We start from the raw sequence: 144179 nt of genomic DNA, 5'->3' as shown, positions 1-144179 counted from the left end.
CTATGTCCCCTTGAAGGTTTTTTATGTCCTCCTCACTCACTACTTTCCCCCCCCATCTTAGTATCATCTGCAAACTTTGATATGTTACACTCGGTCCCCTCCTCCAAATCGTTAATATAGATTGTAAAGAGTTGGGGACCCAGCACTGACCCCTGCGGAACACCACTAGTTACTGATTGCCAGTCTGAGAACGAACCATTTATCCCAACTCTCTGCCTTCTGTTAGATAGCCAATCCTCTATTCATGCCAGAATATTACCCCCAATCCCGTGATTTTTTATCTTAAGCAATAATCTTTTGTGTGGCACCTTGTCAAATGCCTTTTGGAAGTCTAAATACACTACGTCCACTGGTTCCCCTTTATCCACCCTATATGTTACTTCCTCAAAGAACTCCAGCAAATTTGTCAAACATGACTTCCCCTTCATGAAACCATGCTGACTTTGTCCTATTAAATTATGATTATCCAAATGTCCTGTTACTGTCTCCTTAATAATGGACTCCAAAATTTTACCTACCACAGATGTTAGGCTAACCGGTCTATAGTTTCCAGCCTTCTGTCTACTGCCCTTTTTAAATGAGGGTGTTACATTAGCAGTTTTCCAGTCTGCCGGGACCATTGCCGAGTCCAGGGAGTTTTGGAAAATGATTACCAATGCATCCACAATCCCTACCACCACTTCCCTCAAGACCCTAGGAGGTAAGCCATCAGGTCCAGGTGATTTATCCACCTTGAGTCTCATTATTTTACCGAGTACCACTTCCTTAGTGATTTTGATCGTGTTTAGCTCCTCCCCCCCTTTAGCCCCCTGTTTGTCCAATGTTGGGATATTCTTAGTGTCTTCTACTGTAAAGACTGATATAAAATATTCATTCAGTGTTTTTGCCATCTCCATATTTCCCACCATTAATTTCCCGGTCTCATCCTCTAAGGGACCAACATTTACTTTAGCCACCCTTTTTCTTTTTATATAACTATAAAAACTCTTACTATCTGTTTTTATATTTTTTGCTCATTTACTTTCATAATCTATCTTCCCTTTCTTAATCAATCTTTTTGTTATTTTTTGCTGTCTTTTAAAGTTTTCCCAATCCTCTATCCTCCCACTAGATTTGGCTACCTTATATGCCCTTGTTTTTAGTTGAATACTATCCTTAATTTCTTTACTTAGCCACGGATGGCTGTCTTTTCTTTTACACCCTTTTCTTCTCAGTGGAATATATTTTTTTTGGAAGTTGTAAAATAACTCCTTAAATGTACACCACTGATCATGTATCGTCTTACCCTTTAATCTATTTTCCCAATCCACTCTACTCAATTCCTCTCTCATACCTTCATAGTCTCCTTTATTCAAGCTTAGCACGCTTGTTTGAGATCCAACCTTCTCACCCTCTAATTGAATATGGAATTCAACCATGTTATGGTCACTCATTCCAAGGGGATCCTTTACTAGGACATTTTTAATTAATCCTGTCTCGTTACACAGGACCAGATCTAAGGTTGCTTGCCCCCTGGTCGGTTCAGTTACATACTGCTCAAGAAACCCATCCCTAATACACTCAATGAACTCATCCTCAAGGCAGCCCTGCCCAATTTGATTTGTCCAATTAATATGATAGTTAAAATCCCCCATAATTATAGATGTTCCCTTATTACAAGCCTCAACTATTTCCTGATTGATACTCCGTCCAACAGAGTTGCCACAGTTCGGAGGCCTATAGACTACGCCCACTAGTGTTTTTTTCCCCTTATTATTCCTTACCTCCACCCAAACTGTTTCATTGTCCTGATCTTTTGACCCAATATCATTTCTCTGTATTACAGTGATTCCTTCCTTTATTAACATAGCCACCCCACCTCCCCTTCCTTCCTGCCTGTCCTTCCTGATCGTTAAATAACCTGGTATGTTTAATTCCCAGGCGTTGTCACCCTGCAGCCATGTTTCTGTAATGGCCACAAGATCATACCCATATGTAGTTATTTGTGCCATTAACTCATCTATTTTGTTACGAATGCTACGTGCATTCAGATAGAGAACTTTCAAAGATGTTTTGTGACACTTAGTTCCTGCTTTTGCCCTTTTTATTACTTTACCTTTTACTCCATACCTTTTGCCCCTTCCTGACATGCTCTGGTTTTTAATTTCCCCACTGCTACCTAAGTCTATGACCTTCTCTGTTGTCATTTGTATTATTTGCTCTCTAGGAACCTCCCCCCCCCCCCACTAGTTAGTTTAAAGCCCTCTCTACGGCCCTAGTTATATGATCCGCCAGGACTCTAGTCCCAGCACTGGCCAAGTGAAGCCTGTCCCAACGGAACAGCTCCCTCCTGCCCCAGTACTGGTGCCAGTGTCCCAGGAAGCAAAACCCATTTCTCCCACACCAGTCTTTGAGCCACGCATTTAACTCTCTAATTTTATTTGTCCTAGCCAAATTCGCTCGTGGCTCAGGTAATAATCCAGAGATTATTACCCTTGTGGTTCTGCTTTTTAATTTGGCCCCTAGCTGCTCAAACTCCCTCAGCAGAACCTCCTTCCTTGTCCTATCTATGTCTTTGGTACCAACATGGACCACGACAACTGGATCATCCCCCTCCCACTCCAAGTTTCTCTCCAGTCCAGAGGAGATGTCCTTAACCCTGGCACCGGGCAGGCAACACAGCCTTCGGGATGCTCGCTCTCGGCTGCAGAGAACTCTATCTATCCCCCTAACGATACTTTCCCCTACCACTACAACATTTCTTTTAACTCCCCCCACTTGAAAGACCCCCCGCTCCACGGTGCTGTGGCCAGGTTGCTCGTCTCTGTGGTTCCAGAATTCAGATATGCTCTGAGGGCATTTCCTCCTTTCCTCGGGCCATCCTTCATGTATGACTTTGCTCAGCAGTGTGAGTTGTGCATCTTTCTCTGTTCCTGCTCGGATCTCCTTCAGTTTTGAGTCACTCACAGGTAAGCTGTTGTACACCATGTGCACCTGCACATCCATGCCTTCACTGACGCTGCTGTCCTGGTAGCTAAGAGAATTTCTGGAGAGCGTGTCTGCGATAGGAATGTCTTTGCCTGGACGGTGAATGATTGTGAAGTCATACTTCTGTAGCTGAGGGATCATTCTCTGTAGCCTTGGTGGGGCTGCGGCTAGTGGTTTCCTCATGATTGACTCGAGGGGCTTGTGGTCAGATTCCACAATGACTTGTCGGCCATAGACGTACTGGTGGAAATGCTTACATCCAAACAGAATTGCATATAGCTCTTTCTCGATTTGAGCATCGTTGATTTCACTGTCTGTGAGAGATCTGGAAGCGTAGCCAATGGGCTTTCCTTCTTGCAGTAATACTGCACCTAGTCCGTACTTTGACGCATCCACTTGTAGTCTGAGCTCTTTGTTGGGGTCGAAGTAGGCAAGAACTGGTCCTGGTTCTCTGGTGATTAGGTCTTTCATTTTCTGAAATGCTGTGTCATGTTATTTGTCCCACAGGAACTCATTGGATTGTTTGAGCAACTGACGCATGGGTGCATTGATTTCGGCGAGGCGCGGGGCAAACTTGGCTAAGTAGTTAACCATGCCTAGTACTGTCTCTAGCTCTGCGCAGTTCTTCGGCGGCTCCATCTTCTTGATGGCAGAAATTTTCTCTGGATCCGGCTTAATGCCATCAGTTGAGAGGCGATGCCTGAAATAACTGATCTCGGTGGATCCGATTATGCTTTTCTTGGTGTTGAGCCGGATACCTTTCTCCCATGATCTTTGTAGCATCGCACGGAGGTTGCTGTCATGTTCCTCTCTATTCCTGCCATAGATGAGGATGTCATCTACGATTGCGACTACTCCGTCGAGGCCTTCATAGGTTTCGTCGATCTTCCACTGGAATTCATTCTGAACTGAGATAAGACCAAATGGTAAATGTAGAAATCTGTAGCGTCCAAATGGTGTGTTGAACGTTGTTAGCTTGATAGTCCAGTATCCTGATCGTGCGTCCATTACACTGAAGTAACGTGTTCCCACTAGCTTGGGTGTGATGTCATCTAGCGTTGGTAGAGGGTAGTAAGGGTGTTTGATAGCCTTGTTCAAATCTCTGGGATCGAGACAGACTCTGAGCTTGCCTGTACGTGGTTTCTCAACCACTACTAACGCGTTGACCCACTCTGTCGGTTCTGTTTCCTGGACAATGATTTCTGTATTCTCCATGCTCTGCAGCTCCTCCTTCAGGCGACTACGTAGAGCAAGGGGTATCCTTCTCAGTGGGCAAACCACAGGGGTTGCTGCTGGGTCAAGGTGAATAGTGCATTCACCTGGGAATAGTCCGATTCCTTTGAAAACGTCAGCAAACTCCTCCATGACTGTCTGCTTCTCAACTGGTGCTGTCAATGATAGCACTAATTTGACGAGGTCCATGTCTAAACATGCCTTTAGACCTAGCACTGGAGGTGCTTGAGTGTCAACAATGTAAAAATCCAACATCATGTCGCTTTCTTTGTACTTGTATTTCATCACGCATGTGCCTTTTACAATGAGCTGCTCACCCCCATAGCTGGTCAGTCTGCATGAGGTGGGCTGTAGCTCACACTCATCCTTCAAGCTGTGATACACACTCAGAGGAATTATATTAACCTGAGCTCCAGTATCTAGTTTAAACTCAAGCTCTGTGCCCTTTTTTCCTATCTCAATATCTGCAAAGACTTGCTCAGTCTCTGAAATCTGTTTTTTCTGTGACACAGAATCAATAAACAGTTCCTCTGCATTTGGCTCTCTTTCTGGCATTTGGTTGTCACTCACTGTGTGTACTGCTAATCCAAAAACAGTCCTGCAAACTTTAGCAAAGTTGTTCCGTTTACCACATTTAGCACATTGCCTTCCTTTAGCAGGGCAGTGCTCCTTTTTCCCATGCACCTTGTTTCCACAATAGCCACAGTTTTTGAAGCGTTTTATGTCTGTGTCGCTCATTTTTAGAACTCTCTCTGTTCTTTCCTGTTCTGAAACACGCTCTCTGGGTGGTGTTCTTTGGTGTGTGTCTATTAACTGCATGCACTGTCTGTTCACGCGAGCTGCTCGTGGCGCCGGTTATGGTTTTCAACTGTGCTTGGGCTATCTCGTGCGATCTAGCTATGTCCATAGCTTTGTCCAGCGTTAGCCCGGACCCAACATTCAAAAGTTTCTCTCTCACTTTAGCTGAATGTATTCCAAACACGATGCGGTCTCTGATCATCTCATTTTTATCTGCATATTCACAGTCTTTTACCAGCAGTTTTAACTCAGTCACGAACTGTTCAAACGACTCACTAGCTCCTTGTACTTTCTCCTGAAACTTGTACCTAGCGAATATCCTATTTGTCTTGGGCATCACATATGATTCAAAATGGTCAAAATAACTTTTCAGTACCTTTGCTTCATCCGCGGTGAGAGACCATGTGTTAAAAATGTCTCTCCCTTTTTCTCCGATCCACAGGAGTAGGTAGCTGCATCTTTCTTCCTCCCCTTTGCTTTTCAGCGGACCTGAGAACATCAACTCCACGTGTTGCTTGAACTTGCGCCATTCTCTAGGTAAGTTCAAAGATTCCCAATCTATTCGAGGCAAGGGAGTTCCAACGATGTCCATTTACAATCCCTATTCTGACACCATGTCTTGTTTTACCCACTTTGTATAAAAATAATAAATAGCAGGATGACGGAGTATTACAGTTTAACTCTTTTATTAAGCATTAGGTCTGTGATCTTACTCATAGCGGCACCAGTGGGCAAAGCATGGCATTAGGACCACTAGCCTGGGTCTTCAAAACAATAGTAGTCCTTACAGATGCCTGCAGGCCAATGACAACTCAACATGTGATCACATGTGAATATAATAGGTATTCCTTACAGATGCCTGCGGGCCAATGATAATTCAATATGCAAATGTTACACTACTGTATATAGTTATATATCGAGTACAGGAACACCACCAAACGTTAGAGGGCTTACAGAAGTGACTAGCACCACTGTACCTAAGACAATGGGCCAAAATTTGCGGTCGGAGGCACACCTCCGGAGTATGCCTCTGATCCAAAGAAAAATACGAAAGTACCTGCTGGCTCCCAGGCTTTGGAGTCTTCGGGCCCTGGGCCTCCTGAGTAACAGCCCATGGATCCCAGGGACGCAGGCGGTTCGGAAGCGTCCCTGAGCCAGGTCAACCAATTAGAAAGAAGGATTCCTCATAAGCTTATGGGGGATTCCATTTATGAACGGAATCCCCATAAGCTTTTGAGAAATCCCCAAATAAATAAATAATTAACACAACTGAAATAAAAATAAATGTTCCCATGTTAAAAATTAATTAAAATTCCCTTCAATTAAGCATTTGAAATAAAAATTTAATTTGAAGAATAATTTTAATCCGGGACAAAATTTACATAAACTAATTTTAAAGATTTAAATCATTTTAAACTTTTAATTGAACATTTATTTTAACCCTTACGCTGGTAAAAGCAGGCCCTACACTTGCTTTTACCAGGTGTAAGGGTTTCGCTGGGCAGTAGTTGGGCAAATAGCCTAACTCTCCGCCAGCGAACGTGTTTTTGGGGAGCATGTGGACGATCTGTCATGGCGAACCTTGACAGATCGCAATGCCAGGTTGTCGCGCATGCACAGCGCATGCAGAAACTCAGAACTTGCAGAGCCATTCTGAGGACTGCGTACACCGTCATCGGCCCCGCAAAAATCCGGGCCAATCTATGGCAAACTTGCAACAGTCAGGGAAAAAAGCATAGACTTGTTACGCAGCGTCTGTAGCCCAAGACGTTACCCCAGGATTTCCAGGGCTTGAAGAAAGTTGCTGCAGCCGTTACTCCCCACAGACTGAAGAGCCTGCATCCTGTGGCCTGCTGCTGACACGGGGACAACTGTTGCTTTTTTATTTAACAATCTCCCCCACCAGATGTTTTCAAGCACTTTGGGCCAATGAGAATGTCCCAAGGCTGGTGGCCAAGAATACATCTGGAAGCCTCTGAAGCTTGCAGCTGCTCCAGAACTTCCTCTCCAATGCCCGAGCAGGAATAGGCCTACACAGGGATGCCCCCGCCCCCAGGCCATGGTAATAGGCTAGGACAGGAAATAGCAGTGTTCCTGGGCTTGGACTGGCTCAGTGTTCTGCTCCTCTCTAGTGGGATGCAAATAGGGTGGGGATGGGAGGAAAATCAATCCCATTATCTCTTTCTTCTGTCTTTGTTTTGTTTAAACAGTAAATATTGATGACAGGGGTGTGGGTGCAGCAAGATTGCAGTTATTGCTGTTAAAGTAATAGCAAGTAATTATATATAGCTTTAAAAAAACGGCAAAATGAAGATTTTTAGCTCTCATTAGGAACAGATGGTTTCAGTTGATGCTTTAAAAACCCTTAAATTAACTCTTAATCAAAATCATAGCGAATGCAGTTTAATCCAAACCAAGTTGCAGATTGTGTAGCGGCATTAAAACAGTAATAAATTAGCATTTTTCTCTTTTTATCTCCAATACATGTTTTTCTTTATGGGGAGCTGTCCCCGGTGTCCTGGCCAGCATCTATCCCTCAACCAACATCACTAAAACAGATTAGCTGGTCATTTAGCTCGTTGCTGTTTGTGGGAGCTTGCTGTGCGCAAATTGGCTGCCGTGTTTCCTACATTACAACAGCGACTACACTTCAAAAAGTACTTCATTGACTGCAAAGCATTCTGGGATGTCCTGAGGTTGTGAAAGGCGCTATATAAATGCTCTTTCTTTTTTTTTCATAGTCACAGTTGCAGTACAGGACTTATTTTTAAATTTGCCTAAATCATCTTTTTCATGCAGTTTTAAATGGGATCTTTTCACAACTTTGAAAGTAGCTATTCCTTATATAAAGAAAACTTTTTTTCCACCATTTGTGCCAATCCATAAAAGTACTTCATGCAATACATCTGGGTTTTAAATGGCATCAGTGTACGGCATATCAAAAGTGCTTTGAAAAATAAAAATGTGCTCAACCAGCAGTTTGCCTTTTCGCAAGCCTGGTAAATATTGCTTTGATACATTATAGAAACCCTCTCTAATGTTCCTAAGCACTTTACAACACATCTGCAGAAATCGCTAACACTGACCTTTCACCATCATCTTCATAGAAATGCCCTTGGATACTGGCAGTGTACTTTTGTTCCAGATTAATATGCGTGAAGCACTGCATTAGCTGATACAGCTCCACACTGCACAACTCAGTTCAGACCATAGTGATAAAGCAAACACAGCATTGCACAAGGGAGCTCTATAAACAGAACAGAATTAAGCTGGACAAGTACACTACCATTAGAACCACAATTCCAGTTGTTTATGATGACCTGCTAGCTTCCATCAGTGTCTGCAGACACCTGGACATATGGCGTGCAGCCGGTAACAAAGTTAACATTAGTGGCGAGTTGGACAATATCTTGCTGCAAGAAGCTAATGATATCCAATGCCATGTATTGGAGGAAGTCCTTCAGGAGCTTTCCCGAGAGAAATCTCTTCTGTCGGTAGCTTATGCATAGCACTGACTGATCCAGGGTTTACCAGTCAGAAATAGTTACGTGCTATTAGCCAGAATCGGAACAAACCCAGAGTCAGCTGGTTTGGATTATGCCAAAGTCTACACTTGCAAGAGTGGCAACCATCTATCCAATTCTCCATTATTTTTTTCCACACTATCTGCCACCACTGTCTCTCTTGACAGTCTATTCTACAACCCTCCAGGATCTCTGCCGTCCTCCAATCCTGGCCTCTTGCGCTGCCCCGATTTTCATCACTCCACCATTGGCAGCCGTGCCTTCCGCTGCCTAGACCCTAAACTCTGGAATTCCCTTCCTAAACCTCTCCACTTCTCTCTCCTCCTTTAAGACGCTACTTAAAACCTACCTCTTTGACCGAGCTTTTGGTCACCTGTCCTAAAATGTCCTTGCGTGGCTCGGGGTCAAATTTTGTTTGATAACGCTCGTGTGAAGCTTTTTGGGATGTTTTACTACATTAAAGGCGCTATAACTTGTCGTTGTTACACTTTCTGTATAAGGTAGGACATTCAAAACTGTATGTGCACCTCTTTTCTAAATTTGAGCCTGTGTCCTCAGTACATGTGTTTGTGGCAATCTCACACATATTATCAGAGTTCAATTTATCCAATTTCTTCTGAATCTCGAATATTTGAACAATATCTCCCCTGAGCCTATTCTTCTCCAGACTAACAATCCCATGCTCGTCAACTCTCCACATAACCCAGGTGCCTTACGCTAGGTATCAGTTTGGTTACTTGCTTCTGCATTGCTTCAAGTACCTGGATATCCTTTTTCTACTACAGCAACTGGATTTGTACATAGTACTCCAGGTGTGGTTCTACCAGTGTCCAGTACAGAATCATTATCACCTCCTAGGATTTGTGCTATATCCCACTACCTATACATCCCAAGATCTAGTTTGCTTTTCTTATTACTGCCATATGCAGCATGTTGGTTTCAGAGAGCAGATCTTTCTCCTGTGTTGTGTCCCTTAATCTGTAACAATTAAGTTTATATTCCCACAGGTTATTTCCTTTCCTTCATTTCATTGGGGTAGAAATTCGGGCGCACCTATTTCTGGGCATGCGGAGGGGCGCAGGGTGACATCACTGCACCTGAACAGTGAAGCCCAAGGCACCCCAATATTGGGCCTCATTTCTATCGAGCCAGCAGCCGGTGAAGAGTCAGCAGGTAAGTGAGGGCCGGGTTGGGGGGGAAACAGAGGCCAGTGAAGAAGATCGGAGGATGGGTTAGGGGGTGGAATGGTGGCATTCAAGGTGGGGGGGGGTTAGTGGAAAGGCAGCCCACCTTCTTTAAATGTGGGGTCAGGAAGAGCACCCCTGTCCCATTCGACTCCACATTCAGGTAAGTATATTACAAAAACTTACAGGAGATCCCAAAGCATGATTTTCCTCAGAGCAAACCTATCATGCAGTGGGTGCCCCTTAATTGCAAATACAAAGGGCCTGTTTCAAGCGTGGCCATTGCACAATAATTTTTCGTCCTTTCCCAATATGGCAGGTGACATATTGGGGTTTTAGTAGGCCCGTTAGCACCTGAAAAACTGGCTGAATTCATAGGCCACTATCTTATATTTATCCACATTAAATATAATTTTTCACTCACCAGCTCACTTTCCCAATCTACCCGGATCCATTTGGCTTGTCTCTTCTCTATTGTTTGAAATCTCCTCCTCCAGTAGGTCTCTCCAATCTTTCCTCATAACTCAGATCTCTAACACTAGTAATCAGCCTTGTGTCATTGACCATAACTGTACACAGTACTCAGTATGGTCTGACTGAAATATCATGCACATTTAGCATGACTTTCTCTGACTGGTTTGGCTATATAGTTCAGCATTCTTTGAGCAAGCTATTAGAATCCATAATTTGAGATAAAATTAGCAAGCATTTAGAAATGCATGGGTTAATCAAGGACAGACAGCACAGATTTGTTAAAAGCAAGTCGTGTTTGATAAATTTAAGAGTATTTTTGAAGAAATAACTGATTATCCAGGTAAAGGGAATGCAGTACATACACTGTATATGGAGTTTCAGAAGGTATTCGATAAGATGTCTCCCAAGAGATTCATTAGAAAAATTCAGACACATGGTAAAGAGGAAATGTAGTAGCATGCATAAAAAGTTGGTTGATGGACAGGTAATGAGGAGGGAAAATGGATGATGCTCGGACTGGAGAAGAGACAGAAATGGTGTATCCCAAGGTTCAGTGCTGGGATACTTTTGTTCCCGGTATGGAGGATTAGGACTTGGGTAAAAATAAGTTTGGAAAAGTGAAGAGGATTGTAAAAGATTTCAGGAAAACTTACACAGGTTAGCAGAATGGGCAGACAAATGGTAGATGTAATTTAATATGGATAAGTGAGGTAATACATTTTGGTAGAAAAACAAGGAATGGGAGTATCTACTTAATGGAAAAACGCTAAAGGATGTGAATGGAGAGACAAAGGATTCAATTACATAATTTCCTGAAGCTGAGATGAAGCCATAAAAAAGTCAACAGAATTTTGAGTTCTATAAAAGGGACATGGACTATAAGAGTAAAGAAGTAATAATGAATTTACACAAAACATTGGTCGGGCCACAGTTAAAGAGTACTTTTTTAAAATTTGTTCATGGGACAAGGCTGGCATTTCTTGCCCATCTCTAATTTCCCTTGGAACTGTACAACGCAGTTAAGAGTCAACCACATTGCTGTGGGTCTGGAGTCACATCTAGGCCAGACCAGGTAAGGGCAGCAGATTTCCTTCCCTAAAGGACATTAGTGAACCAGATGGGTTTTTACGACAATCTGGTAGTTTCATGGTCACCATTAATGATACTAGCTTTTTATTCCAGATTTATTTAACTGAATTTAAATTCCTCAGCTGCCATGGTGTGATTTGAACTCACATCTCTGGATCATTAGTCCAGGCCTCAGGTTGACTAGTCCAGAAACTTAACCACTATGCTACCGTACCCCATACTGTGTGCAGTTTTGGGTGTCCCATTATAGAAATTAAAACTATAGAGCAGAGAGGGCATTAAGCATAGATTCAAGAGGATGATGCCGGGGTTGGGAAACTAAAGTTATGAGGAGAAACTTGAGATACTGGTACTTTTTCATTGGAGCAGAGGAGGCTAAGTAGAGATTTAATATTGATTTTTTTTAATGTATTGAGTTTTTGATAGAGTGAATAGGGAAGACTATAGTTGGGAAGTCAGAAGTTGAAAATTGGATAAATATCTGAAGCAGAGAAAGATACAGGGCTATACAGATAGAGTGGGGTGATGGGATTAGTTTTGAACTGCTTTAGCATAGAGCCAGCACAAGACTTGATGGTCCAAATAGCCTCCTTCTGTCCTGTAAACTTCTATGGTTCTATTGGACTTGTTAATTGCTGCTCTGTATTGGTTGTACTTGTTGAGCCTTAGGCTCCTAGGCCTCTTTTAACTTAATCCTTAACTATTTCAACACCATTAATGAAGTACGTATATGGCCCATTTTTCCTCTTATGTGCAATACTTTGTACTTGCCTGCATTAAATTTAATCTGCCATTGCTATGCCCACTTACATATTTTGTTCAAAAGCAAAATACTGCGGATGCTGGAAATCTGAAATAAAAACAGAAAATGTTGGAAATACTCAGCAGGTCAAGCAGCACCTGTGGAGAGAGAAACAGAGTTAACATTTCAGGTCAATGACCTTTCATCAGAACTGGAAAAAATTAGACATGTAACAGGTTTTAAGCAAGTATAGAGACAGGGAAAATGGGGAGGGAAAGAAAGAACAAAAGGGAAGGTTTGTGATAGGGTGGAAGGCAGGAGAGATTAAATGACAAAAGGGATGATGGTGCAAGGCAAAAGGGGATGGTAATGGGACAAGTAAAGAGACAAAAGATGGGTCTAGAGGAGTTGTAAATGGGAATGGCAGAATCATCACCTTCCGAGAAAATGGGGGCATTGGTTATGATCTGAAATTGTTAAACTCAGTTTTGAGTCCGGAAGGCTGTAAAGTGCCTAATCAAAAGATGAGGTGCTGTTCCTCGAGTTTATGATGAGTTTATTTGGAACAGTTTAGGAGGCTGAGGATAGAGTGGGAGTGGGATGGAGAATTAAAATGGCAAGCGACCGGAAGCTCGGGGTCTCGGTTGCGGACTGAACGGAGGTGTTCCGCAAAGTAGTCACCCAATCTACTTTTGGTCTCCCCAATATAGAGGAGACCGCATCATGAGCAGCGAATACAGTATACTAAATTGAAAGAAGTACAAGTAAATCGCTGTTTCAACTGGACTGAGTCCAACTCATTTTGTACTTTCTGACTAGCTCTATTATTTCCTGGTTGTTACTTAAATATTGTGGCTACAAGAGCAGGTCAGAGGCTGGGTATTCTGCGGTGAGTGACTCACCTCCCGACTCCCTAAAGCCTTTCCACCATCTACAAGGCACAAGTCAGGAGTGTGATGGAATACTCTCCACTTGCCTGGACGAATGCAGCTCCAACAACACTCAAGAAGCTCGACACCATCCAGGACAAAGCAGCCCGCTTGATTGGCACCCCAAACATTCACTCCCTCCACCACCGGCGCACTGTGGCTGCAGTGTGTACCATCTACAAGATGCACTGCAGCAATTTGCCAAGGCTTCTTTGACAGCACCTCCCAGCCCGCAACCTCTACAACCTAGAAGGACATGGGCAGCAGGCGCATGGAAACACCATCACCTCCAAGTCACACACCATCCTGACTTGGAAATATATCGCCAATCCTTCATCGTCGCTGGGTCAAAATCCTGGAACTCCCTCCCTAACAGCACTGCGGGAGTACCTTCACCTCAAGAACTGCAGCAGTTCAAGAAGGCGGCTCACCACCACCTTCTCAAGTGCAATTAGGGATGGGCAATAAATGTTGGCATTGCGAGCGACACCCACATCCCGTGAATTAATTTTTTTTTAAATCCCTGCCTGTGTGGGTTGATTGTCCATTTGTTCCAGGAAACAATCCAATATTGGTCCGGGATCAAATTTTCACTCCTTTTGCACCCTTTATACATTTTCCAGTCTTGCCCTGGTAAATTAAAGTCATCCATAACATGTACAGGCAGGAGGCCCAATGTAGCATGATCGTAGCATCATTGCTCTCTTAAATGACAGCCTAGCTTTAAGAGAAGGCTGTTCTCTACTGCCTTCTGAAGAAAAAAAATTAACTGAAAAGAATTCCCAGGTAGCAGTCTTCAACTCTTAAGGCTGAGTTTCCTTCTGCACCTAAAATAAAATGGGAAAACTGCCTCAGTACTAACACAAATGGCTCAGAAAGCCAGGGAAGGGACACCCAGGGTCTCGCACGCAGCACTCCAGCTTTGTGCAGGAGGTCAACATTGCAACAGAAGCCCTCTAGCCAAAGGGGCCAGGAGGTCCTCCAGAAAGAACGATGTGGGATCAGATCACAGAGGATGTCATGATTCCACCACCCCCCCCCCCCCCACACCCAACCCGGCAATCATTCACCTACCAAAAATCTCTACCAAACATTAGGCACACCTCCCATTCCTAGTTTCACCTCACCCCCTTGGTGGAGACAGTGCTGACCATTTTTGACAGGGGAATGGCTGAGCTCTTGGCCAGCAGCGGTGCTGAAAGGATACATATGCTGGTATCCTCATATGTTTTCCTTCTTCTTGCATGCACCTCTTGATTTCCTGCCCTCCCCTCACCACAACTCCACCCTTATGCCTTCCTCATTTCACATACCCAAGACATGCAGCCTGCCCAGCCAGTGGTTGACCAAGAAGGAGAGGAGAATGAAGAAGAAGAAACACCGTCACTTGATTTCACACTTCCAGCCATCAGTTCCTCAAAGTCGACCAGTAAAACCATTTGCAGTGTCCCCCACTGAAAGTCAGCAGCCTTCCACTAGCTATGTTGCAGCCACTGCATGACATCACTAAGAGAATGCATAAGGGTGATAAGTTTATTTCTTGATGTCATATTGAATGGATAGATGTATAAAGTTGGATTGGAAAGTTTGCTTTGTGGTGGTTTTTATTTCAGCAGTGTAGCCAAGAGGGTGCTGCGATGGTCAGTAACAGAGGGAAGGTAAGGTGTGGGACAAATGTTGAAAGGGGAATTGGGGTTGTGGTCACTGGTACCGCAGGCGGATAATTCCATCCCGAATATCCCAGCCACAAAGGGGCTGTCTGGGTTGCATCCTTCCTTCTGCTTCCTCCTCCTCTTTGGTGTCTTCCTCCTCTGCGTCTTCCTCTTCTCTCTGCGAGCGGATACTATAAATCTGAAATAAAAGAATAAAATGCTGGAAATACTCAGCAGGTCAAGCAGCATCTCGACGTGAAACGTGAACTCTTTTTCTCTCTCCACAGATGCTGCCTGACCAGCTGAGTATTTTCAGCATTTTCTGTCTTCTCAGAGGCCTTCCTTTACCATCCAAGGCCTTGCAAGCATCCAGCAGCACACCCTGCACACTTTAAAACTTTTAACATGTATTGCACCAAGCCACTACTTCAATAAAATATTTAAAAATCCAGTCCAAAAGCTTAAATGCAAATTTAAAAAGTGCTGACAGCGTGTATGTCAGTCTACTGCATGCTTGCTTTTCAGAGCGAGCTTTGGACTCAGCGCAAATGTCCAAGTTCGCAGAGCGCGACGTTAAGTTGGCGTGCATCACATTCTCCATATTTGCATCTCCAGAGCCAGCCAGTACTGCTATCGGCAGCGCTAAGGCCCTCACCAAAATGGCGGCTGCCGAGTCCCCGCCAGAGGCATGTGTCAGAGCGGCGGCTGCCATTGTTTTCCAGGATTGCGGCGCAAACTGGTGGCGGTAAGTAGCCCAATTTCTGGGCCCTGGTTTTCTAATTAGAATAAGCCACTGCGAGCACAGCGGCGAATCAGGCACTCGGCACCAATCTAAGAGCTGATGTGACGGCACTTTCACTTTCAGTGAGTGGAAGTGTAGCTTCATAAATTAACCTTAATCTACAGTTATCGTAAGCTGTAGAGTCCCTTTTCGAGTTTGGAGATTTTTGTCAGTTTCACTGCTCTGTGCGATCTATGAATTCAGGCCACTCCAAGTCACTACAATATAAATTATTAGTAACAGGAATAAAATAATTATTGACTTTTATTTCTGCGGATTACAGGGTCTTAAAATGAGCTAAGCAACCTAACTTTAAATTTTTAACTTATTGAAAAGTTCTGGGTTTGAATGAGACTAAAAGTCACAAATCTTTGTGAACAGTTCAAATTTATGTAGTGATACTGATTTTCATCTCTGAGTAAATGGCCTTGAAATGTTTTTGAGGCATATGTACATCAATTTACTCATAACTGATTGAAATACTAATGAGTAATAAGCAAATTAGCGTTATATTTATGTCTAAGTGGCAGTGGCATGAAAAATGTCTTAAATGTAGGAGTTGATAATTACCTTCTAATTGTTTTCAGTGAGGATAGCAAAGGAGCTGTGCGAAAGTCCCAAGAAAATGCAGAGAAGCATAATTAATGATGCAAGTGACTTATTCCATAATTTCATCTTTCTTTTGTGTCATTCAAAGGTCCCTCTGATGTAGCTGTGTCTTCCCCAGCAAAATCTGGGCTAACAGACCATAATTTGCTATCAAAATAACAGTGAGGCTAATGGTGCTCGCCGTTATGTAAGCGCAAATGCTACAACAACTTCAGGCGCGGGGCAGATACGTGGTTAAACACTGAAATCCAAACGTTGTTGTCTGAGCTGTGCCACTCCGCCACTAGCTTTGCGAAAAATGCATCTCATTTTCTGGCTCACCATTGAAATGCATTGAACAGCGTAAAGTTGCTGTTTACAAAGTTTCAGGACAAAGCAGCCCGCTTGATTGGCACCCCATCCACCACCTTAAACATTCACTCCCTCCATCACCGGCGTACCGTGGCTGCAGTGTGTCTCATCTACGGGATGCACTACAGCAACTTGCCAAGGCTTCTTCGGCAGCACCTCTCAAACTCGCAACCTCTACCACCTAGAAGGACAAGGGCAGCAGGCGCATGGGACCACCACCACCTCCAAGTTCCCCTCCAAGTCACACACCATCCTGACTTAGAAATATATCGCCGATCCTTCATCGTCGCTGGGTCAAAATCCTGGAACTCCCTCCCTAACAGCACTGTGGGAGTACCTTTACCATATGGGCTGCAGCGGTTCAAAAAGGCAGCTCACCACCACCTTCTCAAGGGCAATTAGGGATGGGCAATAAATGCTGGCCTTGCCAGCGACGCCCACATCCCATGAACAAATTTTTTCTTTTAAATTTGCACGGCCGTTACAAGCTAAACTCCCCCACAGAAAGTTAAGTCGTGTCAATTTCGTTCTAAATACCCTTTTAACAATGTGATAAGTGTTAAATTACTGCCAGTCAACCTCTCCGACACTGAAAACTAACTATTAAAAGTGTGGAGTCTCATTCCTTCATTGTTGGAGATTTTTAAATATAAAATATTTTAAAAAAAAATTACTTTTCCTTGCTCTCTTTTTTTTCTCTCTTAATCTAATTTTCTTTCCCTCTCGTTCTGTACCCAATTTGGCATTGAATTCACTCACTCTAATTTACACTTCCTTCTCCTTGCACTGTTAACTTCAAAATCCTTCAATCTGATTGGTTAAGGAGCTACAACAACAACAACTTGTATTTATATGGTGCCTTTAACAGTAAAACATCTCAAGGTGCTCCACAGGAGTGTTATCAAATAAAATTTGACACCGAGCCATATAAGGAGATATTAGGGCAGATAAGAGGTAGGTTTTAAGGAAAGTCTTAAAGGAGGAAAGAGAGGGAGAGAGGCGGAGAGGTTTAGGGAGGGAATTCCAGAGCTTAGGGCCTTGCCAGCTGAAGGCACGGTGACCAATGGTTGAGCGATTATAATCAGGGATGCTCAAGAGGCCAGAATTGGAGGAGCGTAGAGATCTCGGAGGGTTGTTGGGCTGGAGGAGATTACAGAGATAGGGAGGGGTCGAGGCTATGGAGGGATTTGAAAACAAGGATGAGAATTTTAAAATCGAGACATTGCTTAATGGAGCCAATATAGGTCAGCTAGCACAGGGGTGATGGGTGAACGGGACTTGGTGCGAGTTATAACACGGGCAGCAGAGTTTTGGATGACCTCAAGTTTACTGAGGGTAGAACATGGGAGGGTCTTAGTGATGTCGCGGATATATAGTCGGAATCACATCTCGGGGTCAACTATGACACAGTCTAGTTCAGCCTCAGATAGATACGCAGTTGCTTGCCCTGTTCACTCAGGTCCCAGGTGCCCAGTTTCCCTCGCTACAAGCTTGCACTTTCAGCAACTTACCACTAAAAAATTTAAAAACCTAAATGTGCAAGGACAAGTCTAACTCACGGCAGATGCTGTTAGATGCCCTGCCACAGCAAATTATGGGCCAACATTTCCAGTGTGGTCATAGCTTTAAGACTCCACAAACTTGCCTGCTGTATTAGTATCTGCACAAACCATCGTCTATCATCTCCTGCTCTGTACGAGAACATATAACTTTTATATCTTTTCTACCTCCGGTAATCTTTATATTTCTTTTTGGTCAGTCGTATTTACCCCTCCTCCCACCTTATTAATCTAGATACTCCTCCATTGCTTTATTGGTACTAGTCTTATTCAGATGAAATTTGTTCTGTCTGTACTAATTTCCTCCTGTCCCATAACTTATCCCAATGTCCTAGAAAATTGAAACACATCTGTCTACACGACCTTTTAAACCATGCATTGACCTAAGTTGTCCCTCCCTAACAGCAAGTCACACCAGAAATAATCCCCAGATTACTACCCTAATGTTTCTATACTTTAATCTGAAACCTACTTCTCGAAACATTCTCTGCAAGACCTCCTACTCTTTCCTACACCATTGAATCAGAACTCGAAGACATTAACTTTAGTCACTTGCTTGACATTAATGTTTGCCAGTTGGATCATCCTTACTGCCACTCCAGCTGACAAAGGCTAACAACATAAACTGCTTCATGTGTCTGGCTAAGGTGCTCCTTGGCATATCTCACTGAGCTAATGGTTCACTAATGCCCTTTAGGGAGGGAAATCTGCTGTCCTTACCTGGTCTGGCCTATATGTCTCTCCAGACCCACAGCAATGTGGTTGACTCTTAACTGCCCTCTGAAATGGCCTAGCAAGCCACTCAGTTTTAACAAACTGCTACGAAAATCAACAAGAATAAAACCGGACGGACAACCTGGCACCGGTTTTGGACACGACAACGGCACATCCAGCTCAGTCGACCCTGCAAAGTCCTCCTCACTAACATCTGGGGACTTGTGCCAAATTTGAGAGAGATGTCAAGCAACAGCCTGACATAGTCATACTCACAGAATTATACCTTTCACCCAATGTCCCAGACTTCTCCATCACCATCCTTGGGTATGTCCTGTCCCATCGGCAGAACAGGCCCACCAGAGGTGGTGGCACAGTGGTATACCATCGGGAGGGAGTGGCCCTGGGAGTCCTCAACATTGACTCTGGACCCCATGAAGTCTCATGCCATCAGGTCAAGCAAGGGCAAGGAAACCTCCTGCTGATTGTCACCTACCGCCCTCGCTCAGCTGATGAATCAGTACTCCTCCATGTTGAACACCACTTGGAAGAAGCACTGAGGGTAGCAAGGACACAGAATGTACTCTGGGTGGGGACTTCAATGTCCATCACCAAGAGTGGCTCAGTAGCGCCACTACTGACCGAGCTGGCCGAGTCCTGAAGGACATAGCTGCCAGACTGGGCCTGCGGCAGGTGGTGAGAGAACCAAGACGAGGGAAGAACCTACTTGACCTCGTCCTCACCAATCTACCAGTCACAGATACATCCATCCATGATAGCATTGGTAGCAGTGACCACCACACAGTCCTTGTGGAAATGAAGTCCTGTCTTCATGCTGAGGACACCCTCCAGCCTGTTGTGTGGCACTACCAACGAGCTAAATGAGATAGATTCAGAACAGCTCTAGCAGATCAAAACTGGGCATCCATGTGGCGCTGTGGGCCATCAGCAGCATCAGAATTGTATTCCACCACAATCTAATCTCATGGCCCGGCATATCCCTCACTCTACCATTATCATCAAGCCAGGGGACCAACCCTGGTTCAATGAGGAGTGCAGAAGAGCATGCCAGAAGCAGCACAAGGCGTACCTAAAAATGAGGTGCCAACCTGAGGAAGCTGTAGCACAGGACTACATGCATGCTAAACAGCGGAAGCAGCATGCTATAGACAGAGCTAAGCGATCCCACAATCAATGGATCAGATCAAAGATCTGCAGTCCAGCCACATCCAGTCGTGAAAGGTGGTGGACCATTAAACAACTAACGGGAGGAGAAGGCTCAATGAACATCCCCATCGTCAATGATGGTGGAGCCCAGCACGTGAGTGCAAAAGACAAGGATGATATATATCGGCGTCCTCCTGAGGTCCCCAATGTCACAGAAGCCAGTCTTCAGCCAATTCGATTCACTCCACGTGTTATCAAGAAACAGCTGAGCGCACTGAATACAGCAACTTCCGACAACTTCCAGGCTGTCCTGCTGAAGAACTAGCCGCGCCTCTAGCCAATCTGTTCCAGTACAGTTACAACACTGGCACCTACCGTACAATGTGGAAAACTGCCCAGGTATGTCCTGTCCAAAAAAGCAGGACCAATCATGTACAGCAGGCACCTCAAAGCACTGGCGAGGTACCACCAACACTGCCTCCGGAAGATCCTCCAAATCCATTGGCAGGATAGTCGCACCAACATCAGTGTTCTCGCTCAGGCCAACATCCCCAGCATCGAAGCTTTGACCACGCTCGATCAGCTCCGATGGACAGGACACATTGTCGGCATGCCTGATACGAGACTCCCAAAACAAGCGTTGTACTCGGAGCTCCATCACGGCAAGAGAGCCCCAGGTGAGCAGAGGAAACGCTTCAAGGACACCCTCAAAGCCTCCTTGAAAAAGTGCAACATCCCCACTAACACCTGGGAATCCCTGGTCCAAGACCGCACAAAGTGGAGGAGAAGCATCCGGGAAGGCGCCGAACACTTCGAGTCTCTTCGCCGGGAGCAAGCGGAAGCCAAGCGCAATGAGCGCAAGGAGAGCACATCAACCCAAGCACCCCACCCACCCGCCCCTTCAACCACCGTCTGCCCCACCTGTGACAGAGACTGTAGGTTCTGCATTGGACTCATCAGTCACCTGAGAACTCATTTTTAATGTGGAAGCAAGTCATCCTCGGTTCCGAGGGACTGCCTGAGAAGAAGAGTCTACTCTCAATCATCAGCAAATTGATGGAAGGTGTCGTCGACAGTGCTATCAAGCGGCACTTACTCGCCAATAACCTGCTCACTGATGCTCAGTTTAGGTTCCGTCAGGACAACTCGGCTCCAGACCTCATTACAGCGTTGGTCCAAACATGGACAAAACAGCTGAATTCCAGAGGTGAGGTAAAAGTGACATCAAGGCAGCATTTGACTGAGTGTGGCATCATGGAGCCCTAGTAAAATTGAAGTCAATGGGAATCGGGGAAAGCTCACTGCTGGCTGGAGTCATACCTAGCACAAAGGAAGATGGTTGTGGTTGTTGGAGGTCAATCATCTCTGCTCCAGGACATTGCTGCAGAAGTTCCTCAGGGCTGTGATATAGGCCCAAACATCTTCAGCTGCTTCATCAATGACCTTCCCTCCATTATAAGGTCAGAAGTGGGGATGTTCGTTGATGATTGTACAGTGTTCAGTTCAATTCGCAACTCCTCAGATAATGAAGCAGACCATGCCCGTATGCAACAAGACCAGGACAACATTCAGGCTTGGGCTGATAAGTGGCAAGTAACATTTGCGCCACAAAAGTGCCAGGCAATGACTATCTCCAACAAGAGAGAGTCTAACCACCGCCCCTTGACATTCAACGGCATTACCATTGCTGAATCCCCCACCATCAACATCCTGGGGGTCACCATTGACCAGAAAGTTAACTGGACCAGCCACATAAATACTGTGGCAACAAGAACAGGTCAGAGGCTGGTAATCTGCAGCGAGCATCTCGCCTCCTGACTCCCCAAAGCCTTTCCACCATCTACAAGGCACAAGTCAGGAGCGTGATAGAATACTCTCCACTTGCCTGAATGAGTGCAACTCCAACTCCAATTCAAGAAGCTCGATACCATCCAGGACAAAGCAGCCACCACCTTAAACATTCACTCCCTCTACCACCGGTGTATCGTGGCTGCAGTGTCTACCATCTACAAGATGCACTGCAGCAACTCACCAAGGCTTCTTCAACAGCATCTCCCAAACCCACGACCTCTACCACCTAGAAGGACAAGGGCAGTAGGCGCATGGGAACATCATTACCTGCAAGTTCCCCTCCAAGTCACACACCATCCTGACTTGGAAATGTATCGCTGTTCCTTCATCGCTGGGCCAAAATCCTGGAACTCCTTCCCTAACAGCACTATGGGAGTACCTTCACAGATTGCAGCGGTTCAAGAAGGCGGCTCATCACCACCTTCTCAAGGGCAACTAGAGATGGGCAATAAATGCTGGCCTTGCCAGCAATGCCAGGAATGAATAAAAAAGGAAATTATATTCTGAAAGCAGCAGTAGCACCCTGTGGTTAGGAAATACAGCCACATTGGAACCTTATACACAAGTACCTGTGAGAGGGTCACCTGGATTTTGACCATTACTTTTTTTCTGGCTAATTTTGCCTGACAGCATTGCCTCCTTGCCATTTTATTTTTCGGTGGTGCTGATTGCCCTTCAGTCCTATGCCTGTTGCCACTATTTGTGTGAATTTGACAATTAGGCTTTTCAACTTCAGGGGTAGTGATTGGCTTCATGACAGACATTGAGGTCCTGACTTCAGACATGTAGCGGTCACTTGATAGCAATCAAGAGCAGGAAACCTCGTCAATGTTCACCTCCCTAACTCAAGAGAATTGTAGTATCACTACGGCCACTCCAGTTGAAATCAGCTAACACAACATAGACTGAGGATTGAAGTTATTCTTCATCTGTATGGGTCGTGTTACCCACTATCTATACTGGCTGGACTATTGGCAAACTAACTGCATGAAAATCTTAAAAGAACAATATCCTCAATGTGATTCTTCTTAGCCTAGAAGAAGACTGAATATGAAGACTGGCAAAGGATGAAAAATTACAATTAGCAGCACGTACAGTTCCTCTTGCATTGAGTATTACCTTGTCATAGATCAGCTTACATCTACAATTCCTTGGTCAGTTACTATTTATAATACATATAAAAGGTGAAAATTACAGGTTTAAGTTGAACAATAATGGGAACCTGCTCTTTTCTTTAATTATGTCCAAGGAATAGAAAGAAGAATTGCATTTATATGGCACCTTTCACAACCTCAAGACGTCCCAAAGCGCTTTACAGCCAATTAAGTACTTTTGAAGTGTAGTCACTGTTGGAATGTAGGCTGTTGTAATGGTTAATAATCTGATTGGTGTTAGTGGTCACAGAATAATTATCATTTCTGTTGTGTATTTTGAATGTGTATTAGAATTGTCCCACATGGGATACCGTAGTGGTGATTTGCAATGCACTATGGGAAATGTAGTGCATTGAGTGAAGAAGCACATTGTAAATAAAATGGCCGTTAACTAAACTCTCCACCCCGGAGTCCTTCTTAATTGTTATATAGGTAAGGGTATAAAACCCCTTGAGACACAACAAAACTGGCGACGAGGATGACGGACTTGCGCATCACTTTGCACTGGAATCGGCGATGTTTAAAGTAAGAAGCTACTGTCTTTTCTTAATGGCGCGCCCGCAGTTTAGTGCTGATGCAATCGCCTCGTAAAGGTGGCGGTTCGTGTGTTACACAAATAAGAAGGGGGAGAGTAACGATACAGTGAAACGAATTGGAGGAAAAGGACTGTAAAAATAAAATAAAAAGTGGAGGAAAAGGACTGTAAAGATAAAAAAAAAAAAAAATGGCTATGCTAACCGGAGCGTTTGGACCATTTGATGAAACAGCGGAGCAATGGAGTGCCTATACAGAGCGTTTCGGATTTTTCGTGACTGCAAATGGCATTAAAGATGACGTGAAAGTGGCGACATTCCTCAGTGTGATCGGAGCAAAAACATTTGGCTTGTTATGGAGTTTGATGCACCCGGATAAGCCCGGCGCTAAGACATATGATCAGATTGTGGAAGTTTTGGAAACACATTTCGCACCCAAGCCGCTGCTGATTGCCGAGAGGTTCAGGTTTCACAAACGAAACCAAGGGGAGGGTGAGTCCATAGCCGAATATGTTGCAGTGCTAAAGAAGCTAACTGAGCATTGTGAGTTTGGTGAAATTCTAAATGACACTGTCCGTGATAGGTTTGTGTGTGGATTAAGATGTGAAGCAACACAGAAGCGCTTGCTCACGACTGACAAACTGACGCTTAAATCAGCAGTGGAGCTCACTGTGTCTATGGAGTTAGCAGCTAAAGATGCACAGCTGTTGGGGGCTACAACAAGAGTGCACAGGGTTGCAGCTACACCGGATAAGCATGCAAGGGGTGCCAGAGAGTGTTACAGATGTGGAAGGTCAGGTCATCAGCCATCTGACTGCTGGTGTAAAGACCTGACCTGTCGGAAATGTGAAAAGAAAGGACACGTTGAACGTGTGTGTAAAGAGCAAAGCAAACAATCCTACACAGAGACACACAAAAACAAACAAGGAAACACATCCAACTGGCATTCTAAAAAGAAAAACCTACACATTGTGAAACAAGAACAGGAAGACAGAGACACAGACTCTGATGGGGAGCTGAATCTCCATGTGTTAACGGTGAATGGCGGCTCATCAGGCTATGGAGTCACTCCACTACTAGAGGGAATACCGGTCAAAATGGAGCTGGATACGGGGGCCGCTGTCTCCTTGATTTCAGAGAAGCTATTCAAAGAAAAACTGAACCACCTATCACTGACGCCGGCCAAGCTCATCTTAAAGACCTACACTGGGGAAACAGTCCCAATGCTGGGTAAGACAGAGATCAAGGTGGAGCTTAAATGGACAAACCATGATGCTGCCAGTTTACGTGGTCAAGGGTGACTATCCATCCCTGATGGGCAGGCCATGGTTGGAGAAAATTCATCTGGATTGGAAAAAAGTGAATGCGGTGTCAGTCGAAGAGGCGGGGCTAGCGGCAGTGTTGACAAAACATGCGGCTGTCTTTGACGGAGAATTGGGGAGTATGAAGGGGATTACGGTCAAACTCAAAGTGAAGCCTGACAGCCAGCCACGATTCCTGAAGGCCAGGAATGTTCCCTACGCCCTCAGGCCAAAGGTGGAGGCTGACCTGGAGCGTCTGGTCAAGATAGGGGTCCTGGTGCCGGTTTCACACAGTGAGTGGGCCACACCCGTGGTACCAGTGATGAAGAGTGACGGCGCGGTTCGCTTATGTGGAGATTTCAAAGTAACAGTGAATCCTGTGCTCTCAGCTGAACAGTACCCCCTCCCCATCATTGAAGATCTTTTTGCGGGTCTAACAGGTGGTCAGAAGTTTAGCAAGATTGATCTATGCCAAGCCTACTTGCAGATGCATGTAGAAGAGGACTCACAGAAGTACCTCACCATCACCACCCACAAGGGCCTCTACAGGTACTGCCGCCTACCTTTTGGTATAACGTCAGCACCAGCATTGTTTCAGCGGGCTATGGACCAGATCTTAAGCGGCATTCCAGGGGTACAATGTTATCTCGATGATACCCTTGTCACAGGAAAGGACGACAACGAGCATCTGCAGAACCTGACGAAGACACTGGGAAGACTTGAAGAATATGGCTTACGCGTTCGCAAGGACAAATGCGAATTTTTCAAGCCATCAGTGGAGTACCTAGGCCACGTCATCGACGCAGACAGCCTACACACAGCACCGTCAAAAGTGAAAGCCATTGCCGACGCTCCTGCACCTACAAATGTCAGCCAGCTGCGGTCATTCTTAGGTCTCCTGAACTATTACGGAAAGTTTATTCCACAGCTGGTATCACTGTTGAAGCCATTACATGAGTTGCTGTGTCAGGGCAAGGCCTGGGTGTGGACGAAGGAGTGCGAAGCTGCATTCAAGAAAGCCAAAGCAGCTTTGACTGACCCCAGAGTGTTGACGCACTTTGACCCGTCGTTGCAGATTCAGCTGGCCTGTGACGCGTCGCCTTATGGCGTCGGCGCAGTCGTGTCCCACATCTTTCCCTCAGGCGAAGAGAAGCCAATTGCATTTGCGTCAAGGTCCCTGAGCAAGGCGGAGGTGAAATATCCGCAGATCGAAAAAGAGGCTTTGGGCATCATCTTTGGAATCAAAAAGTTCCATCACTACTTGTTCGGAAGGAAATTCACCTTGCTGATGGATCATCGTCCTCTGACATCGATCTTTGGTCCACACACAGGAATACCCTCCCTGGCAGCATGCAGGATGCAGCGTTGGGCGCTGATGTTAAGCGCTCACAATTACAACATCAAATACCGGAGGTCAGCAGCACATGGCAATGCGGACGGATTGTCAAGACTTCCGCTGCCTGTGCCCTCTGAAGGCTGTGAGCAGAAGATTTTCTACTTTGACATGGTGAGCAATGCCCTTGTCACGGCCCGGCAGGTCAAGAAAGAGACCAGAGTGGACCCTACGCTATCCAAGGTGCTGGATCGGGTGATGCGAGGAGACGGATCACGGGTGTCAGACACACTACCTGAGCTCCTACCTTACCTGTCAAGAGGGAAGGAGTTGTCTGTCATGTCAGGATGCCTCCTTTGGGGCATGCGAGTGATCATACCACCAAAGCTGTGGAAACATGTCCTCAACGAGCTGCACTCAGGACATTGTGGTATTGTCTGGATGAAGGAGCTGGCATGAAGCTACTTCTGGTGGCCCAGTCTGGATCATGAAATTGAAGTTGAAGCGAAATCATGCCCATCATGCGAGACAACCAGGGATACGCCAAGAGCAGCACCACTGCATCCATGGGAATGGCCGGCGACACCGTGGCAACGGATCCATCTGGACTTCGCGAGACCAGTGGAAGGAGCGATGTTCCTGGTCGCGGTGGACTCCCGTTCCAAATGGCCGGAGGTTGCAGTAATGTCCACTACCACTACGGAGAAAACCATCGAGACTCAGAGAGAGATGTTCGGGCGATTTGGTCTGCCGGAGCAGATCATAACCGACAATGGAACACAGTTCACATCCCAGGAGATGGAGGAGTTCCTCAAGAGCAACGGAATCCAGCACACGTTCTCCGCGCCTTATCATCCATCCACGAATGGATTGGCGGAGAGATTTGTCAGAACGCTGAAACGCACGTTGAAAGCGGCAAGAAGTGATGCTCCTCTAAAGCAGCGCCTGAATGCTTTCTTGCTGAAATACCGAAACACGCCTCATGCTACGACTGGAGCATCTCCTGCTTACCTACTCATGGGAAGGCAGCTACGGACACGCCTTGACCTGCTGAGGCCAACGTCCACAGAAGCAGTGGTGCACGCCAATCAGCAGGATCAAGTCAGCAGACGAGCTCAGAGGTCCAAAGAACAACACTTTGTGGTGGGGGGCAAAGTCCTCGCATGTAACTACAGCACCCCGGAGCGGTGGGTCCCAGCTACGGTCATTCAAAAGACGGGCCCCGTTTCATACCGAGTCCGCACCGGAGACGACTGAACATGGAGACGGCATGTAGACCAGTTACTGCCAAGACAGTCGCCACAGGTAACCCAAGAAACAGAGGATCAAGGACCTGCTGGGGGCTCCAGCAGGGACTGGTTGTCCGACCCTGAGATGGTGGCACCATCCACTCTTGTGCCATCGAGGGAGGAAGCCACGCCTGCAGGGTCACGGGAGAGCCAGCCAGAGCCTGCTCCCGAGACTAGGCGTTACCCCCAAAGAGAAAGGCAGCCTCCAGAGCGCCTTAGTTACAGTTAGTGCTAACCTGTGTGCATGGGGCAGAATAATTCCCAGGGTTAGCGGAATGTAGAGGCAGTCTACCCTCTCTTCCAAAGTTATAGTCATTTTCAGTTATTCTGTTTTGTGGACATTCTATTTTTTAAGGGGGAGGAAATATGTTGTGTATTTTGAATGTGTATTAGAATTGTCCCACATGGGATACCGTAGTGGTGATTTGCAATGCACTATGGGAAATGTAGTGCATTGAGTGAAGAAGCACATTGTAAATAAAATGGCCGTTAACTAAACTCTCCACCCCGGAGCCCTTCTTAATTGTTATATAGGTAAGGGTATAAAACCCCTTGAGACACAATTTCTAACTCTGCAACTTGCTCTATATCCAAGTTTTAAAATGCCTCACCATACAGTAGGTAATTTCCCCAATCAGGGTCCCATCTTCTCTGAGTTTGTACCTAGCCTCAGAAATTTGGAGAATATGGTTCCCCTGATCAGGGGACCATGCACTAGAGGGCTGAGTATTAAAAATGGTTTCCATTTTTAAAAAAAGATGCAGGCTATATTTTTCATTTGATTTTTGTAAGGATGAGTCAAATGTTTGGCCTAATCCTGCAGTATTGATTACAAATTTGCAGTTCACACCCTTACTGATAACTTTTGATGTTCCAGTTTAGTATCTCAGGAAAGGGACTCTGTGATGAAAAGACAGAAAGACTTGCATTTATATAGCGCCTTTCACGACCACTGGACCTCCCAAAGCGCTTTAGTCAATGAAGTACTTTTTGAAGTATAGTTACTGTTGTAATGTAGGAAACGTGGCAGCCAATTTGCGCACAGCAAGCTCCCACAAACAGCGATGTGATAATGACCAGATAATCTGTTTTTATTCTGTTGATTGAAGGATAAATATTTGTCAGGACACCAGGGAGAGCTCCCCTGCTCTTCTTCAAAATAGTACCATGGGATCTTTTACATCCACCTGAGAGAGCAGACGGGGCCTCAGTTTAACATCTCATCCGACAGTCCCTCAGTACTGCACTGGAGAGTCAGCCTGGATTTTTGTGCTCAAGTCTCTGGAGTGGGACTTGAAGCCACAACCTTCTGACTCAGAGGCGAGGGTGCTGCAAACTGAGCCACACCTGACTTGAGTTGTGCTTTAATGTGGGATATTTTAGTGAGAGACAAAGCTGGAGAAGCAATCACTTATGTAATGCTAAAATCCTGAACTTTAACTTCACTCTTTCAGCTCCATAATTCTCTACGAATACAAGAAAGATGTAAAGGCCACTGGACCCAAAGGAAAATAAGCAACACTCCAAAATACTTATTCACACATATCTTCACATTTCCATGGCTTGCAACCACTTCCCCCAAAAGGTAGCAGCACAGGAAGCATTGTGTTCCCTGGATTATTTCTATAGTTATCTCTATAATTTCTAAACCCATTCTTTACTAGTTATTTATCTAGGTCCATTTTGAATAAGCCTACTGGCACAGCATTAACTGTTTTGTTGGGAATCTGTTTCAGTATTCTGGGGTGGGGAAGAAATTTTATATCTCATTTGAAATTGGTTAATGTTAAACCTGTATCCTCAACTATATGTTCAGTCAAAGTCAAATAGCTTGCTTACATTTTCATCACCTATGCTTTCAACTGGTTTAAGATCTGGATCATGCCTCCCCATTTTTTCCAAGATTAACTTTGGCTCGGGGTTCTTCCTCATAACTTAAATCCAACGTCTTATAATTATCCTTGTTGCTCTTTTACAAATCCTCAAAAATATATCAATGTTCTTTTAAAGATAAGGTGCCCAAAGTGGTATAAAATATTCTAGATAAGGCCTCCTTGTAGTGATAAAGAGTCAGACTAAACATATGTGTTGACTTGCATTCAAATACTTTTGCAACTTACCTAGTATTTGATCAGCTTTATACCGACTGTAAATTTTCAGTGAATGGTCAATAATAAAACCCAAATCCTTTCCCATCTTTGCTGATGGACATCCTTTCAATGTGTAACGTTTGTTGCTTCCTATTCCAATATGCACAACTTTACATTTGTCTAAAATAAAAACCATTTGCCATTCCATTGCCCATCTACTTAACCGTTCAATTACACGTTGAATACTGTCCATCTCTCATCACTTGATTACGAAATTTTATATTGCACTAGTCAATCTTCAGTAGTGCAACGAGGTGTCAAGGCCAATTGTAGTCTTCAAGTGAAGTGGAGTTAGAGGGTGAAATTAATTGGACCAGGGCACACAGATGTAATTCAGTTCCCATTTTAAATTCATACATTCTGCCCTTTTTTTTTTTATACATCCATTATAAATTCCTATGTCCACATTTATAAACTGCCTATATAAACTTGCCACACTGTAATTACACCCTCCCACCTCTAAATCAGCAAATGCAGAGGACTGAGAGCAAGAGTCTGAAGATCACTGCTTATTCTTGTCCTCCAGCAGTGCCTTTTCCATTTATCACCTTCTGTTCATCATTAGCTAGGCAGTTTTCAGCTCAATTATTTGCTATTAAGTTTGAGTTTTACTTTTCAAAAGCCTCATGTGAATCTTTATCAAGTACTTTTTAAAATCCAAATAGCCTCTGGATAAGCTTTATCGACTTATTTAACTTGAATTCTATTGCAGACACTCCTTATGACCTCTGTCCCCTTTCAACGAGCATCAACATCATCTCAAACATCAGAGATATTAGACTAACTGGCCTATAATTTTTCAGTTCATGTCTCATCGTTTTTTTGAACGTCAGGACACCATTTTGGTGGTGGACCATGAACATCTGGTCAGATTCATTTGTGGATGTATTTATCTAATCACTGACCAGAAAACATCCTTCATACATGGGAAACCTCTATTGCTTCTAAAACTTAGCAAATAATTCAGAAACAAAAGAATCATTAGGCAGAGAAATGTGTCATTTGGTATCAAAAATTAAATAATGCTCTTGCCAGTGTTATATTGAAGGATATAAATGCAAGATGTTGTTGTTGATAACAGCCTGTGTTGACTCCCACTTTATTCACAATGCACCAAAGCCACATTAGTCTTATTTAAGAAAGGAGGGAGACTTATTATTTAAGAAAGGAGGGAGATAGAAAGCAGGCAACTATCGACCAGTTAGCCTAACATCTGTCATTGGGAAAATGCAGGAGTTCATTAAGGTAGTGATAGGACATTTAGAAAATCATAATATAATCAAGCAGAGTCAGCATGGTTTTATGAAAGGGAAATCATGTTTGACAAATTTGCTGGAGATCTTTGAGGATGTAATGAGCAGGGTGGATAAAGGGGAACCAGTAGATGTCGTGTATTTGGATTTCCAGAAGGCATTCGATAAGGTGCCACATAAAAAGGTTACTACACAAGATAAGAGCTCTTGGGGTTGGGGGTAATATATTAGCATGGATAGAGGATTGGCTAACAGAAAACAGAGAGTCGGGATAAATGGATCATTTTCAGGTTGGCAAACTGTAACTAGTGGGATGTCGCAGGGATCAGTGCTGGGGCCTGAACTATTTACAATCTATATTAATGACTTGGATGAAGGGACCAAATGTAATGTAGCCAAATTTGCTGATGATACAAAGATAGGTGGGAAAGCAAATTGTGTGGAGGATGCAAAGAATCTCCAAAGTGATATAGATAGGCTAAGTGTGTGGGCAAAAATCTGGCAGATGGAGTTTAATGTGGGAAAATGCAAAGTTATCCACTTTGGTAGGAAAATAATAATTTGCTTTTTTATTTTAAATGGGGAGAGATTACAAAATGCTGTGGTACAGAGGGATCTGGGGGTCATTGTACATGAATCACAAAAAGTTACCATGCAGGTACAGCAAGTAATTAGGAAGGCAAATAGAATGTTGGCCTTTATTACAAAGGGAATGGAGTATAAAAGTAGGGAAATCCTGTTAGAATTATACAGGGCGTTGCGGAGACCACACCTGGAGTACTGCGTACAGTTTTGGCCTCCTTATTTAAGGAAGAATATACTTGCATTGGAGGCAGTTCAGAGAAGGTTCACGAGGTGGTTTCCGGAGATGAAGGGGTTGTCTTATGAAGAAAGGTTGAGCAGGTTGGGCCTATACTCATTGGAGTTTAGAAGAATGAGAGGGGATCTTATTGAAAAATATAAGATTCTGAAGGGGCTTGACAGGGTAGATGGAGGGGGGATGTGGGAGAGCAATAGTGATGGGGATTCTATCGTAAGGGGAACAGATAGACGTTTCTGTGGCCGCAGACGTGACTCCAGGTTGGTATGTTGCCTCCCTGGTGCCAGGGTCAAGGATGTCACTGAACGGCTGCAGGGCATTCTGTAGGGGGAGTGCAGTCAGAAGTCGTGGTTCACATTGGTACCAATGACATGGGTAGGAGGAGGGATGAGGTCCTGCAACAAGAATTTAGGGAGCTAGGTAGCAGATTAAAAAGCAGGACCTCAAAGGTTGTAATCTCTGGATTACTCCCAGTGTCACGTGCTAGTGAGTATAGGAATAGGAGGATAAAGCAGATGAATGCATGGCTAAAGAGTTGGTGCAGGAGGGAGGGCTTTAGTTTCCTGGATCACTGGGTCTGCTTCTGGGGAAGGTGGGACCTGTAGAAGTCAGACAGGTTGCACCTGAACTGATATGGGACCAACATCCTTGCGGGGAGGTTTGTTAGTACTGTTGGGGGGGGGGGGGGGGGGTTAAACTAACTTGGCAGGGGGATGGGCTACAGAGTGGAGCTATAGTAGGGGGTGATGCACAGCCAAATATGGAGGAAAAAAAAGTCAGCCTGGAAGGCAGAGCAAATACGTAATGGCACAAGGGAGTATGGCAAGGCTGGATGGCATTTATTTTAATGCAAGGAGTCTTGCGAGTAAGGCAGATGAATTGAAGGTGTTGATGGACACATGGGAGTATGATATTGTTGCTATCACAGAGACATGGTTGTGGGAGGGGCAGGACTGGCAGCTCAATATTCCAGAGTATAGAATCTTCAGACGAGACAGATGGGGGTGTAAAAGAGGGGGTGTCGCAATATTAATCAAGGAGTCAATTACTGCTGCCAGGAGGGATGATATCTTAGCAGGTTCCTCTAATGAGACCATATGGGTAGAACTTAAAAACAAAAAAGGGGCAAGCACTTTACTGGGAGTGTACTATAGGCCCCCAGTCAGGGGGAGATAGAGGAACAGATATGTAGGCAAATCTCAGAGAAGTGTAGAAATAATAGGGTAATAATAGTAGGGGATTTCAACTTCCCAATATTAACTGGGATAGTCAAGAGTGTGAAAGGCTTAGAGGGTGCGGAATTCTTAATGTGCATCCAGGAGAGCTTTGAGCCAGCATGTAGAAAGTCCTACAAGAGAGGGGGCGGTACTGGACCTAATTCTAGGGAATGTAACCGGGCAAGTGGTAGAAGTGTCAGTAGGAGAGCATTTTGGTGACAGTGACCATAATTCGGTGAGATTTAAGGTAGTCATGGAAAAGGACAAAGATGGACCGGAAATAAAAGGTTCTAAATTAGGGGAAGGCCGGTTTTAATATGATACGGCAGGATCTGGCCAAAGTGGACTGGGATCAGCTACTTGCAGGAAAATCCACATCAGAGCAGTGGGAGTCTTTCAGAAAGGAAATAGAGAGTACAATGCCAACATGTTCCCATAAAGGTCAAGGGTGGGACCAACAAACCCAGGGAACCCTGGATGTCAAGGGATATACAAGAATGGATTAGGAAAAAAGGGAGGCTTTTGGCAGATACAAAGGACAAAAAACAGTGGAAGCCCTAGAGGAGTACAGAAAGTACAGGGGGGTACTTAAAAAAGAAATTAGCAGAGCAAAGAGGGGGCATGAAAAAACACTGGCGGGCAAAATAAAGGGAAATCCCAAGGTGTTTTATAAGTATATTAAGGGCAAGAGGATAACCAGGGAAAGAGTAGGGCCCATTAGGGACCAAAGTGGCAATCTGTGTGTAGAGCCGGAAGATGTAGGTGAGGTTTTAAATGAATATTTTGCATCTGTGTTCACTATGGAGAAGGACGATGTAGGCATAGAAATCAGGCAGGGGGGATTGTAATATACTTGAACAAATTATTATCGAGAGGGAGGAGGTACTAGCAGTTTTAGCGGGCTTAAAAGTGGATAAATCCCCAGGCCCTGACGAGATGCATCCCAGGCTGCTGTTTGAGGCAAGGGAGGAGATTGCAGGGGCTCTGACACAAATTTTCAGAACCTCTCTGGCCACAGGGGAGGTGCCAGAGGACTGGAGGACAGCTATTCAAGAAGGGTAGTAGGGATAAACCAGGGAATTACAGGCCAGTGAGCCTAACATCAGTGGTAGGGAAATTATTGGAAAAAATTCTGAGGGACAGAATTAGTCTCCACTTGGAGAGGCAAGGATTAATCAAGGATAGTCAGCATGGCTTTGTCAGGGTGAGATCATGTCTAACCAATTTGATTGAATTTTGAGAGGGGTGACTAGGTGTGTGGATGAGGGTAGTGCAGTTGATGTAGTCTACATGGACTTCAGTAAGGCTTTTGACAAAGTCCCACATGGGAGACTGGTCAAGAAGGTAAGAGCCCATGGGATCCAGGGCAATTTGGCACATTGGATCCAAAATTGGCTTAGTGGCAGGAGGCAGAGGGTGATGGTCAAAGGTTGTTTTTGTGACTGGAAGCCTGTGTCCAGTGGTGTACCGCAGGGATTGGTGCTGGGACCTTTGCTGTTTGTAGTGTACATTAATGATTTAGATATGAATGTAGGAGGTATGATCAGTAAGTTCGCAGGTGACACAAAAATTGGTGGAGTGGTAAATAGCGAGGAGGGAAGCCTCAGGCTACAGGACGATATAGACGGGTTGGTTAGATGGGCAGAACAGTGGCAAATAGAATTTAACCCTGAAAAGTGTGAGGTGATGCATTTTGGGAGGACTAACAAGGCAAGGGAATACACAATGAATTGTAAGACCCTAGGAAGGACAGAGGATCAGAGGGACCTTGGTGTGCATGTACATAGATCCCTGAAGGCAGCAGGACAAGTAGATAAGGTGGTTAAAAAGGCATATGGGATACTTGCCTTCATTAGCCAAGGCATAGAATATAGGAGCAGGGAGGTTATGATGGAGCTGTACAAAATGCTAGTTAGGCCACAGCTGGAATAGTGTGTGCAGTTCTAGTCGCCACACTATAGGAAAGATGTGATTGCATTGGAAAGGGTGCAGAGGAGATTCACCAGGATGTTACCTGGGCTGGAGCGCTTTAGCTATGAAGAAAGACTGGACAGGCTGGGGTTGTTTTCCTTAGAGCAGAGAAGGCTGAGGGGGGACCTGATTGAAGTCTACAAAATTATGAGGGGCATAGGTAGGTTAAATAGAAAGGAACTTTCCCTCTTAGTAGAGGGGTCAATAACCAAGGGGCATAGTTTCAAGGTAAGGGGCAGGAGGTTGAGGGGATTTGAGGAAAAACTTTTTCACCCAGAGAGTGGTTGGAATCTGGAATTCACTGCCTGAAAAGAGTGGTAGAGGCAGGAACCCTCAACATTCAAGAAGCATTTAGATGAGCACTTGAAATGCCATAGCATACAAGGCTATGGACCAAGTGCTGGAAAATCGGATTAGAATAGACAGGGCTTAATAGCTGGCGCAGACACGATGGGCCGAAGGGCCTCTTTTTGTGCTGTATAACTCTATGACTCGAGGGGGAATCTAGAACTAGGGGGCATCATTTCAGAATAAGGGGGCACCCTTTTAAAATCGGAAATGAGGAATTTCTTCTCTGCGGGTCATGAATCTTTGGAATTCTCTTCCCCAGAGCGCTGTGGAGTCTGGGTCATTGAATATATTTACGGTGGAGATAGAGATTTTTGAATGATAAGGGAGTCAAGGGTTATGGGGAGCGGGCAGGGAAGTGGAGTTGAGGCCAAGATCAGATCAGCCATGATCTTACTGAATGGCGGAGCAAGCTCGAGGGGCCAAATGACCTACTCCTGCTCCTATGTCTTCTGTAGACAAAACAGACGTAAAGTTCATTTTCCTTTGTGACACAATGGGGTAAAAATTCGTTGTGGTCAGTCTTTGGGCGCGTAACTGGTGGCATGCTTCCAATGCACACCCGAACCAGGATGCTCGAGGCTCAAGAGTAATTGGGCCTCCGGTTTTACTGGTAAGCTGCCAGCACCTATCACGCCTAATGAGGCGGTCACCAGTTTTCCGGCTTCCAATTTGGGCCTGCTGGCTCGCCGGCAGCAACCTTCCAGAAACTCCTGGGGGGGCGGGATCAGCCCATAGTAATCCACATCAAGTTAAGTATTAAAAAAAAGGTTGGTGGCCTACTGCAGCCGGCCCTTTAAACGACCACTGGTTAGGCCACATGTAGTACTGAGCGAAGTAATCCCGGTGCCTGCTTCGCTCTACGCTGCCGAAATTCCCGGAGGGGGCCTGGAACAGGAGTTAGGCCCCTCATTTACTTATGTAAGAAGCCCAACACCTGTTTCAAATGGGCCTCACCCATGCCTGGGAAGCCGCCTTCACCATTATGGCAGTGCCTACACCTCGGGCGCGGGATGTTGCACCATGAAATTTTCCTTGTTGCCCCCATTTTATGCCCACAAAACAGGAGCAACAAGGACACCAACTCGTTTTCCGTTCCGCCCATTTCAAGGTGGACAACGCAATCCAAATAAATGAAGCCTTTTACTCCTTAATCAGAAAAAGATAGCAGTAACACAATTCAGATTCTGTAACAGAATTTATATACATTTATTATGGCTCCATACAATAACAGCAAAGATTGTTCTTGTGTCTTTTAATGTACACTATCAGGCACTTGTCTATGAAACAATATATTTAGTTACAGCCTACATTATTGAAAGGATATAAAGTGGTGAAACTTTCAAGTACTGCTACAGTCTGTAGTACTGGAGCAAGCATTATTTACATGCCAGTTTCAGGTTACTGTTGGTCTGCGGAACATCCGTCAAAAGAAGGGTCAGTTTTGTGCAAATTGATAATTTTCATTTTTTTTTAAAAAACTATTCCTATTGCAACTTTTATTTATAAACTGGATGCAATAGATAAGTCACATTTAACTCGATTATAAGTTAATAAACGTACGTATTTAAATTTCATTAATGATTCATAAAAGTATGTTTATTAAAACATTTTTTTAAAAAGCTTAAGTGCAATTAATTTTCTATGTTGAAAAACAATTGGTCCAATGATGTTTTCTTCCCTCTTCCTAGGGATGCTCTGCTGACTCTGATCAGCCATTTACATCAAGCAGTACATAACACCCATTAGTTGTACTGAAAAAAATAGTATTGGTTTATCAAAAGCAGTATGATTTTCTTCACTAACTTCTAAATAAACTTTATATACCACGTATGGTTACATATAGCTATAATATCTGAAACAATACATCTTTCTGTTACCTTTAAAATATCTGAATAACTATTTTATAATATACTTTTAACAGTACAAATCTGCAAAAAATTCAAAGTTAAGACTTTGTATGCATAGGTAAGATCTGCACATTTCACAGAGCAATCAATCATTTACAATTAAGGTAGTTCTACTTAAAGCTTTCTGAGCTTCTATATTAAGATGACCAATGAAATATAGTTACGAAACTGTACAAGCATCTAGCTGAGAATGCGTAACACTTTGTGGTACTTTAAATTTAGTATAACGTTAAGCAGAATGAAAACTTGTATAAGAAATCTGATTGTTAAATAATTGATCAAAAAAAATGTAACAAAAAACTTACAACTTTACATTAGTCCCTGCGCAAAAATCCACATCAGGCAAAACTGATTAAATTTAGAAAACTCTTACGGCTTTTGAGTTTTGTTGTATATTTACAAAAACAGCAAACACCATCACTTAATAGCACCCCCTAGGATGTAAAAATCTAACAGCGTACATACAAAAATCTTATTTTAATCCAGTTAATATATAAAAAAAATCTGACGGTGCACGATACCCCTAAATTTTTTTCTGTGATTCTGTAAACTCATGATGGGAGGAAAAAAGACACAATCTTATTTGACCTGCAGTACTTGTTTTCTTTAAACATAATGTAAAAAAAAACCAATGTCATTGTAAATGCAGATCTTTGTAATTTTTCATTCTTAAACTATTTACTTATCAAACATGTCAGTTTATGATCAAATAAAACCCCATTATAACACTGAATGCCATCTGATCTAGCCGTCAATAGTGCGCTGTAACAAATTTAATGAGTTGAACAGATATTTGCACCTTTCGGTTGTTTGCATCGCCAAAAACAGTGCCAACCATGGCATTTTATATTGAATATTTTCAAGAGTATGACTTTCATCTTTAAAAGTTTTTTTCTGCCATCCCCAATGGTCTCGGGACCATGTGCTGTCTGGGGTTCACCCATTGATGGGCCTCCACCAATACGGCTATGAAAACCAACTGCTAGGAGGTGTGCCAGTGACTCTCCCTCCCCATCAGCAAAGTGACTAGTCTTTGCTCGAGGTATCTCCATAGCAGCTCAGCTGAGAATGAAAACTCAACAATTTTTTGATGGGGAGAAGGGAATGGAATGTGGTCCTTGGTATTCCAAAATGATGCGCCAAGGCACTTAAATACTGTCGCTACCACCAGAGCTGTAGAGAGGGAGGGAGGGAGGGGGAGAGAGAGAGAGAGAGAGAGAGAGAGAGAGAGAGAGAGAGAGAGAGAGAGAGAGAGAGAGAGAGAATTTAGATTTATATAACACCTTCAAACTTTACATCCAATGGACTACATTTAAAATGTAATCACAGTTATGTAGGTAAACACAGCAGCCAATTTCTGCATAGCAATGTGCCACAAACAGCAAATGAATGAATGACCATATAATCTTGTTTTGGTGGTGCTGGTTGAGGGAGAATGTTGGCCAGGAGAACTCCCTGCTTTTCCTTGTATAGTGCCTTAGGATCTGTTACAGCCATCTGAGCGGCAGACGGGGCCTTGACTCAACATCTCATTTAAAAGATAGCACCTTCAACGATGCAACACTCCCCCCTTGCTACACTGAAATGTCAACCTAAATTATGTACTCATATATCCATAGTGGGGGTTGAACCCACAACCTTCTGACTCAGGTGAGAGGGCTATCACTGATCCAAGCTGATAGCATGGATACTGAGCGGCCTCTAACGTGGGCGTCAGACACAGAATCCAGATCTGTTCTCACAACTTAATGCATGCTTCAATAAACTAGGATTAGCAAGTAATGGTTTGAAATTTTACATCTTGGGACATCATCTCTTGCAGACAGAGCATCTGAGAAAAATCAATACTGGTGTCTCTGAATGACCCTGGGATGGCAGGAATGACGTATGAGGAGAGATTGGGTCGATTAGGCTTATATTCGCTAGAGTTTAGAAGAATGAGAGGGGATCTCATTGAAACTTATAAAATTCTAACAGGACTAGACAGACTAGATGCAGGAAGGATGTTCCCAATGGCGGGGGAGTCCAGAACCGGGGTCACAGTCTAAGGATAAGGGGTAAGTCATTTAGGACAGAGATGAGGAATTTCTTCACCCAGAGAGTGGTGAACCTGTGGAATTCTCTACCACAGAAGACAGTTGAGGCCAATTCATTAAATATATTCAAGAAGGAGTTAGATATATTTCTTAAGGCTAAAGGGATATGGGGAGAAAGCAGGGACAGGGTACTGAATTTGGATGATCAGCCATGATCTCATTAAATGGCAGAACAGGCTTGAGGGGCTGAATGGCCTACTCCTGCTCCTATCTTATGTTTCTACCCTCCCACTCAATGCCATGCGATGCAGATGCCCTTTCTCCCCAACCACCTGCAACGTAAATTTTACAAGTCTTACTTGCGTAGCTATACACAGTGTGATGTTGCCAGGGGTGAAAGTAAACGAGTTAGGCTGCCTTCTGCACAGAGAAGGCATGTACCTCCTGGTATATTTGAAGAATGTACATAAAAGGAGGACTAGGTGTGGCTATCTTGCAGGTGTCATCCAAGCAATTGGTGGTGAGTTGAGCAGAAGGTGATCCCATTCCTTTAGTTAAACGGTCTTCTACAGGTGAGTAGCTAGTGCGTAACGAGACACTATCCATTTGGAAAGCTAGAGTTTCAAACTACTTGTGGACTAGCAGGCTAAAACATCGCCAATCACATGTTTGATCTGGATGAAATGAATACCCTTTAACAGTAAAGCTGAATAGTATGAAGAGGCTGGAGGTTGGTACATGTCAAGAAAACCTCCTGCACTAGAAGCACATTGGTACTGAACCATAAGAAGTGCAACTATAATACTTGCACATTTCAAAAAAAAAACTAGGGACTCAAAAGAAGGACGCTGATACATCACAAAACAATCTACCACCTAAAGAATCTAGAGTTTCTTCAGCTGAGGCTCAAATCCCAAGCACTGGGCCAAGATCAAGCTTGTGGAGATGAGAGTTTAGAAAATATTTTGAAATCAATTTATATAGGTCGAGTGCTGGTTTGCATGTGTTTGAGCCATTGCCAGAAACATCTTCGCAAGATCATCTCCTATGGTCATATAGTGCAAAACAAAACATCTGCACTTGGTTGAAAATATTGCTGCATAGGCCATCAAGGTCAACTTCCTCAATGACAAGAAGTTTCTCAATATCAAGGCAGATTGTGGTATTGCAACACTAATGTTTACATCTAAAACTGAAGAACTAGTTGGAGATCTATTAAGTCAGTGCCAAATAGCCACTTTTTAAATTTCAGGAGTCTTCAATTAGTTTTAGCAGAAGAGATGAACAGAAGCCCTTTCCCTTGTACTGAGGTGGTTAAGTGGAATCTTCATGCCAGAATTTTGCCAGGGCCTTATGTTTGGAAGAACAAAATGGTAAAACCTCTCCTTGACAGACTGAAGACTGCAGCCTTCAGCCTTATAATGGCAACATTCCTCCATGTGGTGTGCCTCAGACTGCAAGGTTGCAGCCATGGCGATCAATCTATGGATACTTGAAACTACAATGAGTGCTACAAATAAAACATGGAGATAACAAAAGACATTTTATATAAATTAAATCAGTCGTAAGATACAAATATCAGTGTAACTTTTTTCTGAAATGTTTTTTTTAAACTAAGAGTCTCAACGTTAAAAACCAAATCACAACTAGTTTTCAACTTTGCAAAGTCACAATAACCAAGGAGAGAACCTCAGACTACTCTGAAATAGTCTGGTAATTTATATAGGATGGCATATGCCACATTCTCATGTTTGCAGAGTTGCTGTGGAGATGGTGAGGGCCCAATCGAAAGGATGGCATAGCTATCTACAAACTATGTAATTATGTATTGAAAATATAAAAACTCACTGCAAACACTCACACTGCTTCAAAAAGCAAAATTTTACATCAGAGCTCAAGCATATTAGAAGAGTTTGTTTATATTTTGAACTATATTGCATAAGATGCATTACAACTCTCCTAAAATAAAAGTAATTATCTGAATATTAAACACTCAAGAGGGTCATTCTAACCTAACCTGCCCGGTAGGAAGCTGATGGGTCCGGATCGGCCGCCCGTTTTACACCCTGCCCGATTTTACTTTCCATTGACTTCACCGGGCGGGGTGTTAAATGGGTGGCCAATCCAATCCAGTTTCCTACCGGGTGAGTTCAGTTAAAACTCCCGCACCACCCCCCCCCCCCTTGCGATCCAAAGAGCAGTCTTTAAATTTGACAAAAAAAATCAATCAGTGGTATAAGGTCTTTTAAAAGTTGATTTTTTTAAATTCCTGTTGTTTGTGTATTAGCAAAAGGTCATGTATGTACAAACATCTTGCATGTTAGATCATGTCTTTATTCTTGAGTATTTTGAAATGGGTCCATCATCTAATGTCAGTCACTAAAACCAGCATCCCATGTAGATGCTCAAAAAATCAAGTTACTGGTATTGCAAGCCCAGTTGGTGTAACGCGAGCTAGTCAGCAACAACATAGTAGATATGCAAGCAGTCTGTCCTAAGGCTTAAAGGCAGAATATAATCAATAATCAATATATCACTACAAACTGACAAGTTTGGAAGTTGAACCCAACCTTAACTGCAGGTCAGTCCTATTTCTCAGAGGTGAAGGACTTGCCACCATCATATAATGATGGCGTTTTAAAATCAAATGGCAAGTGTGTTATTTGCATTGAGATTTTCACAATACACTACTGGAATTCATTGATGAGGTTTGGGGACTCGGGAGCAGAGTTTGTTACAGCCATAGTCAACAACTAGATCAGGCCCATGTAATGCTCATAATTAAAAAGAAAATTGTTAATTAAGCACACAATGCACATATGTTTGGAAATGACATTCTGTAGTGAGTTTGGCACTTTGTAACCAAACAGTTCCAAATTCCAGAGGCCTTATCTAAAGCAGCACATAACCTGCAAACATTGGGCAAACATCCTGTGCAGGAAAATGTTCCATGCTGCCAAGTATGATGAAAGGGAAAAGGGAGCATTTATCAAGAGAATTCAGTGAGGGTGAAGGACATCTTTGGACTGCTTTTCCCAATTCCTGATGTCAATCCAGTCTGGGTGCCTTCAGAAAAATCTAGTTTAACGAGAAAAAGAAAAAGTGTGTCAAAAACACAAAAAGACAGATACCTATTCCAAGTGAGACTAATACTTGTAATAATTCAGAAATAGGGCACTGTCCTTACACTTAATCTTAAATTTTCAACAACAGTTCAGAGACGTTGTTTAAAAAAAAATCAGAACTTGGATGAACTCTCAGTTGCTGGGCAGAAGAAAACAAACTAAACCCCTTAACTTAAGAGAAATTCAGAACTGTTGCATTTCACGGAGAACCCTCTGGCCAGCTTTGGCTTGCACTGATATAAAAAAAACTCAATTCAACTTAAATGAATACCAGCTCTTATTTACGATCATGATATCCCCACTACAGTAAATCCTAGTAATCAGGGATTGAGTACAAGACTGTAATCTAATCTCCAGGATTCAATCGACTGTTAAAACTGCTAGAGCAAAGCTCAAGTCATTTATAAGTCATCTGAAACTCTCAATTAGATTACAACCTTGTAAAATGGACTCTCAGGTATCAGTTGTTATGTAAATCTCAAAAAGCACTATTGCCAAACACAATCCCTTAATTACTCTAGCAATTTCTGTATATATATAAAAATTTTAAAAATAATATATATATTTACAAAGTCATATTTGACAAATTGTTTAGCTGCAGTAAACTTAATATATACATTCTACAATTAATGTTTAATTTCTTAGTACACAAATAAGGGATTAATTAGGACATACATATAGTATTACATATCATGTGACATGAAGCTGCAACACTTCAACATATTTTTATTGAAATGTACCTACAAATATTCCCATTGAACAAGCTTTTTGTTCATTTTTTGAAGACACAATGCAGGGATATATTAAGTAGAAAGGAGGTACGACCATGTCCCATTGTTTAAAAAAATGCCAATAAACCCAAAATAAACTGAAGTACTGTATGTACAAAAATACAGAGCAGACTTCACAGGACGTGGGTACAAACTCGTGTCCCAATCCTCTGTGGTTGCACCATCCAAATAAATGTGGTCATCCTGTCTGAAGGAGGAACCGAGTAGAAGTTTTCTTCCCTACATGTGGTTGAAGGAAGGATGTTACATATAAGGAAAGAAAGAATAAAAGATCAAACTTGCATTTATATTGGTGCTTTTCATATCCTCAGGATGTCCCAAAACACTTCATAGCCAAGTGAATTACTTTTCAAGTGGTTGTTTTTGTAGGAAAGCGTGGCAGCCAATTTGCACACAGCAAAGTCCCACAAAGATCAAATGAGATAAATGACCAGCTAAACTGTTTTGGCGGGGCCATTTGAGAGAGAAATGACAACGTCAGAGCTCCTTGCTCTTCTAACTGTATTAAGAGATTTTCAGGTCCAGCTGAACAGGAGATGGGACCTTGATTTAGAGTCTCATCTAAAAGACAGCACCTTTGACAATGCAGCACTCCTTCAGTACTGGTCTTAAAGTGTGCAGTGGGGCTTGAACTCAACCTTCTGAGCCAAGCGGACAGCAGCATAAAGCATGGGGCAGTTTGCCTGGCCATTAAACAACTACAGAATAATGCACTGTGACCAGAAAAACGAGAGATACAAAAGTGATTTATTTATTTATTTTTTTGCAGGGAAGGGAAGGAAATTAACTTAACTCCAGCCTGGATAATGGTAGCTGTTGTTTTATGTTCAGTGATTTTTCACAAGTATGGACGGAATGCAAAGCCTAGTCTTAGTTTTGCAGGTATATTGTATTTTCTGTCAAAGCTCTGAAATGCTGTTGCTTCACTCTTGTACTGGGCAAGGCATGAACTGATACTTTAAGACTGAAACAGCACCCACTCAAAAAACAAAAGATTCTCAGTTTTCACTACTTATATGAGATACCATGTATGTAATATGCATTACAAAACCACCTTTAATTCACAGAATTACAAATTCAGAAACTACAGCAATCCGTTCTTTACAAAAATTCTGGGGGGTCGATTTTAACCCTACTCGCCCAGTGGAAACCAGGCAGGTAGGCAGTTAAAACTGATCAGGTGACATCTGCCGACGTCCCACTTGGATTCTGCCATCTTTGATCTTAATCTGCTCTTCCGAGCGGCCGGTGCCGGCAGAGTTGTTCTTTAATTACACAGATCAGGGTCCGATGACATCATCAAGCCCCGACTGCTATTTTAACTCTGATGCGAGTGGGGCGGCTGCGGCAGCTTTCCCCATCAGGTGAACTCAGGTCAAAACAGGATCGGAAACCAGAAGAAGTCATTAGAGGTAAAGTTTGAAATAACAACAGAAAGTGCTAGAAACACTCAGCAGGTCAGGCAGCATCGAGAAGCGAGAGAAACAGAGTCATCATTTCAGGTCGAACCCTTCGTCAGAGCTGGAAAAGGTTAGGGAGGAGAGATTTTTAAGCCGGGGCAGGGAGGAAAGAACAAAGGGAAGGTCTGTGATAGGATGGAAGGCAGGAGAGATTGACTGACAAAAGGGATGATGGTGCGAGGCAAAAGGAGATGGTAATGGGACAAGTTAAGAAACAAAAGATGGCTCTAGATGATGTGTGGATGATGATGGCAGCAACATTAACAGCTACCATGTGAGGAAACGAGAGGGGGGAAAAAAAAACCAAATACAGGGGCCAGAGGTAAAGTTTTTTTATACTTTCCATTGCGAGGCCAAGAGGGGCACTCCTGCTCCTCCAGGCCACACAAGTGAAGTTTAGGCTTCCCCTTACCCGAGTCCTGGTGGGCAGACAACGGGGCTCCCAATTGCCACGGCCCAGCAGGCGCGAATCTAACTGAAATCAGCAGGTTCCTAACCAGTTAAATATCCCCCTCCCCCGAAAAGACATTTTTCCCCAAATGTCAATTTTACACCAGATTGTGTCCTTTGTGTAGTCCCAGGATAGATAGTGTATTACAGGTGTACTGCATACATTATCACGTTACCGCTTACTTTTATTCTTCCAGTTTATAGCATCACTTAACTGACAGTGACACTTTAGAATTTTAATTTCTAAACCCAATAATAAACCCAAAGCGAGAGCATGCAGCTTTGGTGTGAAATCTAATACCCACCTCAGTAAAATTTAGCCAGATACCCAGCTATGTGTGGATGCCTTCGAACTGTTTGAATAGCAGTCAAAGTTAAAATCTAGAGTATCACCATCCATAAGGTCATTACGAATAATGGACTCAACATCACAGTCCAGCCTTTCAATGCACATATCGTCCAAATCACTAGGGAGCTTCTCCTGATTCACAGCAGCATGATTCATTCTTCCGTAACCACCATTACTGTGAATAGAGTATGGATCCATTGCATTGAGTTGCAAAGATATAGGCACTTGTAGCTGGCTTTTGTGTGCGGACAGATGTCTGATATTTGATGGATGAGTCATGATGCTCACTGTATGAGGTAAGGCACGGCCATTCATTGCGATCAAATGCGGGCTATGTACTGGATGTTGCTGGTCGCTGGGGTTCATCATCTTGGTGTGAACTGCCGGATTAGCATACGAGGACATCACTGTTGTGGGGATCATCATATTTTGACTGGCCATCCGACTACTAGCTTGTGATACCACAGTATCTACTTGTGGTAGCATATCACTATGTGGTGGCGAGTCAGAAGTTAGTAACTCTTTAAGGAGTCCTGTTGGACAGTTATATTGGGTGATCGGTCCAAAGTTCTGTTTTTTTTCTTGAAAGGTCTGTATAGGAATTTGCTGTAGAGATTTCATACTGCTTTGGGCATACAGGCATTTTCTGTAATCTGGGGTCTGTGAACCAATGGCTGTGTTCTGGGATGCAAAAGAATAGCCAGTGCTTTGCTGCATTAGTGACACTGATGAAGGCTGGGTAGAGGCTACCATTGATGAATTTGGGGACAAAAGATTTAAGTTATCCAAAAGATCCTCCATTACATTTTCAGTCATGGAATTGTTCATAGAACTAGTCATCTCACTTAGACTTGGTAGCGTTGATGCCATTTTACTGGAGGTACCAGGGTAGACTAAGGGTGACATCTGATGAACCTCACTATCCACAATATCTTCCTGTTCTGGCATAATAGGTGACAGCCTTCCACTTAATGTGCTAGCATTTGAACCAGTTCTAGTTCTGAAAGTAGTCCAGGCATCAAAATCATCATTACTGTGGGAGTTAGGACTTCCAGGCCATTTTGAGAACTGTGTCCCAGGACTATCGGCACTGCCATCTTGGTTTGCCTGAAGTGCTGCCTTTTTCTTAGCTGCTCTCCCTCTGCTTTTAGCAAACTTGCTGTTGTTATCCATGGACGCTGCTCTTCTTCTTGGTGATTTTCCACTCTTTCCACCTTCGGGATTCAGCATCCACCAAGAACTCTTGCCAGTTCCTTCATTCTGAACTCTTACAAACTTGCTGTGCAGTGACAGATTATGACGGATTGAATTCTACAAAAGAAAATACAAATCATGGAGTCAGAACCACTTTTTCAAATGCACTGTTTTACTAGTTTGCCACATAACCAATGGTCCCATTAAGCTTTCGTGGCCGCGCGGCGCTCTGGAGGTCCCGGACAGGTCGTCTCACTGGCTTTTCAGTAGAAATATCCATGCATGCGCGGACATTTGAATGGGCCACGCAGCCTGTTAAAGAGGCCGTGCACCCCCCAAAATTAAAGGGAACATTACACATAACCCCACAATTTTCTTTGCAGTTCCTTCCTAAATGGCCCTAAATTTGTGGGGTGGGACGGGAAGGGGAGAAAATTCCAAGTGAACAGTTAAATCATTGGGGTACAGTAATGTATAGTTTAGTGTTCATTCAGCTTTTACAGCTAGTCAAACAAGCAGGCATGACTAGAAGCAGAGCCTCTAGCCTGTGTGCCCAATTACACTACATGGCTATAGAGAAGTATAAAACTTTACATTAGTCATAGTATAGATTAGTGATTAAAAGAGAATGAAGACTTCACTTTCCAAGCCAGTTATTTTTGCAGCAGGTAATTTGGAACTAAAATTGTGGGGTCATGGAGCATTTTATTTAAAAAACTGCATATATTTATAATAAACACACACACACCTTCATACACTTTCCTACATATCATCCCCCTTATGCACTTTGCTTCATCAGTGCAACGATTAAAAAGCATCTTATTCTATTCAAGTTAAAGGTGTGGACTAAATTTCTTCATTATTTCTATGATTATAGCAGTTCTAATAATGGGCTGCCATGGAGGGTGGAACTAACAAACATTCATTATGACAGAAAAACCATCACCCCAAAAAAATGAAGCTCTGGTTCAGCTTTTACAATTAGTAACCCGAGATTCACAGTCTGTTTTGCTTCCCCCACCCACCATAAATATAGGTTTCTAGCAACATGTTGCTAGTGTCTGGAATGCAGATCAACACAATTATGGGGGGGGGGGGGGGGGCGCAACGGAGAAAGAGAGACAAAAAGTTGGTACTAAGTTAGCATTAGCTTTAATCGCTCGGTCAATTAAACCAAAAATGGTTCTGATCATATGCCCATTTAGGTTTCTCAGTTTGTAGCTCATTATATTTATACACACTAACTTTCAGATGTGCCATAATTGTGTAAAATGGACTTTGGGTGTAATATATAGGAACAGTGTTAAAACTAGTATTATGATATTACATCCCAACTGAAAAGATACTACACGTTTTTCAATGTACGGCAGAATAAAGTAGTTCATTTTCTGATATCTTCTCCCCAAAGAAGAAGAAAACAGGTGGCATGACAAAAAATGCTTTAAAACATATCACAGCACGTTTCCACGAACAATGAAAAAACTTGCATTTTGTGTTACAAAAATTAAAATTTTGTGGTCAAATGCCCTTTATCTAGACACTAATGGCAGGCAAGCAAGTAGATTTTGTGAAGAATTATGCATATAGAGAATCAACATATGTTTTAACTGCTGGCCAATGTAGAAATCCGGTAATATCCATTCAGCTCCGAAATGTAACTGATCACCTATCCGGTCATTTCTGGCATGTCTACAACAATCTGTAAATCTTCAGGCAACATCTCATTTGGTTTGCTTAGCGTCATCAGGTCTAGTCTCTAATGTTTAACAAGGGGCCAAAGATTTAAGCGTCTGATCACAACTGGTGTACACTACCATTTTGTGGAACTGTTATTGCATAATTTTACCCCCCCCCCCATCCCATAGATAAGCACAGGCAGACCACTGAAAACAGTTGAGTCAGTACGTGAAAAAGAGGGGCTAGTTTTACACTATTAAGAACATTTTAGACAGCTCTGAGCCCTAAGGTTTTCTCTTTGTTCCATTGAATGCAAAAACATTAGCAACAGGACCAAGGACATTAAATTAATGACTTATGGAATGAAATCCATTGAGGTCACAACAACATTGCCTTATCTACACACAGTTAGCTGTTGATGGTGGATGTGGGCCTCCTTTCGCTTTTTAGTAAAAACAATTAGACACCTACAGAGAGGTCCTGGCTCAGTCTGCAACGGTTACATCAATGGGCGAGTTTTCAGGTCATACTTCCAGCTAACAGTGCTGTCTCCCGGTGCTGCCAAACAATATAAAGTCTTTTTTTCCTAACAGGAAAAGGTCTGCAGGGTTGCTACATAAATTCCTGTTTTTCATACAAAGCGCAGACCATAAATGAAGCTGTAATTTACCAACTTGGGGGGGGGGGGGGGGAAATGATTAAGAGGGTAATTTTATGAAAATATGTCCTGCTGTTAATGATGTTGTGTCTGCCGACAACTCCAGACACAAATACAAACCCATGAATGTCTAGCTTCTCCAAAGGAACTTGGCAAGAGAGATAATCTGGCTGACAGATTTTTGCATTTTTTCACACTTTTCTGGGCACTGCGCACCGAATAATCTTTCCACGCGGCATTCTGCCTCAGATACACAACCTGCCGTGCACTTCCACATGGGACAGTTGGGACTTCAAAAAAAAAATCTAATTATAGATGTTTCCACTTCCCTAGCTTTTTCACAACAACATTGGGATAATATGTTGCTCTTAATGGCTTGACTAGATGTAGAATCAATTAATTTTATGGGGAATGCCAAAATTTCCTTGCTGGATGCCAGAATATGATTCAGAGCCCTACCTGAGTAAAAACAAAAACACAAAATGACTTTAAAACCATGTGTACAACAACTGGCATGCAAGGATACACTAAATAGAAGCATCAGTTTCATACTGTACTACAGTATTTACACAAAAGCAGCATTGTTCATGATCATGGTAGAGATAAAAGTGGTGATGAAGAGCAGCGAATAAAATACATTGATGCCGACTGCTGGCCTTGGTTCAGGGACACATTCTTTGTATATTTTCATTCGATTCTGTTATTGAGATAATGCATACTACCCACAGACAAAATTCAAGTCTGTACTGGAAGTTTTTGAGAATGGCATGCAAAATTTAGGTCACAGTTAAAATCCTCCATGGATGACCTTCAATGACTCAGGAACTATCCAAAATAACAAGAACGTGTTTGCTACTGAACAAAATTACCACTGAATTCTTTATAAATGCATTCAGGTTTGCTAGCAGTTAGCACCGATCCTGACAGTCTTATATACATAATATACATTTGTGCCCATCAATTTACACCCCACCAAGGAGGACTTATGCATGTACGGACAGAAATCTTCATGCAGTATTAAGAGGTCAGTACACGGTTATAGATACTGTCTTTTAGTGATGTTATTAAAAGGACCACCCGAACCCCAACCATTCTGGTAGACGATCAAGATTCCATGCTACTAATCACAAAAAGGGTAGCTATGGTGTCCCCAAACCCCTAATACAAATGAGACTCACTATCTTAGTGGAGTAAAGCAAATATATAGCATGGTGAAACACAACATAGAGTCAAAAACACATACTCTATATTTCACAGACATGATAATTCATTCTCTCTCTCTCTACTAAGCCACAAGTGGAGATAGTAGTGCTGAGGGCCCGAGCTAAACTTGACAGCATGTTTGAGCAACCCACCTCAGGAGCGACAAAAAGATGACAACCCACTTAAAAGCTCACAAGACTTCTAAATAAATTCTCATTACACAGGTCAAAAAAAAAAGCTATTTTTCTCACGGCCACTTCAGGATAACTTTATTGTGGCACCTTACTGCAAAGTTTTTTTTGCATGAAGTATACACAAAATGCAACAAATCACATACTGTATTACATACAAAAATTATCACCCGGCATTTAAGTGTTCACATTCTAATGCCTTTAAAATCAGACTACCAAAAAGAAAATGTCACAAGCCTGTTGTTACAGCAACTTGACAGTTCTTTTTTGTTGCCTATAGATTTACCTCACAGTCAGCTAGTTACCAAATAATTCTCATCGCTATTTATATTCGAGGTTTTCACATTGTCATTAGTGAAAAACAGCTGTAAACCCCAGTTGGTCAGCTATTTTCTCATTATTTCTGCTGCATAATTTGTCTGCTTGTAAAAGATTGGTAATATTTTATTGTAAGTTTTATTTTAAAACTATTTTATTAAAGTCCATCAGCAATAAAGGTTTTATATTAATCTAACTGTTCTCAGCAAAAAAGTTACCTTGAATAAGGCCTTTAATAAAAGGTTATAAATCACAAAAATCCTTTTAATTAGCTATTTTTTTTACACCAAGCACATTATTGCTAATTACATAAAGTCATTATAAACTGGAAAGTAAAAACCTTGACAGCAATTACAGCAAGTTATTGTCTAATTAACTGGAGCTTAGTTAATGTTAATACACTTTGGGCCCGATTTTGTGGATTGTGTGGGAAATGGTCGGATTCCCCCGAATGTGGGGTTCTGACAAAAAAATGTCAGCCAGCTCCACGCAATTTTCCCTCAAGTGGCCAATTAATTTCCAGCATGTGGGCAGCCTAGTTAATTGTCCATTTCCAGTCAGGAAGCCCCACAGTATGATGTCATCATTCATGGTGCTTTCAAGGTCCACAGCAAGCATTGCTTCCTCTGTTGGCTTCCAAACGAACCATACAGGATGGCAGAGGAGCCTGCAGCAGCTGTGGCCAGTGCCAGACCCTGAGCTGCCTCCAAATTTGACGAAGCTTCCCTGCAGGCATTATTGGATGGGGTTAGGGCCCACAGGGAGGTCCTCTTCCCTAGGTCAGGCAGGAAGAGGCCTCCCACTGAGACCAAGGCTGCATGGATGCAGGTGTCAGCAGATGTCAACTCGAATGTGCATGTCACCTTGGCATCACATCTCCAACTCCATCCTCGACTCCCCCACAGGACCATCCAGAGCCCCTGTCCCCACTGTGAAGTAGGAAGAGGCTGTGCAGCCAGACTCCTCAGAGGAAGCTCCAACCTCTGAGGGTGCAGCGTCAGCAGAAGTAAGCGCACCCAGCACCAGCGCAGACACTCACACTTTGAGGGAACCTCCGGGACATAGAGTAGTGTTGTCACCTGGTGTATCACAGCTCACAAGTGAGCATCAGCAGATTCTGGAGACAGGAACAGCAGTGGAGAGTCCTCGTCGGAGGGCGCAGGACTCTGCCAGCTCAGCTCAGCTGCGCTGCATGTCGACCCTCTGCCTCTGGGTCCATCCGCAAGAGATGAGGTGATGGCTCTCCATACACAGATGCAGGAGTCTCTGGCAGGTTTTGTCTCCAGGGTCGCTGCGAGTGTGGAGCGAATGGAGGAGTCCATAGCGACCATGAGCAGAGCCTCTGTGGAGTCATTGGCGCAGGAACGCATCACCATGGAAAGGTTGGCAACCTCCATGGAGGAGATAACTCGCCAGGGTACGGAAAACATGGTGAGTGCTCATAAGAGAATGACATCTCTTGGAGGAGCATTGGCCATCTGTTGAACAGAGAAACCAGACCTTCATGGAAGTCCTTCTGAGTAGGACTGCCAGTGCAGGTAAGGGTCCCCATGGCCCTCTAAAGCGCAGCAAGGTGCTCTCAAGCCACTTCCAAGCGCTGGCCCCTTCTGGTCTGTGCAGCTTCAGGTGAGTGAGCAGCAGCCTGGTGCTCCTGGTGCTCATCCTGCTGCTGCCACCTCTGCTGCTGGAGATCCTCTAATGGCAAGAATGGCAGGAAGAAAAGGCGTCCCATGCTTCTGGTAGATGCCTCCGCTGAGGAAGCGCTGAGTGAGTGTGGCGAGAGGGGCTTCCCAGGAGATCATGTTGGAGAAGTGTGTGAGGCTCCAACCTTCCACAGCTGTGCCTAAGCCTTGAAGAAGTAGCCCCAAACCTGCAACAAGGTCCTTCAACATACAAATGCTGTCCCTTTAAATCGCAGCTTTCCCGAATGAGCTGCAGCTGACAGCAAGCAAGCCGGCAAGCTTCACGCCAGGTTTCATCAGCGGGGTTCCCCACAGGCGTGTTTAGCGTGGGGAACCCCTGAAAATCGCAAGGGCACCCTAAAATCGGCTTAAACTTGGTGATAATTGCTCATTACTGTTCAGACGGCCAGTCTCACCAGCGGCGGGCGGGACTGAATCAGGTCACGGAGAAACGGCGGTCCGAAAGTCGGACGGGGCGGGGAATCGCGACCTGCTTTTTCGGCGATTTTCGGCCCCCGGCCGCCTGGAAAGCCGCCAGACGGCTGGCAGAAAATCGGGGCCTTTGTTTGATGACTGACATGGAGACAAGTTTAGACAGAAAGTTCCAGTGCTTGCATTTTGCTAAGGAAATATAGAAAAAAGCTCAAAAAACAAAATCAGAAGACTAAAAGGATAGAAGTTACTTAATCTTACTCCAGTAGTCACTACTGGCAGCTAGATATTACTATCACCCAAATAAGTGAGGACAATGCCAGAGGACTCATTGATCAGAATCACGGAGATATTAATTCTCCACACCTGATGCATTAACTCATTTAGAAATTGCATGAAGAAACTCACTATATTCTTTTACAGGCCAAGACTTACAAACAATACGGAGGAAGGTACTGCCAGTGATACAGTATAATATGGATAAATGCGAGGTTATCCACTTTGGTGGCAAAAACAGGAAGGCAGATTATTATCTGAATGCACTTCCCCTTCTCCCTGTTGCCAATGAGACCTGGGTGTCCTTGTGCACCAGTCGCTGAAGGTAAGCATGCAGGTGCAGCAGGCGGTTAAGGCGGCAAATGGTATGTTGGCCTTCATAGCGAGAGGGTTTGAGTACAGGAACAAGGGTGTCTTGCTGCAGTTGTACAGGGCCTTGGTGAGACCACATCTTGAGAATTGTGTGCAGTTTTGGTCGCCTTATCTGAGGAAGGATGTTCTTGCCATGGAGGGAGTGCAGCGAAGATTCACCAGGCTGATACCTGGGATGGCAGGAATGACGTATGAGGAGAGATTGGGTCGATTGGGCTTCTACTCGCTGGAGTTTAGATGAGAGGGGATCTCACTGAAACTTATAAATTTCTAACAGGACTGGACAGACTAGATGCAGGATGTTCCCGATGGCGGGGGAGTCCAGAACCAGGGGTCACAGTCTAAAGATAAGGGGTAAGCCATTTAGGACAAAGATGAGGAGGAATTTCTTCACCCAGAGAGTGGTGAACCTGTGGAATTCTCTACCACAGAAGGCAGTTGAGGCCAATTCATTAAATATATTCAAGAAGGAGTTAGATATATTTCTTAAGGCTAAAGGGATCAATGGATATGGGGAGAAGGAAGGGACAGGGTACTGAGTTTGCATGATCAGCCATGATCTCATTGAATGGCGGAGCAGGCTCAAGGGGCCGAATGGCCTACTCCTGCTCCTACCTTCTATGTTTCTATGATACAAACTGTGCTGATGGTACCAATTAAGCAGATAAGCTAAGTAGTGGCAGATTGGTTTTATTGTGCAATGTTTTCCATAAGATAACACAGTGATGCTGTACAACTTTGGATAGAGCCAGTATACATGGGAATGAGTGACCCAGCGTGACGCATCAGTCCAGAAATTGCTGGAAAAATAATGGGGAATTCACGGCACTTGCCATTATTAGTGCGTAAAAAAAACAGCAATTTGCGGCGAAGAGGAGATGTGCTGTGAGTTCCGATTCACCACAGATTGCTGGACGATTTATGCCGCTCCGCCGTAAGGTTCATCTAAACCCCAAAAAATTACCACCTCGCCGAGAGCCTCCCCATTGTGCGTCATAAAATGGCTGGATTTGCGCCGTTAAAATGAGTTTATCTCACCACAGCCATTTAGCTCTGATAATTCATGTTGCAAGGACCCCGTTAATGTGGTGATTTCTTGACATGCCACCCAACCTTGGAGGCCCAGAAAGGGAACAGCGAAACTGTGGAGCATCAGTCCTACAGGTGGTAACTAGCTCCTAGAAGTTTTTAAAATTTTACATTTTTCTTGTTTTTCCTTTCCATCTTTTTTTTCCCCCCTCTCTTAATCCACTCCCTTGCCCTCTCTTTATTTATCTTTCTATATTTAATTTGACTCCAATTCACCCTATTTCTTTCTCTATGCTTAAATTTCCTTGGTTAAGGAGATAGACCACTGGACCCGACATTCAGGAGGTCCCAGATTCCCTGATGATTCGCATTTGCGGCGCACAAAATGATACGATCTGAAGGGGGAGGTTAAAAAATCCAATTCCCGGCGCTCGCTGCAAGATGTACCACTCCCGCAATTTTTGGGCCATCATGTTTAAAATGATCTTTAATGATAACACACAAGTGCAGCACGTAAACCTCTGGGGACATCTTCACTAACTGACTTTTGTGAAAAAAATAAAAGAAAGATTGGCATCTTTGGATTGTGGAAACACTGTCATTTAAAAAAAGCTGCACTGTCAAATACAGTTCTGCTTACATTCTATGTGACATTTCCTTTTCACAGGGCATTATAACCAAAGGTGGTGAACATAGGCGGCATGACGCAGTTCATACTCAAATATGTTCGTTATTGGTTCCAACGATTAGTTGTGTTATGCACCAATGGGCTGAACCTTCAGTACAGAGTTTAAGACTGGAGAAATATATTTTCAATGAAGGATTTTATGAAACCAAATGCTGATTACTGAACACTTGTTTACATCTCTTTACCACACAAGGACCGTCTTGACAACTTTTCCTGAAATGATTTTGCTATGCCTAGATACAGAGCAAAACATTTGCAATATAGGATGTAGTAGGTATCAACACGTTCACACAAAAATGCACGCAAACGTGGGGCCTAGGCAGCTAAAGGCACGGCCACCGACTGGGGCAAAGGGGGGGGGGGGGGGGGGGGGCGATGCACAAGATGCCAGTGTCAGAGGAATGGGGTGGGGTGGAGATATTTTAGGGATGGAAGGGGATAGAGATATAGAGTGGGGTAAGGCCATGAAGGGGTTTAAACACAATGATGAGTACTTTTAAATTGAAGTGGAAGCAGGATTTGATGCGGGATAGGTTATGGGCAGCAACGTTTTCGGTGAGCTGAAGCTTACGAAGAGTGGAATATGGAAAGTCAGCTAGGAGAGCATTGGAATAGTCAAGTCTGGTGGTGACAAAAGCACGAATGAAGGCTTCAGTGGCATATGGGCTGAGCGGGCGGGGCGGGGGAGAAAGATAGGCAATATTAGAGGTTGAATTAGACAGTATTTGTCACCCCGCTGTTTAGCTGGAAGAAATTGCAGCTTATGGAAGACTGGATGTCAATCAAAGCACGTGACAGTACAGAAGCAGTGGAGGAATCAAGAAGATGGTAGAGCTGGGTGTCAGAAGTGTACAGGTGGCAACTGACCCCATGTCTACAGATAATATCACAAAGGGGTAGGTTGTAAATGAGGAAAAGGAGGGGACTCTGGAGTCAGTGGTGTTGGGGAGGGAAGCGAAGCCATTGCTGGAGATACTCTAGCTATATTCAGACTGATAAGAGTGGAACTAAGCCAAGACAGACCCACCAAGCTGGACAACAGAGACAAGGCATTGGAGGAAGATGGCATGGACGACCATGTCAAAGAGTACAGGGATGTCGAAGAGGATTGGGTTTTTTGCCTCTCCCGGGAGATCACATGGGTTCGGGTGGGATGGAGAGTGATAGAAGATGAGAGGTTAGGGTCAGATCAGCCATGATCTTATTGAATGGTGAGCAGGCTCGAGGGGCCGATTGGCCTACTCCTGCTCCCATTTCTTATGTTAGGACGAGAAGGAATATTGCACCATGGTCAGTCACAGAGAACGTCATTTTTGGATCCAACCTGGTAATGGTCCTTCCTCATTGACTTGCACCCCTCAGGGAAGAATAATTTTGTTTGCACTTCTGTTTATATTGTTTTAAGTATACAAGAATTGATGAATTCTCCCTTTCCCCACTTCCTAACGATTTGTGTTGCTGTACAAGAAATGGAGCATAATTTTTTCAGTTTACAAGACTATGCTCCCGTCATCAAAACATCACTGTCAGTGGAGGTGCTTTAATAGTGCACTAAATAAGGGTCATACAAGATTCTGAGAAAGAATATTTAAAATAAAATTTGGCATCTCAGATTTTCCCATTAAAAAGACCCACTCTACTTGAAGTCCATATTTATTTCAATTGACGAATATTCTAAAATGTAATTCGAATGAAATCTAAAGTCCTTGGAAGTTAGATATAGATATAATGGTAGTTGTGAATAGTAAGCCTATTACATTAGACAAAGATCATGCATTGGCACGGGAAATGAACTACAAACTGGATTTGAACAATTAATGACAGAAAATTACAGTCTTATTTAAACTACAGGTTAGTTTAAATAAGATGCACTGGGGCAACTCGCCACGGCTTCTTCGGCAGCACTTCCCAAACCCGCGACTTCTACCACCTAGATGGACAAGGAGAGCAGGCGCATGGGAACAGCACCACCTCCAAGTTCCCCTCCAAGTTACACACCATTCTGACTTGGAAATATATCGCCATTCCTTCATTATCGCTGGGTCAAAATCCTGAAACTCCCTCCTAACAGCACTGTGGGAGTACCTTCACCACACGGACTGCAGTGGTTCAAGGCGGCGGCTGACCACCACCTTCTCAAGGGCAATTCGGGACGGGCAATAAATGCTGGCCTTGCCAGCGATGCCCTCATCCCGGAATGGAAAAAAAAGTACTTTTTCTGATTAGTACAATATAACAATTCTTTCTGTAATGAGATTTAATGTCAAGGACAGCACTTAGAAACTAGACCCTTTAATGGCACAAATTAATAAAGATCTGGAAAACATCTGCATTTCAGTTAACATCGCTAAGTTGAAGAACTGACTGCCAAATGAATAAATTACAAATTCTCAGCCATTCAAAAGGAGCACAGTAGTGTAGAGTAGTGCTTTGGGATTTATTGTGTACCGATTAAAAGACGCTCAATTAGGCTTGCCGACTCTGGTTGGGTGTATCCCTGGAGGTTTCAACACTTGACCTCCCACCACGAACTGCCCCGCCCCCTACACTCCCACCACTGGTCCATCATCCGGACACACTGCCTTCCCATTGCCAATTGGAAAGCAAACAGACTCTTGACCGTTACTGAAACAGCTTTTTAATCCTCATCCCCAATATTTTTATAACTAATAAATGAAAGTGATCAAAATAAATGAAAAAAAGTGTTTATTTCCCCTGCAGTTTTTCTCCAAGGTTGCTCATAGCTGTGTCCTGGAGATGAATCTTCAATTCCTGGAGACTCCAGGCCAATCCTGGAAGGTTGGCGAACCTACGCTCCGCTCAATTAATCTGCATGTCTTTCCCATCTGTGCTTCCAAATTCCCTTTCGTTATTGAAAGGCCACACCCAACCTTTGACTGTGGGTGGAGGAGGTGTGGTTGTTTCTCTCATACTTTAGGTCAGTAGTAATGGCACATTGTCATGACAGAATGTTTCCTTTTGTTAGCTTCTTGGCTGTTTTTAAAAAAAAGAGTATTTGTACCAAATATATTAATTACTCAAATGAATTAGAAAAATCTTTATTTCAGGGAAACACAAAATCTGGCCTCCAAAAGGTGGGAATTGCATGAAATGTGGAAATAAATGAAGTAGTGATTATAAGTAACTCAATAAACTGCCTTACTCCTTCTAAAGAAACAGATGTGCAGCATAAAAGGTGTAGTGTGAATTTATAACAAAAACCCTCATACGAGTCACTGGATTGCAACATCACCTGTCATAGGGAAGGGAATTATTCCAAACCATTTTCAGTTTAGGATGTTTCCTAAACTCTGTTGCTCCATAGTAGCAATCTTCAGACTTCAGTATGTTTATTGTAAGCTTTCCCAATTTATCAGTTTATAGCCAGCCACAAATTACTCAACAAACCTGCAGCAATTACATCACAATCATTAATCTTCTTGTATGATCACACATCAAGAACAAGGGGTGCAGCCAGTTAATTTGGTATAAAAACCGAGACTCAGCCCCTGCCTTACTTCTTCTTCCAACCATCAGCAGCTCTTTTCAGACCTCACCTTCCAGGACTAACCTTATGCCGGGACCATTCCGTTGACGTGGGCCTCCCGCCCACTGGCCCATGCATCATTCCCGCTGGCTTCGGGTGGGAGACAGTGCAGGGAAATGTAAATGAGGCCTGGGAGTCCAAATGATCTGGGCTCCATGCTGAGGAGTCTGTGGGGGGTTCCCTCCCACCCCTCTACCCAAATGTGGCCAGAGTTAAAAATCGGGGCTCTAGATTCAACATTTTATAACAGGATACTTGCAGGAAACTGATGCAAGTATCTCGTAAGACAATGATTGGTCAGGAGGATGACCCCATCATACTATACAATACAGGAAACTCTCGATTTACCGGCACCTAAATAACCAGAAATCTCTGTTAACCGGCAAAATGCAGGAGTAGGTTCAGGTAAGTTTTACTTCATATTAGTGGCCGTTCCTGGATCTGTGGCCGTGTAACCGGAGTTCCTGCACCTGTCGCCATGCAACAAGGACGCCTGGATCTGTGGCTGGGGTTCCTGCACCACAGGGATGCCTGGATCTGTGGCAGTGTACGGGGCTCTCCTACCTTTTACTATACCTCTCTGTAATCCGGACTTTTTGATAAACCGGCACCACGCCGGTCCCGGATAAAAAAGAGAGTTTCCTGTAATTGCACTAGGTGCCAAAATACTCACCATTTCAAATGATTCCTTTATGCTTGCTTTTCCATCTGCTAAATATATTGAAGGACATATCCTGGCATGGTTTAAGTTTTCATGCAAATGGCTACAATAAAGGAAGACAATAACTTGTAGGCCAGGACTTTCCCGTTAGTCTCGGGAAAAAAGAGAGACCACGCAGGACATGCACTTCCGAATAAATCTGATCAGGAAACAAATTTATCAATTATCTCCAGAGCGGTCTTATATAGTATAGAACAACCATTGCTATTAGCAAGCTCCACCTTTGTAAGCAAGATTACATTTTTTGACTTTTAATAAGATTTTTCTCCTCCGTTAATAAAACTGAATTCTTTGTTGTGAAAGTTTTGATTCGTCTTAGAAAAATACTTATGAAGATTGTTTTCATGATATTAAAATTGTCATCCACAAAACCATTACCATCAGAGTTTCTTTTATATACATATATACACCATTTGCAAGTGACCAAGATTCTGCCAATGCTTACTCTTGAACTGACCACTGCGAAGAGGAAAAATTACCTGCCTGATGATTTTTCCCTACCTGTTGTACATAGAAGATAGGAACACAGCAACAATTTCAGGCAGGAATAGACAATTGATCCAGCAAAAACAATGACTACACTTCAAAGAGCAAATTATTGGCTGTGAAGCACTTTGGGAAATTCAGCAGGTAAAAGTTGGCGAGAAGGGCTGAATCCATAAGGCGAGTGCCTTTATTGCACTGCTTGTGGCCAAGAGGAGCAAGATTGTTTCCTCCAGACCTAACAGGTTTACCTCTAATATATTGCCATATATCCCACAGATCCAAAAGGTTATGCAGTAGCCTTTTATGTCAGACAGTATTACAGGGCCTCCTGAAATTCAGATGTACAACTTCCACTGTCTGACCCCCCACATCTGCTAGGTCCTTGACTTCTTCAGGGAAATCCAATAAATTAGTTGAGTGCGACCTGCCACTCCTAAAACCATGTTGGCCATCTTTAATTAACCCCGGTCTCTTAAAATGATCCCTTCAACTATTCATCATATTAGTTTCAAAAATTTTAGATGAAACCGAAATAAAGGGTTATGGGGAGCGGGCAGGAAAGTGGAGTTGAGGCCAAGATCAGATCAGCCATAATCTTATTGAATGGCGGAGCAAGCTCGAGGGGCCGAATGGCCTACTCCTGCTCCTATTTTTTATGTTCTTATGTAAAGCTTACAGGTCTGTACATTGATGGTTTGCCTTTACCTGCTTTTTAAAAATAAGGGTCGTTTTTGCTGCTTTCCGATCCTATTTCGGATTGTGCACCATCGCTGCACACGACCGTGCTAAAGAAAGTTGCAGTAAATAGACAGCAATACTAAATTTTTGACTTGAAAAAGGACAATGGGGTTCAATTTTGGTGAGGGCTCTCCCGATCGTGCGCTGCAACTCTGTTGCAAGATCTGCGCAAACCCCTGAGAAACAGTGTAAAAGCCCACAAATTCTACAGAAACAAGAGTCCCCAATGGAGGAGTCTGGTCCTAAATTATGCAATCTCAAAATGGTTCTATTGTAAAGTGCTTTCCAAGTGTTTTCTTTCTCAGAGGGCCTATGTTATTCACCTTTCAAGCAGGACCTGCACAGAGTTTAACTTTGGCTTTATGTTGAATTCAGAATATTTTCACATACTGTACAAAAAAGGGTAAATTCACCGCTCCCATGCTCTGGATGTGGAGTTGCCCATTGCAGTTAGGGCTGCAGTTGTGCCGATTTGCCGACTTACACTCCCTTCAAGCACAGCTCCCCGTTGGGAGTACAGAAACACTAAATTTACTTTGCAGAGCCATCTTACATTACATGCCTGTGTGGAGTTTTGTATTCCACTGACATTCAGTTACATCACTTGATATGCTGCGATTATGACTTACAGACACACTCGCCACTAGTTTACGTCATTTCTCTGGGATTTCCTTGCATCATGTGCCAAAGTTACGGCAGATGATCAGGAGAACCCTGGCAGAAATTCTGCCTCGATCTGTTTATCAGCTGAAATATCACAGTAAATTGTTTGAGTGATTCTGTAGGTTGAATCCATAACATATAGAAACCTGTACATACACATGATTTGATAGCAATGATAGGCTATATTTAGCAACGGATATTGGGAGGGATCAGTTTCTATATAAGATAACGACCCCGATTTTCAGCTTGTGTGGGAAACGGTCGGGTTTCCCCGAATGTGGGGTTTCTGACACACAAGAAAGTGTCAGCCAGCTCCACGCAATTTTCCCTCAAGTGGCCAATTAATTCCTAGCATGTGGGAAGCCTTGCTAATTGTCCAATTCGAGTCAGAAATCCCCACAGTATGATGTCATAATTCGTGGTGCTTTCAAGGTCCATAGCAAGCACTGCATCCTCTGAAGGCTTCCAAACGAACCATACAGGATGGCAGAGGAGCCTGCAGCAGCTGTGGTCAGTGCCAGACCCCGAGCTGCCTCCAAATTTGACGAGGCTTCACTGCAGACATTATTGGATGGGGTTAGGGCCCACAGGGAGGTCCTCTTCCCTAGGTCAGGGAGGAAGAGGCCTCCCACTGAGACCAATGCTGCATGGATGCAGGCGTCAGCAGATGCCAACTCGCTGGGAGTCACCAGAAGAACCGTGGCATTACATCTCTAACTCCTTCCTTTACTCCCCCACAGTACCATCCAGAGCCCCCATCCTCACTGTGGAGGAGGAAGAGGCTGTGCAGCAAGACTCCTCAGAGGAGGCTCCAACCTCTGAGGGCGCAGCGTCAGCAGAAGTAAGCGTACCCAGCACCAGCGCAGACACTCACACCTCGGGGGGACCTTCGGGACATAGAGTAGTGTTGTCACCTGGTGTTTCACAGCTCACAAGTGAGCATCAGCAGATTCTGGAGACAGGGACAGCAGTGGAGAGTCCTCATCAGAGGGCGCAGGACTCTGCCAGCTCAGCTCAGCTGCGCTGCATGTCAACCCTCTGCCTCTGGGTCCATCCGCAAGAGAAGAGGTGATGGATCTCCATGCACAGATGCAGAAGTCTCTGGCAGGTTTTGTCTCCAGGGTCGCTGCGAGTGTGGAGCGAATGGAGGAGTCCAGCGACCATGAACGTTCACCATGGAAAGGTTGGCAACCTCCATGGAGAAGATAACTTGCCAGGGTACGGAAAACATGGTGAGTGCTCATAAGAGAATGACATCTCTTGGAGGAGCATTGGCCATCTGTTGAACAGAGAAACCAGACCTTCATGGAAGTCCTTCTGAGTAGGACTGCCAGTGCAGAAACAGGTCCCCATGGCCCCCTAAAGCGCAGCAAGGTGCTCTCAAGCCACTTCCAAGTGCTGGCCCCTTCTGGCCTGTGCAGCTTCAGGTGAGTGAGCAGCAGCCTGGTGCTCCTGTTGCTGATCCTGCTGTTCCTGGTTCTGCGACTGCCGCCTCTGCTGCTGGAGATCCTCTAATGGCAAGAAGGGAAGGAAAAAAAGGCGTCCCATGCTTCTCGTAGATGCCTCCGCTGAAGAAGCCCTGAGTGAGGGTGGCGAGAGGGGCTTCCCAGGAGATCACACTGGAGAAGTGTGTGAGGCTCCAACCTTCCACAGCTGTGCCTAAGCCTTGAAGAAGTAGCCCCAAACCTGCAACAAGGTCCTTCAACAAACAAGTGCTGTCCCTTTAAATCGCAGCTTTCCCGATTGACCTGCAGCTGACAGCAAGCAAGCCGGCAAGCTTCACGCCAGGTCTCATCAGCGGGGTTCCCCGCAGGCGTGTTTCACGTGGGGAAAGCCCCAAATTTGCAACAGTCCCGGAAAATCTACTTCAACAAATTGGTCATTAGTGTTCCGACGACCAGTCCCGCCAGCGGCGGCCGGGACTGAAGCGGGTCGCGGAGAAACGGCAGTCCGAAAGTCGGACGGGGTGGGGAATCAGGCGGGGAGGTCGCGACCCGCTTTTTCAGCGATTTTCGGCCCCCTGGAAAGCCGCCCGACGGCTGGCAGAAAATCGACCCCAACATGTTCATTTAGTCAAGATGGCCTGAACAGCTTTACACTTGGATCAATTGGTGAGCCAGATGTCTGTGCTTCTAAGCAATTTGAAGAAAGTACTTTCCTAAGCAGTTCAAGGAAAGGACAACTGGTAAACCATACTTCAAGTTGGAAAAGAAAACAAATCAGCGAGGACACAGGTTTTCAATGTGATTGGAAATGCAATTGAAGAAATCTGAAAAAAAGCTGTCCTACGAAGACCTTTTCGGAACAGCATGCAACTAAAAAGCCACACATTTCCTTTAGAGTAGGGTTTAACTACATCCCACAGGAAACCCCTACATAGGAGGAAGCTGTCGTCCTGTGAAAGGAAGGGCAAAGCCCACTATTCCTACAGAACTGCAAAAACAAAAGTCCCCAATGGAGGAGTCTGGTATGCCTGTTTTGTCCTACATGATGGAGTGTCAAAATGGTTATATTGTAAAAAATACTTTCCAAGTGTTATCTTTCGCAGAGGGCCTAAGTTATTCACCTTTAAAGCAGGGTCTGTAAAGAGTCCAACTTTGGCTTGGCTTTATGTTTAATTCAGAATGTTGACACATACAAGAAGGGTAAATTCATGCTCCCATGCTTGAAGCAAGGAGTTGCGCACTGCAGATAAGGTATTTCAGTAAATTCGCACTGAATTTACACTACAGCACCATCTTACACTACATGTCTGTGTGGAGTTTTGTAACTGATCAGTGGGGTACATCACTTGATATGCTGTGATTATGACTTACAGACACACTCACCACTAGTGGTGTACATACAATCAGTCCTCTCAACAACGCACTAATCATAAAACATAAAAATTTCAACACAGAAGGCAGCCATTTGAATGATCATCTATACTAATCCCATTTCCCTGGTCTCTCCCATATCTGTTCATACATTTATTTTCTAATGGGGTGAATTCATGTCAATAGCATGCAATTGTTTGTATGCCAGCTAGGCATTGTGCTTTCACTGTACAAATCTTTGACAGCAAATGTATATATTTTAAGAATTCTTTCCTTTCTGTACAAATGTAGCTTTTCAAAATTTGAACACATGCAAACATTTCCATAGCGCTATACTGTGCACTGTGGTTTTAGCAGTAATATACGTGTGGCACAGAGCAGTTAAATGAATTGTGGCTATGCAATTATAATCAAAAAAGCTGCAAACCTGCAGCAAAGGAAAGGATGAGATTTTTTAAAATTATGCTGAAAATATGCTTCACAAAAATGTGACTTCCATTTCTGGATTTTTTTCTTTAGTGGTCCTACACTGGTTAATGAAAACTACAGTCGTTACCTCAAAGTTAAGAATCTACAATCAAGTTGAGCAATTAGTGATAGTGGGGGGAGAGAGTGGAAGAGTAGTTCCAAGGCCGCAATCTTGTGTTCTAGATGTCAACAGCATTAGTAGACCAGGAAGAGAAGTGATCAAAGTGATTCACTGAGAAAAAAGGGAACTTGCATTTGTATAGCAACCTTTCAAGACCTCAGGACATCCCAAAGAAGTACTTTTGAAATGCAGTCGCTGACAAAATGTAAGCCATTGTGGCAGCCAATTTGAGCACAAGATGGTCCCACAACAGCAATGAGGCAAATGACCAAATCAATTTTTTTTTTTTATAAAAGTGATGTTGGTTGAGGGATGAATGTTGAACAGGACACCAGGAAAACAATGTTCCCTTTAAGCTGCGTGACTGCCCAGCGTTCTGTGAGCTCCCGCGCAGCCAGCTCACCGGCTTTTAAATGGGGAAAACCGTGCGTGCGCGGTATTTTGAAGGGGCCGCGCAACCAAGAAAAAATGAAAGGGAACATTGCTGGAGAACCTGCCTGCTCTTCTTTAAATAGTATCATGGGATTGTTTACGTCCACCTGAGTGTGCAGATGGGGCCTCAGTTTACCATCTCATCCAAAAGACAGCATTACCAACAATGCAACACTCCCACAATACTGCACTGAAGTTTCAACCTAGATTATGTGCTCAAGTCTCTGGAGTGGGGCTTGAACCCACGACCTTCTGACTCCGAGGCGAGGGTTCTATTACTGAGTCAAGGCTGCCACCTAAAGAATGAGTAGTTCACTGGGGGAGAAGCAGAGGGTGCTCAGGTAGAGTGCAGCGAGTCCATGGAGGGTTTTGAAAGCAAGGAGAAACTCAGGCAGAAGGAGCCAGTGAAGCTTGACAAGGATGGGGGTGACAGGAGTGTGGGAGCGTCTGTGGGCCACAGAGTTATCAATAAATGTCGCCATTTATGGATGGTGGAGAGAGAGAGAGAGAGAGAGAGGCCAGCAAGGAAGACAGTGGAAAAGGTCAAGCCTCCAGGTGACGAAGGCAAGGATTAATGGTTCAGCAGTGGTGAGGAACACACAAGGGTGTAGACAGGTAATGTTCAAGAAGTGAAAGAACGAACTCTCAGCAACCAACAGCGCATGGGGCAGGAACGCAGCTCAGGATCAAACAAGATGCCAAAAATCCGCTCTTTTAGGGTTAGTTTGAGGTGCCAACCACTGAAATTAATGGAGTGACGGCCAGAGACACGTAGTTGCTGGCAGGAGACCAAGATGATGGTTTCAGTTTTATTAACATGGAACTGGAGGAAATTTCTACTCATCCAGGAGTTGATGGTGGACAGTTAGAGAGCACAGAAACAACACTGGAGTTGATGGTGGAGGCAGAGAGGTTTATGGAGTGTCATCAGCATATACTAAGGTGGTGGCTGCATACTTCTAGATAATATATGAAGACACTATATAAATTCCACATGCTACATTACCCTAAGCTCAATAACTCCATATTAGATTATACTAAATGATGTGGTCTCACAAAGATTGACAACTTCCTGCATCTCCACACTTCTAAACAAAAACTAACCAATGAAGTAATTCACTTGCTTATTCTCCTAAACTGTGGCTGTTTCACAGCTAATTCTTATTCCTGTGGTCAGAATGATCCATGCTTACTTTTACAAGTTTAGTTGCTATGCCAAGAATGACAATCAGATGCTGTAATTAAGGACTCAGGTTCAAGTGGGAAGCATTCAATCCTACTGAACTACAATCGACTTTACAGTGGAATAGCTAAAAAAAAAAAATTTTTACATGAAACCTTCAGAAAACAAAGATCACTAGTGTCAAGTTTCAAAGTCTGTTAAAATTAATATTCCACCAGGGCTGTACAGTAAAAAGTAGAATACATTCCTTTTCCTGAAACAAAACCCAACTCAATGTTGGGAATGAATGTATCCTCTCTGACGACTATGTAAAATGAGTAGTCTTAATCAAGTCCCCCATAAGTATTATTATTTTCACAAGATTAAAGTGGAGACAGGTGCCGAGACAGATGAAGATTTTCACCTCTCCCTTTGTAAAAGCAAGTAACAAATGGAAAACTTGACAACTGGAAGACAAAAAGAGACAATTTTCAAATGCAACATGAGCTGGATAATAAGAGAAACTGCGCAGAGAGTGTAGTTGTGGGGTAGGAGCTAGCTACCTGCCATGTCCAAGACCTTCCTTTACTGACCTCCAAGTCCTTTAAATAGTGGAAAAACAGTTGCAAAACACCATAACCTCCCCTGATCTGGACATGCACTCATCAAGGGCTGAAACGTCAGGGTAGATTCCCTGTGCTTTGCTCTTCGGTCACCGTGTCAACTGTGTTTGAGAGTGCAAGTAAGGTGACCTTTGTTTCCGGGCCAACAGCCACTTGAAGGTGCACAAGTGCAGGCTCAACACAACTCTCCATCCCTCTGAGGAAAGGGCCAGGCTTTCAATGGACACCCATTCACAGCAAAATGCCAGAGAACAGCAGCTCAGTGATATGGATATGGGGGGGGGGGGGTTGGTTGAGAAACCTGCATTCCTTCACTACCTGGAGTGCATATTGGTGTTTAATCCATTGGCCACAACAGCCATTAAAAAGTTACTCAATCTGGAGCATACACGCCAGCAAAATGGAACAACAGAACAGACTTTGCCTATTCAAGCTTTACTATTCAGAGAATAGTTTCCCACTAGTGCATCAGCAGACAAATAATATTCAACTCCAACAGCATGGGATCCGTGTGAACCCGACATAGTTAACACAGCCGATGCTGTGACTACAGGCAGAATCTTTAAGGATCAGAATACTTTTCTGATCACAGAAGCACTGCTGACTCACAAATGAGCACATCATTGCAAAAACTAGTCCAAGAAAGCACAAGGGTGCATTGTTAATATTCTGCAGTTTATTTTAGTTGCATAATAATGCCTTCTGCAGTTAAAAGCTGTAATTTTTACATTCCTGCGTGCACCACACAAAGTTTAAAAACACACGCAACAGTGTAGTGAAGTCAAAGCACGGAATGCCCGATTCAGGCCTGATCCACCTATTAAACACCGTTCACATTTTAGTCCAGTAATAGCTTCAGCGGGTTGTACTTCCAAAAGATATTTGTTTTATAATAAAGACATAATGGAACCATCTTCTGTGCAATAAATCAGCCTAAAAACTAAAAAGGTTGAGACCTGTACATGAGGAGCATGATTATTGGTTACTGTGATAGAGCAGAACAGGAGAAAATTTCAACAAATCAGTTGCACGTAAATGGGCCTCACTGTATATAAAAATCCTGATCTTTGAAAAACAAAGGTTACATTTATGTTTCAAAATCCCAAAGTGTGTGTTTGGAAGAAACACCAACACAAACTGGTTGGGCTAAACGGCCCGTTTCCATGTAATTTTTATTAAAGCTATATGCAAAGTAATTTTCAACCAAGTATTCTGTGGGTGCCATACAAAAAAAAAGAGGGAATTTAAGGAAAACCTTTGTAAATAAAGGAGATATTTATGGTTACGGTTTAGTGCGTTATAATAGAACCAATATATACAGACCATTGATCTATAAATCAATAGGTTGTTTTCATATGTTTTATGCTGTAGTGGTCAGTTACGAGGATTTAAATCATAATGGAACTAACCAATCTAAGAGCAGTCAGCAGACCCTGGTTAGACTGCCAATCGATTGTCATTCGAAGCATAGTGACAACAGAGCTCTGTGCACATGTGCATCAATGCATACACTAAGCTCAGTTTCCTCAACATCTAAGTTTTAATGTTAATCTACTTTGCTCCTAAAGTAAGAGATTTTCAAAATTTTAGAAGTTCCCATGCAGTCCAGTGGACCAGCCAGGTTGTTTTATAATACAATAGCAAAATACTGCAGATGCTGGAAATCCGAAATAACAACAGAAAATGCTGGAAAAACTCAGCAGGCCAGGCAACATCCGTGGAGAGAAATTAAAAGTCGACGTTTCGGGTTGAAACCCTTTTTCAAAACTGGAAAGGAAATAAAATAGATCGAAGGCAGGGCTGCGATAGAACAAAAGAAGTAAAGAGACATTAAGAGGTATTCAAAACCAGACGAGATGGTAATAGGACAGTGGAGACAAAGATGGCTCAGATTAGGTGTGAAGTGTACTGGCAGGATAAGAAACAGCTGCCATGTGGGAAAGAGAAAAAAAGGAAAGGGGGGGGGGGGGGGGGGAAAAGAGGGAAGACCCAAAACAAAGGGGTGGAAAAGAAATATATAAAAGTAAAAATGTAATAGGGGCCGAGGTTATGATCTGAAATTGTTGAACTCGATATCGAGTCCGGAAGGCTGCAAAGTGCCTAATCGGAAGATGAGGTGCAGCAATGTCAATATCGATGTCAAGGGGACAACAGACTTAGTGAATATCAAAAACACTTCTCAATGTTTGACATGCCTGCATCAAGATAGGCAAGCATTCCAGAAATAAAACTACCTCAATTCTAGAAATTGGTAATGAAAAGCAGAAATAGTAAAACCACAAGGATTTCCACCCTCAAAATACACACATTTCTCATTAACCTGAAGTCACACAGAAATATGTTAACTGAATACACCAGTTATCCTTGTGCTAATTTCTATTACCTGTTGGAGGCAGTTGGTTGCACGAAGGAGGAAACCTGAAATGTCAGTAATGTAGACTTTCTGTGCAACAACTTTTGGATTAACGTTTCAATGAAACACCTTGTCCAGCAGAACTCCTGATGCTTCATTTTGCACAATTAAAGTCTTGCGTAAAGCTTGTGTCACACTTTAGAAGTGTCTGCCGCACAAAAGTATTTTTTTTTTTAATATATAAACTGTTTCAAATTTCCCAGGAACCAACAACAACTTGTATTTATATAGCGCCTTTAACGTAGCAAAACGTCCCAAGGCGCTTCACAAGCGCATTATCAGACAAAATGTTGACAATGAAAAAACCCACCTCTTACCAATAGCCACCTACTTCTCTGCCTTTCACCACATCTTTCATACACCACTATTGTATCCCTGCATCAATGTGAACAATGATAGTTAATTTTGGTATAGAAAGTTTAATTTTGAAATATAAGCCCATTACAATAATTATTTTTGTAAAACAGATGATTGAAATGAAAGTCTAAATCCAATCTACCTTCCTTTCGTGTTTCATGACACGGAGAATTTTTTTTTAAATAAACAGTGCGAATAGCTAAACCAGGCAGCTAGCTACAGAAGAGAGACAACACCTTTCCAAGTAATTCCAAGCTAACAGTTATTACAGGTAGACTATCCTTTATCCGAAAACCTCGGGACCAGCCGAGTTTCGGATAAAAGGAGAATTTCGGATTTCGGAAGGTGGGTCGGCGGGGGTCGGTCGGCGGGGGTCAGCGTGGGGGTCGGCGGGGGGTCGTGCGCACGACTTACGCTGACGCTCAGCGTAAGTCAGTCGGGGTCGGCGGGGGGGGGGGTCGGCGGTTGTCGGGGCCGGCGGGGGGGTCGGCGGTTGTCGGGGCCGGTTGGCGGGGTCGGCGGTTGTCGGGGTCGGCAGGGTCCGCGGGGGGGTCGGCGGGGGGTCATACGCACGACTTACCCTTTATCCGAACTTCCGAAACCGGAACCCTCTAAAAACCAAAGGTTTTTTCGTTCGTACGCACGACTTACGCTGAACGAAAAAACCTTCAGTTTTTAGAGGGTTTCGGTTTTCGGAAGTCCGGATAAAGGGTAGTCTACCTGTATATCATGGCAAAGTGTTCACTAAGGAACTGTAGAGGTAAATTAAACAAAAATGCAAACTAGAATGCAATACAAGCACATTGTTTGTAAAAAAAAAACCTTATACGCGAATAAACACAACCACTGTAATTTAAAGAAAAAGTATGGCAGAAGCCTAGTTCAGTTACTATTTTCTTCCCAAGTCCTTCTAATTTCTAACTTGCATGCAACAGAATTCCCCTTATATTGTGCAGCCCAATTCTCAGCTTCTACCAATGTTATTTGACAACTTTAAGTTAGAACATAATGAAAAAACAGCCAGATGTACTTGCAAACCTGTAGGAAAACTTAATAGCTTTTGCTTGCCTCCTCCTCTTGATCAGGCAGACAAGATCAGAAATCAATAATAAGCATGAACCCACTTTTTAAACGGTCTTTGAAACAGTGCATTACTAGTCCACAAAACAATGCACTGACAAGACCAGTTGTGTCATCATTGGACCTGTAACAAATGTGAATATTATCAGCACCGTGAAAATGTAACAATTGTTACTGCTCTGCTGTGCATGGGGTGCTTTAGTTTAATGGAGAGAGATTTACAACATAACAATACATCATAAAGTCTTACAACAACAAACCCGTCTAAAGATAGCTGCAAACTGCTTTGAGTACATTTGTAAAAACGGATACTGTGGGATTTAACAAGAGACATGTGTTGCAACACATCTGAAAGTGTTTCCCATCCTGCCTCCTACGATGGATGCAACAAATCAATCTTATTAAAATGCACTTCAGATGGCTGCTGGATAAACCTCGTATTCTGGCCTACGCACAAAACATTTGTAACACTTCTAAACAAATATTTTCTGTTCAAGAACACAAATTAGCAACTGAAAGTATCTGGAAAAGAAGTAATATTGATTCAATACATTAACATCCATTTGGTCGAAGCTGAACAAGTTTCTTTATTTAAACGTCTTCATTCATAGCAAGAGATGCACTTAAAATATACCAAGGGAAACAGTTGCTCGAAGACCAATTGCACACTCGCCTTTTTAAATCCCCACATATCCCATACAGTTGGTTGTTTCCTGCTATAATTTATAAACGTACAGTATTAGAGGTTCTCCACATTAGCTTTCACCTGTAACCACTACAAACTAAGGGGGGGGGGGGGGAATAGTTAGGGCTCTAAATGTTGAGTGAGTGGTTAGCAGAAGCACAGTTTCATGCAGCAGTGTCTTCTGGGAAAAAAATTACATAACTAAAAAGGAGCATGGATACATTTCTCCATGCAGTGCACCGTTGGCCTCCTCCACTTAAGAACATAAGAAATAGGAGCAACAGTAGGCCATTCGGCCCCTCTAGTCTGCTCCGCCATTCAATAAGATCGTGGCTGATCTTTGGCCTCAACACCATTTTCCCGCCCGATCCCTGTAGCCCTCGATTCCCCTAGAGTCCAAAAATCTATCACTCTCAGCCTTGAATATACTCAACGACTGAGCATCCACATAACTAACACCGACAGCATTTTAAAGCTTCAACTGCCAAATTGGTGAAGAATGAAAACGTAAAAAAATTACACCAACCCCTATGCAATTGACCACCCTGCGACTGACTGCACAGGTTTCCCGCACTTTAAAATTTCCCCCCTCCATCACTGTAACAATACTGGATGCTAAGGGGTCCCTGGCATCCAGAACTGCTATGGTGCAGATAACTGAATGATAATTTGAATACCGTTACAGTGCACATCACCTGCCACTTCTGGTGGGAAACTGAAAGGCTGTTAAAATTGCAGGATACGACAGAGCGTGTCCCTGAGCATTTCTGTCCCCGCCAACCCCAGTTCAGCTGAAAAAATCAGGAGGTGGGAGGATGGGAAATCCTGGCCAGTGTCCATGTCAAGCATTCCCAAGTCAGTTACAGTGCAGTCTAATGCAACGTGTAGGCCCCTCTAATCTCTCCTAACATCTTTCCTTATTCCTACTTCACAACACATTTCCTAATGCACCAGCATAAACTTTTTCCATTCCCCAAACTAGTTATCATCATGGCCCCGTCTGGCCAAGTCTGCTGTGTAGCCATGCACACTGGAAACTGCCAAACCTAGTTTGAATGAATTATCAGTGTAAGATAGAAATGGATAACGTGTGCATATCACAGTCTGCCCTGGGTACTAACCATCAACTGGACCCCGTATTGAGAAAATGTTATACATTTGCAGGGCTATAGGGAAAGAGCAGGGGAGTGGAACTAATTGGGACGGCACTTTCAAAGAGCCGGCACAGGAACGATGAGCCGAATGGCCTCCTTCTGTGCTGCATCATTCGATCTATGATTTTAAATTTAAGTAACAAGCGATTGAGACTATTCCCATTTCTTACATCTTACAGAATTTCTATACTTTATTTGAAGCATTCAGGTTTCCATGGTTTGGCCCCTTAAAGCTTGGTATTTAACGGTTTACAAATATCAGGGAGGAGGAGACAGGTAGCAGAATGTTAGTTGATGGTCATGATGGGTTAATGGGAGGTTCATAAATTATCTGAAACACAGCACTGATCGAGTTTGACTCAGACACCAAACGAATGGGTGGCATGGGAAATGGTAATGTTATACTGGCGTCTTAGTGGGTGGTCTTAAGATATTCAGGTTGAAGTCCACTTATGTAAGAAGACGGCTACACTACATTTAATTTAAGTTATTCAAGCTTGGTGCCATTATTAGATGCAAAGCAGAAAAAACAATATTCCAGCTTCCCCCAGCACCGGCATTTCTCAACTCAGATGAGCACAGAATGTGCCGAGAAAGCATATAATCACATACATGTAACTTAGTCACTGCTCTGAATGCAATCAGAGAACCAGATTTGGAACCATGTGAACTTAACCCATTTGTAAAATGCAGCAAATACTAATCACCAAAGTGATTTTTAAAAAATACAGACTCCCAAATGTTATTAATTTATAATTTTGTTATTCTGCAACCTGACATTTTGATGGAAGACAAAAGGCAAAATAAGTAGTGAACACCCACATCTATATTTGCAGCTCACAAATAGTTAACAAAATAAGCACCCCTCATACACGTCTATTTACCTCGAGGCCAAATATAAGGTTTTAGACAGCAACTTTTATTCTTGGCTTTTAACCACATGGGTCTTGGCATCACAGATAGGCCGAGCATGCAAATGTCATTAGTGAAAGGTAAGAGTGAAGGAACATAAATCGCATCAATGTCATGAAATGATTTCTGCAGGTTTAGGTAATGTCTATACTGAAAGTAGATACTTTTGGAAATTTTCAATGCCAAACCAGTATAAAGCCACAGCCACACAAATAGGATCAAATCTGGAAGTAATTCCTCCCTTAAATTTTAGGATTATTCTTAGAATATGAGCTAAACCAAATCCAGGAGCGACTTCACACAAAGAGAGAGAATGTGAAACACATCACCTCAGAGGGCCATAGAAGCAAAATCAATTGGTGTGTTTAAAAAGGGAGCTAGGTAAGTAGGAAGTTCAGGTATTAGGGATACGAGGAAAAGGGATTTAGAAGAAAGCTGCCATGGTTAACGTTAAGCAACCTCAACAGCTGAACGTTCTACTCCTGTACCTATGCTCCTAAAGGACATAAATAAACTCAAAGATTGCCTTTCCATTTAAGCCCCATCTTTACTTCTCCTAGAGACAATGACAGATAGATGCAGCAAAGATTATCTACAAAAATTAGAATCACTGTCAAGTTAATCTGTAATTCAGCTAACACCACACAAACAAGGGTTTCCCGTTCATTTTGTCCGGCTTCCAACATACGTATTTAATACACGAACACGCCAATGCATTCTTTCACAGAGCGCAAATTCTTCATAATTCTATAGTGGAGGTTCAGAGCAGTGCGATAGCCAGCACCTCGCTTCCCAACGCCACGAGTTGGCAAATACAAACAGGCTCTCCATAAGCTGCTAATGGCTGCCATCTGAAGAGTGTAAAAATGGTCCTTTGAAAAACTTTTGGTTTCCGCGGTGTAGAAAAAATGCTGGGAAGTAAATATCTGAGGATTGTTCTGAGCTTTAAATACAAGTTGCCTGAAGCTTGGAGTTTTACTTGGAGCCTGACCTATCAAAGCTAGCTGGTTAAGAGTAAATACACAAATGACAGAAAAATCCTTTAAAAAAAGAAGTATTTTCGTAACCGGTTCATTATGATGCACAAGGTTTGCACACAGAAAGAACTTCTGTTTTGAAATAAAACTAGGTTGACTTAATAAACCACACAACTAAAAAAAAGCAGGTTTTAATGAGAAACTATTGTTAATTAGTCATTAATGTTTTGCATAGGAGTCAGGTCAAAAGAGAGATCATTTCCAGGAGATTTTACTTCCAAGGCAAAGGGTGTAAAAATGATGGGCAACATCTGCCTCTTTCTAGATATACTGAAACCATTTCTCGACCTTTGGGTGTTAAGTCCGCGCCTCAATAATACACGGACTTCGGGAGAACAGTTTAACAGGTACTTTACTGAACAGGAGGCAGCGTCAAACTGAAACTACAGAAGCCTGCTAGGGCCTTTTATACAGGGGTGGTCACCTCCGGTACTGCAGTCTAAGACCAGTTATTCCCTTAAAGGTACATACACAACAATTCCTCCCCTTTTAGATAAACAGTACATAACATTCATTTAACAACTAAATAATAACTAATTACAATTACAATTTTCTCAGTAATATATACATCAACTGAAATAGTCATTTATAAGTTCAGTCTTTGAGGAGGCTTCCTGATCCGGACTGGATAGCGCCTTTCTTGAGTATCCTGTTCTGGCGGTGGAGTCAATTCTGGCTCATTGTCATTGGTTGGTTAGTCAGCTTCCAATACCCCTGCTTCTGAGGTAGACGCAATCTGTACTTTGGGCTCATTACCAGGTGCACATGCTTGTGGTACAGGTTTGGCTTGTTCCTGTGACTCTAGAATCTGGTCAGCATGGCGTCTCACGATGCTCTCTCCAACGTCCACTGTGTACATTAGTGGTCCCTGCTGTGTGCATATCGTGCCTGGCTGCCATTTTTCTGTTCGGTAGTCGCGGGCCAAGACTGGTTGCCCTATCTTGAAGCTCCTGGTTGGCTTCTCATTTATCTGCTGGAACTGTTTATCCTCAACATCTCGTCTTATGTTTGGTTTGAGCAAATCCAAGCGACATCTTAGTCTCCGGTTGAAAAACAGTACGGCTGGAGTTTGGTTGGTTACTGCATGTGTCGCATTCCAGTAAGCAAACAGGAAGTTATCCACCTTGTGTTGCAGTGGTATGTCGTCATTATACATTGCCTTTAATGACCTTTTTAAAAGGTCTGAACCTCTCAGCCAATCCATTTGTGGCTGGATGATATGGGGCAGATGTGTAATGTTTCACCCCATTATTCTTCAGGAACCTCCGGAAATCCTCAGACATAAACTGTGGGCCATTGTCGGAACAGATCTGTTCTGGCAACACATTCCTGGCGAAGATGGTCCTTAGGACTGCAATAGTTTTCTCCGTGGTGGTGGAGGACATTTTAATGACCTCTGGCCATTTCGAATGGGCGTCCACAGCGATTAGAAACATTGAGTCCATAAATGGACCAGCAAAATCAATGTGTACCCGTTGCCATGGAGAGGAGGGCCACTCCCATGGATGTAGCGGGGCCTGTGGTGGAGCGTTTTGGACCTTCTGGCATCCTGTGCATCTCTTGGTCACATCCTCAATTTCTTTATCGATTCCTAGCCACCACACAAACGCCCTGGATAGGCTCTTCATTTTTACCCCTCCCAGATGACCCTCGTGGAGCTCATCGAGTACTCTCTCAACTTGGGTGGAATTACCACTCGGGATCCACACCAAGGTTCCCCGGCACACTGACAGCTGTTCCCTCCTTGGCGAGAATGCTGGCAACAGTGAGTCGCCATATGCTGGCCATCCCTTCACCGTCAAATCATAGACCAGTGTGTGTGTCGGGTCATTTTGGGTTTCCTTCTCAATACTTGCGTTTGTAACAGGCAAACATTCGACTATGGTCGCATGGAATATCTCCACGGGGTCCACTGCAGGTGCTTCTTCCGCCGTAGGCAATGGTAAGCGCGACAGCCCATCAGCATTTCCATGTTGTTTTGTACCTTTGTACTCTATGTCGTACTGATGTGCCCCTAGAAAAAGTGACCATCTTTGCAGCCGTTGCGCCGTCATCACCGGAACGCCCTTCTTTGGGTTAAAAATTGAGACCAGGGGTTGATGATCAGTCAGTAGGGTGAATTTCTACCCGTGCAGATAGTGATTGAACTTCACCCCCCACACCAGGCTGAGGGCCTCCCTGTCAATCTGGGCATAGTTACGCTCGGCTGAGGTTAGCGAGCGCGATGCAAAGGCTATTGGCCTCTGAACCATCACGGAATTTGTGTGACAGCACCGCTCCAATGCCGTAAGGTGACGCATCACATGCCAACCGAATCGGTAGTGTTGGGTTGTAGTGGGCCAATACTTCTTTTGAAGTGATTTGGCATTTACATTCCTGAAAAGCACGCTTACACTCATCACTCCATTTCCATGTTACACCAGTTTGAAGGAGGGCGTTCAGTGGGTGCAGAATTGTAGATAAATTCGGCAAGAACTTATGGTAGTAGTTCACCAACCCGAGGAACAACCTCAGTTGCGACACATTTTCTGGTGCTGGAGCCTTGACTACAGCCTCAATCTTGTCCGGCGACTTATGCAACCCTTCCTCATCAATCATGTGGCCACAATACGAGATTTGTCTCCTGAAGAACTCGCATTTGGGACAGTTGGTTCGTAGCCCATATTCCTGCAATCTCGTGAGCACCTGTTCCAGGTTGGCAAGGTGTTCATTGTCATTTTCGCCCGTAACCAGGATGTCGTCCAAATAACACTGGGTCCCCGGGATCCCTTGCAGGACTTGTTCCATTGCCCTCTGCCACATAGCCGGGGCCGATGCTACCCCGAATACCAGTCGATTGTACTGGTAAAGGCCTTTGTGAGTGTTTATCGTGAGGTATTTCCTAGATGCTTCTTCCACCTCCATTTGTAGATACGCTTGAGCCAGGTCAATCTTTGTAAAACGTTTCCCTCCAGATAGCGAGGCGAAAATATCTTCTATCCGCGGAAGCAGATACTGTACTGTGTGCAGGACTGGGTTCACAGTCACCTTGAAGTCCCCACAGATGCGAACCTTCCTTGGCTCCCCAGGCGTGCTGCTCAATGCTTTCTTCATTACAGGAATGATGGGTGTGGCCCACTCGCTCCAGTCCACCTTGGACAGCACACCTGAACGCTCCAGACTCTCCAGTTCAGCTTCCACAGCTGGGCGTATCGCCTTGAAAAATTTTGGGGTTGCGTTATCCTCAATCTTTATGGTTGCCTTTACTCCTTTTGGAGTCCCAAGTCCTTGTTGGAACACCTCTTCCGCGTCAGATAGAATTTGTGACAGACGTCCAGGTGCGACGTCATCATCTTTTTTGTCAGTCACAGTTAGTGCCAGAATGGAATGCCAATCCAATTGTAGTCTTCGGATCCATTCACGTCCCAATAATGGTGGTCCTCCATCTCGTAGTATATACACATGTATAGTTTCTGTGTTTCCTTTCCGTTATTTTCAACTGGCACCCTTATTTTTCCTCTGGGGGTAGACCTTTTGCCCCGTGTATGTCTTCAATACAATGGACGTGTCCTTTAAGGGTATGTGTGAGAATAGCCGCTCATAATCTCGTCGATTCATGACAGTTGGGGCTGATCCTGTGTCCAATTCCATCTTCACTGGGGATCCTGCTATCATGAGGGTGACCCAAATGGTTCGTGATCTTCTTTTGCGATCACGTTGTGTAGTTTAAAACAACTCAGTCGCCTGCTCCCGGAGTCCTTATCACTCTCCTGATCTTCTGAACTACTATCTGTCAGTTTCTTTACTTTCCTGTACTGTTCCTTAGTAGTTCTTGTCGTGTTGGTCTTCTTTCCCGACCTGCAGACGCTTGCTATATGTCCCATCTTCCCGCATTGCCTGCATATTTTGTCTTTAAACCAGCAGTCCTTCTGCTCATGGGTTGTTCTGCCGCAGCGATAGCACTTCGGCTCCATACACCATTTCGTTAGCGCTGTATCCTTGTGGTTTCTGTTGTATTTCCGCAGCTCCCCGTGCTGCTGCTTCGTAGGATACTGCCACGCTGAAAGCCTGTTCTAGCGTCAGGTCCTTTTTTGAAAGTAGTCGTTTCTGGGTTCCTTCACTCTGGAGCCCGCAGACAAACTTATCCCGTAAGGTGTCTGCCAGTCCTGCTCCGAACTGGCAGTGCTTCGATAACTTGCGTAGTTCCGTAAGATAGTCAGCATTGCTCTCATCTTTGTGCTGGTTTCTTTTATGGAACTTGAATCATTCTGCTATCAGCAGTGGTGTAGGGCTTAGATGTTCCTGTAAGATATGAACAATCTCCTCAAAACTTTTCTCCATTGGTTTAGCTGGGGTAATTAAATTCCGCAATAGGCCGTGCGTACTCGCACCCATCAGATTTAATAATACCGACGCCCTCTTTCCATCTGGCAGCTCATTTGCCTTGCAGTACACTTCAATTCTTTCCACATACGTGGTCCAGTCTTCTACCTCGTTGTCGAAAGCAGTGATACTGCCACTTTTCGGCATCTTGGGTGATTTAAAATGGCGCCTCCCGCGCTTTTGCTTCTTCCCCAATGAAATAAAATGGCGCCTCCCGCGCTTTTGCTTCTTCCCCTTACTGCCACGCTGCTCCTAGCGTTCTACGGGGTAATGGCGGCGACCTGCAGCTTCGGCGCGTCTCGCTTTCCTTCCCCCCCCCCCCCCCGTTTAGTTTCTCTCCGCTGTCCTGTTCTCGAGCACCGACCGCGCCCTGTGCGCTCCACCCTCTCTCTCGTTTTCTTTTCCCGGCGACGCTGCACGGCCCGATTTGTAGAGCCGCTCGATCGAGCTTGAGCCCGCCGCAGTCTGGAAGGGTCAGCGCGCTACCTGCTACCAGCACGATTCGCTGGAACCACAGTCTCTCCCGCAATTCTCCAAACACCGATGGATTCTTTGGGCGGTTGCCCTCGGTCGACGCCCGTTGCTCAGACTACGACCTTCCAGGACCTTCCCTTTCAGGCGAGATCCCCGTGAGATGGTGCCACACTGCAGGAGAGTTCGAACTTACTCGTCGCCACTGTTAAGTCCGCGCCTCAATAATACACGGACTTCGGGAGAATAGTTTAACAGGTACTTTACTGAACAGGAGGCAGCGTCAAACTGAAACTACAGAAGCCTGCTAGGGCCTTTTATACAGGGGTGGTCACTGCCGGTACTGCAGTCTAAGACCAGTTATTCCCTTAAAGGTACATACACAACATTGGGCATCATTATTACACTGCAGTGTGTGAGAGAGAGTATTCAGTCCAGTGCAAGCCTCCATCTTGTGCTGTAATAAGGCAACAATAAAGGAGGAAAAGAAGATTGGAGATGGGGTGGCAGTTTGTAAGGACAGAAGGGTCAAGGGTGTTTTTCTGGAGGAGGGGTTGATGATAGCAGTTTTGAAAGGGAGAGGGAAAGTATTTGAGGAGATGGAAACAATTTAAAACGTCAACTAGCATGGGGGCCAGAAAAGGAATTTGGAGATGGGAGAGATCCTAGAGGGAAACATGGTTTCAATGCTAGAGCAGGGGAAGCCTAAACTTGGTGGGAAATGGTAACTAGGGGTGGTGGTGGGGGTGGGAATAATAGCGGCAGCTTAACAGATGATCTCAATCTTAATGACAAAGAAGTCCGTGAGCTTCTTGTTGGAGGCAAGGGCGGAAGAAACAAGGGAGGCGCTTTAAAAGGAGATAGTTGGCAGTGGGGGAAAAGAAGTTATATTTGCTCGCAAGGATGATCCTGAAGTAGTGGGCAGTTTTGGTAGAAGGGAGTGAGGCTCAACAACTCTTGATGTGGCCAACCCAGATATGGTGATGATGGATAGCTAAAACAGTTGTGTGCCAGATACACTCATGTTTGCACTTCTTGCACTTGAGCAAGCAAAGATACCAGGGGCACGACTGGGTTGGGACACCGTAATGTACTCCTCAATATGCTAGGGAGTGGAACAATGACTTCATTTTGAGATCTCAATGTTAAGTTTCCAGGTCACATGTAACCTGGTTAGATTTCCGCCGCTCTGCCCCAATAAAGGTCCTTATCCCTGTTCTATAAGCATCCATTGTGTGAATATTTTCACTTGCTATGCTGACCGTCCTTCTTGCCGGAGAGACTGACAACTTGGGCTAAATCCCAGCAGGGATGAGCAATAAATGCCAGCCTTGCCAGTGACACCCACTTCCATGGGAGTGAACCGCTGGTAGCGATTATGATATAATTGAGTGGCTTGCTAAGCCACTTCAGAGGGCGGTTAAGGGTCAACTGCATTAGTGTTGTACAGGAAACTTTGGTTTATCCGAAGGTTAAAAGTCCGGAAAGCTCGGCAAAATTCAGGAGCCGTTACCTATAAGGTTTTTTATTTCTCATTGCTTTCCCCCCCCCCCCCAAAGTCAGGCTCTGCAAGGTCTGTAGCTAAGCAACAGCTTCAGCTAGAGACGCTTTTAAGCTGCAGCCAACTGTTTTGAAGCTGTTGCTAAGCAACAGGGTTTGTTGATTCACACGGAGTTGAAAATCTCCGTATGTTTCAACATTAGCTCTGGTTTGTCCAGCAGTTTTGATGGAACGGCAACAGCTCGGTCCCATCGGTGCCGGATATCACAAAGTTTCCTGTATCTAGAGACACAAATTGGCCCAACTGGCAGGTTTCCTTCTGTAAAGGACATCAGTGAACCAGTTGGGTTTTTACAACAATCCAACAGCTTCATGGTCACTTTTATTGATGCCAGCCTTATATTTCCAGTTTTTTTTTTTTATAAACTGAATTAAAATTCTGACACTGCATGGTGAGATTTTAACTCATATTCAAATGGATGATTAAAAGGGAGGGGTTGGTGATTAGTTACTCACAGTCAAATGGATTATTAGTCCGGGCCTCTGGATTACTAGTCCAGTAACATAATCACTACACTACCACACCTGTAATTGTGACCTTGCATCCCATGTCTTTCCTTATAGTTTTCAATGATTAAAAAGACAGGTGTTGGTGATTATTTACAGTATTGAAGTATGGTTTGTGGTACCAAAAAATGGACAGCTACAGGTTACAATACAATATGTGGGGGAATTGGGCTGATTACAAATTTTGAATCTTTAAAATAAACACAAACTGTAAGAGGCATTCAGGGGTACTGATTGCAGCAGCTACCCAGCAATCATACCACACACACCAATCCATGACCACAAATCTCTGATCACCTGTGTGTTATTTCATACTAGGAGCATTACACTAGATTCAGATAGAAACATAACATAGAAGATAGGAGTAGGCCATTCGGCCCCTCGAGCCCGCTCCGTCATTTAATGAGATCATGGCTGATCATCCAAATTCAGTACCCTGTCCCTGCTTTCTCCCCATATCCCTTGATCCCTTTAGCCTTAAGAAATATATCCAACTCCTTCTTGAATATATTTAATGAATTGGCCTCAACTGCCCTGTGTGGCAGAGAATTCCACAGGTTCACCACTCTCTGGGTGAAGAAATTCCTCCTCATCTCAGTCCTAAATGGCTTATCCCTTATCCTTAGACTGTGACCCCTGGTTCTGGACTCCCCCACCTTCAGGAACATCCTTCCTGCATCTAGTCTCTCTAGTCCTGTTAGAATTTTATAAGTTTTCAATGAGATCCCCTCTCATTCTTCTAAACTCTAGCGAATATAAGCCTAATCGACCCAATCTCTCCTCATACGTCATTCCTGCCATCCCAGGTATCAGTCTGGTGAATCTTCGCTGCACTCTCTCCATGGCAAGAACATCCTTCCTCAGATAAGGTGACCAAAACTGCACACGTGGTCTTCTGTAATAACCTGGTCTGGCTGTAAAACCACAACCACATTTAATTCAAGAAGTAGCTGGTGAACAATACAAGAGGTGTTTTCATTGGGTGGATGGTCATAGCTCTTAGCTACTGCTGCAGATATTTATTTTCTTCAGGATCACACTTTACACTGAGGTTGCAGATGTGGGCCGTTAAGTAGCTACAGTTTTAATTTTAAAAAAGTGAAGTTTCTTCTTATTCATGAATTGGGGCCACACCCTGTACTGAGGTTGTGATCTGTGCGTGTGTTGTTTTTAAATGAAATGAATTCAGCCAACGCCTCAAACTGAAATTTATAACCGAGTCTTCCATCAGCAACAAATGCAATGTAACGCAAATGCACACAAACAAACATACCTTCTGAGCAGAATTTTTTTCACCTCTATCACTCTTATTTATTTGCTTTTTTCCCCTCTTGCTTGTAGTCTCACTGATGCATTTATTGCTTTCACTCTCCTCCACAAATACATCTTTAATAACAACCGCTCTATTTCAGCATCGCTTTGATTGGTATATACCATCTGCCATTTGGTTATCTTTCTGCACAGTGCCGTTTCTTTTTTCCACTGATCTCTTGCACTACAATCATCTCCTCACACCAATTCTTGCTGTACAACAGAATAGTTTAATTTACTAGCACTCTACAAGCGCCTCATATACACCACAATAGGGAGTGTTCTGATACTATGGGGATTATGTACAGGGCCAGTTCTCATTATTCCTTTGTCTCAGTGAATGTATTATCTTTCCCACAATTTGTGGCTTTCGAAATTATTCAAACCTCTGGCTTGTGGTGATTTTTGGAAAAGCGATGAACTACAAAGTAAATTATACTCATGGTGATTATAGTTCCACATTTACTCCACCGTTGCTTCAATTCTGTTCATTCCAATAATGCTCAAACCAACTCATCAATCCACAAAGAATGTAAGAAAGCACAGAACTGGAATTGGCCATCAAGCCCACTCCTTCCACAATCTACCTTATAATGGACTCTACCCAAAGGAAAATGCTGCATAAATATTCTTTAGTCTCCAAAAGTAAATCAAGCAGTACTCCAGATCTATCCCCACATCAGAAATCATGACCACCCTACCACTGTTTTCTGATGAAAGCAGCTGATGAACGATTCACCTGCAAGGCTTAGAAGTAATTCCTGACTATCAACGTGTGAAAGCGATTGAAGGCAATCACAGATCACAGTAACTAACAAGCATTTTACTTAAAAACAGTTTGAAAAGGAAGAAAATACTAAGCAACTTGCATTTCAATACAGATTTAAACTCCTCCATACAGACTTTCTACAATAAAAATGGACAGTAATAGCGACTCTGGTGTGGTCTCAGTTCCAAGGAAACCTCTATAGACTGGAAAGCACATTTTACAGGAAACCTCAACAGGTCAAACAGTTAACAACGTGCTAGGTTTGATCTATGAGTAGCAGGAGGCTTGTGGTTTACAACAGATAGAGAAACAAAGGATTATATTGCTAGTGAGAAGGAAACGAGTTCCTCATGGAAATGTTTTGTCCATGGAATTTACCAAACCCATCTGGACACAGTGGTTGGACCAGGGTGCACGCTAACCATTCTACCCAAGACCTAAATAGTACAATACCCGGCTATAGAAACATATCTTTAACCAGTATATTATCTTAGACAAATTAGTCATCAAAAATGTACAGTCCAGATGCAGAGTTTAAGGGACTGATTTTCCTGTTCTTCATGGCAGTTCACCAAGTGTTACAGAACAGAAAAAAACAGATGGAGACCCATAATACTACATCTTTACCCCTTTTGTGTATGACCCACATCTCTGGTGGGCAGGGGTATAGGCCGAGGAAGCTTGTACCGGAATGGGAGTGCTGTCACATGCTGCATATATTTTTCTGACTGTTAAGATTGATTCATGCTACTTCCAAAAGACACCCAAACAAATCTGGGTCCAGTGTTGCTAGGTACTGAGCAGTACACAAAGCTAAGTTTAAAGGGCAAAAAGAAGATTCATTCAGCAGTTTTTAAGCCATTACTGTCCTAATTTTAGTTTCCTTTTTTGTTGGCACTTAGGTTCTCATGAGCCTTTGTGCCAATTGTTTTGAATTTCTTTTCCTGCCCCAACACCATTACTGTCACTAATGGGTTTCCTAATGGAAATCACTCATGTCAGTTGCTTGCAAGAAAAGCAGGACCACTGAAAGACAAATCAGGATGCCGAAGAGGTGCTCTGCGCGCACCCTCTGACATCTGCAAACAGAGGTGACCATACCTTGTTTTGGTAGATGATTAGTGCATGCAGAGGCTCCAACTTTGTAGATAGGTTATGACAGCACACGAGAATGCACAGATACATCAAGGGGAAAACTCTCCATTGGTTGGAATCATACCTAGCACAAAGGAAGTTGGCTGTGGTTGTTGGAGGTCATTCATCTCAATCACATGACATCACTGCAGGAGTTCCTCAGGGCAGTGTCCTAGGCCCAACCATCTTCAGCTGTTTCATCAATGACCTTCCCTCCATCATAAGGTCAGAAGTGGGGATGTTCACTGATGATTGCACACTGTTCAGCACCATTCGAGACTCGTCAGATACTGACGCAGTCCGTGTCCATATGCAGCAAGACCTGGACAACATTCAGACTTGGGCTGACAAGTGGCAAGTAACATTCGCACCACACAAGTGCCAGGCAATGACCATCTCCAACAACCAAGACTCTAACCATCTCCCCTTGACATTCAATGGCATTACCATCGCTGAATCCCCCCCACTATCAACATCCTGGGGGTTACCATTGATCAGAAACTGAACTGAACCAGCCATATAAATACTGTGGCTACAAGAGCAGGCCAGAGGCTGGGAATTCTGCGGCGAGTGTCTCATCTCCTGACTCCCCAAAGCCTTTCCGCCATCTACAAGGCACAAGTCAGGAGTGTGATGGAATACTCTCCACTTGCCTGGATGAGTGCAGCTCCAACAACACTCAAGAAGCTTGACACCATCCAGGACAAAGCAGCCCACTTGATTGGCACCCCATCCACCACCTTCAACATTCACTCCCTCCACCACCGGCGCACTGTGGCTGCAGTGTGTACGAGCTACAAGATGCACTGCAGCAACACGCCAAAGCTCCTTCAACAGCACCTTCCAAACGCGCGACCTCTACCATAGAAGGACAAAGGCAGCAGATGCATGGGAACATCACCACCTACAAGTTCCCCTCCAAGCCACACACCATCCTGACTTGGACCTGTATCGCCGTTCCTTCACTGTCGCTGGGCCAAAATCCTGGAACTCCCTTCCTAACAGCATTGTGGGTGTACCTACACCATATGGACTGCAGCGGTTCAAGGCGGCGGCTCACCACCATCTTCTCAAGGGCAATTAGGGATGGGCACTAAATGCAGGCCTAGCCAGCGACACCCACATCCCATCAACGAATTTAAAAAAACATGCGACGGTCTGACTGACCGATTTGTTAGATGTGTTACTGCATGAAAGCAGGATGCCAGGGTGATCATCAGCTCACAAAGCCTGATAAAGAGGCCATCAACCATATCTGCAGTCATTGTAACATCTACCCATCACATCTAACTGTGGGAAACTGCCATCAGAGTCCAGGTTAGTGAGTATACCTGCTGCTGACATGCACCATAGGACTGGCACAGCCAGTGACAGTATACTGGTCCTCTGTAGTCGCGAGCCTGCCTCCAACACTTTCCTGGCATGCTGCAATGTGAACTTATGGGAATGTTGCTGTGGAGTGGCACAGAGGGTGGGTGGCCCTTTTTGCAAGCATCTCGTGCAGCGTCACCTCAAAATCAGCATCCATCAACCAGAGTTTCAAGTGCTGGATTGCTCAGTCAGTCAGTCATTCACTTGCCTGCACGTGAGGGTTTTCTTTCCCTTTCATTTTCCTGTGTAACTTCTTAATCCCCTGACCCTGCACCCTGTCCATTTCAATTTCACTTACACACAAGTTTCCACTCCTACCATTGGTGTTTTTCCTATACTTGCCCAAACTGGCACCCGGATCGGTGAACCATTCATTATGCAACCAAGTAAATGTGAGTGCGATGAACACACTACCATTCTGGTGAGATGAATGCCATAGGAACAGGAGTAGGCCATTTATTCCCCTCGAGCCTGTTCCGCAAATTCAATGAGATCGTGGCTGATCTGTGACCTAACTCCATATACCCGCCTTTGCCTCATATGCCAATTCTTACCCATCTATTTTACACCAGTAGACAAAAATCAGGCCATAGCTTAGAAGGCACAGAGCAGTGTTTGAAAGCAGCAAGTTGCATTCTTAACTGACAACCAATAGGAGTCTACCTTCATTCCACCTATTGTGGTCACTGTGCCTCCACACTTCGATGATGTGATGAAACTGAAACGTGTATTTTGAGATTCTGATCTTCTGCTCTGCTAAAAGCCGGTTTAACATCTCACTATGACTAGTCCTACAAGATCTACTGTAGAACGTTATTAACCGATCAGTCTCTAAGACAGGGTTTGTTCTGTATTACTCATTATTCCAAATATTAATTAGTGAATTGCACTGCACCTTGATCAGGATAAAACTAAGTGCCAGCTTTCAACACAATGTTTGCGCTACAACAATAAGCCTACTTTTACATTGGTGTTGGTCTTTCTTTTATGTGCAATCAGATTTCATGTCTGCATGCTTAAGCACTCAAAAACAGAACACTTTCACCAAAGGCAAGACAAATCTGATCAGATCTTCCATCATGAAGAGCAGCAGAGTGCTAAATGACACTCGACATGGGTTAGAAGGGAAATAAAGGTGCAGAAAGTTAGCTAGCTCGCCCCACAAAAGATATTGGATTACCTACTTGGTAATCAAAAGATGCATCAAACCCTACTGCAGCTGTCAATGTCAGTATCACTGCCAGTAATACGACAGCCAGATACTTTGTAAATGACAGCTCAAATACCAAAGTGTGCGACTGAGGCGGCGCTTGCAAGAAGGTGCCGGGGGGAAAAATGTAATTCTTCAAAGTTGAAGCATAAATCAATTAAAAATGTAAATTTTCAGCAACCAGTTTAACCTTGCCGGTTAAACATTTCTTCCCATAAATAATTCTCCTCCTGTACTACTTGCCTTGCTGTTATGCACATCAAGTTAAAATGACAGGCTGTATAGGCCAACCACATCCCGCCACAGATTTCCTGTTCTGCTTTTTCCTCATTCATCACTCTATTTCTCAATAAAAAGACAACTTCTTGGCACAGTTTGGGCGACGATAATGCCACTAGAGCAAAAATAGAATTGAGATTTACTCTTTTAGCTTTGTAAAAGACAGACAAGGATAGATTTTACAAATCAATCGCTAGATGAGTAAAATCTTTTGCTTAAGTACCGAATTTCTGAGCATTCACAGAAAGTAAAAATATCCCTAAAGGGAGAACAAAATTACTAACCAAAAAAATTTACATTATTTAATTCGGTACATCTGTACAGAATACAGAAACAGCCATACATTAAACTTTCCAAAACAGACCAGTTGCACCAACCCAATAATGCCAAATTAGTCATACATTATACTAAGGTAGACCCAACATAAACATCTCACAACTTGGACCAATATGGCTTCCAAATGATTTTCAAAAATTGTTTCCTCCAGCCAAAAAAATTAAATATGCAAACTTTAAAGTAGGTAAACACACTGAAGAAAACTGATGGTTTTGCTGATACCACTAACATTTTATTAAACCTTCACACCGAATCACTTCCCAAATGTCCAAATATTTTTTTAATGATTTAATAAAAAACACTCATGGCAGGACCTGCTGGTCATAATGTCTTCTGAACTAGCTGCAAGTCTTATTCATATTTGTATCAAAAGTCACAATAGAGTTTTCACCATTTTGTAAGTTTGAAAATCTCCAAGTTACAAAGTTACAAGGGCCCTAGTCTTAAAAAGATTGTGCACTTGGGGTGAGGTAAATAGAAGGATACAGTTGATGGCACGTATTGAATGTGGAAATCTTTCTGTCTATTATTCATGAATCAAATGCTATCTTGTGTGGACTCCTAACCATGTAGTAATGGAACAGCCCATTTTATAGGATGGTCACTGCCAAATAGTACAGAATGTACTACTTTGCTAAGCCAATTCCTGCTGCTGTTCCAGTTTAAAATTGGTCATAAAGTCCCTGGCTTGTTTAATACAATTCTGTCATCTTTGTAACACCTGCCATTTACACTGAAGCTCAGTCCATTTGACAAGCTCAACACAAGTCTACTCATCTTGGCCAGGGGAAAGAAACATGTTAGACCTCCAGGTACCACAATCTTCACAAGTATATAGTCACGGTCGATATGGTCTAACAGAGTGCCTGTAATGCAGGCACATAGCAAGCTGATCTAAAATAATGTGGTGTGTTGCACGGTGATGCTAGTTGCAAAAGGCTACAGATGCATCATCTGGCATCCTATCTCCCTTTAAAGGTTCAACCACTTACTTGCAGAAGTGCATCAGATCTGAAAGGGTGTGACTGTGCAGTAACAGTGACTGGATTGACAATAGCAAAGTGGCTGCAAATGATAGATACTGTACAGTGGAACCTAGATTGTCTGCCAAATTTAATTATCCAACTGGGGAGGAGATGTGATGGATAGTCCATATGAAAAGGTAATGTAGATTCCAATCTGCTCCCTTTGGAAGTAATTAACGTTTCCAAAGTGTCACCCTTGTGCCAATATCCACCTTTGGATGGTGTGATTATTAGGAGGTGCTAACAATGCCACATGCTTCTCCTCCAGGTAAAATATCTGCAAATAATTGGCAGTACTGAAGAATAGGCACTGCAGGTAAACATTCGACTAACTGACTTTATGAAAATTAATGCAAACCTCCTGAATTTCTTACAACATTGGACAAGCAGGAAAACCAATGAATTTAGCAGTTGTGTTGGAGCCCACAATGCAATCATAATTTGACAAAAAACACCTTCACCTAATCGTCCAGTGAGTAACTGAGGCATAAAGACCAGGAAGATCCCATGTTCAATCCCTGCCCCAGGTAAATTAGCTGATCTTGATTGTGGTGGTGATGGTAGTCCCTCTGCGCCGCCAGCTTGAGGATAAAAATTAGCCTGGGTTGCCATTTTTTATTGCAATGCAGCAATCCCCGTGGGAAATGTACGAGTGGATATCAGGGAGGACAGGATCAGGATTGACTCTGATGCTTCCCAGAGTCAAATAGCTTGGCAAAACTCACCATCAAGGTTCATACATGAATAATGGTCACATGGGCGAGATACCAAAGAGCACCAGATGCCCACAGAGCCATGTCCGTTCAAGAAGTGGAAGGAAGGAGAAGAAATTGTTCTCGCTATTTCTATAGCTCACGGAGGGGCTCCAGTGGCACGAAACCCCACACTAACATTGGGCTGTGCAAAATGCTGGAGATCCTGAATATTTTAGTAGGTCAAGTCTTGGTACAGGCACACTGTGGCTGTAGTATGTACTTTCTACAGGATGCACCACAACAATTCATCAAACTTACTTCGACAAATCTTCTAGCCCCGCAACCTCTGCCATTAAGAAGGTCAAGAACACAAATATCATGGGAAAACCTTTAGCTCCCAGTTCCCCTCCACATCACACACCATCCAGACTTGGATATAGATCACTATTCCTTCATTGTCACCAGGTTAAAATCCTGAAGTTGCCTGCATTATTGTGGGAGTACTATCACCAGAAGGATTGCAGCAGTTCAATAAAGCAGCTCACCACCAGCTTCTCAGGGTAACCAAGGACGGGGCAGTAAGTATGGCCACGCTAGAGTCACACACATTCCACAAACAAATTAGAAAACAACTAGTAAATACTACTGCAACATCTTCTCACTCCGAGTAGAAGGAACTTCAGTCTGCATTTGTACCATTGAACTATATGTTAGGAAAACTTGATGCTGACACTGGCTGCCAAAAGATTTTTTTTTTTTTTTTTTTAAATCACTTCCTAATACTGATATCAATCAATTAGATGTGCATAAAAATCCAATTTTTAAAAAAAATAAAAAAAAAGTGTTGGTCTTTAGCTAAATATCACTTCAGCCAAATTGAGTCATTTTTCAGTCTATGGTGTCGCCCAGGGACCTGTACTGCGGCCTCAGTTTTTCACTATATTTATCAATGACTTAGATGAAGGAATAGAGAGCTGTATATCCAAGTTTGCTGACAAAACTAAGTCAGGTGACACAATAAGTGGTGTAGATGGGAGCAGAAATGTGCAAAGGGGCATTAATAGATTAGGTGAGTGGGCAAAACTGGCAGATGGAGTTCAATGTGGGGAAGTGTGAGGTCATCCACTTTGGATCTAAGGAACGATCACTATTTTCTAAATGGTAAGAAGCTAGAAACTGTGAAGGAGCAAAGATATTTACGGATGCATGTATAGAAATCACTAAAAGCTAGTGAACAGATACAAATAATAATTGAAATGACTAATGGAATATTAGCCTTTATCTCAAGAGAGCTGGAATATAAAATGGTGGAAGTTATGCTACAGTTGTATAAAGCTCTGGTTAGGCTGTATCTGGAGTACTGCGTTCAGTTCTGGGCACTGCATCTCAGGAAGGGTATATTGGCCTTGGAGGAGGTGCTGCACAGATTCACCAGAATGATACCGGGGCTAAAAGGGGTAAATTATGAGGACAGGTTGCATAGACTAGGCTTCTATTCCCTGGAGTAAAGATTAAGGGGTGATCTTACTGAGGCATTTAGTAGGGTAGTTAGTGAGAAACTACAGGAAACTTTGGTTTATCCGGAGGTTGTATGTCCGGAAACCTCGATCTACCGGCAGAAATCAGGAACCGTTTTGTTAGGTTTTTTTTCTTCTTGTGGCTTTGTTTTCAACAGTCGGGCTCTGGAAAGTCTCTCTGAAGCTGTTGCTAAGCTACAGAGACGCTTCCAAGGTACGGGCCGACTGTTTACAAGCTGTTGCTAAGCAACAGTGTTTGTTGTCAGATACGGAGATGAAAACCTCCGTATGCTTCAACATTAACTTTGTATGTCCGGCAGTTTTGATAGATCGGCAACAGCTCAGTCCCGTCGGTGCCGGATAGAACAACGTTTCCTGTATTTCCTTTGGTGGCAGAGTCCAGAACAAGGGGGCATAACCTTAAAATTAGAGCTAGGCCATTCAAGGGCGATGTCAGGAAGCATTACCCCAAAGGGTAGTGAAAATCTGAAACTCTACCTCAAAAAGCCAGAGGGGCCAGGTCAATTGAAGAATTCAAAAACTGAGATAGTTAGGTAAGGGTATTAAGGGATATGGAGGAAAGGCAGGTAAATAGCATTGAGGTATAGATCAACCATGATCTAATTGAATGGCTGAATGCCCTACACCTATTCCTATGTTCTCCTCACTGTGCAAAACGTTGGTATCTGGACGACAGCATCTTTCAAAAATTTGCAAGACAAACTGATCTTAACATCCTGAAGCTTTCAGTGGTTTATAAAACCATTGCGGGTACAAGACTATGCAAGGCATTTTGTTAGTTACCACAGGTTCCATCACTTGTTCAAAAATTACAGCTTTTAATACATTAAAGCACATCATATTATTTGATTACTCAACGGAAAAAACCTTTGAATGTCTAACTTATTTCACTCATGGGGAAGTGCTGAACACTAAATACAAAGTTGTAAGCTATTGAAAACCAGCCAGTAGAGTATTTCTAAAGGATATATGTGGCCATTAGTTGATCACAATTCCAATCAAGGGGGGGGGGGGGGTTAAGTGTAAAAATCACAGAAACAAAGCTCAAACAAACTGCTCATCAATGTACTCGAGATTGAATTACTGCTATGTAATTGCTACCAAGGAAGGGTTTTTACTATACATAGTTAAAATGTTTTATTGCCACCACTTCTCTTGATGGCACCGTCATGGGATAACTGGCATTGAAGTTAGGACCTCACAGGATATACAATTATCTTGTATGACAAGTTCTAAAGGAATGCACCACCTTCCACAGAAACAGAACATAGAATGATGCTCAATGGTGAATCACTGAGCACTACATTTATTCCACAAGTCAATTTTAAACAAATGTTTCACAAATCTTAGGGCTGCTTGAGTAGCTTAGGTTTGCGGGATATGTTTGTGTGTTTACCATTATCACTTTTAATAAGGGATTATTAGATTCAGCAATATCTTAACGTTGATTTTTTTTCTCACAAGGATGAAACTGCCTCTTTAAAATGTATTTTGCCCCTTTTCTTTTTTTGGTTCTCTCAAATCTACATCAATTCAAGATTATTATATGTAACGAAACCCCCTTTTTGTTCATCTATCCACTTTGTACCGAGTTTCTAAATCCATGTCATTTATGTAAATTATAGAAACAGCAGTGGTCCCAGCACCAAGCCCCGAGGCACCCCACTCAGTACTTTCCCCCAACTTCAACATCACCCCTTTAAATGCGTATTCCTTATTCAAATCCTTCTTTCACAAAAAGGTTGTTAACCTGCTTTCAGACCTCTGCCAATGCAGCTCTACACTGTAGTTAAAACTTCTTCTACTGTGGCCATTTCTTTGTGAAATCACAATCAAGGAAAATGGGGACTGAAGTAGGACCTCACACAATCACAACTTATTATAGTAGTGAATCAAAGAAGAATGTAATGTGCTGGTATGCTCCTCTGATGGCTCAGCAAGTTCAACCATTGAACCACAGAGCCATATAGATCAGCAAGGTTCACACTGAATCTGCAGTCTTTGCCAAGTTGTCCGTTCTCAGCCACAGCGGAAGCTCTGGTTCCAAAACTGACCTCGTCAACCCTGGGTTAGAGAAAATAGGCCAGGATTGCTGCTTCGGAGCACCATCCAACAACTCCTGCTGGAAGTATATGTGTGGACGAAGGGCGAGGACAAGATTGGGATCAGTTGTGATTCCTCCACCTGTGGTTCCCCACTCCTACCCTAGAGTCAAATAGACTCTCAGCACTCACTGTAATAAAAGAGGTTGGGATGGGAATAGGGCCATTAAGGGATAGACAGGATAACAGCACAGGTAACAATAGAGAGATGGCAGAAATATTAAATAATTATTTTGCTTCAGTATTTACCAGGGAAATAGAACAGGTGGATATGACATTGGATGATGAGATTAGTAATGAGATAAGTGCATTTAAAACAAAAAAAGGGGATATGTTAAATAAATTAATCAAACTCAGGATAAAACCCCTGGTCTGGATGGATTGCATCCACGCATTTTAAAAGAATCTAGGGAAGAGACAGCAGAGGCATTACTACACATATTTAATCATTCATTAGAAAAAGGTGTAGTGGCAGAGGACTGGCGGATAGCTAACGTAATACTGATATTTAAGAAGGGGGATAGAACATGTCCAGGGAATTATAGACCAGTCTGCTTAACATCGGTGGCAAGAAAAATAATGGAATCCCTACTAAAAGGAGAAAATAAGAGAACATCTAGAAACCAAAAATATAATAATGAATAGTCAGCATGGATTTCAAAAAGGGAAAGTCTTGCTTGACCAACCTCACTGAATTTTTTGAAGAGGTAACAGAGAGAGTAGACAAAGGTAATGCAGTAGATGTAATTTATCTAGATTTTCAAAAGGTCTTCGATAAGGTACCCCATAATAGATTAATGAATAAAGTCAGAGAATGCAGTGTCAGGGGACAAGTAGCAGAGTGGATTGCTGGCTGGCTTCAGGACAGAAAGCAGAGAGTAGGAGTAAAGGGTAATTATTCACAGTGGCAGAAGGTGGGTGGTGGTGTTCCACAAGGATCAGTGCTGGGACCACTGTTGTTCACAATTTATATTAACGATTTAGACTTAGGAATCAAAAACTTTCTAAATTTGCAGATGACACCAAATTTGGGGCACTTGGGGGGGGGGGGGGGGGGAAGATAGTCAATACGGAGGAGGACTGCAACAAATTACAGGCGGACATTAATAAACTTGCAGAATGAGCATATAATTGGCAAATGAAGTTCAACACAGATAAATGTAAGGTACCAGTTGAGCGTCCCAAATCAGGAGTTCCGGAATCCGGACTGATTGGAGGCATGGGGTCCGGAATCCGTAAAATGTTCCACAATCTGGACATCCTGAGGGAGGCTTACCAAAAACCGGAAATAGCGCAACCTGGGCCCAGGCATTTCCGGACTCGGCACGTGTTTCTGATGTCCGAAGTCCAGAAATATCGCAACCTGGGCTCAGGCGTTTCCGGACTTCGGACATCAGAAACACGTTCCGAAGTCTGGAAAAACCCGAAAACCGGCTTGGCCTCGGTCCCGAGGTTGCCGGATTCGGGACGTTCTACCTGTATTACATTTTATTTTAGTAGGAAGAATAGGGAGGTCACTTATTACTTGAGAGTGCGAATCTAGGTGGAGTAGAGGAACAAAAGGGATCTCGGAGTACAAATACACAAATCACTAAAAGTTGCGACACAGGTTAGCAAGGCCATTAAAAAAGCAAACCAAGCACTAGGGTTTATTTCTAGAGGGATAGAATTAAAAAGTAGGGAAGTTATGCTAAACCTGTATCGAACCTTGGTTAGACCACACTTAGAGTACTGCGTACAGGTCTGGTCGCCATATTATAAAAAGGATATAGAGGCACTGGAGAGGGTGCAGAGAAGATTTAGAAGGGCGATACCAGAAATGCGAGGGTATACATATCAGGAAAGGATGAACAGGCCGGGTCTCTTTTCTCTTGAAAAAAGGCTGAGGGGTGACCTAATAGAGGTCTTTAAAATTATGAAAGGTTTTGATAGCGTAGATAGAGAGAGAATGTTTCCACTTGTGGAGAAGAGCACAACTAGAGGCCATCAATATAAAATGGTCACCAAGAAATCAAAGGGAATTCAGAAGAAACTTCTTTACCAAAAAAGTGGTGAGAATGTGGAACTCGCTACCACAGGGAGTGGTTGAAGCGAAAAGTATAGATGCATTTAAGGGGAGGCTAGACAAGCATGAGGGAGAAAGGAATAGAGGGTTATACATGAGGAAAAGACAGGAGGAGGCTCAAGTGGAGCATAAACATCAGCAAGGACTGTTTGGGCCGAATGGCCTGTTTCTGTGTCTATATAATCCTATGTAATGGCACACAACATCTTTGAAGGAGTGTTCCAGCAAAGAGGCAATGTCTCAAGGAGGTGGTAGAGCAGAAGAAGGATGAAAATTGGAGCCAAACAAAATTGTTACATGCGTGGGAGTGTAGAACAGCAGGGCAGGGTAATATGACCAAAACAAATAAAAGTTTAGTAATGGACAGTTCACCTTCATACTCTGCAGGGAAATGCCCAACATCCAACTCTCCACTTTTCCTACAGTGATGGGACTAATGTAAAGAACTCAACATGTGAAAGACTGGACACAAACACATAGCCTTTCCACTCCAACACATCTACTATTGAGGTACTCCATAACTATGCAAGAGGATTTTCACTTCTCTCCAGAGGTATTTCACCACCATATTGGAAATCCCCTAAATGAGGAACAAGCATGCACTACCTTAATAATCACTGAACTACTTTACACACTGGCGGTTTAAAATTTGACAAAGCAACTTGTATTTAACTCTTTACAGTGATGGTGAATTACAAGCTAAAGATTTATCACACAGCTAATTTAGTATTTAGTTGTGAGGAACAAGGCAGAGAGATAGGGACGGATTTTAGATTTCATAGTTGATTAGTTTATGCAAATCAGAGACCGTTGAAATGTATTCAACTGTCTTTCACCACAAGTGTGGGGGTACAAATAGGTTACAACAGTAAAAACTAGAATGAGCAATTCTGACAAAAGGTACTCCCAAAATGCTCCATTACCGTGGTGAAAAATTACTATATAAGGACAAACAATTTACAGACTTATGATCTAATGTAAAGAATCTAAGACAGTGTAAAAATAAAATGCAAAAATGATTTAGTGTTTGACTGGATTTCTATTTCTTGCCCTGCATTTCTTTCCCAGTCAACAAACTGCACCAAGGGCACACCTGCTGCACAACTTGCCAGTAAGAGAATTCAAGAACAATCCAGAAAAATTCTTAATTCTCTCAACTTTGGACACCCTTAAGTTCTATTGGAAATCACTTGGTCTCAGTTCAGTATATTCTTTTACAAGATAGATTCAGGACTCAATTTACAGGGAATTTACAGGGAACCACAGCATGTCACAATGCTATGGCATTCCTGAATGCACACTAGAACAATTCACTGCACCTCAACAGAAATAAAAAAATCTAAGCGCTTTTTGAGTTGCTGATACATATAATGTAACCTATGTATGAATAAGATGGAAAGAAACATATCACATGATTATGAGACAGCCAACAGTTAAAATAGGTTAAGATCTTATAATTGTTTAAAGTACATAAGCTAGTTACCCAGACTGACTAAGTACCCTCTAATCTTTTTTAAGCTCGCACGACCCCTTTAACAAAATTCCGTGTATGCGCAGTTCTTCCATTGAAAAGCCGGCTCACCGGCTGTGTGGGACCTCGAATGCTGCACGCCTGCGCAGCTTAAAGAGAACATTGGTCGGGGGGGTGATCACGCGCATGGGGGGCGGGAGGCATGGGGTCAGTGATCGCGCGGAGTAGGGCGGGGGTGTTGGTGATCGCGCGGAGTAGGGCGGGGGTGTTGGTGATCGCAGGGTGGGGGGTGTTAAGCACGCCAGCTCCTCCTGGCCCACAAGCAGTGCTGGAAAGGCACTTACCGCTTCCATGCAGCAGTCCTCGCCTCCCTTTAGCCGCCAGGTTTCCCCGAGTTGGCAGTTGACAAAATTGGTTTACCCTAATTGCCTCACTCCCACTATAACGCTAATTCACACCTTCATTACCGCTAGTCTCAATTACTCCATGCTTTATTGGTCAGCCTTCCAACTGCCAATCTCCAAAAACAGCAACTCATCCAGAACTCCATTGTGCACATCCTATCCTGATCCAAGTCCCATTTCTACAATACCCCCGCACTCATCAAGGCCAAATGGCTCCCCAACGTTGGAAAGGTGGGCTGAAGAGGGGCACATAACAGTTAATGTGACAAGAAAATGAGGCTAGCAAAGGGAAATAAGCAGTGAGAATGTAAGGGGTAAATCTCTCACTTTGCAATCCCACCCAGAAACTTGCCCAGCAGAAGCACATATCCTAGTAGATCAATTTCATTTATGGCACTTGGATTATCACCAATTGTGGAAGACATGTTTTTTCCAGTGAACTCTTAAGGAAATAATCATTTAGTATGTTAATTATTTTATGTTCATCCTCATCCTTGTCATCCTCATCCATGTTCATCCCTGTGAGCATCATTGAGGGTTCTCACCTCTCCTCTGGGTGCCGTGTCACTGTTATAGTATTGGACAAATTTCTTGCTGTAATGTTTTGTATCTTCAGCTATACTCATTTCCAGCTTCCCTCTTATTCCTCCAGCCATTTTTTCTTACATGTTTCTTACATTCATCCCATTGGTTCCCTCCTGAAAGATTTGTAGAGTTTGTTTTTTTCCCTCATTATTTCACTTCTCGTTGTCCTGTCGATCTATTTAGGGTCACACTTGTTTAGTTTGTGCTTGCTAATCCTAATCATGTACCTATTCTGCATGTTCAACCATATAGCTTCGAAGGTATTCAGTTTTTTTGCAGTTGCTCATTCTCTCACTTACTTTTCTTTCCACTTTCTGGGGTAAAAAATTGTCCACATTGCACCTCTTGTCCAGATGAAAAACAGGGGCAAAAATGACCAATTTTGTGGGACTATGTCCAATATGCCCAACCCCATATTGGGTCGGGCAGTTTTTTTTGGCCACTCTGGTAGTCACCTAAAATAAGCGTTTAATCCCTTTCATGTGCTAATGAGGGTCTTAACACCTGAGGCAGGCAATTAGCGCAGGCAGCTCACCCCAATTATTATAAATGAGGTCCGAGGCCCAATTTCAGTCGAGCCTCTCAGTTCGGGTGCACGTTGGAAGCGCACCATCAGTTCTGCACCCAAAAATACGCCATAACTAATTTCTACCCCTCTATGTCATTTACTTGTTTTCTCACCCGGCATCTTCGTTATCTCTGAAATACTGAAAAGGGAGATAATAATTAATTACAAAAAGGCTCTTTGGGGACTACTGATCTTCATTGTCAGAAAACTTCTGCACAATCCCAATGCTCCTGGTTTTTACTGTGAGCAGCAGACCTGGTAAAAATAAGGCTGATAAATAGACATTCCTTCCCCATCCCTTCCACAATAAACAATATGTATAGTTATGAAAGGATTTGTGGAAGACATTTTTCCCATATTCTCCTTACACCCATAGATTAGATATTTCTCTCCACTTGTCCCATGAAACAGAAAAATAGGCACACATAAAAAAAAGAGAAAAGGCATAATCAGAGAGGAAAGAGCAAGAATAAAGACTGAATGAGGGAGAAGACAAAAACAGAAATGAGGTAAAAAGCTAAAAGTTGCATTCCTTTCAACATATAAACTAATAGCTCAGTATACACAAGTTACATTTACATGCCCTTAAAGAATACTTACATTATATGTTCCAGTTTTATTTCTATAATGTTAATGTATATTTGGACCCCACTCAGCTAATTTACAAATCTGTGCTTCCAGTGCAGAGTCTCACCTTGCTGGGAGCACATATCAGGAACTTGTGGGCACAATTCCCATGATTTTCCATCAATAATGGATAGAAAATTGTGGGGACTACACTTATGGGGCTGAATTTTGCTGGCGCCCAGAGGGCAGGTTCGGAGACGGGTCCGCAGTCAAAATCAAACAGTTTGACAGCGGGGCGGTATTCCACACTGAACCCGCCTCCTTGTAAGTTTCCCTAGTGCCGGCTCTGCCTGCGCTTTGCAGACCCGGCACTAAGCGGCAGGTCAGGCAATTGAAATACTTAAGAGGGTCATTAAAGCTATTTAATCAGCATTTTACCAGCCACTAACCGTTTTACCAACTTTTCCCATGAGGTTCCCGTCGCTCAGGTGGTGGGGTGGGGTGGGGTGGGGGTGTGGGGGGGGGGGGCTGCCTGCCTCTTTTCTGCTGTTTTGTCCGTGCCCAGATGGTTCTGGAGATGGTGGATGTCTTCCATGACTGATGGGCACCACAGGGTATAGAGTGTCTTATAGACATTGATAATAACATTATGATTTAGTTGGCGAGGTTCTCTTTGCTTTGTTGGGACTTTGTTGCTTATTTTGGCTTCTTTTAGTTTGATTGGACCTTATGTTTCTTTCCTCTACTAGTGTTGCCCCAAAAGGGGCACTGGTTGTGAGGATTCTTGTTTGGTGACCTTGGGGCAACCCTTAACGGTGGATCAAAAAAATGCCCAAAGCATTAAGTTTAGAATCCTGGATCTCATCTTCAAGTCCATACACGGCTTTGCCCCTCCTGACCTTTCCAACTTCCAAATGCCTTACATGCCATCTGTTATTCGCACTTTGGCCTCTTTTGAATTCCCTGCACTGTGGTGTGTTGTCACTAAATCTTTCCACCTCATTACTTCCCATTCCTTCAAAAACATCTTCAAAATCCTACCTCTCTAACCATGCCTTCAGTCACCTTCTCTCTACCACCGTGTAGTGTCTGGCTGTCACCTCTGTGAAGTGCTTTAGGACACTGCATTACAACAGAAGCCCTATCAAATTGCAAGTTGTTATTGCTGCTACAGTAACAATGTTCTTCTGCTTTGTTTTTCTGAATTATATAAATGCACTTACCTCTGCTCTCTGGAAAGGAGAAGACAAAGAGGAGCCCCGATATAAGTCTTTAAAATTATGAAGGGGTTCGATAGGGTAGACATGAAGAAACTGTTTCCACTTGCAGGCGAGTACAGAACAAAGGGGGGGGGGGTTTGTAAATATAAGATAGCCATTAACAGATCAAAGAATGAATTCAGGAGGGATTTTGAGAGAATGTGGAACTCGCTGCCACATGGAATGGTTGAAGCAAATAGCATTGGCACATTTGAGGGGACGCTTGATGCATACATGAAGGTGAAAGGAAGCGAGTTATGGGGACAGCGTGGAAAGAGGCAATTATAGAGAGAGGAGGCTCATGTGGAGTATGAACAGCGGCACAGACCAGTTAGGACGAATGGCCTGTTTCTGTGCTGTAAATTCTATGAAACTAGAAGAGAATATCTAATCTTAATTTCTATAGCACACACGTTTGTTTTTTTTTGTTTTTTTGAGTTTTGTCTCCAGCAAAACCATTTTCTCCCATTTTCCTTCATGCTAATCTTCATTTCTGGCCAGAACAAAGCTAGCTGGAGGATTTCCCTCGTGCCTCTCTGGAACCCACCACGAGGAGGTGCTCGAGCGCAGCCTGGGGAACTCGCCATCCAGTTATCATTGTCTTCTGCTTGTGCTGCCCTACAGTAGCACAGATGAGATCAGCAACTCAGCAGGTGGATGATTGCAAGCATGCATTGGTCTCCTACAAGGCACGGATACTGGAATTCTGGCCGGCTTAAAAAGCAGGACTTTAGAATGGAGCCCCCTTGATTAATAAAAAAAAGCCAAAGCTTTTCTTCCTCAGAACAGTTAATATAACCGAATGGACAAACCTCAGCCTTAATGCACGCAACAAAGCTCAAGTGTTTACAATATACAAAACTTCAAAGTCAGTCTAAATTATAGTCAGCACAACAATAATTAAACGTTGAAGAAATAAACAGCCAACTCCATTCGGATAAACCACAACTACCCTCCCATATAACTAGAAAAACCACTATAAACCCAAGCACAATTTGAAGAATTTTTCCCATCATAAGACTGAAATGACGGACACAGATAGGAGGTTATTTGAGGCCTGCCTTCTCTGGGTTCAACTGGCTCAGAAAAGTTATTCAACCACAGCAAGCGTCATCAAATATCTGAATTAAGCATAGTCCCTGCTCTTTCCAGATGTGCGCATTATAGAACTCTACATCTGATTTATGAAGGAATCTCTAATGTGTAGAAAACTAATGATCATGACATCCAACACACTGAAGGAGGCATCGATAAGTCTTAGTTACTGCACATTTTTCCTGTGCCAGACTCCTCCTGCAACTTGTATCGTTGCATTTCAAGATACATATGGATATTTTTTGAACATTAATGAATAAAGGTGCCAAGTTACAGAACATTACTCATCTGACTGGGAATTACCTGCTGCTCCAGTATTTGCTGGCTTCGTGCCCGTGATGTCATTGTCTATCTGTCATTTATTGAATCAGAAATACCCACATTCCGAATAGTCAGCATTACACAGTTGTGCACATTTTTTACATCCACACATATCCCTACAGTGTCCCTTCCATCCTGGAGGCTGCTGCTACTTAGCATTAACCTCCTGTAGATTTATGAAAAAACTTGTGGATTTAATTTTGGAGCTATTACACACCAAAGACACTTCTCTCATCTAATTTTCCCATCTTCTGCATATAGCAGTGCGTCAGAGAAATAAAATCATTTTAGTTCACGGACCAACCCTTTGGTACGGTTAATGAAATAGGAATAATTAATACTAACCTACAAAGAGATATGGGGGGGAAATTTTATCCAAAAAAAAACAGGTGGGTTGGGGTTGTGTGGGAAGTTAGTTAAAAATACAAATCCCGACCAGAATCCGCCTCCAACCCGCCTACTTCCAATTTTAATGGAGACGGGACAGGGGAGCAGGCCGTCTATTTAAACATTATAATGAGGCTGCAAGCCTCTGCTTTTACCTCCATTTTGATTTTAACTTTAGCTGGTCAGGTTTTGCAGGCCTCGTGAAACCCGCCAGCTAATGCAAGGCGAGGGCTGCTGGATTTATGAGGCAAGTGCCCTTACTCTTACCTACTGGATCCAGGGTCCCTGCCTAAACCCCCCACCCGACCACCCCCCCAGAGCCAGCGCTAGTCAGCCTCTCAATCTTGCTGGCTGCGGGTGGGAAACAGAGGTTTCCCCTGCAAATCAGGCCCTGCCGTTAAATTCGGTAGGGCCTGCAGGAAACCCATTCTCCCAGAATTCCTGACTGCTTCCGAGCCCCCACCCACCTTACCCATTAAAATGCAGCCCACAGTTTCAGCCGTTACACGAAGCATACTGGAAAGTCTGCTGGGAGACGGTAATGAAGATGAAGCTAACAATGCACCTCAACTCCTTTTAGTATTATACTTTGTGAGGGCAATTGTAATCGATCATTCAATACTTATTTAAAGCATTTTATTTGTTCATTCCAAAACCATTTTAAACATGGGTGTAGATTTTCAACTTACTGCCTAGGTGGAAAACTGGTGTCGTGGATGGACACCAATTACATAAACCAACCAATTTTGGAAAGGAAAATGTGACTCCGAGCTCCTCGTCGCTCAACATTTCAATTCTCTATCACACTTCCACTCTGAGCTCTCGGACGTTGGTCTTTTACACTGTTGCAATGGAACTGAAGGAACAACACTTCACTTTTCTTATAGGCACTTTGTAGCACTCTGTCCAATCATCAACTTTAACCCTTTCCTACAGATCCCATTTTCTTTCTGGCAGTAGGTGCTGTCAATGTGGGATGAGTGTGCCAGCGTTTCCAGGGATGGGCCGAGAGAGCGGGTTGATATTAAAGATGGAGAACCCAGTCAAAGCACTACTGACAGGGTGATCTGCACCCTTGGGCATCAACCTGCTTTTTTCCTTCCACAACATTCCTGAGCCACTGGAGCCTGTGCTGCCTTGCCAGTTTTTTCCCTTTTCTACCTATCTCCCTTTAACTATTCACACACTCTGTATCTCATATGGGTCTTTTATTTCTGTGAGTACTCTCACTGTACCTCTTCTCTCCTGCCAATATAACTTCTGCCATTTAACCATCTCCTGTTCTCCATGTAAGCACTTCCCCCTTTCCCTTGTTCTGTTCCTTTCTAAATGCTAGTCATCTGGAATATTTTCCAGTACTGAGGAAGGGTCTTAAGCTGAAACGTTGACTGACTGTTTCTTCCCCCACGCCCACGGATGCTGCCTGGCCCTACTGAGTACTTCCAGCTTTTTTCAGTTTTTGTTTTCAGATTTCCAGCATCTGCATTTATTTTGCTTTTTATTTAGAAAACTCTCTTTTATTTTCACTCCCATGTCAACAAAAATCCATCTGTGGGCAAAACAAGAAGTGATTATTTAGAAAAAAAAGAGTCTAAAACATCCACACATTTATTCTGGAGGTTTTCTGTTCTGTATTTATGCTCATAGGCCTTAGCTGGGAGTCTCAGGTCACCCAAATGACTTCAGGCACAATACAAGACATCGGTTATACTTCCCAGCTCAGAGCTAAACAATGTGTGATACTACACACAAAGATCCATTAACTAGAAGACCAACCTCGAAGACGTATTCTTCTGTTTGCTAAACATAAAAATGTTAAATCAATAAACTACAAAAGTAATATTTAAACATAATTTAAGTTCTCTGTTTATTTGAAGCTGACACACACACACTCACATTCTATAAATAAGTTGTTTTTACTTGTGCACTACATTTGACTACCATGTACCCAACAAATGTTATGGCCCACTGTTCTTCAGAGCACATGCAGTTAAACAGTAAAACAGCAGTTTTAGTGCTGCATATAAAAAAAACTCTGTTGTATTTAGGCTCCGCCTACTTTCTTACATGAATTGGAACGTATGAACGACAGTCACAAATGCAGCCCCGACACTATTTTGCACATGCTATTGTTGCTGCAGAACATCCTCAGGAAATAAGAACTTAATCTTCAAGGAATGTGTAAAAATAATGACCCCACGATGGCCATTTAGTGTTCCTTGGCTCAAAGTTTATACAATAGATGCAACACTTTTAGATAGTGGCCAAAAACCAAATCAAAAATTTTCAAATATTATTCACTTAAATCTAAAAACTGCTACTCAGCCAGTGTTCTACAATTCCATGTTGTGTTTCGCACCCGCCATTATTTGGCACATTTTTTACCCTTACCCTCCTAAGATCAGCTCATTAAGCACAGAGCAGAGACTGACCCTACAGATTGAACTTTCCCAGTCTCTCTAGCTCCCTACTGCAGCATTTAATTATGAACTCCTTTCTCACAGTTCTGCACCTCTGAAACTAGCTTCGAGTATACAGCTTCTTAGAATCATAGAATATTACAGCACAAAACAGCCCATTTGGCCCATCAAGCCCGCGCCAGTGTTTTTTTCCCCCCACTGGAGCTAACTAGTTTAATTCCACTATCCTGTTCGCCCCCCATACTGTTTTTTCAAGCAACTATACAATCCCTTTCAAAAGAACTTATAGATTCTACTTCAACAACAGTTTATGCTAAAGAATCTAGGCGGACAATCCAGTGACAGTGCAGCACTCCCTCAGCACTGCAGAGGTGCCGTCTTTCGGATGAGACGTTGAACCAAGGCCCCGTCTGCTCTCTCAAGTGGATGAAAAAAAAAACCATAGCACGATTTCAAGGAAGAGCAGGGGAGTTATCCCTGGTGTCCTGGCCAATGTTTATCCCTCAATCAACATCACTAAAAAAAAAGCTTATCTGGTCATTATCACATTGCTGATTGTGGGAGCTTGCTGTGCGCAAATTAGCTGCCGCGTTTCCCACATTACAACAGTGACTACACTTCAAAAGTACTTCATTGGCTGTAAAGCGCTTTGGGAAGTCCGGTGGTCGTGAAAGGCGCTATGTAAATGCAAGTCTTTTTTTTCCCTTTAGAATTCCACATTCTAACTACCTTTTATGTAAAGAAATGTTTTCCAACTCTCATTTAGATCGACAGCCAATCAAAATACAAAAGTTTTCACAAAGGGGCCTTCAGATTACTGCGATTTACTGAGGAACATTCGGCCAATGACTCTCGGTCAGCAAGAAAGATTAAGACTTCAGGAGAAAGAACTAAAATGCTCAGTATTAAAACATTGACAACAGCTGCATAAAAATGTTACAGTGGGTCATTATTTCACACATGGCCAAAGTCATCTATTCCAATATGTACTTTTTTTCCTGTTCCAATTCAGAACTGGAACATTGGGGCCTTCAGTGCACAACTCCGAGCTGTAGGAACCGCCTATGCTTATTTAGCTACACTTACACTGTCAATTTTGTGTCAATACAATGTGGCTTTCGATGCACATCAATACAATAGTGGCAATATAACAAACCACCGAACACACTGGACCCTGAGGGGCAAGATCCCTCACGTCTTTGGAAAAGTTAACGTATGGAATGAACTTCCAAGTAGGATGATGCAAAATAAAAGTTTTAGAAAGGTAAAAGAACAAATAAAACTTACACAATTCCAAACCTGGTCCTAAAGTCTAAATCAGAAAGATAAAACATTTCTAGAAATCTACCCACAGCGACTCAAAATCTTCTGTGGTGAGTGTGCGTACAAAAAACACTCCTACTTAGAACTCTTGTGCGATGAGCATCATGGCACCTTTTTTTTTTAAGAAAAAAGCACACAGCAACTTAGCAAGACAGAATTCGCGGAGAGGAAAAGTACTGTAAGTGTCGAGAAATTAACAAAAACAAAAACACAACACTGCGTTGCTAGGTCACCCAAAAGCAACATTTTTAGGACTATATCGGGGGGGGGGGGGGGGGGGGTGTAGGACTATATCTGGGGGGGGGGGGGGGGGATTTGTTTTTGTACAACAGTCGAGAAGTATATTAAAAAGGGACTTAGCAATTAAAGACGATGAAGTCCCTCCAAAGCGTTAACTAAAATCATCTTTGGGAGCTTTGTCCCAATAGCTGCCAATTCCTTAAGGAATGAAGGAAGGCCAATAAAACACCACTTTTTGATTTTACTTTTTAATCTGCAAACACCTGTCCCAATCCAGTGCATGGAGTCAGCACGGTCAACATCAGTGCTGAGTAAGCCACTGTGAAATGAAATCACCACTGATTCTATTTCACAAAAGCAAATTTAAAATAATTGCTCTCGGAAAAAGAGTAATATCATTAAAACTTTATTTCAATTCAGCTCCATGGTCGGAGAAAGGGTGAGCTATGGCGTACTTTTCAGCGGTCAGGCATCTGCAGGTGCGACAGAACCTAAACGTGGGAACAGCTCAATGGCCACAATTATCCCAATACAAGGATAACCATTTTTTTGGGTTAGAAAGTAAAAAAATCACATGCATTTAAGATCCACCTTCATTTCTTACCTGCAACACTAAGAACATATTGAATCAGAGCTCAATACAATACCATTTTTGCAGTATTCCATTAGCGTATGCCACGTATTAGCACACTACGAGCAGTGATGCCAGCCGCGAATAAAATCATGCACCCGTTTGGAGCTCAGCTCTGGCAAGATGGACGCAATTAAGTAACCGATGTAAATGTAACATAAGCGCAACGCAATGTTTAAATGTCGCTTAACAGCATAAGAGTCACTATTTGAGAGACAGAAGACATTAAGCGGTTAAGTTACAATACTTTTTTCAAGCACCATAGTCCTTGAAATTCAGAATTGTGAAAAGACTGATTTAATTGTTGATTTTTTGTTCTAAATAGGATACAAAATCTTGGGACAGTACTTGAATACATGCTATGAAGAGGTACCTAAAGTAGAATAATCACTTTGGGCTCTGCTCATTTTAATTGATAGCAGGTATACAGAGGAAGCACAATGGGACTCTGCTTAAATGGAAAAAAAAATAAAGCCGCTGGTTAACTTCGGTTAAGCGCATTATAAAGGCTCAACTCACAGGTGGTTTATTTTTCCATAAGCCATGAAATCCCATTGCGCATCTTGTAAAATTAGCCAACGTATACTATAAACAAGTTTAAGACCTTTTTTTTTTACAAAAGATCTACATAACAGTGATTTTATTAAGTGGCAGAGTTACCTCCATGAAAGACTGATGCATGAGCCAAGATAGAGTTGCTACACTTCTCCCTATCCCCCTCGCCCCCAGATTTTATGCCTCCCCTCTCTAGAACCTCGTCCATGTGTCCATGCTTCACAAGTGAGCACAGGGAATCGGTGTCAACAGGTTATTCAATTGGGCAGGTTTCACGGTCAAACTCAATTTTTTCATTGCCCAACACCTATACATGGGCATTCCTGTAATGGCTGCTAGAGAGCGGTCTGCGGCAGCAACTCCGCTTTTCCCCCCTCTTCCGGTGGTCTGAGAACACGGAGACCAATTTTATCACCCCACCCCCATTACCACCCCAGCCAAGATCAACTAATTCAGCATGAACCAGGAATCAAATGTGGGACTTTTATTAACTTGCATGTCAAAGCACTACACCAGTTATTAATACCACAAAAATCAGTACAACATTTGAACTGTCCAATATAACCAGCTGGCACACTCCTAACAGTTAGGTTCCAATGCTTCTATAAAGATGGTGAAGGATAACAAAATAATTACCTTCACCAATAAAATGATCAGGCGCCAAAAATGAGAAAAACTAGGATAGATTAAAAGAGCAATATGAACAAGGAGCTTATATATTCTGCTAACATAAAAAAACACAACAACAGTACGAATAGGGAAAGGGAGCGTTAAAATTTGCTTCTATTTATTGAACCACGAAAATGCATTGCTATTCATTTTCTGGCTCTTTGTGAGATAACCACATCATACAGAATAGAAATATTACCCCAGATATTCCGATCCCTACGGGTGGATAAGAGCTGTGTACACACCCATAGGGACATCGGAAATGCCGGTTTATGGCAGGCAGTGCATGCGCTGAAAACCGGCATTTCCGATCTGTCAAGCATGGTCTTGACAGATCCTCCGGCTGCCCTGCAGGCGGATAGTTCCGCTTTTTGGAGAGAAAACCCTTACAATTCTTACGCCTGGTAAAAGCAGGCATAAGGTCTGCTTTTACCAGGCTAAGAGTTGAAAAAAAGTTTTTTTTTTTTTTTTTTTAAATAAAAATTCACTGATGTATCATTTAAAAAAAAACTTCAAAAAATGTAAGTTTATTTTTAGCCCTGTAAAAAAACTTTAAATTACTTTTTTCAAAAAATTAAATTTTTGTTTAAAATATTTAATTTATTGTAATTTCAAGTCATTTTAAAAATGTGATTAAAAACAATGTATTTGAAGTTTGACTATGTTTTTGGGGTGATCTCCATTCATATATTTGACAGGTCTTCCTGTCAAGGGTATGAGGGGAGATTCTTTTCTTTGATTGGCTCCCCATGGCCCACGTGATCCCAGGGACGCTTGCGAACCGCATGCACCCCTGGGATACGCGGGCCCTGTACACTTGGAGTTCAGTAGGCTTTGCACACTTGGAGTTCGAGGCGCCCAGAAGCGGGAGTGTGCGCGTCCCGGGAGCACTCGGGTAAGGGTGTCGAATTTTTCCAGATCGGAGGCTTCCGCACGCGGGAGGCCTGCGATCAGAAAATACGGCCCATTCTCTCTCAATAAATAGAGAAGTGAAAATTAAAATTGAGTGACATTGGAAAAAAAATTAAAATTCACAGGAGAAATATACCAGGTTACAACATTTCAAATAGGTTTTTTTTTTTAATTAAGGCCGGAGCAGAGTTATGAACATGCTTGCTCTGGAGAAACCTTTATTTTTCAAAAAGATAACCAATTAAAATATTTGATCTGGTCACGAAAACACAGGGTGCCAAAAGCAAAAAAAAAAATGCTTATTTTGTTCTGTGCCACTGTAATCACACTTAGACAGTGATTCCCAGTGAAAACTGAAAGACACGTTTCAATCACACAACCTGGGCAGAATAACTTTTAGGGGAGTTTACTATACATACTACATAAAATAATGGATTTTTACACAGGCCTCTGCCTTAGAGAAAAACAGCAACCAGTTGTTGAAAAGAGATCTAGCTTTCAACTTTATTATTAGGTGGGAGGGAGATAATGAAAAAAAGGAAAAAGGATAATAAAGGCACACAAAAGAATAAAGCAGAGCATGAGAGAAAAGAAAAAAGTAAGAAAGAGCAAGAAAGGAGGAGAGGGAGAGAGTGAAAAAAGAGAAAGAGCAAGAAAACAAACCGGAATGTGAGACAGAAAGAGATAAAAAGTGAGGGGAGAGAGAGGAGCGAGGGAGCAGAATCCCACATAGAGAGGGGGGAGCGGGAACGCCCTCATACACTTGGCAGGAAGAGAGGAGACTCTTGCGTGTGTGAGGAGAGGGAGAGTGAGTACTCCTTCATGTGGAGAGAAAAAAAAAGAAACAAGAAAGAGAGAAAGAAAATAAAGAGCCACAACAATATAGCCTTTTCTTCTAATGACATTCATCAAAAGCAGCTTCGCAGAAGTCTCAATGATCGGATCATAAGACTATGTAACTCAAAGTACAAATAGCTGAAAAACTGATGATCTTAGCCTGAAGTCTTTCTAACTGACTCAAGTTCAGCTAGCTCACATGCAAATTAAATAATAAACTCTATTCACTAGCATGAGGTTGAACAAGAGATTGCACGCACACAGGCCAGAAGACAATATTAAATATGCATTAAAACGCAAGTATGAAAAGCTTGCTTTCAAAGTGGAGATGTGGGACATCGGTGTCTCCTCCACAATATATTATAACGTTATTTTTTTTCCCTTTGCAATTTGTATTTCTCAGTCAAATGGCTTTTCATTTATGCTTTTACATTTAAAACAAAACCTTACAAGAACACTTCTTGATACACTTATTCAAACTGTTAAGACACTGGCTGCTGCAGAATTCCCATAACCATTAAAACCACTTGATTATGTAGAATATACAGCACAGAAACTAGCATTTACTTCATTCTAAATAGTTACAGTCAAGAGAGAAAATATCAATGGATTCTATTATAAGCAAAGATGAAGGGAATCATAAACATGTAGTGGAGTATGAGGAAAATGGGGAGGAAATAGTTTGTCCTCCGATTGCCAGCAACTTCTGCTGAAAAATGTGCATATGTAGACTTTGGGTGAGGACTAAATAGTATAATTTTAAAGGCAGTGCAGGAACAGGGAACCTGAGGGTTCACATACACAAATCTTTGAAGGTGGCAGGACATGTTGATAAAGCTGTTAAAAAAGCATACGGGATCCTTGGCTTTATTAACAGAGGCATAGAGTACAAAAGCAAGCAAATTATGCTAAACATTTATAAATCACTGGTTAGGCCTCAGCTAGAGTATTGTGTCCAATTCTGGGCACCACACTTTAGGAAGGATGTCAAGAGGAGACTTACTAGAATGGTGCCAGGGATAAAGGGCTTCAGTTATATGCAGAGGCTAGAGAAGCTGGGGTTGTTTTCCTTTGAGCAAAGAGGATTAAGGGGAGATTTAATAGAGGTGTTCAAAATCATGAAGTATTTTGTTAAGAGTAAATATGACGACTAATACGTGTTTCATTTGCTAGAAAGCCTTTACACTGGGCCTTGGGAGTAAATATTTTCACTGGCTTCCACTGGCTGGTATTGGAAGCTGGCAATACCTCCGTTTTTGTGCTGATTGGCAATGTTTTCTGACAGACTTTTAAAGCTACCATAATGCACTTAATTTATACAAACATACACTTTATTAAAACTGACCATTTATTATTACGTTTTAACTGAGGGGCAGGGAGATGGAATGTTACAAAGAAAAAACATTTAGCAATTGTAGAACATACCTTCCAATTTTCCACCAATCAAAGCAAGGTTTTACCTTACACACTGGGACCAATGTTACTAGTCCACATAACTAGTGGGCGAGACTCCTCCCTGGCAGCGTAAACTTATAAAATTACCCAAGATAGTTACTGTGAAAAGGTAATGTTCTCATATTCCCCATGTACACTCCCATGGCCCAATTTAAAGGCTATCAAATGAAACGTGTATTAGTCATCCCCCTCAAAGTTTGTCAGCCATATAATCGTAAACATTTTCCATTGTAAAATCTAGTCAGAAAAGGCAGGGATGGCGAATGAATGACTCACTGCATTGGTAATAGTAGACTTCCACCATCAACACATCTGAACAGGAAGTTCTGTCTTACACTGATAGAGCTGCCAGCACTTCAAGCAAGGCCTTCAACTGTAAAAGTATTAATATTCAGATTGCTCCAATAGGGACTAAAAACTTGAATGAGAAAACAAAATACACAGCTATCCCCATGTAAGCAACCCCCCACCCCCAGATAACCTTTCCAGTGCCAATCTTTCCAGTGCCCAGCTTTCCCCCGAAAATAATTTATATAAATTTTATGCAGCGGCATACTTTTTCCAAAATCCTAGAGTCAATTAAATTATAACCATTTTGTGATAATTTATTCAACATCACTTTCACCATCACTCCTACTGTTCAAAAATGAACGGCATTCAATCCAGTCCCAGCCTACACAGAATATACAGTAGATGGATAGCTGGGGACATAAAACTGGCATTGCGAATTGGCCGACCATTATAGAAACCGCCCAATTTTCATTTCCATTAACTTCAATGCAAACTGAAATCGGGCACTTTCTAGAATGGGCAGCTGATCCACAACGCTGGTTTTGTGCCCAGGCAGCAAGTTGAAAATCTACCACATTGATTGATAGGAAGCGCACACATATGCCATTCTGTCTGTTACACTTCAGACATCACGCATTTATGCAAATTTCTGCGTTACACATTTTTAAAAAGCATGAAGAAAAAAACATTTGTAAATCGGCAGAGAGGTTCCTGACTGCTCTCAGTGAGTCGTCGCGTTTAGCACCATTTTTGAGGCACTTATTCAGAACATCTTTTGTAAGGTTGATAACACCTGCTGGAATCAGCTAATGTTCAGAAACATTTTATGGCACAACCTGCTGCTTATGAAACAGCATTGACCATCAATTTTGTTTCAATTGAATCATGTCTTCTGTAATAATACATGAAAATTACACTATGTGCTGATGTAAATTAATACATTACCTCATGCTAAGGGGGATCTACATCTAAAATTGATATGTTTCACATTACTGAGGTCGAAGAAAGAAAGTACTTGCATTTATATAGCGCCTTTCACAACCTGAGGATGTCCGACAGCACTTCACAGCCAATGAAGCACTTTTGAAGTGTAGTCACGGTTGTAATGCAGGGAAACACAGAACCCAATTTGTACGCAGCAAGGTCTCACTAACGGCAGTGAGATAAATGACCAGATAATCTGTTTTAGTGATGTAGGTTGATGAATAAATATTAGTTAGGATTCCAGAAAAACTCCTTGTTCTTCTTCAACAATGCCATGGGATCATTTATGTCAACCAGAGAGGGAAAATGGGGCCTCGGTTTAACGTCTCATCTGAAAGAACGCACCTCTGACAGTGCAGCAGTCCCTCAGTACTGCACTGAAGCATATGCTCAAGTTTCTGGAGTGGAACTTGAACCCACGATCTTCTGACTCAGATGCAAAAGTGCTACCACTGAGACACAGCTGGCACCATAATGATCAAAATGCATTAAACAGGAGCTACTTTACTGGACTTTCCCAATAGGAGTGTCTATCACACATCTCCTGTACTTCCTTTTGGGAGAAAAAAAAATGACTTTTTTTTGGCTGGGGAGGCGCAATGTGCACGTGAAACCGACATTTGATTGGCAAAACTAAAAGGAGAACTGAAACAAAAACAGTGTAAAATAGTCCCAGTGGATGCATTATCACAAATCACCAAGCCCTCTTACTGACTAACTAAACAAGTTATCTAATTCAACTAAAGATTAGGTAGGCAACACCCACATTCGCCTCCTCAATCACATTGGGCTTCACTGGCTGCAGTGTAACTGTAAATGCCTGAGTGAGTACAGACAAGCACCATGGCCAAAAACTCTGGACTCTAAATTCTGAAGCCATGTGGTTGTACACCAGTGCTGCAAGACACTGCAAGACCAGGCTGCTCACCCGAAATAGTCAAAATAGGATAATCATTTTAAAACATAATTTTTACAAATCCAACAGGTTTACAACATGCATAAGATTAACATGCTGTGATAAAGTCTAAACAACTACCACATTTAGGTAGTCGCCTTTGGTTCACATCACAACTTCTGTATATACACACACATTTGAAAATTTACAGCTTAACATATTTCTCTTCATCTTTAAAGCCCACAAGGCTCCTTTGCCTTATGTGTAGGTATCATTTTCTATGATTTGCACTATATAAAACTTTTTATTTTGAATAATCTTACTTCCCCTTTCCTTCCACTAAAAGAGTTCCCCAGTGGATCAATGGTTAGCAGCACCACAATATATGGTACAGTACTGAATTAGACAGACCAGGAAGACCAGAGGCTGAATTCAGCTAATTTTGCATAGGCTCTGATCACATCCAGGTCAGCAGTGGAGACTCTACAATTTGTTTCTATTCCTTAGGATGTTAAATGAGGAAAGGATCAGGATTGGCTGGTGATTACAGGGCAGGAACACCCCCCCCACCCCTAAAGTTAACGACTCGGAATTTGCAGTCAGCAGCAAAGCAAAGGCGTTTGCCGCTGGCCTCAAAGAAAACTGCTCACAGATCTCGTGATATCGGTGGTGAGAAGTTTGCCTTTTTCGACGTTCAAGTGATTTGAGCGCTCTGTAGCAATGCTGCTGTGACGTCAGCAAGCAGTCTATGCAGCCAATCACAGTGCAGAATTCTCAGACAGGAAACCTGGAAATGAGAAGCTGCTTTTATCCGGACTTTTTAAAAATGTTAGAGTGAAACAAAGATTGGGCCTCTCACATGGGGATAAGGTCGAACCTGAAATATCATGAACAAACTTTTAAAAAGAAAAAAAAATGATGGGGTATTTAACAGGGAAAAGGCCAACTTTTCGGCAGTTTCACTGATTTCACCGATTGCCGGTTGTGGGGGAGGCTCCACAGCGCAGCCAGTGTCGGAGCAGTGAATGACTGACCACAACTTCAGGATTCCTGCGTTTGGATGCACATGCCCTAAATCCTGAAGTTTCAAAGGGGTAATAATGACGAACACTGTTAGTTTGTCGTTATTACCCACCGCAAATTCCAGGCCAATGTTTACCATCCAGGCCCACATACAAAGAATTGAATGAGGTATTGGAGGCCTGTCAACACCCATGGAAACATATTCCGATAGAACTCACCGCCTTCAGGAGAGGAGGGAAGAAAGGAGGACAGGAAAGTGTCATTCCCTTTTGCAGTTTAACTTTTGACAAGGAAGAGCAGGGTCAAAATGCACTGCTTTGTGCACCCCTCTCCTATTTCAGTACATGTTGATAGATGTACTTTTTTGTTTTCTTGAAATTCAATTTTCCAACCACACACTATGAAACACATCCACCCTCTCTTTAAACTCAACCCCCTCTGAAACTTGCTAAGAGACAAACAAGAGTGTGCACAAGGTACAGTAGCTTAAGATTAGTGCAGAACCCATATTAGAATGCATTTCCGTAACTACGTTCCTCCTTCAGCCTTGGCAATGGATTAAAAGCCTTTTGAGTCTGTCCAGAGGCAGCAGGGATCGTATGTTCCTATGTCGTTTTCTAACCCTTACATTTTAGAAGTCTGAGATATGCATTTGACCTTAAAGATTAACTTCTGTTAAAATTTCCTCTTCTGACAAAATTACAGATCTACTCGCTGCATCACATCCACAACTTGCAACCGAGAATATTTCCACAAGAGAAAAAAAAAAATCAACCCAAGCTGCTCTCTCCTCGTGTCCATTCAAGAGCAGCATTAGCAGAGGACTGGAAGGACATCAGCGGCCTGCCCTCTGGGGATAAAAGAAACAGGAAAAAAGTTGTGAAGACAGATTAAAGTACACTAGGCCTGCCCTATAGCTCCTAAATCGTCCATGCCACAATATTTTGTGTAATGCATACTGCTTCTGATATTTATTTATTTTTTTATTTTTTATTTTATTTATTTATTTAATACAGGAACCATACTGAGAACATACTTTTTAATACGTCTCCAAAGATAGATCCGTATTTTATTACAAGTAATGTGATATTTCCATCACCCCTGTGCGCGCTGTCCTACATTGGCTCCCAGTTAAGCAACGCCTCGATTTTAAAATTCTCATCCTGGTTTTCAAATCCCTCCATGGCCTCGCCCCTCCCTAACTCTAATCTCTTCCAGCCCCACTACCCCTCTCCCTCCTCCCCCCCCCCCCACCCGAGATATCTGCACTCCTCTAATTCTGCCCTCTTGAGCATCCCTGATTATAAATCGCTCAACCATTGGTGGCTGTGCCTTCTGTTGCCTAGGCCCCAAGCTCTGGAATTCCCTGCCTAAACCTCTCCTCCTCCTCTCTACCTCTCTTTCCTCCTTTAAGATACTCCTTAAAACCTACCTCTTTGACCAAGCTATTGGTCATCTGCCCTAATTTCTCTTTATGTGGCTCGGTGTCAAATTTTTTGTCTTCTAATACTCCTGTGCAGCGCCCGTGACAGATGTTTGAACTACAGGGTGTCGAGGGTTATGGGGAACAGGCAGAAAAGTGGAGTTGAGGCCAAGATCAGATCAGCCATGATCTCATTGAATGGCGGAGCAGGCTCGAGGGGCCGAATGGCCTACTCCTGCTCCTATTTCTTATGTTCTTATGGTGGGACGCTTTACTACGTTAAAGGCACTATATAAATACAAGTTGTTATTGTTTTCATTGTGTTGCTAGCTCATTTTTTTCTTTGAGTGGGTGCAGCTAAACATTGTTTCAAAAAGGAGCACCAACACCAATTAGTTGAATAGGAAAAGTTCAGATATGGGGCTCAGGAATTCAGCACAGTCTATAACGCAGCTATACCACAATGTTTATGCCAAATCCCCAAGTCATCATGGTCACAGTAATCTCCACTGAACTCATATTACATTAATATTTACATGAAAATGATCTGATCAACTGTTAATCTAAAGTAATTCCTGTGGTACGCCAATGTTGTAATAGATCACTTTTGTTGCTGTTCTAATCAGGTAATAAAAACATAATCCATTTAGCCAATTCAAATAGCTCCCTCAGATGAATACTTACAAATTTAATCAATCCCAAAATCCAAATTTTCAGAAATGTACACTTGGGTTAGTTTTGACTAAAATTTTCATATTTCATCCATTCAAGAAAAATATTACAAATACTATAGATACCTGTACTGGTGGATCGCTCCTGGTGTTGCACACAGGTGAGCACAAAGCGAGTGCGTGGATGACGCTGGAGCTATAGGATTGGGTATCTATTTGTAATTTGTAAGTATTCATCTATAGGAGCGGTTTGAATTGGCCAAACAAAGTGCATTTTTATTCTGGAGCCTTTGAAGCGCCATGTAGCGGTTAAACTGTGCAGCTGCAAGCATGACTGACAGGTAGCATTAAATTGGGAAAATCCTATTGCGACACCACCGAACGGTAATGCCCAAATAAGGAGTGCATGATATCTTATATTATAGATATTATTACTGGCTTTCAGCCAAGGGCCATAATTCCACATGTGGCTTGCTAGGGGGCTACTCCCAACCACATCATAAAGGTGGTGTGACATCTGGTCTAGCAGATTGAGCGATATTACCAAATCCAAAACCCGACAAGGAGCATGGCTTAGCAATGCAACCCATCTCCCTAAAATAACCTTGGAGGTGATCACAAAAACACAGATAACAGTAAGTTTGTTTACTGTTCAAAATATCCTTCCATCGAGTCCTGTGGTACAAAATGTTATGTGACGTCTTTTCGTAGCTGCAATGATGTCTTGTGTTACATGCGTGTCTCTGTGCCTTATTCCAAGCTCAGTGCTCAACTTGTGTTGGTGGATGGAGTGAACTGCATAGGTTTGCACTGCTGCATCTCAGTATGATAATTCCATGATGGTAATTTAAAGAAAAATGTGGATATGCTCAGATATTAGGGTAACTTTTCTCTACAGATAGGAGGGGGGAAGAGCTTGGCAGGTGATGGGTACAGTGCATAAAATCAGGCCCAGTTTGCAGCCCACTCCATTTTGCAAAGCGTGATTATGGGAGCACAGTGAGGCCACACTGCAGGCAAGCATGGGCATCATTTATAATTATTTTTTATTAGTGAGATCCCATGCCAAAACTTGCAACTTCAGGACAATAGCATGCACACTGGGGATCGTGGAACCTTAAAAGAGAGATCACAGTTTTAGTGATTGAAAGGGAGGGGGACAATGTCATCGTCGTAACCCTCCTGCTCACCGTCAGTGCTATGCTATATGATTTAGAGGTGAAAGAGGAGTTCATGAATAGACAAATACAAGGGAACGACACCAAAGGCATTTTAGCCACACCTGAGACCCATGTTTATAGGCCTCTCCCCCTCCATATGCAAGAACAGCTTTCACTGCCTTCACTTCAGAACAAGGGTGGCACTTCCAGTAAAAGTCAAGGTAACCATATCATGAAGCAGTCATGGATCTTTTCAAGCCATCGCAGGGAACATCTGCCACATTAGGCAATCTACAGTACACACGTTGTCAAACACTTAAAAAAAAAACACTATATTTGCAAAGGACAGCACCTTCAACATTGTCCCCATGACAAGAAGGCATCAGCTAGGCAGGGTGCAAAGCTTTTGATCAGGTGCTAGGGTTCCCTCAACTGTAAGACACCAAAGATGGCATCCAAGTGAACATCAGGGCTCCTCCCATCAATCACATGGTTTACATGAACAGAAAGGGTTTACATTCAATTAATATTCAGGAGGCATCTGGCCACAGAAACATCATTATGCATGTCAGTGGCTTTTATCCAGAGCAGCCATAATGGCTTTATTATGTAGCAGTCCACATTGTCTGCACTTTTTGAAGACGAGAAACACTCGGGGGATGGCGCTAAGGATAACAGGACTGATCTCTGTATCCATGCTTACTCCACTGAGAAATCCCAAACAGCAGGGAAGTACCTTGGGCTGGAAGTCTTGCGTTTGCTAATCTTCTCTGTATCGTTCCAATTTTAGTGTTTCTCAGATACCATCTCCATCTACAAAATAAAAAGGTGTGCTATCCATCTTTGGCACAAATGAAAGATTATATGCAAAAGGCCAATGGCTGAATAAATGGAATCTTCCAGAATGTGCAAGAATTTCTAGCTTAGATTTGGGTCATGCCGGATGGGCCCAACAAGAAATGTGTGCAAAAGTGAGGAGCACGCACACCTTTCCTCTCGCTCTTGCTAGCAGAAAACTTGTTCTTCATTTGCAGTCAGGTACGAAGGATCTGGATGACTGGATTGAGTTGGTTGGCACCTCCCTCCATAGAACTGGAACAGACTCTTTTACTGGCAAGTGGCTTTCAGCCCCAAATAGGATTGCGCTCCTTTGGTGCAAGGTGAGCCTTCAACTTTTCACATAGCTCTACTGTGCCAATCTGAACAATTAGCCCACTGCTACCACCACAAATGTCCTTCCAATAGCAAGCTGCAGCTTTTTTAAGAGCTACTGCCTGGCTGGATTTTAAGCTACTAAGTCAACTGTGTTATAGATGAAACTCTCTAGTGCAGAGGGACTCCAGTCAGAAAATTTGGCATGGCAACCTCCTAGATTCCAGCACAAGTGAGCCTCCACCATGAGCCAGCTTAACCCCATTGTTGCCACTGCTGCAAAATCAGCGTTATAATGTCAAGCACCGTGTGTCAAAAACTGTACGCAAGCACACATGCTCTTTCTCTCTTCCCCCCCCCCCCCCCCCGCATCCCTTCCCACCCCCCAGATGATACAAGAAGAAGTGGATGTGACCAGTAAATGTCCCTGTCCTTTATAACAAGAGATTTTTTTCATAGTGAGATCAATTTGCAATGCCAAATTTGATGAGTTTACTCTGGCAACTGGGAGGTCAGGTTTAAGCAGATATGGGTGATACTGCTGGCTAACCTCCAATTGCTAAAGTATACAAACTGCAACATGTCCTTGTAGTCCAAAATTGAAGTTTGAAGAAAGAAAAAAAATGATTGGGGCACCAATGTTGCTTAATATCATTAGAGCAAGCTCTAAAGATGGCAATTGTATGTCACAAATTTGAAAGATATGCATACACATAGTATAATTCTTGCCAACATTCACACAAAACTTGCCTACATTTCCAATACCCATAAAAACTTTATTTGCGCCACTTTGATACATGAACATTTGTAATTATTGTTGGTAATATTTATACAATACACAGACTTTCATATCATTGGTATTACTCATATATAGTGCACTATTATTAGAAATAGTTGCACAGCATAGATACTTGCAATTACTGGTAACATTGTACATGAATGGTAGCACAGCCAAACCGTCTGGGCTGGATTCCTAGGAGCTTGGCAGTGTAAAGTCACACTGTTTATTGACCAATCATCACAAAAGAAAATTCTGTGTATGTGCCCTGAACTGAACCGAACTGCGCTAAGATTGTGAGTGCGAACTTCCCTAGCTTCTTCCTCCTGTCCAACCCCAATCTGAGCTCCTTAATATAGAAAAGAAAGAACTTGCATTTATATAGCACCTTTCACAACTTCAGGACATCCCAAAGTGCTTTACAGCCAATTAAATATTTTGAAATGTAGCCACTTTTGTAATTGTAGGGAAGCACAAAAGCCAATTGCACACAAAGTCCCACACAGTAATGAGAGAAATGACCAGATCATTTGTTTTGTAGGTGCTGGTTGAAAGATAATGTCAGCTGAACACCAGGAGAACATACCTGTTCCTCTTCAAATAATGCCATGGTATCTTTTACGTCCACCTGGGAGGATTAACGGGGCCTCAATTTAACGCATCATCTGAAAGAAGGCACCTCTGACAGTTTAGCACTCCCTCAGTACTGCACTGAAGTGTCAACCTAGATTATGAGCTCAAGTCGCTGGAGTGGGACTTGAACCCATTGCCTTCTGACCCAGAGGGGAGAGTGCTAACACTGAGCCAAGGCTGATACCATACACGCCACCCATGGTATGGAAAAACTAAAAAGTGACCATGTACAGAGAGATAACTTCCAATGCACAGATGGATCATTATTCTTTTCACAGCCATTTGAAAAACCAGACTTTTTCCAATACAAAAATTACCAGATAGCCATCCCAAAACCAGTAGTGTGATCACACTAACTTAATCAAGACTAGTGGTGGGAAGTGAGGAGGACTCTGCTTGGCGTTGAAACAGAGGTTCACAAGGGCTGCAGTTGGAACGTGGGCCGTACAAGTACTCAGATCTTTATCATGTGAACACAAGTACTGAAAGTATGATTTGAATTAATTAACCTCCCATGCATGTGATGATTTGAAAAGATGAGTCAATTGTCGGTGAGTAAGTATGGTACTCTGCTGGCGTTGAGTGGGTGGAACTGCCAAAGGGAGAAACTGGCTCAAATCAGATCATCTCACCTGATTACCGACAAAAAGAAACAGATTTGAAACCAGAAATTCCAATTTTGGGCAAGTCGGTTATTTTCAAATTAAACCTATTTTGGATAACGGAGTTAGCCAAAGAGTCTCGATTGAAAATGAGATAGTAACACATAGTAGATAACAAGGTGTTAAAATTTTTTAATTAAGATGTTCACAGCAAGTTAACTATTCAACAATTTTTTTTTATAACCCAAACCTACAAACTGTAGTCACTGAACTAGCAGCATGCGCCTCACCACTTAATTCCAATTAAAGCTGTCAACTGTGTAGAAAGGGTGTGCCTAAAACCACAGGGTGCTGTCAGACTGAAGCCTGATATCTCCACAGTTGTTAACCAATGCTGTGTTATAACTCTGCAATTAGAATGGCAGCTGATCACTTTCCACTTCAACCATAACCTAGAGGGAAAAAAATCTGATGGCTTCAACCGCCTTTATACTGTAGCCTTTAATTTGGAAGTCGGAAAAGAGAGCTCCTGATCGGGATCAGTGCTTGGACTTCCCCAGGAGAGGGAAGAACCTGGCTGGCGTTTGAAGGGAGGGGATGAAAAGAATGAAGGGAAGATAATCTGTGGAAGAGAAAATGGGTTTCTCCTCAAATCTTTCAAGCCCACAACCTGCTGAGTCAACTGAGATGTAGCACTACTGTCTGGGCTGGCCACCCAATCCGTCTGGCTGAAGATAATATGAATGCAAGGATGATGGGAAATTCACTGCGAATGCAGAGCTACTGAGAAGCAAAGCGCCATCGCCCAAAACTGCAACTGTGAACGGTTAATCACAGGAACAGGACTAGAACCACAATTACCTGAGTAACTGAACTATTGCTCATCAGTTTGGGCGAGACTAGATACTTTCATGCTCATTTAAACCAGTGAAACTGAAATGTGTAGGTAATATGACTCATTGCAGCTAACACTCTTCATCCTGCTCTCATGACTGCTGCTAACACTTCTAGTCCCATCATCATGATTGACACAACACAGCAAATTTGTATCGATTGCATTTTTTCTCCCCCCGCCCTCTTGCATGTGCCCTATATTTGACAAGCGTTATTGGATTTTATTGCAAAGTAAGTAACAGTTTTCGGCAGGAGATGACCGTTGACCCATCTAGCCCACTTTTCCATAGTATTCCCTTGGTGCACTTCTAATAACTGAATCCCATTTCTGATGTATTTTTTAAAGTCATTAAGAACATTTCTGCAGAGCTAAAATACCATCAACTTAAATATATTGTGCTCCAATAGCAAGTCTTTAACAACACTTCTGATGACCAACAGGTCCAGCCTTGCTACCAGTGACACCATTCAGCACTATGATCCTGTTGCCAGATACAAAGAGGCCGGCACACGGGCTTTCCCTTAACACACACTACTAATTCTTTAGGTATTTTAGTGGTCCTAAATTTATCAGTAAGCAACCGTATTACTAAACTTGGGGAGAAGCAGGCACTACAATGAACAGTTTCAGGCATAGAGACTGCAATCATCGGTAGTACTACTATATCACTTCATGAGAAGTATAAAGTTATCTACAAGGGTGAGATTTGAAAGTGAAAACCGCATATTACATCAAATTAAAAAAAAAAAAATACATTTACACTCCAGAGGAGGGTTATCTGTAATGCTTAAGCATTTAGGGAGAAAAATTGAGTCGCACCCCCTTTGTGGCGCTAACTTCACCAGCACCCCGAAAAAATTAGCACCCCCGCAGCTGAAATTCACCGGTAGCGCCCCAAGAGGGAAGCGGGATAGTACTGGATGCCTTGGGGCACTGCGAGTGAATTGCGTCACTACATGCCGCAGCACCACACACTGCGGCACGTCGCACCGTGGTATTGCAGGCCTTCCTCCCCTTCTTAAAGGGGAGGGGCCTAGTGCAGCATGACCCGGGGCCCAGCTGGGCCACCAGGGATCGGAGTGCCGGCAAAAGAGCCCGGCATTCAAGAGACGTGCCGGGTTCACAGAGCACAACCGGCACTCTGCAGGGGGGCTGCAGTGGAGGCCGGGAACGGTAGAGGGGGCAGGTGCTGGCAGGCAGCCAGCAACAAAAATGGCCGCCCGGCACCTCCCCTTTAGTTTGCGCCGCCCCGCCCACGGGTAGGCCCCCCTGACCCTGTCGGACATAGCGTCTGGCGGTAAGTCAGGGGAAGTTACCAAAGATCGCGGCCAGGGCGCTGCGCACGCTGAATTTCACGGGAGGCGTTAGCGGCGCCACGCCCGGGCGCTAGTTGCTTTGCCTCTTAGGGCACTAACGGGAGGCGCAAAGCAACCGAATTTTTAGGCCTTAAAACCTATGTCTGCTCATATTTAGCAAATTAGCCAATGATGCCAGTATCCTACAATAGACAATTCTTGGCTGGTTGATTCTTGGCCAACAACATTTCTTCATGAAAAAACAATTAGAAAATAACCTGAACATACAAACCTAGATCTACAAATTGGATTGTAATTAATTAGGAATAATTTTTATTTTTCATTTAGCTATCAAAAATTTGACTTCTGTGTAACTATACCTAGTTGTTCATTCACAGCTATGACCACACCAAGCTGAATTTTTCATCAGCTGAAGCAAAATCTGACAATTAGGAAGTATGGAGGGATAAAGAACCTACAGGAAACCTCTCAGACAAGATTGCAATCATAGTTTTGTCATTTAAAAAATCTGAAAATAAGCCATAGTTTTCAGAACAGTCATTCATCAAACATCTTTCAGTAGGACAAAAGCAAAATACTGCGGATGCTGGAAATCTGAAATAAAAACAGGACATGCTGGAAATACTCAGCAGGTCAGGCAGCAGATGTGGAGAGAGAAACAGAGTTGACGTTTCAGGTCGGTGACCTTTTGTCAGAACTTCTCCACAGATGCTGCCTGACCTGCTGAGTATTTCCAGCATTTTCTGTTTTTACCTTTCAGTAGGACTTTGGATAAATTTCTAATTAAGAAAAAAAACACGAGGAAGTTTTCTCAACTCACGGTATCATCTGTGGGGAAGGGGGAAGTCCAACTTTATTTTTATGCAGAAATGCTTCTCGAATACTTAAAAAGGTATCCCACGATTACACTAATAGGAATATGTTTCTTCATGTACCCAGTCTAATATTAGAGAACTCTTTAAAAAGCCTTAAAACACAGTCAAAAAACACGATAGCAAAATACTGCAGATGCTGGAAATTCAAAACTACAACAGAAAATGCTGGAAAAACTCAGCAGGCTAGGCAACATCCGTGGAGAGAGAAACAGAGTTAACGTTTCAGATCGAAACCCTTCTTCAGAAACAGTCGAGTTGTAGGGGAGAGGCCATTGGTTTAAAACTACCAACTCAAATAACAAGAAGCTGATCAACACGCTTCTCCAAGCTCAGACAAGACTGGTCAAAGGCCATTTGGAGGTGGGGGGGGAAAGAGGTGAAAGAAATGTATTTCTTTACATCTGCTAGCACCTGTTCACTCAATGCCAGAAGTGGGACTGTTCTACTTTGTATCATAGTGCTGGTATAATGCAGCTTATATTTATATACATTCACTACAACAAACCCTATATTTATGCTCGAATGAGGTGCTAGAATATAACTGCTTTAACAACAAATGTTAGCAGTTTCCAGTTGCTCTGCTTTGCAGCTAAATCATTCTCTTGAATCAGATTCTAAATATAGTAGAAGATTGGAACGAAAATACAAAATTATACAATACTTTTCCAAAGAGGTGTTGCATTGTACAGGTAAATTGACTTGTGTATAGATTTTACACTTAATCACTACTGTAGATTTATTCAGTTCACTTAATAAGGTTGGCCAGTCAGTGGTCAGATTTGAACACACAAACTTTTATAGGTGAAGTTGTGTTTTGTCTTTTTCTGTGAGGTTGAAATACGCACTCTTATCAAAGTAGTCAGAAAGAACAGATTGTGTTCTCTCCTGTAGATCTACAAGGGTAAGAAGATCAAGGATCAGTGTACAGGACATGAGCACAGTGTCAAAAGGAAAACAAAGATGAAAAAGCAGATTCAAAGAATAGCACAGTAATCTGATCAGAAACCCCTGCCAACCTTCAGCACCTCATGGGCCATCGGGTAAAAATCAGTATTAATCCTCTTGGCATAAGATAAAAAATGCTATGACATTAACATAAATTTGAAGTTATCAGAACAAATATACCATTGTCACAGTCAGGTGGTATTTAATATTCCACCATATTATAAAAATAGTTGTAGCTTTTTAAAAAAAGAACTACATTTCACAGGTGCAATTACAAGTACAGCTGGAGCCACCCAACATCTGCACCTGCCATGGTTCCAAAACAAAAGTAGAGGGATATTTTGCAAAAAGTCCCAGGTATAAACTTCTGTCAGTTTTGCAGTTTACAAGACAGGTAATTCCCACCTTTACAATTTAATTTATATTCCAAGCTGACAATAACGTAAACATTGAATAGTTCAAACGGGTTCAAATGAGTCAATTCTGAAAAATGTGTTATTTTCCAACCTATAAGGAAATGCATCACGGCTTATTGTGGCTGTTTTGCCGGAAGATGTAAAAATAACGAACCGTTCCGCTAGCTGCTGCTGTTTTTTTTTCTTGGCTCAACAAAGGGTATAGCACAATTCATTTGACAGAAACGTCAAATCCATTTCCATTCTGATTATCAAAAACAACACTGCGACACATACAAAGAAAATAAAACTACAAAAACACATGAAACTGGTCCAAGTTGTTGCAAGTCACGAGAGAAAACGGAAAGCTGACAAAGGAACAGGTCACAATCTGATTCGGAGCGATTCTTATTAATCGAAGCCTTTTCCTTGGCTGTTGCACCCCCCAAACAAAGAAACAATGCAGCCCTTCTCCAAAAGATGTGTGGGGGGAAAAAAGAAATTAGCGCCGGTTTTGTTTCCAGATGAGAGGTGATTACTAAGTTACAAGGTAACTTTCAACTATTGCAGATCTTTGCGTAACTTTGTTTCTGTCAATGAGTCACTCTCTCAGCCCGTCACTGGAGTCACCGCTCCCAAAACAGCAAGCTTGCCTTCCCGGAATGATCGACAGCGGGCTCCGTCCAATCGCAGCTGCAGGAGCCTTTGAAAGTCCTGGCGGAGTGACGCAGCCCAGCCAATCAGATCGGGGCAGGGGCGGGGACAAGCGGTTACAGCAGGTTAGGGTGCGGCGTGAGTGACAGACGCGTGCGATAGCGATTGAGACAAAAACATTGCGGCCAGACCTGCAGATGCGCTGGTGCGTGATTCATCGGGCAATTACTTCCATTATTGACATAACATACAATGACTAAAATCTCCCCCCCCCCCTCCAAAATTAGGCCAGATAATGCACGGCAGCAGACTGTTTCCGCTTAAAATTAGAATTAAAAACAGAAGAAGATGTCCTGCCTGAGTATATTGTAATATAATCGGCACAAATGTCTACCCAAGATTTGCCGACCACGGACAGGCATTGGGCATGATTGAGCTCTGGTCTATGGAGCGGTGCGGGTTGCAAACTTTAACGTGAACGCGGGGGTTATTTAAAATCACGTCTATGAAACGCCAACCAATCGCACTTTTTGAACTGGAACGTATACAGTTAGGTATGTTGGCAGCATTTTATCAATTGCGCATATGCTTTTATCAAGCTCAAACTTACTTAGTCCTGGTACAATAGTTCAGCTACACGCTGCAGATGCACGTCAATCTGTCTTTCTCTTTAGGAGGTGCTGACTGATCTGTGTATTGCCAGCAATTTGTTTTTATTTTTAAAACGACAAGATTCTTGCTCCTCAACAGCCTTTCGAAACACTACCTGTTGCGTCGGGACGTGCCTATATTACATTGCTATGCTGATCTGGGTTGAACTAATACATCACGGGAAAACCAATAGCCACTGAACAATTAACATTTACTCCAGAGATTTCCGATATTCTCCAACTCCTAGTCCTCTTCTTCACATAAACCGGTGATAAATTAAGAATGTAAATAGATGTTATTTATGGGGGAGAAAGGAGTCTGTAACCTGGCGCCCTCCCCCCTCAAGAAAACGTTTTGAAAGCGGTACAGAGTATCTACCGCTATCGAATGTCATAAAATGCTTTATTTGGTTTAGGGAACTTGGGAAGTACGTCAGACAATATCGATTTATTTACAAGTCGCTTGTTTGCCAAGGCTATACAAGTTTTGACAATAATGCAAAGTACAATGGCAGCACATATTTAACAGTACGGTATTTCCTGTCTTTATAACCGTACTTTGTATTCGTTCTTGGGATGTGGGAGATGCTATCTATTTCTTTCAGTTTGCATTTGGAAATCTAAAGTCAAACTGTCAATGAGCGCAGCGCGATTTCATCCGTTTGGGTAATGGGCAATTCCTTGATTACTTAAGTAGCGAATACTAGAACTGGCACATGTGGTCTTCTATTGAACACAACATTATCCCACTCTTTAGAACAGGTGGTAAAATATGATTTAAATTGTCATCTCTTATCTCTGCGGACTGCACAATCTGTGGTTAGTATTAAAATCTTATTAAAAGTTTCGGGTTTTTTTTAAACAAATATATTTTACCTTCCTAAAAGCGGGATTATTTAAACACGGTCAGATCTTTGAGAGAGTCTCTCCTATCATCCCCATCAGACTTCCTTCCTCCTGGACAACAATTGGCGCTAAGTGGACGTGGAAAGTATAATAATCTTCCAAATGGTAGCGTGGAAATTTTACCAAAACAATCTGATTTTAAAAAAATTAAATACAACCAATTCAGTTGAAAGTTCGCGTGCACGCTGACCTCAACATAGATTGAATAATTTTTTTTTTTTAACTTTTAAAACAAACTATTCCCACCTTCCATCCGGCAGAGCTGTTGCTGTCTCCTTTATCCTTGAAGTAAGGCACACTCCTGACCATCCAGTCGTAAATCTGGGACAGAGTGAGCCTCTTTTCCGGGGAGCTCTCGATGGCTTTGGTGATGAGGTCGGCGTATGACAGGTTCCCCCAAGCGTTTCTCCGGGACGAGCTGCTCTTCCTCTGGGCTGCAGAAGCGGCTCCGGTCGAGGGGGCTTGATGCTGCTGCTGTTGATGCTGATGTTGCGGCTGCTGTTGGTGCTGATGTTGATGGGGACAACCATCCTGCTGCTGACACTGGAAGTCGCCGCAGCACTCGGAGGGTCCCAGAACGGCGGGCTTCGGCTCGAAATCCTCGTCCTGCTCCTCCAGCACCAGAGCCGGCGACACCGAAGCGCTCACCCGGCCGGCCCCTTCCGGGGTCAGGCTGAACTCGCTCGGCCCTTCTTGCTTCACCGAAGCCGGCGATGAAGCGCAGCTGAAATCCGGCCGGGGTAGAGGCCAGGTGCACGACCGGGGCCGGGGTTGCGGCTCGAAATCGGGGTCGATCTCGACGACCTGTTGCAGTTGCGGTGCCTCAGCCATGACTCGTGAGGTTTTTTAAATTTCCTTTCCCCCCCCCCCAACGCCACTTTGTACTTTTTTTCCTCCTCGTGTGCCGTGTAGAGAGAAAAGTTAATTCGTCACTTCATAAACAGGCTGCAAAAAAAAGTCGTCGTAGCTCCACAAAATTGATTATTTTTCCCCCCTCCAGAAAAAAGTAGGAACCGAGCAAAGAGCTGCGACACGTTGACAAATCGCTAATAATAATGCTCATAAACCTTCGTGACCCTGTCGTACCATTTGTCCTACTTTCCTCCCCTCGCAGACAAGCGCTGTATTGTACTACGCCGAACTCCGACAGAGCCACCTACCCTGATGGCCCTACGTACAAAGGGTAGGCGGAGAGCCGGCTTGATGGACAGGCGGCTGCTTCAATCACCGTCGCCGTGTGCCGTCAAACCGGGGACGCGCGGCCAATAGCGGCAGAGGCAGGGACTGGGGGGTATTTTTTTTTCTCTCTCGCTCCCCCGTTTCAAGTTAGGTTGGTGAGGAGGAGCTTGTTGCTCATAAAGTCCGCCCACCAACACGAGAGTGAGTTACGTTGAGTAAACACATGGCCGGCAGCTTACTCACACACAAAAACAAACACACGCACTGCCATTTTGACAGCTAAATTGGACTTTATTCCAGAAGAATACAGCAATAGGGAGGGGGGGGGGGGAGATGTGTTAAGTGCCCATCAACTGGGAAAAACGTGTTTACACCGATTGCTCGGCGGGGAAAGCGGAAAAGCTGGCGTTGCAAAATGCAATCGACGGCGCTGTTCAGCCACAAAATTAAAGTCGACAGCTGTAATAAATCTAATTTGGTTTTTTTAATGTTTCTATATAGTGTTTGAAGTTCTGCATCTTAAATCTAACATCGATTTAGAGAGTGCGTGATAGTCCCCAAGACTGAACGCCCTGTTCTTTTGCAGACTTGTTGTATTTCTGGAACAGTGGTTAACCGACCTCAAATATTGACAGATTCTTTCCCCCCCAAAAAAACTGAGTCACTTCCACACTAAAAAACGGACCAGACACTCGACTGCAGTTCTGAAATTAATTCAATCTGGGGTTTTGTTTACTTGGAATATATTCTGCATTTTGTGGATTGTAACTGGATCTATGAGTTCACTCTGAGTTCACACTAAATTTGTCACTCATATCAATATGGTTTGTGCTCCGCCCCTCTCCCTCTGCATCAGATGCTACCTGTTGAAAAGAGAGAGATATACTGTTACCTGTAAACTCGAGAGAGTTGGGCGTACTGACTAAAACAACCATGCTATTTCATTTTTAATAATAGGCATTCGCAGTGATTTGGGACTTCAAAGGAGGTTGGAACAGCCACAATAGATTTAATCAGTTTGCAGATTTTGGCTTCGTTTAGAAACTTATTCTAAAAGAAGGCGCTGAAATTCAACACTGCTTAAATGCTGAGTTTAAAGTATTTTTCTTCAAAGGAACTAGCATGTCAGGCTAATGCCTATTTTCTTCCGCTACAGTGTGTCAATCAAACGATTACATTTTAGTAATCTTTCGCAAACGTCATCAATCCTACTACAGTATTTTCAATCTGTGCTGATGCGGGGACCTGTAGCTCCACCTTTTCGCAAGCCATTACAGTGCTCATTTTCCTGACAGCAAGCAGTGAGGCAGGAAGGCTTACTTTTGCATCCACTACTGACTACAGAGGTCAGGAGGACTAACTGAATTAATATTGCCCTGCCTTAAATAAGAACACATTTTTAAAGGATATTCATACCAGAGGATGAGATAAAGGGGCTAAGACATTATACCAAATAATCCTGCACATGGAACCAATTTGACACTATCCACAAAATTTGTGTAATAATAATGCTAAATATTCCCAAAAATATTATTTAATTAAGCAAGCACCCCAATTAAAACAGAGGACAAAACAATGTGTGACATCTGTTATATGTGACATGGGGTATGTGAGAATTCATGAGCATCTTTTTCATTTTGGTCACTTTTTTGCTAGCCACAGGTGTTGGGTTCATGTAGCTGATGCCTGGTAGCATTCACATCAATGGATTAATAACATTGACAATATTAAAAGTTTATTAAATTAAAATTGAATTCAGAGTTTATGGTCATGAAATAACAGTACACACAATATTATAGTAAGATATGATTATTTAAAGCTGCAGGCTCCACAGCGTTAATTAAAAATACTAGGCATGTTATTTATCACTGCCAAATGAGTACTTCCCCTATGTTTCTACAATTAATTATCAGTTATCTTTGTTGGTGTCATCTCTACTTCTCCATCCTTTCTGTCTGTCTGCAGAGTGCGTGTAATGAAAAGTAATGTTGTCACCTGAATGGTTTTCCCCTTCCTCTTCTGCAGACAGTGACTCTTCCACATTCTGATACCTTGCCGAAGTAGCCATTGTTCACATAAAGTCTAGGTAGTGAATGTTCATAGGCTGTTCCACCTTGAGGCCTTCACACCCAGAGTCAGTCCTATCCTTACATGATGTACACATACCCATTCTTCCCAGCAAGGGTCAATGCATAGCTGAACACCAGCTTCCCTACCCAAGTGACAGTAGAGTCGATTGCAGTGTGCCCCCACCCTCACTGCTGTCCTGGCTAAGATCAGCCAACTCAGCAAAGAATGGGGACGACGGTATTTTCAAAGTGGAGGTGAAAGTATGGGTAACATTTTCATCTTTGTGAACATAAATATTTGTAGTTATGAATTTGTGCAATGATGTTTTTCCTAGTTCATAGTTATAAACTGGAAGTGTCACCATTCCCGCACTGTACTAATTTTCTCTAGCTGTTTTCTCTTGTTCACTGATAATGTGCACAGCTAGAGTATTTGAGACACAGTAAAAGGCGTGTGGTAACTAACCCCTTTGTCCACAGTCAAGTTCTTATCACAGTTGCAGGCAAACTGTCTTTGCTGACATGCTTTGGGTTCACCCAGATTATATCGGTACAATGCTTCAAATAGGGTTTTCACTCACAAATTAATGAATATTTGCGATGGACTGGGCTACAGCGGTCTCGACACTAGTCTTTCACCTTCGAGACTTGGATTCAAATTCAGCCCAGACAGTTCCTATGTTTACTGGCTCATTTACAAGAAATGAGATTGGGCAGTCCCAATCCAGACTTTAGCGGGATGGGCCTCTAGCACAAAGCTGCCCCTAATTTGTAATTTCACTTGGAAATGTCAGAGAATGGCTGGAGTGGAAAATGGACATAGGTCACTTTGGTGCAGTAAGGAATGCACTTCTGAGCTTGGGGCTAAGGCATGTTAGGGAAGAATCGCAGAAAAGCTTTCCTCTGCATCTAGCCACGGTATACCTAACCTGAAATGGGAAATTGTTCCATTCCTCAGCACCAACATCCTTCATCTCAATGAATTCTGCACCCCCCACAAAACTCACTGAATAAGTGGAAGAAATAGTATACTTCTACCCCATTGCACTTGAACATATTTTTTCAGAAATTGTAAAACTGACATTCACAAGATTAATGCCAGCTTACTAGAGGAGGCATCTTTATGTTCATTTCTTCTCCTTTCTTGGCTGCTGCATTGTGCATATATCCCAGGTGTGCAGCCAAGAATGGCTATTTGCTCAGAACTTGGTTTTCGGATTAGTACATGTTCCCAAGATGATGAACATTGCCCCTTCTGTGTTTTTTCTAAATATAGTAATTCTGACTACACTGGACAAGAGTTCTAAATTATATCAGTCCAAGAGGGTATTGTTACTAATTAACTGCCAATTATTGACAGATTATGTCCAGCAATCTGGTTCAACACAGCTACAAAAAAGATCGTTTTGTAATAAATATTATCCTGGTCTTACTGACAAACAACAATTTGCATTTATATAGTGCCTTTAACATAGTAAAAGGGTCCCCAGGCGCTGCACACGAGTGTTATCAGACAAAACTTGAAACCGAGCTCCATAAGGCGATATTAGGAGTGATTAAAGGAGGAGAGAGAGAGAGAGAGAGAGAGTGAAAGGCAGGGAGTTTTAGGGAAGGGATTCCAGCGCTTAGGGCCTAGGCAGCTGAAGGCACGGCCACCAATGGTGGAGTGATGAAAACCGGGGTTGTGCAAGAGGCCAAAATTGGAGGAGCGCAGAGATCTCGGAGGGTTGTAGGGCTAGAGGAGGTTACAGAGATAGGGCGGGGCAAGGCCATGGAGGGATTTGAACACAAAGATGAGAATTTTAAAATCAAGATGTGCCGACCGGGAGCCAATGTAGATCAGCGAGCACAGGGATAATGGGTGAACGGGACTTGGTGCAAGTTAGGATACGGGCAGCAGAGTTCTAGTTTACAGGGGGTAGAGGGTGGAAGGTGGGAGGCCGGCCAAGAGAGCATTGGAATAGTCGAGTTTGGAGGTAACAAAGGCATGGATGAGGGTTTCAGCAGCAGATGAGCTGAGGAAGGGACGGAGACAGGCACTATTAAAGAGGTGGAAGTAGACGGTCTTTGTGATGGAGAGGTGATGGAGTCAAAAGCTCAGCTCAGGGTCAAATAGGATGGGAATTTCGAACAGTAGGGTTCTGCCTCAGACAGTGGCCAGTGAGCTGAATGGAATCGGTGGCTAGGGCACAGAGTTTGTGGCAGGGCTTCGGTCTTCTCAATATTTAATTGGAGAAAACCTCCTTGTAAACCAAGTGTAAAGTTACGCTCTCTTGCCTGAGACAGCGCATAAACAATCAATTAGCCTTTGAATAAGTACAATTGCATTCTTACATTTGAAAGTATTATATTTTCAATCATCCTTATATCAGGTGCTCAATGTTTTAATGAGCACTCATGGTCTAGTTTCAATCCCTGCTCTCGGCTACATAAGCTAATCTCAGCTGGGACTGCAGAGGAGCACTATTTTTTGTGTTTAGTGCCCTGAGCAAAGGGGGAATATCAATCAGAGTTCCAAATTCTGGTTGCCATCCAGCCAACCCTGCTGGAAGCATCCGTGCATATAGATGTAGGGCAAGGGCATAATGCTCCCATGGTAAAGTTGTTTGATGACACTCACTGTCAAGGCTTGCACATGAATAATGGGGTCTTGGGTGAGGTAGTCATGAGCAACTGCGCCCCAGCAAAAAGTCAACACCCTTCAGGACAGAAGATCAGAAAATGGCCAGGAATTCAACCAACCAACAAATAAATAAAATTAGTTTTGAAATGCTAAATTCCAACAGGGGTAAAAGATTTCTCATCTTTGCTGGAGTGATAGTGGGTGTGCTACAATTGGCCTCAATTACTTTGTCTCGGGTCCCACTCCTGATCATTATCCAGTGACCCCTGCTGGAAAGTGTCCACGTGTGATTGTTGGGGGGCTGGCTTTGGCTGGGATGCTCATCACAATATAATAGCTTGTTGACATTCACTGTTTTGGTTTACATATAAAGAATAGCCACTTGGGTAAGTTATTGGAGGACTGCCAGTTCTAGAGCAACTGCATCCCCAAATCGAGTTCTTCACCTTCGGGAGAGAAAGCAAGAAAATAGGAGAACATTGGAGGAAAAAGTAAAAATAAAAATATTACAGATGGGCGAAGTAAAAAGCAGCGTCTATATTATTCAACGTTCATCAAGCATGTACCTCACCACTGATGTGAAATAAAATATTAGAAAGACAATCCCTATATGGACAAACACCAAAAGTAGAAGTGAAGCTAATGCAAAGCTTGACATGTTCATACAAGAACCTAGAAATGATTAAAAGAAGCCAGTGAGATTTGATACTTGCCTTAGGGCTGCAGGAAGTTATTACCATTTCAACACACACCATTGTAGCACTGAGTGTACAGTATGAATGTTCACAATGTGTCATCAGTCTGACTTAGTCACAAAAGACATAAAGGTTAAAAGCACTTGAAAGACTGGAGTTGTGGTGTTCTGAAGGGAGGAAAAGGAAGGGCCAGTCTTTGGTCTGAAGTCCTTTAGCTGGATCTAGCTTCAAGGTTGTAACTATGATCTCAAGTGGCAATGCCAGAGGTCGGGGGAATGGGATATGCCTTATCCAAGCACTGTAATCTCTTGGATCATGAAATGCTTTACCACAGAGCATGGTTTAGGCAGAGACCATTGCATTTTTTAAGAGAAAAAAGCAGAAGAAAATATAGATCTATGGGGGCAGGGGTGCAATTAGTTTTGGATTACTCTAGCAAAGAGCTGACAAAGACATGATGGACCAAATGGACTCCTCCTGCACTTATATAGTTCTGAAATTGGCATGAGACTCTTCACATCCTTGAATTATCTGTTATGTATTCTGAGAGAATGTACATACAAAGACTCCTTAATGCTTATTTAACAGTATAAGCAAGACTCTTATCCTCAAACGTTTGAATCTTTCCTAAAAAAAATATTTTATTATAATGAAAAATTGTTTGGACCAAAGCTCTCCACCATTGGAGTTTTCCCATGTCATGTCTGCTTCTGTTGTAGGCTAACTGATAGAGATTGATTGCTATGATTAGTCAACAACTCCATTATCGTATCATATGGCTACCAGGATGGTAGAAGTCAAACTAGATGGACCTTGGTCTTTCTTCATCTAGCAATTCCTATGTTCCTAAGAGAGAATAATAATTACATCATTGGCGATTTGACCTGGAAAAGTTACTGCATTTCACAGCAGGAGGTAGGTGTTCAATGTCATAATTTCAAGCTCCCCTAATATTTCAGTTGGTAAATGCACTGGAACGAGCCATATACACCAAGAAAGTTCCAGCCCTTCTAAATTTGCTGTTCTCAGCTAGGGCAGTGGAGGGTTGCTACAAATGCCTCACTGTGCCTAGGCAAATGAGGAAAAACAATGGCATAAGCTCCTGATCACTATCCAGCGGACTGGAGGAAAGAAAGTAAGCACTGTCTAAGTTCACACATGAAGAATGGCCACTTTGATTAGACACCAGCGGAACTGCACCAAGGGAATCAATGACTTCAGGAAAGGGGGAAACATTGGATAGAAGAAATTTCTCAGGCTGAGTAACTGTAGCCACTTCATCGGAAGTGCTACCAATTGAAATTTCAAAAGATCAGTACATATAAGCAGAAAAATTAATCCAAATTATTTGTGAATAACTTTTATTTTAAATGGTAAGACTCTTTCCTCAAAACTATAATGCCCTTCATAGAATAACAATAAAGAAATAATCCTTTAAAAAATATTCATTTTGGTAGGCTGTCTCGTGGCGTAGTAAACTGATATATCAACATGCTGTGATAAAAGTGGGAGAATACCAGTGTGGCCATGACTCCTTGCACAATGTGTTTCTGCCCTCAGGTTGGCTCAGTTTGAGGTGAGTCATTTTGCACATGGAGGAAATAGCACATGGCCCCTTTCACCTACTGACTAAAGGCCTGTCACAAAGCAGAGCAAGTGTCTGCCTATCCTCGGCCACAGAGCACATGGTGATCTAAAGATGGCGGAACATAAATTGAAATCATGTTTTATATTATTATGGTGGGGGGATGGGGTGCAAGTTTGTTTTGCCCACCCCCAGTTTCCAATATTAGCCATTTTGGCTGAGAAGTAGGCCATTTGCCTGTCCTCCAGGTCCAGGAAATTCAGACGAATGAGAGTAAAAATACTTTAAAAATTAAGGCAAGAAATAATAATAAATTCTAATGTATTTATTTTGCACTTCTTATTTTTCATCGTAATTTCTCCTTTTGATCATTTAAGTACTACAGTTCAGGGTTTTAACTGCTACTTAGCTTGTAACTCTTTTGATGTTATGCAGCCGCAGAATCACGCTGAAATCATTCCACAAGAGAGCAACAAAATGCATCCAATTTAGTTCAAAGTAAATGTTCAAGAGAACGTGGAAGAACTGACGTAGAGAAAGAGAGGGTGATTTTCTCCAGATACTTTAGGTGCTAAAGAGCATCCGAGGTGGCCAAGATGGAGTCTGAAGCAGCAACGCCACTTTAGCCCGCATTTAGTGCAAGACGCCATTTTGATAAAGGAGTTGAAGCTTGCGCTAGGAACGGCCACCCGGAGGATCATTAAGGGCAGCTTGACAATAAATTTCCTGCTAGCACTTATTAATGAGGCTGCACAGCATTCTGGTGGCCAGCGCTTGACCTAACGCCCTCTCCTAACAGCAACCATCTGACTGGGAGTAAACTAGTCGTTGCTGAGGATTTTGAGCGCTACTTAAAGGTATATCCCCTTTTACTGTTCACTTGCTGCTGGTGGTTCAAAGCACATTGGAAGACTTTCTTGACACTTTGTCAAGACTTCATCAACACTCTATCAACATTTAATCTGGAAATACGCTAATGATTTCACATAGCTGTGCTACTCTACCTTATTGGACACCAGATAGGAGTCACCAGGAGAAAGGGAGTGCTTGGTCATGGACATCTTGCGAGGGGTGCCCCTTGGTCTGCAGGAGGAATGGGAGGAGGACATGAGGCCAGGCAGAGCAGCACTAGCTGCTGCAGCAGAGAGGGACAAGAGGGTGAGGTGGACTCCTTCCCCCCTGCGAGTATAGGACATCCCTACTTCTCTGGACCTTCTCCACCAGGACTTCCAGTGCCACGTCCTCGAACCTGTGCGCCCCCTCCCTCGGTCCCTGAGCCATCCTGAAACCTGCCGCTGTGTGTCAGCCAGCGCACTCCACACCTTCAGTGGAAGTGGCTGCGTGGAGCCCCACATATACTGCTCCACAAAAATTCATCTAATCAGCTCTTGAATACGAAACCTGCAGTTGTCTGATTAGCACCTCCAGGCAAGTTCAAATTATGGTAATCAGCAATTAGGCCCAAAATTGCATGCTAAATCCAGACTTACAACCAGGCGTGTCTTATTAGCACAGCACCCATCTAGTGCCTGCTTTCACTCTTTCATCAAAATCGTCCCCAGGCACCGAGAACAGAAAGGCAGATTTAAACAAAAGGATACGATTAAGAGAGGCAGAAATTAAGAAACAGTGAAGTAAATTTTTTGAAAAGTGCACAGGAAAATGTGTCCAAGTCAGGATTTAATAAGGAAAGCAATGGCTGTATGGACTGCAGCCATGGTCAAACACAGAGAATCATACTATGCGAATAAAACTGAAGGCCATCAAGGCTGTGGGAAATAGAAGGGGAAACCATGATAAAGAACAATTAAAAATAAAACATTGACAAATAGAATCAACACTATGATAAGAAAACCAGAAACCATAGAAATGAACTAGGAGAAATATAAAAGAGAGAGTGTTCGAAAATAGAGGACATGGTTGAGTTCCCACAGTGTTTAAAAAAATACAGCAATAATTTTAATTTAAAAACATTCTAAGGATATCATTTGTAACTGTTACTTTTTTATATCAATAATAAATCACTTTGCTAATCTAAGCCCAAATTCGGTTTAAAAATTATTGCATTTTTACAGCTGCCTATTTTTAGCGTATTTTATTTCCTCCTATTACTTTTAGCCACTCCAAGCTGTGCACCATTCCCTGGCCAAGACTTGCTTCCAGGTTTCTGCCAACGTCACTTTTGAGTCAATAGTTATGAGATGTGCAGGAGGGGTATGAAGTGATTTACCCTCCTCCCAGTGAAGTGCCTATTTGCTACTTGGTATTTACTAGCAAATTTGAGATTGGGAATTCACCATTCAAAAGAACTGCAGATGTAAATCCACTCCATGGCACATCAAATTGGGCTATTAATACACTGCACAGCTTCAGGGTATAGCAGCTGTTAGGCATTGGCTATCGGACTTAGAATCTGATTAGAAGAGTTGTTCTGATACAGTTATTTTAATAGTTATTTTATTGCAATGTTTCCTACATTACAACAGTGACTACACTTCAAAAAGTACTTCATTGGCTGTAAAGCACTTTGGGACATCCGGTGGTCATGAAAGGCGCTATATCAATGCAAGTCTTTCTTTTCTTTTAGCTTAAATGCAGCATTGCATTTATGTAAAGCATTGTAAACATGTGTGGATGTTTGTGTTATTTAATAAAGATTGAGATTGTGATTTCTTTTCAAAAATTGCTAATCTTTTGCCAGGTCTGGTAGTCTAATACATTTATGAAGAAGAATCAGAGGCCAAGTCAATCCACCCACAGCCCAGAAGTCAGTTTACAACAGCACTATCAAAGGCCTAAGAATGGGCCGGCCTGTGTTTCAGTCAGGGAACGGTGCAGGCCTTGGGGAAAAGCAATTTCCAGAAAAATAGCAAAATAACAAAAGTAATCTTCTATTACACAACACTGTATGAATATGATGTTGAACATTAGGAATGCTAAGGTGTGGTATATTAATATGAAGTAATACCCTTTTTATTATCTGATTGCCTTGTCATATTGCCAAATATGTATCTGTCATAGATGTTTAAGCTCAGGTGCAGGTACTTGCAGAGAGATTCGAATACTGCAATAGGTTTAGGTGTGTCACAATCTGGAGTCATTTGAGTTAAATTAAAGTAGAATTGCCTTGTTAATCACCACTGTTTAAAAGCCTGAGTTGCATACAGTTTTCAAACAGACACTTGTAATCAGACACTACAAAATTGCACTTGATCACTTTGGCCAATGGTAAGTCAATTGAAGCATAGGGAGGTTACTAGCAGCATAAAAATACATTTAATTCTTTCCATCATTGCTTTATTTTATGATGGGCAGTAAAGTTCACTTTCTACTGGTCCAACGCCAACAGTATGTCACCAATTTGCTTTTCTCATTTCAGTTTTGTTTTTAAGTTCAGAGATAGGCACTCCCACCTGTAGGGATAAGAATCCAACTTTACAACAAAAACATTTGAGGAACTGAATAAAAAAAAATATTTTTTTAAAAATTGGATCTGGCAGGCAAATTAATTTCTTACTTATCAACATCTTCAATAATAATTTCTTCTGAATAGGCAAGAGCAAAAATGGCAGCGTAGGTACTTGGATGCACTGAAAGCTGCATCAAATATAATTTAATCATACAGATGTCAGTACAATGTAAAATAAAGAACTTGCACTTATGTAGTGCCTCTCATGTTCTCAGCATGTCCTGAATGTCACTGTTGTTTTGTAGGTAAATATGGTAACCAATTTGCACACAGCAAGATCCCACAAACAGCAAGCGAGATAACTGACCAGTTAATCTGTCCAGTTGAGGGATAAATGTTTGCCAGGACACTAACAGTTCTCCCCTGCTCTTCTCTGAATAGTGAATGGGATTATTTACATCCGCCTGAACAGAGTTTAATATCTCATCTGAAAGACAGCACTTCTGACAGCGTAGCACTCCTTTAGTACTGCACTGAAGACTCAGCCTAGATTGTGTGCTTATGCTCTAAGATGGAGCATCAGAGTAGTTGAGTTTGGAGGTGACAATGGCATTTATGAGGAGTTCAGCAGAAAATGGGCTGAGGCAGACGATATTAGAGATGGAAATTGGCAGTCTTTGGGATAAAGAGGTTATGAGTTTGAATATACATTGAGATTAATAACCATCTGGTTCTGCCTGAGACAGTGACCAGGAAGTGGATGAAGTCAGTGGCGAGGGTACGGAGTTTATAGCAGGGGCTGAAAACAACAGCTTTGGTCTTCTCAACATTTAGATGGAGTATGTTAGGGCTCATCCAAGACTGGATGATGGACAAGTATTACAGCACAGTAGAAGTGTTGAGGGAGGTGGTGTTGGCACTGGTTATCATTAGTCTGAAGCTGACCCCATGTGTGTGGAAGATGTCACCAAGGAGTAGCTGACTAAGAGGAGAGAGAGCAAAAGATGGATTCTCAGGAAACTTCTGAGGTGACAGTACAGTGTCATAGAGTCATAGAGTTATACAGCGCGGATAGAGGCCCTTCGTGTCCGCGCCGGCCATCAAGCCCTGTCTAATCTAATCCCATATTCCAGCATTTGGTCTGTAGCCTTGTATGCTATGGCATTTCAAGTGCTCATCCAAATGCTTCTTGAATGTTGTGAGGGTTTCAGCCTCCACAACCCTTTCAGGCAGTGAGTTCCAGACTCCAACCACCCTCTGGGTGAAAAAGTTCTTTCTCAAATCCCCTCTAAACCTCCCGCCCTTTACCTTGAATCTATGCCCCCTAGTTATTGACCCTTCTACTAAGGGAAAAAGCTCCTTAGTATCCATCCTATCTATGCCCCTCATAATTTTGTACACCTCAATCATGTCCCCCCTCAGCCTCCTCTGCTCCAAGGAAAACAAACCCAATCTGCCCAGTCTCTCTTCATAGCTGAAGCGCTCCAGCCCTGGTAACATCCTGGTGAATCTCCTCTGCACCCTCTCCAAAGCTATCACATCCTTCCTGTAGTGTGGCGACCAGAACTGCACATAGTATTCCAGCTGTGGCCTAACCAGTGTTTTATACAGCTCCATCATAACCTCCTTGCTCTTATATTCTATGCCTCGGCTAATGAAGGCAAGTATCCCATATGCCTTTTTTACCTCCTTATCCACCTGTTCCGCCGCCTTCAGGGATCTGTGTACTTGCACACCCAGATCCCTCTGACCCTCCGTCTTGCCTAGGGTCTTACCATTCATTGTGTATTCCCTTGCCTTGTTAGTCCCCCCAAAGTGCATCACCTCGCACTTTTCCGGGTTAAATTCCATTTGCCACTGTTCCGCCCATCTGACCAACCCATCTATATCATCCTGCAGACTGAGACTACCCTCCTCGCTATTTACCACCCTACCAATTTTTGTATCATCCGCGAACTTACTGATCATACCTTTTACATTCATATCCAAGTCATTAATGTAGACCACAAACAGCAAGGGACCCAGCACCGATCCCTGTGGTACCCCACTGGCCACAGGCTTCCAGTCACAAAAACAACCTTCGACCATCACTCTCTGCCTTCTGCCACTAAGCCAGTTTTGTATCCAATGTGCCAAGGCACCCTGGGTTCCATGGGCTCTTACCTTCTTGACCAGTCTCCTGTGTGGGACTTTATCGAAGGCCTTACTGAAATCCATGTATACCACATCCACTGCGTTACCCTCATCCACACACCTAGTCACCCCCTCAAAAAATTCAATCAAATTAGTCAGACATGATCTTCCCTTGACAAAGCCATGTTGACTATCCCTGATTAATCCTTGCCTCTCCAAGTGGAGACTAATTTTGTCCCTCAGAATTTTTTCCAATAATTTTCCTGCCACTGATGTTAGGCTCACTGGCCTGTAGTTCCCCGGTTTTTCCCTACTCCCCTTCTTGAATAATGGAACTACATTAGCGGTTCTCCAGTCCTCTGGCACATCCCCTGTGGCCAGAGAGGTTCTGAATATATGTGTTAGAGCCCCCACAATCTCTTCCTTTGCCTCACACAGCAGCCTGGGATACATTTCGTCCGGGCCTGGGGATTTATCCATTTTTAGGCCTGCTAAAACCGCCAATACCTCCTCCCTCTCAATGTTAATATGTTCGAGCATATCACAGTCCCCCTGCCCTATTTCTATGTCTACATCGTCCCTCTCCATAGTGAAAACAGATGCAAAAAATTCATTTAGAACCCCTCCTACATCTTCCGGCTCCACACACAGATTGCCACTTTTGTCCCTAATGGGCCCTATTTTTTCCCTAGTTATCCTCTTACCCTTAATATACTTATAAAACATCTTAGGATTTTCCTTTATTTTGCTCGCCAGTGTTATTTCATGGCCCCTCCTTGATCTCCTAATTTCTTTTTTAAGTATCCCCCTGCACTTTTTGTACTCCTCTAGGGCTTCCTCCGTCTTTAGCCTTTTGTATCTGCCAAAAGCCCTCCTTTTTTTTCTAATCCATTCTCGTATATCCCCTGACATCCAAGGTTCCCTGTGGTTTTTGGAACCACCCTTGACCTTTACGGGAACATGTTGCCATTGTATGATCTCAATCTCCCTTCTGAAAGCCTCCCATTGCTCCGATGCGGATTTTCCTACAAGTAGCTGATCCCAGTCCATTTTGGCCAGATCCTGCCTTATCCTATTAAAATCGGCCTTCCCCCAATTTAGAACCTTTATTTCCGGCCCATCCCTTTCCTTTTCCATGACCACCTTAAATCTCACCATATTATGGTCACTGTCACCAAAGTGCTCACCTACTAGCACTTCTTCCACTTGGCCGGCCACATTCCCTAGAATTAGGTCCAGTACCGCCCCCTCTCTTGTAGGACCTTCTACATGCTGGCTCAAAAAGCTCTCCTGGATGCACTTTACGAATTCTACACCCTCTGTGCCTTTCACACTCTGACTATCCCAGTTAATATTGGGGAAGTTGAAATCCCCCATTATTATTACCCTATTATTTGCACATTTCTCTGAGATTTGCCTACATATCTGTTCCTCTATCTCCCCCTGACTGTTTGGAGGCCTATAGTACACTCCCAGCAAAGTGCTTGCCCCCTTTTTGTTTTTAAGCTCCACCCATATGGCCTCATTAGAGGAACCTGCTAATATGTCATCCCTCCTTACTGCAGTAATTGACTCCTTAATTAATATTGCGACACCCCCTCCTCTTATACCTCCCCCTCTGTCTCGCCTGAAGATTCTGTACCCCGGAATATTGAGCTGCCAGTCTTGCCCCTCCCTCAACCATGTCTCCGTGATAGCAACAATATCATACTCCCATGTGTTTATCAACACCTTCAGTTCATCCACCTTATTTGCAAGACTCCTTGCATTAAAATAGATGCCATCCAGCCTTGCCCTTGTATATTTGCCCTGTCTACCAAGCTGACTTGTTTTTTTCTCTATAATTGGCAGCACATCACCCCCTATTTCAGCTCCCCTCTGTATCCCATCCCCCTGCCAAGTTAGTTTAAACCCCCCCCCAACAGTGCTAGCAAACCTCCCCGCAAGGATATTTGTCCCGCTCTGGTTCAGGTGCAACCCGTCCGACTTGTACAAGTCCCACCTTTCCCAGAAGCAGGCCCAGTGATCCAGGAAACTAAAACCCTCCCTCCTGTACCAACTCTTTAGCCACGCATTCATCTGTTCTATCCTCCTATTCCTATACTCACTAGCACGTGGCACTGGGAGTAATCCAGAGATTACAACCTTTGAGGTCCTGTTTTTTAATCTGCTACCTAGCTCCCTAAATTCTTAATGCAGTACCTCATCCCCCTTCCTACCTATGTCGTTGGTCCCAATGTGGACCACGACCTCTGCCTGCTCACCCTCCCCCTTAAGAATGCCCTGTAGCCGCTCAGTGACATCCATGACCCTGGCCCCAGGGAGGCAACAAACCATCCTGGAGTCATGTTTGCGGCCACAGAAACGCCTATCTGTTCCCCTTACGATAGAACCCCCTACCACTATTGCTCTCCCACTCTTTTTCCTCCCTTTCTGAGCAGCAGAAGCGTCCCTGGTGCCAGGAAGCTGGTTGCTGCTGCCTTCCCCTGGTGAGTCATCCCCCTCAACAGTATCCAACTTGGTATACCTGTTTGAAAGGGGGATGTCCGCAGGGGGCCCCTGCACTTCCTGCCTGCCTCTGTTGCTCCGCCTGATGGTCACCCAAGTTCTTTCTGCCTGTGCAGCCCTACCCTGCGGCGTGAACAACTCACTAAACGTGCTATCCACGACCCTCTCAGCATCGCGCATGCTCCAAAACTCATCCACCCGCAGCTCGAGCGCCGCAATGCGGTCTACAAGTAGCTGCAGCTGGGTGCATTTCCCGCACACATGGTCACCAGGGACACTGGCAGCGTCCCTGACTTCCCACATGGAACAAGAGGAGCAGAACACGGGGCTGAGCTCTCCTGCCATGACTTACTCCTTTAATTAATTTAAAAATGAAAGAGAAGCCATTGCTCAAAATTCTATGTTTATGAATGGATAGGTAAGCATGTAAGCAAGCAACACCAGTTCCCATGAGCTGGACAACAGAGGAGAGGCGCTGGAGGAGAGCGTGTGTGTTTTCTTTTGGTCAGCTGGGTGTGTGACATGCACAGAAACCTGTCACAATGTTTCAGTCTCCAAACTGAGCTACTAAGAAACCCAGCCAGATAGATTTTCTGTTTGTCCAATATGGAGTGGACACATTCCCTACAGGGATATATCCTACCTAAATAAGCCAAAGATGTTAAGCACAGCTTGACAGAGCCAAAGCATAGGGACTCCCAATCTATGCAGGGGTGCTACTGGAATTTAACCACCTCAAACTATGAAGCCTACTAGCACAGAACATTGATAAGCTTCCAATTGCTTGTCCAACTATGACCACCCTACCTGTTACGGTACTGGGTTGCAGGGTTATCTGGAGCGGAGATGGAAGAATCCCAGATCCTGGTAAAAGTCAATCTCACCAAGTTCCATTAGAAAGCTAGGTTGGCTGTTCAATCATTACCAGTGCCGTGGAATAGTGCAGACCTACCTGGCTCAGGCATCGAATTGACAAGTCTGCCAGAGAGTTGACTTGGTAGGCGTCTCATCTTGGAGCCATTTCAACCCCAAAACGATCCTTCTTAC

At 43.1% G+C, this 144179-nt stretch overlaps 1 protein-coding gene across 1 annotated transcript; it reads right to left on the bottom strand.

Moving 5' to 3' along the window:
• Window positions 1-36178: 36178 nt before the first annotated feature.
• foxo1a (forkhead box O1 a) lies at window positions 36179-127885 on the bottom strand. Its single transcript, XM_085999416.1, has 3 exons — window positions 127178-127885; window positions 45071-46425; window positions 36179-42017 (listed from the first exon to the last, which is right to left on the bottom strand). Exons 1-2 carry the CDS (start codon window positions 127760-127762, stop codon window positions 45082-45084), a joined length of 1929 nt encoding a protein of 642 aa, XP_085855542.1. The 5' UTR covers window positions 127763-127885; the 3' UTR covers window positions 36179-42017; window positions 45071-45081.
• Window positions 127886-144179: the final 16294 nt, after the last annotated feature.

This window comes from Somniosus microcephalus, chromosome 10, assembly GCF_052327205.1.
Source record: "Somniosus microcephalus isolate GS21.2 chromosome 10, FLI_Smic_1.0, whole genome shotgun sequence".
Taxonomy (NCBI): Eukaryota; Metazoa; Chordata; class Chondrichthyes; order Squaliformes; family Somniosidae; genus Somniosus; species Somniosus microcephalus.
Note: the sequence above shows the minus strand (reverse complement) of the source record. Positions and strands in the feature narration are given on the sequence as shown.

Bases quoted from the DNA above. Each gene is read 5' to 3' on its own strand.
- foxo1a (XM_085999416.1), bottom strand. From the start codon at position 127,762: ATGGCTGAGGCACCGCAACTGCAACAGGTCGTCGAGATCGACCCCGAT. The intron at 46,426-127,177 runs GTGGGAATAGTT...TTTCTTTTGTAG, and splicing joins ACAGCTCTGCCGGATGGAAG to AATTCAATCCGTCATAATCT.